Source organism: Mya arenaria, chromosome 5, assembly GCF_026914265.1.
Source record: "Mya arenaria isolate MELC-2E11 chromosome 5, ASM2691426v1".
Classification (NCBI taxonomy): domain Eukaryota; kingdom Metazoa; phylum Mollusca; class Bivalvia; order Myida; family Myidae; genus Mya; species Mya arenaria.
In genome coordinates, this window is record NC_069126.1 from 69,050,729 (window position 1) to 69,187,718 (window position 136,990).

General features: G+C 33.3%; 3 protein-coding genes and 1 long non-coding RNA gene across 17 annotated transcripts; 3 read left to right on the forward strand and 1 right to left on the reverse strand.

The window, feature by feature from the left end:
• Window positions 1–5,740: 5,740 nt before the first annotated feature.
• LOC128233986 (pregnancy-specific beta-1-glycoprotein 6-like) lies at window positions 5,741–21,176 on the forward strand. The gene is made up of 3 exons (XM_052947897.1): window positions 5,741–5,867; window positions 14,357–14,623; window positions 20,907–21,176. Exons 1-3 carry the CDS (start codon window positions 5,822–5,824, stop codon window positions 21,083–21,085), a joined length of 492 nt encoding a protein of 163 aa, XP_052803857.1. The 5' UTR covers window positions 5,741–5,821; the 3' UTR covers window positions 21,086–21,176.
• A 28,911-nt stretch (window positions 21,177–50,087) lies between these two features.
• On the forward strand, window positions 50,088–66,288 carry LOC128235918 (neuronal cell adhesion molecule-like). The gene is made up of 9 exons (XM_052950705.1): window positions 50,088–50,112; window positions 56,493–56,792; window positions 57,019–57,117; window positions 57,354–57,390; window positions 59,172–59,221; window positions 60,504–60,659; window positions 60,911–60,967; window positions 63,985–64,094; window positions 66,103–66,288. The coding sequence occupies exons 1-9, from the start codon at window positions 50,088–50,090 to the stop codon at window positions 66,286–66,288; spliced, it is 1,020 nt and encodes a 339-aa protein (XP_052806665.1).
• An 8,721-nt stretch (window positions 66,289–75,009) lies between these two features.
• On the reverse strand, window positions 75,010–89,201 carry LOC128233742 (uncharacterized). 2 transcript variants are annotated; one of them, XR_008260764.1, is made up of 6 exons: window positions 89,096–89,201; window positions 82,758–82,844; window positions 81,906–82,003; window positions 79,196–79,333; window positions 78,370–78,555; window positions 75,010–78,102 (listed from the first exon to the last, which is right to left on the reverse strand). It is a non-coding gene; the product is annotated as an uncharacterized LOC128233742 (long non-coding RNA). The 2 variants fall into 2 exon arrangements; XR_008260765.1 differs by lacking the exon at window positions 89,096–89,201 and adding an exon at window positions 88,233–88,358.
• Window positions 89,202–90,803: 1,602 nt separating this feature from the next.
• LOC128234364 (uncharacterized) lies at window positions 90,804–118,241 on the forward strand. Of its 13 annotated transcripts, none has more exons than XR_008260936.1 (12): window positions 90,804–90,941; window positions 92,407–92,488; window positions 96,995–97,339; window positions 100,837–100,857; window positions 101,180–101,200; window positions 102,178–102,192; window positions 105,008–105,115; window positions 107,451–107,558; window positions 107,951–107,984; window positions 109,280–109,372; window positions 112,189–112,237; window positions 113,748–118,241. XR_008260936.1 is itself a non-coding variant. In XM_052948562.1 (12 exons), the coding sequence occupies exons 3-12, from the start codon at window positions 92,428–92,430 to the stop codon at window positions 113,773–113,775; spliced, it is 849 nt and encodes a 282-aa protein (XP_052804522.1). In that variant the 5' UTR covers window positions 90,810–90,941; window positions 91,593–91,815; window positions 92,407–92,427; the 3' UTR covers window positions 113,776–118,241. The 13 variants fall into 13 exon arrangements, 12 of the variants coding, with proteins under 12 accessions (XP_052804521.1, XP_052804529.1, XP_052804531.1 ...); XM_052948562.1 differs by lacking the exon at window positions 107,951–107,984 and adding an exon at window positions 91,593–91,815 and having other exon boundaries at window positions 90,810–90,941; XM_052948566.1 differs by lacking the exon at window positions 107,951–107,984 and adding an exon at window positions 91,593–91,788 and having other exon boundaries at window positions 90,810–90,941.
• The last annotated feature ends 18,749 nt before the right edge of the window (window positions 118,242–136,990 follow it).

Genomic DNA, 136,990 nt, shown 5'->3' on the forward strand with positions numbered 1-136,990 from the left:
CAGCATTTACAGCCATCGCTCTATCCGTGTGGCGAAACATTGAGGTGCATCACGGTAACGTTGGACTGACGATTATAAAAAAAAAATGTTTTATTTCAGATATGTCATTTAATGATATTGTGCCATTTATCTTGACATAAGTTGACTTGATATTAACATCTTTTGACAAAATGGATACTTTGTCAAATATTTACATTCGCTCTAGACATTTTTAACGATGAACATTAATTCATATTGTATAACACGTACGACCACTGATGATATTTGTAAGGTGGGGTTATCGAAACCTCGTTGTTGACTTGAAAACACAAAAAATATTACGCTACGAATTGCATATTTGTCTGAAAATAGTAACACACATGCTGTCGGCTTGTTTACATTTGATGTTTGATGAATATATTTTAATAAATATGCATTTTGACATTGTTTTTAATGTTCAGTTATTTATATCATACCTGTACATAACATACTTTGAAAATATTAACGAGAGAAATAAAAACTTTCGTCCGCATTTGACAGCCAAAACATGCATTACGGACATTGCTCCAAATTATGTCGAGTTTTTAATAAATTTGGAATTGGATTCAGACAATGACGTTTGAGCGGACATAGATCAAGGAACATTTTTCGGCAATACTTTTGTAACAAATAAAACCAACTGCTTGGAACATGCACCTCCTTAAAAGCGATTCGAAGCAGTTGAAGAGGATAAAATACAGCAGATTGAAGGCCAGCATCAGTCTTTTTCCACCAAAAGGAATACAAAGTGGGGCACGAACATATTTCAAGGTGAATATCTTCCGATTACTTTTAACAATACTACGAACATTTGAATTCATTTCCAACCTTTATCTGTAGAATACCCATGCACCACTTTGACAGTTCAAATGTTATACTCAAATCACAACTATGAGTAGGAATATTTAACCACATATTGATGCATAGGACAAATATTGAATATTCAGAATCCATTCAGAGAAAAATACCTGAAAACATATCAAACATTTACAAGTTAACAAATTATTTTCATAAACTAATTAATTATGTAACAATACAATTCTTGTTACCATACAATTGGCCAAAAAATGTCCAAGGCTCTTAAAAATGAAGAAATTGAAATGAGACATAGTTAAATTTTTCAATCAATCCCCATGTTTTATAGATATTGCATAATAATCTCATAAAAAGTTTGTGTAACAGTAAATTATAAAAAATATGTTATTAAAAAGAGATAATGGGAAGCAGATACCGTTATGAAATGATGCGATGTCATACACAGCTGTCATACAAAATGCATATTTTTTTAGAATGGCACTCTGAAGTCTATGCTACTGATTTAGATTTCAAGAAAGTCCCGATTGAAGACCTCGATTAAAAGCTCCACAATTGTCATTGTGAACCGACACCGAATCAGACTACAAACGTAAACAGTCACTCCCAGTTCACCAATCGAAGAAATATTATCGCAACTCACTCTACATCCGACGCGACATGAATAGACCCATAAAGGATAACGGGCGAAACATTGAAATTGTTTGGGATGTTCAATTTATCAAGAGCAATCGAACATTAGATGGAAACTAAGGAAGGAAGATCAAGACCCACTAAACACAAGAACATTCTGACCTCATGAGATCTGAAAAGCATTTCAGGGTATCTCAAAGGGAACGAGTCGTCCCCGATTGTCCTGCGAGAATGTGTTTGGTATGTACTGGCCAGACACTTCGAAACTGGTTAGATGGAATTTCATTACCCGCTAAGGAAGGACAGCATCGAATTTTACATGACGTTGAACGAGAATACTGGGTCCTAGAAGATAATTTACGCCACATACTGGACACTTTGTTCAGTTAAGTTAATGAAAGCTAAAGGAACGTATGATGGCTTCATGAAAAGCATTTGCACAGCCGCTCAATTTGATCAGCAATACACAGCACATTTCTTGCGTGTTGCAGCCATTCAAACGATGAATGACGCTGGTTTTGAGGTACTACACATTATGTTTATGAGTGGACATTAAAATGAAGCCTCCTTTAAGTCTTTCAACTGTGGCCTTATCACTAACAAAAAAAATGTATGAGCAAAATAATTTCTGCTTTAACTTAGAGAAATTCAACAGTCCACCCGTCAGGCTCATCGACTGCTCTGAAGCCATATCACCCAACATATAGCATTCAAGACAGCAAAATTCTGGCTAATTCCGCATAAATGCTTAAATTGACCAATGGACAAAATATAAACCGACCAGACTTATTCAAAGCAGCGATATTTCACAACTTCACAATAAACATTTCAAAAATTGATGAGACTATGCGAAAATTTTCTTTAATGGACTAACAAGTTTTGGTTGAAAAAGGTGTACAATTGTTTGTTATTGACACAATTGTGTATAAGTAAGTGTTAAAAAAATCCGATTCCTCAAAATCAGATTTTGTGAGGTATTTTGACATAGCCTGTAAAGTTTATATATCTGTTCATGATGATCACACTTTATTTCATCTAAAAGTTTATGATGTAAGCCATTTCCTAAATGACACTATATCCGACCCCAACAAAAACACCAAAAAACAATCACCAAAGCATGATCAAACTTCCTTTTGTCGTGATCGTCATCGCCGTCAATTGGAACATAGATTACATTTTGATTGATAATATCATTAGTGACTTTAGAATAAAATTGTACAGGTGTTACAATGGTTTATCGGACATTATTTGACAATTCTGTATTAATCTATGTGCACCGATTTGAGTTCGGCCGGGCCTAACAAAGAGCAGACCTGGTCAGGTGACACGTGTGATAATTGTGTAGATACTACTTGTTAAAGTAAAACTTTGAACAGATCAGACGAAAAGCTTATTGTGGTTATGCAACAGTATGGCTGAACTAGAGATTGCAACTGACAAGATGGATGTGGTTGGGGCAGGCCATCATCGGAGATTGTGTCTAAAAAGTTGGATGGATAACAACACCTGTCAACCAACAGAATGCCTGATTTAAAGATTAAAAGTAAAATATTTTCAATGTTTTGTGCAGGACTTTCCCTCCTGCAAAGCATCAACCTGTCTGTTTGATATATTGTAGCTTAGATGCTCAACGGAGATGGTGCAAAAGGAGCCTCATCTTCTGCCAAACAACTTCTTGGATTGTGAGAAATTTTGACTTATCAGATGTAAGGTGAAATGTATAACGATTGTCAAACAAGAGCATGGCTGATTTAGACATTGTAACAAAATATGGACAGGCAGGTCGCGGCCAGAGTGTCCATTCCTGCCAGGCAACAAGATGACTGGATGGGATATTGTAATTAAAATATATGGGAGGAGTTTAACCTTTTGAAGCAACGCCATGGCTGGGTAAGATATAGTTACTTAAATGATGGATGTGGAGAATGCGGAATGGGTGTCCCCTTCTGACAAACAATACAATGACAGGTTGAAAGATTGTGACTAAAATGATTGATGTGGAGTATACGGAAACGGTGTCCTCTTCTGACAACCAACACCATGTTTGACAGGGATATTTTGACAAAGATGACAGCTCTTACATGTGTTCTATTTTTAAGTCAAATTTCACTTCTGAGTGAGAGATTGTATTCTGATTCTGAAGTAGAGGGTGGAACATTTCAGTGTATAAAATTAAACTAGCACGCACGCCCTGTATGGGCCTACTAAGAGTCAGTATCTTGCTTAATTTGTGCCATATCATTTGGGTCGAAAGCCCCTTTACCAGCTGCAATCCAATTAATTGAGGTTCCCCATTACAGTAACGTCAACCCCTAACCTAGGAACTAAAAATATACACTTGCGCTAAAGCACTGTTGAATAATAATGTTCGTTCAATTCATAATTCATAAATTAACATTGGCTTATTTTGATGTTTAACAGGCAGAAAGGTTCTATCAATAAAACAATTTGTGTAGTGTCGATTTAGTGTTTGTTACTTACAAAGAAAATGCAAATATTACACTTACGCTTTAAATGTGTTCTTTATTAAACGTAATATAGAGTAATGGATTGTATCAGGGGTCCAGTACGAAATAACTAAATTAACTAGATTTTGTACCTTGTTCATTGACTCAGACAGAAAATAATTGTAAACCTTAAAGTGACACTCTTATTCAAAATCAATACATACATATGTATAACAAACATAAATTTGTACTGATAAACCTTAAACTACTTACTAAATAAAGCATTTATGGAAAATATTAACTACTGTTAACAAGATTGTACCCGTGAATTTAATAGCAGAAAGCGCAAAAATATTAAATGATTGGTGAATGCTAAAAGATTTACTGTGTTTTTACTATAGTCATAGGATAGAAATACTGTGTTTTATGCTCATTTTTTAAATTAACGCGATATCCTTCATAAGAACCATTGTTTTTGACTTTTATACATCCTTTAAGGAATATTTAAACAATATTATTAATTGTGGTAAATCTTATTTAGGAATAAGAATCATCTTTAATGAAGAACTAATAATTAAACAAATAAGTTCGTAATAAATGGTATAACAATTGACTATAACTTTTTGATAAAGCTATAAGGTGTATTCGCATTCATAGGCCTGAGCTAGACCTTAGTTACAATAGGAGAAATATTTATTCAGAAACTTTATTTTATCGAGTAAAGTTTAGTTTATTTACTTCCTGACGTAAAATGAAATATTTAATGTTGATAGATTATAAACTTGCTTTCAGATATATTAGTAAGTGCATGCTTGAGATCGGTGGGGGGGGCTTTGCAGTAAATTTCCTGTGTATAAGAGCATCCTTATTTTTCAATATGCTATCGGTTGTAAAATCCAAATTCAAGGATGCAAATTAATTGAATAATCAAATACCATATCATTAGCTGATATGTTGCGTAATATAATTATATAGTAGATAAATGATTCAGAACGAGATTTAGTTTGCAAAATATCAAATATCAATTTTAAATATCTCAAAGGAATGCTAAAATTCTGTAGTATACATTTAGATCAGGTTCCCACCTCAATAAACTGGTAATTGTCTGTATGTTTCTGAACTTAGTCTAGTGTGTCACAATGATCACTGTTTCGTAGATTATAAGGGTGAGAAGCATTGACTGTCAACAGATAAAGCTGTAATAGGTGAAAGTTCTCCATAATAAAATTTATTCACTATGATGAATATGTGTTTGCATTCTTCTTATATTAGGACAACCAACACACTTATATAATCAAGTTTTCAATCGGCACAGAACAAGTTACACCCGTAGCTATTTTTGTTGCCTCATTTTGAAGTTTTTAGAATGTTTCATTTTTATATTCAGTATAACTAACCCATAGTACTGAATAATATTCAAGGTTTATCCTTGGTAAGAAAGTTTAATTTTGAGCATGAAGTTTGATATAAAAGCTTGCATTGACCAAACACTTTCTTCTCAGAGCAATAGCCAGGGAAACGTGCAGGGCAACGCTCTAGGGTAACAACCAAGGTAAGGCTTGCAGTTATGATCCTTTCAACGTTATGGGTAACGAGCAAAACAAACAGTTGTTCGGAGATGTAAGCTTTTCCACGGATAGTTAGATCAAAGACGTAAGCGGATTCAGAGAGTTCCTATACAGCACTTTCCCTTTTAAAGTTCTCTTTCGTGGTGTATCTGTATATGCAGGATGCAAATATTAACATTAAGTAATCTTGGCTTAAGACAGGCACTTAACGTATGTTATAAGTACAGGCAACGATCATATTTGCTTGCTTTCTATTTTTGGTAACGGTTCACCGAAGAAGTACTTTCGATTTATATAGCAATGTATTACTAAACTTCTTGAGTGTTATTGTTTCATACAATTATGTGGATGTTGGATGTATTTGGTTTCCTTCTGGTAGTATGTTATGGTAAGTAAACTGTTTTATGTATTTTGTCATCTGCACATAAATGTAATGATGAAGAATTTAAAGCCTTTAAATGTAAAATTAAATGGCTGATTTTGCTCTAAAGTGTTGGTAGTCAAGGTCAAAATGTATTGTCCGACTAAGACCATTTGTATTGGCTAATATTCTTTTTTTAAACTCATTTACTCATGGTCCGGTATGGCAATAATACTTTAATAGACATCAAAGTGTTATTTAAATCAGTTCCTTTCTTATATTTATTTTTTTGATATTGATTTTCGACAGGAGTTTAAATATATTAAATAATTGATTGTAAATAATACCATACCGGAATATCCCTGGCGTAAATAGAGTTGTTAATTTTATTTGAAATGGAACATACATGTGGGGAACACGTCATATACACGATTAGTCATAAATACTCATAAATTAAACATGCTTATAAACTATATACTTGCTATTACACTGTCAATACCCTATTTTACTCGCTGTTTAACCTTTACGCAGATTGTAAATTGTATGTGTTGGTTATGAGTGTGTTACATTTAAAGCTTAATAAAAGTTATGTTAATTTTGTTATGATATGTTAAACAAAAGCGACACTAGTATTTGAGAAAACATTTTTTTATTGGCAAAGCTTTTTCTAGTCTACTGATTCATATGAGTAAATCAATTACAGCCAAGTTCTGATTTACCAAAACGATAACGGCATATATGAAAAATACTGCCATCACATTCGATAAAAATATAGATTTGAACACTTATATTTCTTTAACTGGGTACGTCTTGTCTAAAAAAGTGAGTGATCGAAAAATGGTTTGTTTGAATAACAACGAAAGTATAAACTTACCACTAACTTATAGATAAGCATTCAATAGATTCAGTCTTGAAGCTATACACTGTGAAAATAATTTCCCTGTATATTCAATTCAAACAGACAACAATTCAGATCGGAAAAAACAAGGTTTCTAGCGTTTCACGTATATGACAGTCATAAATTCCTTAAAAATCAGTTCAAATCTAAATGATTTAAACAATGAGAAAGGTATTTCGCGTACCTCTTACGAAAATGCATTCACAGTTTTTTTACCGCTGTTTTCTTACTTCTCAATGAATCCATGTTGCATCAGGCCGACAGATAGCTTCCAGTAATTTCGTTTGTAATCTCTGAGATATTTATGAAACGTGTATGTGTTGGGCTGGATTTAAAGGGTATCAACTTTAAATTATGTGCATCACTTAGACATAAACAAAATATCAATCTGAAGTAGCATTCTCAATCTTAATTATAAAGAAGGCATCGTGCACCGCAACCTGACCGAAGTTAAGGCAGTTTCATCATCATCAGCGTCATATTGTGTGTTCGTTGTAAAACAACCTTTTTTTCAATGTCGTGTTTAGGTTTGTATCAAAACCAGGTGGTTTTGATATTTCTATGTGACTAAACCGACTAAAACGACAAACATAAATCACCTTTTACACAAATATTCGACGATTTAAGGTAGTTTCATCATCATCAGCGTTTTATTGTGTTGTCGTTGTTAAACACCTTTTTTTCAATTTCGTATTAAGGTTTTTATTAAAAATAGCAAATTGATCAAAATCTATTGAAAGCGATTACCAAGGTAATTTGTTACCCAATTTAGGCCTAAATAAATTGTTTGCAATATCAATGCAAAACATATTGGGTAGGTTGGTCGAGCATTTATTATTTTACTATAAGTTTAGTAATGTTTAGTCTAAATTCAAACTTAAACAAGCTTTAAATTTGAACTGTTTACTACTGTGCTTGTTCCTGTAGTTTTTATTGCATTATTCATATGAATTTTACGCTGTTGGTTGTGTACTGTACACATATTTGGGGGGGGGGGGGGTCACTTGCAGAAGGATTAAACTAGGCCTTTAAGGCAGATTTAGAATGATACGTTGTCTGAAAGCACATTTACGTATTTCCTGTGCAAGGGACTATCGAACATAATTCCGAAAAAGAGAAAAACAATAAGGTTCATAAAAAAGCATTTGCAATAAATAAAAAGGGTCGATTACACGACGTATGTTTGATCGGGAATGCAGAATATTGTTATTGTGTTCCACGTAAGCTAATAACCGTATATTACACATTGCTTAACTTAGATATTTTATCCCTTATGCAATTATCTGTCAACGACCCAAGTAATATCACAAACTACCAGTGGATTTCCCTTCATCAAATGTCTCACAAATCTGATTGTATATATCTATCATTAGGTCAACAATTGGCCGTACCAAATGGTTTGTGAGGTCACATTTTGGATATCGCGTAGAGTAAAAATGATCCGATTCAAAAAGGAAAAAGTCAAAATTGATCCGACACCCATTGGCTAGTACATAATGTGTCTGTTACTGAATATCAGTAACAATGTAACAGTAAGAGTGTTTCATTTATCATTTGTAATTGTTTTTGATTCATAAAATTGTAATTTTGCTGATCAAAAACTAGCTACCCGAATCAGCTCTACACAGCGCTGCCGATTTTCTGGCTAGGGAAGTGGCTTTCGAATGAGGAAATACAAATAAATTGCGATAAAGGAAATTATGAAATCATATGTAAATATTCCTTGGAATACAAAGGGTCATTTGATGCCCAGTACACGAACACTAACGACATATCATCGTTTGTACTGATTAGCTGTGTAAATGTTTTAGATGATCAAATCTACTCACTTTGCAAGTATTTTATGGGAAAATAAGTTTTACTGGTCATATGGCCATTAGTTAGGTTCGTCTATTAATGGCATTTCATTTTGATATGAGTCGCAAGGTCCCTAAAGTGTTCTCGACCACTTATAAGTTAGTTTCTGATGCTGCGATTATGAATATCTTGAAAAAACGGTGAATGAAATTCTAGTCTGATATTTTATAAAGTACATCTAGAATGAGATTCGTTAGTGATATTCAAGTAAATGAATAACTACTTTACATTATAGCCAAACACATTTTGCTTTTCGCGATTACAAAGTACATCAGATACATATTTCTATATTAAACGATATCCAGGACTTCCCGTTGGCGTGTAAACACTGTTCAGAGTAATTGTAAAACCGTTATGCTGTGCTCAACCCTTTAAACAATCTGAACATTTGCTTACATATTTGTAAACAAATACAACACAACATGCAATTAACAAAATTGATATACAAATTAAACTTATACAGCGATATTTCATCGACACGTGCCGCTTTTCACTCGACGAGATGTTCAAATATGACGTCACAAATGACAAATTACTCATAAGACCTGTTAAGTTACACATAAAGTGGAACACCGATTGCTTATTGATGAATATTTCATCAAAGTTTTAAATATACCATATGTGCCAGTTGTTTCGTTTAACTGCGGATTAAAAAAATACCACTGTTCAATATGTATCTGTATTTATGTCGCGAAGTTCGTCTGATTTGGGATTATACCACGGTTTATCATAACGGTTTAGGTCTTACTGTTACATATTTGGTACACGCAATTAGGAAGTCATTAGATTTAGTTCAAGGCAATTGTTCACTTAAAATCTAACATCTAAAGTAAAGTGTGGCGGACAATAAATTGTACAGCATATACGAATGGTTATTGTCCTTAATTATATCCGTAACGAATCCAATAAATTCGCCACTTTAGCAAGGACACGATTTGAATTCAAGTAAGACACGACGTCAAATTACAGTTCGCTGGTACGAGTACTCACATAATTCTTTAGATATTCTATATCTGTATCTGTTTGTACAGTGGTGATATTTATCTTAAAAATAACCAGCACAAATACAACTTACATTTCAACGTCGGCGCAAACCAAGCCTGTTATTACACCGTCCAGTGTGGTTCCAGTTGTACAAGGTAGTAACCTGACTCTTACCTGTTTCTATGAAAGCAATGTGACAACAACTTATTACCAGTGGTGTTCTAAGAATCGGGCAGCTGCATACTCTTGTTATAGTGCGACTGGCCATGACGGGTGTGTCAGCATTTATGCACACGAAACAATTTATGGAGTTCAATGTCTGGGCAACAAATTGTTAAACCTAACTATCCACAACGTTCAGAATGCTGATGACGGGGTATATTGGAAGTGTAATCACGTAGTGGGCATAGTTCAAACACGATATATAATAGATACAAATTAAGCACAGGTTATTGTATAAAGGATATATGAATAGGATGTGGAAAGATATTTAGGAAGAATAGAATTTGGGTGCATACCATATTGGGGAAACTTTGCCAGTAAGGTAATGATCAGAAACGTTTCGAGTCTTGTATGAATTTATGAACAGTATCAATTCTTTTGGAGTTGTTCTCGTTGTTTAGTGTTAGATTGCCATAGAGAATGAAACCAATGTTAATTTCTGTGATAATTGACATGTCACGAAAGAAAGTTTGTCAAGAGTCGGTATGTAAAGGACAATGCATAAAATAGTGAGTTCTGCTTTCATCTTCACCACACTCGCAAAGAGGAGAGTTGATAATATTTTTACAATAAAGGTGATAGCTAAGACCACTGCAACTAGTACGCAGTCGAGTGTGAAGTACTTGCAGTCGACGGTTACCGTAATAATAGTAAGGCAGACTGGCAATTGACTACAAAGTGCATATTTAATGGATGCAATTGAACGGCAATCTTGTACATGTGAAGGTTCATTCCAGGCACGTATAGTAGAAGGTAAGAAATAGGAAAAAAAATAGGAATATATGTGTGACATAAACTTTCTTATGTTTGATGCATTGTGGATATTTCATTGAACTGACATTTAAAGGTGCAAGGGAAGACATATATTCTGGTGCAAGGCCGATTTTCATTTTGTAAAAGAAACATAATTTGTCATTAATGCGTCTTTCTGACAGAGTAGACCAACAAAGCTCCGCATGGATAATATAAATCGAAATTTACTTAGTAGCCCCACAGGATATTCTACCAGCTTCGATTGGGATCTTCTGCAGTTCGATGTTCTCGTAGTCGTACAATTATTCCAGACAATATCAGCATATTCAAGAATCGGACGGATGTACGAAAAATAAATAGTTGCTAGACATTTTCTGTCGAGACTTAACTTGAGCTTTCACATGATGCATAATATTTTAAGGGCTCTACTGCTGATGTACTCAAAGTGTTCATGCCATGTACACTCACTAGAAAGAACCAACCCAAGATGTTTATGCGGATTGATTTCCGAGATTTGTTGACCATACATAGACATATCTGTATAAATACGCGGTAGTCGTTTTCTGGAGAACAAAATTGACTTAGTCTTTGCAGGATTAAAGGTGACTAGCCATTTATCAGCCTATGTACTGATGCCATCAATGTCTCTCTGGATTATTTCAGTGGCCATTAGGGGCTCGTCAATGAGAATATAAAGACTAGTATCGTCTGCAAATAGCCTAACATTACTTCCAATGTTGACAACAATGTCATTTATAAATATCAAAAATCAAAGGGGACGTAGAATAGATCCTTTGGATACACCAGCTTCAAGAAAGACCCAACCAGACATGGAGCCAGGGAGAACTAACACGTTGCCTACGTTTGCTAAGATAGTCACTAAACCACGAAAGTAACTTGCCATTGACACCAGTTTCGTGTAGCTTCACAATCAAGCCAAAAATCAAATGCCTGATATCAAAGAATACTGTTCTAACCTAAAGGCCATCGTCTAATGCCTTACAAAATGTGTTGTAATAGTATGCAAGCTGATTAACAGTATAATCGCCTGGCCGAAAGCCTGACTCTAACGGGGTAAAACAGTTTATGTCACGCAGGTGGTTAAAGAAGTGTTTATATATTGCCTTTTTCATTGTATTAGGTAGGGAGAAAGGAAGATACTTTAACGGGAAGCATGGGATCACCATTATTGAAACCTGCACACACAGTAGCATCTTTCCACGGTTTTGGAAATCTACCGATTGAGAGAGATATATTAAAAAGGGAACATAACGGGCGAGCTAATGAGTGAGAACATTATTTTAGGATTCGATTGGTTATGCCATCGGGTCCTGAAGCTTTATTAAAGGCAGTGATGATGTAATGTCAGTGATCTCACTTGGTAGCACTATGATATTGTAAATTTTGCGGTAACTCTAATGCCTGCTAGCTGGCGGAACAATGTGGCTGCTATCATCTAATAAAAATATTTTTTTAAAGTGGGTATTGAGAATTTTAGCTTTACTAGCGTCATCTAGGCAAAGTTCACCGTCAAGGGGATCTTGAATTGCATTAATGATTGGCCTCGGTTGAGGATTAACAAATGACCTCAGAACCGTCCATCATCCTTTAGACTGAGAAAACCTAGCGCATTTGTTTCTGAGATATTATAATAATACTTTTCTTTTGCGTCACGAATGGCCAAAGTAGTTTAGTTTATTTGTTTTTAATGTCGTCACGTGAGGATATGGGAAACGTTTGTCCTATGTTAATGTAACAAAGAAGTATTTCACTTATTTGATATAACAAGCAGATCTACTGAATGAGACAATGTATTGAATATATACACAAAAATGTCCAACAACATTATTATAAAAATATACGAAAACAATATAATAATATTTAAGATATCTATGAATACAAGGCATATTTAAGGTAGTTCAATTAAAATGAGTCTGATTACAGTTCAAATTGTATCAAACTATTTTCTCTCAAAAACAGTTGACATTGACTTATTTAAAATGTTAATGAATTTGGTTAAAGAAAATATTGAATGTTAGCGGGATTTGAAAATTCAGCCAATAAAAACCAGAAATATTATACACAAATGAATATAAATAGGGGAATAGATAAGTTGACAATGTCCTATTTTGTCCAGACCCCAAACATTCTGTCACATCTCATGGAGCATTTTTAGCTCAAAAATATACACTTACATTTGAAACTTTAAAGAAAGGATGGTTAACACGGGATAGCGTCTGCCATTCTAAAGGACGCATCACTTCGTCTGACAATAGTTACGGACTTTGAATAAGTAAAAAAATGTACTCAAAAGTCAAAATCGCACGAAGCTCTAACGGTGTTGCACGAAGACACATGGAGCTTTAGGAATGTTGGTCGGCATGTAACACTTTTCACCTTTAATTAAGAAGATAGGAAAGATAGTGAACTTACTTTAAATCAGAAACAACGCCTTGTGGAATTAATTCAACAGACTGGGTCAGTTGAAGACCGCCGTCACAACAAAAATGGAAGACCATGATCAAGCCGGAGTGCAGATAACATTGCTGAGGTCCAGCAAATGATAGATGAAACTCCGCGCAAATCAGACAGTGAAATTCTTGGAGAAATTAAATATTCCTCTAGTTGGAAGTGTTTAAAGAACATAACGGTACGACTAAAATTTGTTATCACATACATTGTCTCTTATGCTTAATTTGGAAACTAACTTCAGATTATAATTTTGCTAATTGGACGATTATTCATTATGTCGCAGTTGAAAAGATATGGGTTTCAGATGAAGATTATTTGTCGAGTATAGGGGAAAGAGAAACATGCCCTTTATCTTTCACGACAAAAATGAGACGGCATTGGCACTTCGTTTCATTTAGCATAGACATAATTTGGCCACCGACACCTGAAATTGTGGATATTTTTTATTGTTATATTTGAAAGATAGAATTTACAATCCAAAGCCAGATACATTTAAGATGTTAAAATAGCCGTTTGCATAAAAATAAGAAAGATTACACCACTTATGTGCATGAATGTGATCAATCTTGGTGATATCTAGTTAATGTTATTGTTTCTCAAATATTGCGGCATTTGCTCAAGCTACAAGTTACATCATCCTGTATGAAATGCAATATAGACATTTGGTTGAAACTTATCTTTTGGTGACTGGGTGTTATTGCCTATTGTTATATTTTTCTCAGTTTTACTTATTTTTTACTTGGCTTTTATTTCAGACAATAACTGTTTTTCATTGTGCCTTACTGGTTATAGATGTGCTGCTTCATAACGTGAATGACTAAAAATAATAAGATATTAACAGATGAAATAAGACAAATATTTTATTTTAAGTAATAAAACAGCAACCAGTGTTTATATTCCAATTGCCGAATGATCGTAGTTCTATTACCCATGTACCAATAAAAGAGTAGAGGGTCCCTTCAAATTAGAACAACACACTAGACAATAGCTTGTTCACAACACCTAACAGTCCAGCTTGGTCACTTAGTTGTTTATTTAAATTGAATCATCAAAATGTATCTCAATCGAAAGATCATTTTCTGAAATAACACCGAAGTAGATACAATACTTTACGATGTAGAACGCCTTAAACATACACAATATCAATGATCTGTACTAATAATTTCTACTAATTTGCAAGACGGTACAGACGATATGTCTCTCTCATCCTACACATAGATGTGTCACAGAAGGAGGCAAATTGGACCTGTAACCTAATATTCCTAATTTTACGAGGGCTGACGTAATCCCACGCATTGTTCTTTAATAATCACAATCATGAATATTCCAGACGGTCCTGACAACGTGTATTTGTACCCATCAACCTCGTCCTACACGATGACAGAAGGAGATACCCTGGGAACAATAACATGTTCTGCCACATGTAACCCGCCCTGTGCATACACGTGGTCCAGATCAGGATCGACGGTTAGTTATGCAGCAACACTGGACCTCGGTGAGGTGGAGAGAATGGAGGCCGGTTTGTACGTCTGTATGGCAAGGAACATAGGGTCAAATGTCTCTAAGAGTGGACAAATTGTGAACGTCACTGTCAGATGTAAGAATGTTATATTATTTATTTTATAAGTACTGATTAGGAAAGATTCTAGCTAATCGTAGTAAAAGCGTGTATAATTTTATGCAGTTGTATGATAAAAACGGTTGTTTTTTCAAACTCAAGCTTTTTCGTTGTGAAATGAAATGAAAACACTATTTGAATTACTTCTGCGTAGTTGAATAGGCTTAATTGCCCATTGGGACGTTTTTCTCTTTTACATTAATATAGAAATAAGCGGCTTTGAGATATATTTCATAGCTACTTTGTTGTTGTTTGAGATGATATAGTTACTTATTGTTTAAAACGGCTTACACATTTAAACCACAAACATGTAAATCATATTGTTCAAGAAGCGTCATAAAAATGGGGTATACCTTAAAGTCATTTTGACATTTTTTTTTAAATTCCTTTATCTATCATTTAAATTTACATATTCAAATATAATTAATTGTTAGTTTCAAGCAATATATGATACTGACATAATTGACCGCTTGTCTGACAAAACGATCCATATAGCATTAATGTTATTTCGCATAAATGCAAAATAAAATATTTGTAGAAATTTAAAAAGATCCAATGAAAAAGATGTTTGAAATCTAAATTTAACATTTGGAACATCACCATGCCAACATATGTAATCATTTTCGATAGATAAATAAACACTAAGTTTAGCAGTTTACTGTCATATCAATTAGGCATAGCTTACTTAAATATCACTGACGGGTGACAATATATGCTTTGACTCGAAATGTTTAAGCATAAACATAATATATATGTTACCATGGCAACAAGAATTTAAGTTTAAGTAAATATTGTCTAAAGTCTTATAATATATAAAGATCAGCTCTATCATTAAAATAATTTATAAGTTAAACTTTGAATTTGTGTAGAAGTCATTGAATAATCTATATATTGTTATAAAATATAAAAATAAAGTACACATTAAAACGAACATGCAATTAAAATAAACACGTTATCCGACTTGCAATAATGCATTCATGTTTCTGAACTCTGCTTTACATCCTCATTGAGTAACGCTTTTTAACAAAACTGATTGATATATTGTTAATAACTGTCTACTAATCTTAACCATATCTTAAAATTAACGGTACAGATGCAAAGTGCATAACAAGAGTGCCTTAATCCAGCGCCAGGCCCACAGTGGTCCTTCAGCAAACGTAGGCGAATACAAAAAGATTATGTTTTCGTCCTGATTAATAATTTACTTTATTAAAACAATAACAATAAAAACATAACGGAGTTTACCGAGCATTATAAATTTAAACGATTCTAACTGCATTCTTAAGAATTTCGCATAATGATCATTTTAACATACACACGCATTCAAAATAAAACAGTAATATAATGAAAAAAAAGCGGTAATTTAAGTATTTTTTCTATAAAAAGTCAATCACAAACGGGAGGAATACGATGTGTGTTTCACGTGCAAACGATTGAAAACAAAAGAAGTAAACACGAATTTCAATGTATATCTCGAGAATAAAATTTTATCTACATCTTAATCGTTCATTTCTCCATCACCTGATGCAACAGTAAATCGATTCTTATAAATTTTTTTGTCGAAATATTTAATTTTTCAAGCCGATACTATTCGTCTATATATTCCTTCACTTCAGCATTTGTGTGTGAGTTATGGCCCGTTTCTGTCGATATCACAGGAATGTGATAAACTTTGTTTGTCAGGCAGGCGGTTATGTATCATAATTTGTTCACATATAAATGGCATTGCTAAGCAATAGTAGGAACGATACCACCATTTAAATAGCACATACGTTGTTTTTAAGTATAAATTCTATGAATGATCCAGAAGGTTCGGACATATTGTTTTTGTCCATGTCAACCACGTCCTATGCATGGGTACATAGGGGATATTATTATAGGATGCTTTTCTAGTGACCTGTATCACGTCGAGTTCGGTGTGTAAACACGTATCCGTGGAGACAGCACATAATGCGCGTATGAATTCGAATGTGTTACGTAGTTTTGTGTTATGAAGTCAATGGAGGCTACTACAGCGAAACGAAGTCAGAAGGTACAGAAATAACTTCATTGAGCAAAATAGGAACAAAATATTTTATGTTTTAGCAAAATTAACAAACAACTAATACGAAAACTTTTATTCAATGGCACAGCAAAAAAAAAGCGGTACTTATTTCTAGAGTATACACTAATCTTCATTTCCTGTATACGTATCGCGGCCATTTTTAACAAAGTAAATATTGGTGGGATTTGTTTGAAAATCATAATATGCAGAATTGAGGGAAGTTCGTGAGTCAATCGCTATTTCTATCGATGACGCGAATTCGCCTTCTTCTCTGTATTGGCGAGCTTCTCAAAATTTATGATAATAAACATGGATAATGCAACAATTTATGAACTTCGAAATGGCAAACAACTAGTTCACCGAAGTAGCTGTCTAGATAGATTGGAAGTGTTCTCTGTTTCGTGCTTATCCTCATGGTTCTTTGAAGAACATGAGAACCATGTTCCTGAATATTAACATGCTTCTGGAGCGTGAGTAGATAATTTTATGTATTTAAAAGTTGACAGGTTTTACCGTTTTATTTTGTCACGCTATTTTTAGCAACGCGAAAGTAGTTCCGAGACTAAACATGGTACTCGTATGATACGGAATCAGAAAACGTTAGTATGGTGATTAGGATTTTTCAATACGGCGTGCTGTATCTTCACTGTTGGAATTGGGAAAGGAAATTGATAGGCATATAATAAAGAGGGATACATTAAGAGGGATATGGCGTGTTCGGCCCATTTAGTGCCTATAAAAATTATTTACTACTTAGCTCTATAATATAAACTTCTTTCAGGCGGTTATAAAGGAAATAAATATCTAGGGTGTGCATCATGTTCAGCCACAAGAAAATAGCCATGTCCAAATAATAATCACTTACATCAATATTCCAGACAAAGTTAATGCTTTTTTAGATAAATATTGTTTATGAATTTAAAAAGTCTGTGCACATAACATAGGCTATAAACAAGAATGGTGGATCCTGTTCTTTTCGCCTGTATGCTACATGGGCAAGAAATATGATGAATCCTGTGGTTAATACACTAGGCAACGTATGTATAGTTATGATGAATCATGTGGTATAGCCACTAGTTAACGTTTAAATTAATCCAGTGGTTTAGTCACTAGGTAACGTGTGAACAGTTATGATTGATCCTGTGGTTAAGACGCAGGATTCGTATGGAGGGTTATGATTGAACCAGTAGTTTAGCCATTAAGCTAACGATGAGCAATCATGATCGATTCTGTAGTTTAGCCACTAAGATGCGTATTAAGGTTACTAGTCATGTAATACACACTTTTAAAAAAAGGCTAAAACCACCAATACATTTACAATCATGGTACACTTTTTGACTGATATCCAAATTTTGAAGATTTGTTCATCATGAATTCAAAAGAAATTTGTGTTTTATTTTGTTTACCCCCTAAATTTAATAACAACACAGAACGACAAGTTTATGTTTTGGCTTTATTCTAATCGGTATGTCCAAATCAGAAGTTGAAACATAAAGACAATATCTCCTGGTAAAATAAGCATAAGTTTACAGGAAGAAAATGTTTCAATGACAAATTTATAGAAAAAAATGATAAACAATTTCTTCTACTGATGTTTGCACTTTTCGGAAAAGATTTTTTTTTCTGATGTTTGAAAAATTATAGCAATCATACTAAATTCATAATAAATATTAAGATATAAGAACCACTGGTGAAATGAATTTAGATATTTTCTATGATGTCTATAGAACAAAGAAATTTTATGATAGTTTACTATGTAGTTTATAAAAAATACACGGAAGGTCAATCAACCGTACAATTTTTACAGCAAATAACAATGCTAAAAAATCATCTTTTACCTTGTAACATAGTGTCAATCTTAGTTAACTATAATTTTTATTTGATGAAAAGTATTTTACTCAATAAATTAAGTCCGATTACAATATTTAATCCAAACTGGTGGGAGCAAAACTATAATAGGTTTGAAAAAAATACTTTTACCGGCTTGAAAACACAGCAGCCAAGCAACATCGAGGAAAATTCATATAAGACATGAAAGTTTCATGCAATTAGATCTTTAACTGTTGTATTCAAGCTTTATTTAGCATTAACTATGCTTATGTTCGAACATTCATTTCACTCATTTAACTTTGTTTCAAATTTTCCTTTGTGGTTGTCTTTCAGAATTATTCATTAGAAATGTGCTTAAAAGTCAATCTTCACCAAAGCGTTCATAAAAAATCAAATGTGGAACACTCAGCCCAGACCCAGCCATATTTTCCGCAGTTGCTGTTTTTATTATACCAAATACAACCAATATTGATACCCTTGGCATATTTTTAGCAAATAAGTGCGATTGTTAATATGTCATATAAAAGGGCATGTACTTGATATCTACAACGACTCCCTCCATTTGTACATCTTAGTAGCAAAAACAACATTTTGAATAGAATGAATACTAGGCTAAAAGCAAAACTAACACCTTGACTTAGCTGTCAACAACAATTAAATCATCCCACATCTGCCCGCTTTGACATCAAATTATTACCCATTAGATAAAATAAACTGCATCAGGTACATGGCTAGCTAAAGAACTTCAGCGAACACGTTATATATTACCTTTTTGGACGTGTTAGCTGAAGGGAACGCCGTATCCAAACCCTACCAGAATTCGTGACATTTTTATGTCACGCTGTTATTTCACTTGTATGCATTGTACAGACTAAATAACTATATCCTCAGGTAAATGAAGTAAAATGTAGTTCACAAACACATCTTCAAAACCAAAACACGCTTTATAGATAGTTAATTTATCATTTTAATAAATCCGATTATAAGCATTCCTTAACTAGGTCATAGTTGTGTTCAAATTTAATCACGTGACAACAAGATTTTCAGAAAATACCCATGTGACCTACATTTGACCTCACAAATGTAGTTTTTATTTTGCTGTTATTTTTTTCTGTTTTGAATAATTAGTAAATAACTAATAACAAATTTGAAATAAATCAATTGTTTTTACTTATCAAAAAGTATTTTCAGTCTTACTACAATTGGATTCAACTAAATGAACAATGTGAATCCGATACTATAAATAGAATCCATCGACGTCATCATGGTCATGTGATTGCATTGTATCATCACACTCTGTTGATTCTGGTTGACTTTACAATGGGGGGTTACGCCATAACTTTAATGTGTTGTAAACATAAAAAAATAATAATCCACATTAAAGTTATGGAAGCCAGAACTAGTACATGGCAATCAGAACTGTAGGGAGTTCAACAGTTAAACAAAGGGGAAATGGCGACAAATATCTAAAGAAACATAATAAATCGGAGGAATAAGAACCAACAGTGGACAAATAAAGTATACTTTCATAGAAACATCGGTAAACAGTCCCGCATCTATTTACCAGATAAATATTTTAATGCATATACCATTCAGTCAAAAAATAGAAAAACAATGCTGCATTGAGTGACAGATGTTCATGTAGTTATAAAGTCGTAGTTAATCGCCATAAGCTGACTTACTAATATCAGAAATGGGGAAAAGAGAAGAACATATACATTTGTTCAAACTTTAAATAAGCACGTTGGTTTAATTACGGTATACGGTGCTAAGCTTGTCAAACAATTAAATATACTATTCAATAAATAGCAAGGAGACCAGCTAGGTAACCATGTCAAAATTCGTGATGATGTGGTAAACTTTTGGTAACTATTAAGGTTTACAGGAAATGCAAAAAAAAAAAAAAACATTTATTATTTTATGAAAGTGATATCGATAAGTGAAATGTTAGTCGATTTGTAATAAGTTTAAATTGTATATTGATAAACATTTCGCTTACCAGATCAGGTCTTTGATGTTCCATTTTAGTAAAACAAGTGATTCGCCAACATGCATTGAATAAACACATACTGCTGTACATGACTTAACATAGCATGTAAAATGATGGTCAATTAACAGAAACAATAAACAAAAAGGTTGCTTATACATTTTGACGTTTACTTTTGGTAATGTAACGTTGTGCCGGTCTCAAGAAAAATATGTAAAATAAACCAAATGACTACTTTCGCTCTCAAACCAGTTTTGGTTAACAACACAGATAAAAGTTGACTTTAAAACAATCCATATTCCCTGTTCATTGAACGATTTTAATCGTTATCCGGTTTAACCCGGTATTCGAGTATAAACAAGTACAAGTATTTATTAAAAAAGATTTATTCGATGTTTCAGACGGTCCCGACAACGTATCTCTGTCACCTTCTACAACGGACTACATGGTGACAGAGGGAGACAACCTGGCGGCTATAACGTGTTCTGCCACTTGTAACCCGGCCTGTACGTACATGTGGTCGAGATCAGGCCCCAATTTCTCGAAACGTCTTAAGTCCCTTATAACAGGATTAAGCTAATCTCACTATTTTTGTTGTTCTATAAAATGTGTTATATTAACGTCTTCAAGAATTTTTAGAAATTTTGTAGGAATAATCTGTATGATTATCCGAATAAACCATTTTTCATTTATCAAAATCCATTTTCAATATGTATTTTGGCTAATTGAAATAAGCGACTTAAGCCTGTTAAGCTTAAAAAGTTTCGAGAAATTGGGGCCAGGGGTTACGGTCAGCTCTACAGATACACTGGTACTCAGTGAGATTGAGAGAAGGAATGGCGGATCTTATATCTGTATGGCACGGAACCCAGAATCAAGTGTTTTAAAGAATGGGCCAGTCGTGAGCATCAATGTCACATGTAAGTTGAATGTCAGTGGTATGAGTCCTGAACGGAACAAAGAATGATATCCGCCTAATTCTACCGTTCTAGAAGACACAGTATATGGATATACTTGGCTTGAACTAAACAAATTGTTGAGAAGAAATATAGTTGGAACATACTAGGTTGAACTGATTATACAGTGTCATCCTGGTTATGCCTGACGCCCTTGCATATGCATAAAAGAGACTTACTAGTCCTAAACTGAATGTATAGTGACTTCCGGCATGACCTTGGACCATAGCTTATACTCATTCGGAGCTCCTCGGCCATTTTTTTCAAAAACAACCTCGGATGTATTTGGACGGTTTACATACTAAAAAAGAGGTACGTTTACGTCCGCTGCAAGTAGATCGCGTAGTGATTTTATTTAGTAGTTAAACTTTATGACTTTACTCATGGAAATCTTAATTAAGTTTGCAATAATATACTTCAATGACAATCAGTTTAAACTTAGATCAGTAAACACAATTCTAAAACACTACATTTCTAAAATGATTTAATTAAAAAAATACGAACTACTTTAACTGATGTACCGACAAACATCCGAGGTTGTTTTCAATAAAAATGGCCGAGGAGTTCCGAATGAGCTTATACTAAGCTTAATCTGAACAAATGGCGACCGCCGCCTACTGGCTGTTATCCTAGTTTACACATATAAGGGAAATACTAGACATGAACTGACAAATACAACCTTTGGGTAACATCGTTGCGACCTTAGGGAGACATTGAAAATTTTTACCAGAAGGTCATTTCGTCTTCTCGCTAATAGTCAATGCGCGTTTAATAATAATATATTATTGTTAACGTATTTTTATGTAACATGTTTTATTATCCCAGTTGTTATTTGATAAATATATTTGAGTTTTGTTTTGTTTTTGAATCAACGTTCTGATGAAGTGGCTACATGCGTTTTGATTCGGACGGAGAATTGATTTTTGCTTTTTTTAATTTGCTAGATATCACACCTTATTTATTCTTTACTTAGGACTTTTATATAAGGCATCGTTTATTGTTACAAACAAATATGAATAGCATGGTACTTCAAATTAAATTTCTTTGACGCGTACCAAATAAGACGTTTTCAAATACATATACAATCGAAATCCGTTGTCTCGATATATCAGGGACTGGCCATAATACATCGAGCCTCGCGAATATTGAGCCAAGCGATATTGCGTATTGTATGTGTATATTTATACGTTAAAGAAAGACTTGTTAACCTCGTTTGTTGTTTGCTACGTTATCTCCTAAAGACTAATTATTACCGTGTGCATATCGTACAGTTCACAATATGACAAATTTGATCATATGAAAAAATTTGATTTTTTTTTAATTTATTTACGCAATAAAATTATATAAACCCATCCATAGAAAACATAAACAACTAATCTTGATACTAAGTTAGTAGGAATACGTGTGAATAGCTTAGGTTGTACCGAGTCCTCTCAAGATTGCTCAACATTTGACAGTTGTATTAATTCTTCCATTTGGAGAAACCTTCAGCGCAATAATTTTATCTGAAGACGCCTGATCAAAACACAATCAGATTTATACCTGTACTGGCATTTCCATTAAAACGCACAATAGATGAATTTGGACATACATAAATGTGACATAATGCAAATGTTACGAAAGTTGAATTGGTGATGTTAATCCAACGTGTTTATGATCAATGCATACTTGGTTGATTTCAAGATGTTAACAATAGTAAAAAGCTAGAAACGTATGTACTTATGAAAATAAGTGTTGTATGTGAGCCCAATCTTAACTATATTTATATAATCAAACATAAAATAGCATGTATCAATCTATTAAACTAACACAGTGGGCGATTTGTTAAACACGAAATCCTCGTGCACGTTCTTATCAATGAGATATTTATGTCAAATTTGTTCTTATACATGTATTCAACAATATTCAACCCCTATATTTTCATCAGGCATGTTATTTACAAACTTAAATTATTATTGTGTAAATGGAAAAGTTAATGATAACTTGTATTATATATAATAGCAATATTCAAATATTCAAAGTTTATTGGCAAAGGTCGGCATACAAATGCCTATTGCCATTAAACACATAGTCATGGTGATAATATACACAAATAGAAACACACAAAGATTCAGTAATACAGTACATATAATACAAAAAAAGACACAAAAACATAAAGCAAAAAAAAACAACATAATAATAAGCCAATTGGTTTATACTTAATTATTTCATTAAATTTTAGAAACAGTTAAGGTTCCAGGGTAGATTTTCTTAATTCCATTGAAAATTTGATAAATCTTACAATATTAAGTAACTTACAAGTTGATTTGTTTAGTAAAACAGATTTTAACATATTTATAGAAGGCCAGGAGGTGTTGCCTAAGTAAGTTTGTCTCAATCTATTGTATAATTTAGAACATAACATAAAATGATACTCGTCTTCTATCATATTTGAAGAACAACATTTACATTTTCTGTCAACTCTGGCAATACCAATATATCTACCAGTTTCAATTTCAAGATTATGTGCTGATAACCTAAAACAAGTCATATATTTTACTAGCCTATCATGTTGAATTTGTACAAGATAATTTCCAAAAGAATTTTTTTCGTTAAGTTTACAATTTAATGAAAGTTTTGGCATACTATTTATAGAAGCATTCCATTCTTGAATAAACTGATCACGAATTCTACATTTAAGTAAAGGAAGATAATTTATGTTTACATCGAAGTTTAGTCTTATATCCATAAAACCAAGATGATCAATAATGGAATTTATTCTCTTTGCCCAAGAATAATTATTTATATTAGCATTCAAATCATTATATACCATATGTATTGGTGAATTTGCATTTTTTTTAACCAAAATTTAACCGATCGTTCCTTGCATAAAATGGATAAAGGAAATCTGCCAAGCTCACCATATACAGCAGCGTTAGGGGTTTGTTGCTTTACACCTAAAATATACTTAAGAAATGTAATGGGTAGCTTGTCAACTTCCTTAAAGTTATATACCCCCCATACCTCTGAACCGTACAGTAAAATTGAAACAACCATAGCGTCAAACAAAGACAATTTGGTTTTAACATCGAGATGAACTTTGTCAAACAATGACAAGAGACTATGGCAGGCCTTTAGAGCTTGATCATTTAGCATTTTTATTGCATGTGACATATTGCCTGTATAATGAAAGTTAACACCTAAATAAGTAAAGTTATCTACCATATTTACCAATTCATTGTTAATATAGAATTGTACATTTCTAGCATGCTTCCGTTTTTCAAAAAACACAAGTTTTAGTTTTATTTACATTGAATTTTAAACCCCATTTAACAGAATAATGATAAATAGCATCCATCTGGGCTTGTAAACTTGCTGGATCTGTGGTAAATAATACAATATCATCAGCGAATAAAATCATATACATTGATAAAAGTTCTAAATCCTTAGTAATAAATGCTTGAAAATTTAAATTCTCAAAGATATCATTTATAAACAATATAAATAAAAGAGGAGAAAGAGGTTCTTCTTGTTTCAGACCGACTGTTACGTCGAAAAATTGGGAAAATTCCAACTCGCCAGCAGAGCATAGTCTAACACATGACTGTAAGTCAATGACATTTTTATGTTTATGCTAATAAAACTTAAACTTGACTCTGACAAACATTAAACGTCTGTATTCGTACCAGCTAAAGACAGAAATTAAAGTGAAAGCATGTTTGCTCAAACTGTTAAACCATTTAAATATGATAATGATTATAATACCAATCAAGCAAATTTAATCGATCAGCGCCTCGGCTTAGCCAAGCAAACAAATCAAGGTGTGAAAACTGACATCGAGTAATACAAACAAAACAAAATGTTAAATGTTAACTAGAGACCGCAAAATGACATCGAGCGTTGAAAAATATTTAACCTCAAAATATCAAGCTAACCGATCGAATTTCGTATGAACATATTGAAAAAAACAAACACTTTCAATCGTGTTCGAGCCAACGAGGATATCGAGCCTTGCGATACCGAGACACCGAGTTTCGACTGTAATCGAATATGAATTCATTGGCATCAGTGGCCGATCTGCCGAGATGAAAGCCTATCATATTTATCATTTTGTCACTTCCGATTGCACTTAAGTTTGGGTCGCAATTTGTACACCTTACTTAATATATTGCTTAACGCTATGCTAATTTTTATATGCACTCGCGTTACCACGCGTTCTGTTATGTTATATATTGGTGTTATTATTACCCTCTCCTAATGACTCCGGGTATTCTGCGTTATCTAACACTATGTTTTACAATTTGAGCAAATTTGGCTGAACTAATTTCAAATGAATTCTTAAAATAAAAGCACCAAAAGGTTTCTAAAATGCTTATACAACTCATCTATAGATAAGCCTTCTGAGCTGAGTATACTTTTCTTGTACTGAGTTTTCATTTTTCCCCAAATTGTTTTGTTTTTGTTATTGCCATGTTAGCAATTCTACACCCTCAATTTATGTTATTATTATTATTATTATTATTATTATTATTATTATTATTATTATTATTATTAAACGCGGTTAATCGTTACTTTGCGACTGAAGTAAATTTAAGAATGAATTACGTTTATCGTTGTCGCACGCAATGTGTATACTGGGGATATCCAATTGATTAAGTACTTGAATTCCTGTTTGTAAACAAATACCTTATAAACATATTGTTATTGCCGAGTGGTCATAGAATTGTGTGGAAGGAAGTATTTCAAAGTTGCTCAAAAGAGAGAAATATCGATAGTTAATGAAAAAATAATCTACCGGGTTATTTGCTTTAGTTTTATTGAAAATAAAGTCGCTTATTTTACTATCCTTACTAGTAACGTTTTTACGTGGTTGTCTGAACATTTATCTTTATGTAGGAACATTTGTTAACATTTGTTCGAATTGCTCGTTGTCTATATTATTATCAGTTTCAGTTTCAGTTTATTGGCAATATCAGCAAATACATGCTTTTGGCCAAAATTAACATCAAATATCACATAGATGGCCACAAAAAAAAGAAATGAGAAAATTATCAACATACAAACATATGAGTATTTGATAACTATAATTTTAGGCTACACATGGTTACTCACACATGCTCACATTCACACATATAAAATACATACATATATTAATACAATAAAAAATAAAAAATGCTACTGTATGTAATCAAAACTTATGAAGCCAATTTCATCCGCCATGCGGCCGTTTAAATTGCAATTTAATGCAAGTATATAATCAGTGCTATATATTTCGATTCCCTGTTAAGTTTTACAATTTGTATGCCTTTCAATAATCGTAATATTATCTTTAACACTATCCTTAAAATAAATGGAGAAACATCCACTATAACGATTTTTGTTTGTATTTTTATTGGATGTACACCATTTGTGATAAAATAGCAACAGATAAACATGTAAAAATGGAATATAAGACTGATTGTATGTTGTTTGTTTTAATCATATAACTTGCAGTGCGTTTTTCAATTAATTATTTGAATAAGACTTCTAAGCTTGTTCGGTCAGAAAACAATCAGAGTCAATTATTGATTAACAAAGACATCAAAACAATCTTGAAAAACTGCAAACTTTCCATTAGTTTTTTTTAACGAAGCCGGGCATTAATTTGTGTCATTATAACTTCTTTAATTGTAAACAATGCGAGAGATTTGAGTAATAAACGCTTAAACCAAGCTGACTTAAAATAGACCGCTTGTGAAAATACCCATCACAAGACGATAGGCGGATTCCAAATAACAAGACCGACCAATCAACGATCCGAATCCGCTACAGAGATAAGCACCCTCTATTGAAAAATGTACTGGACGCGTGGCTTCTTTAAACACCAACGGGGTTTAATGGTCTTATCCGATAAATCAATACTCAACCATATGCTACAAATGCATTTGCGTTTACGTTTGGAGAGGAATTATAAGCAAGATATTAGTATGATTTTTTTTCAATTGCTAAAGTGAATTTGATGTTATATTTAAGATATTTAGGACATTTGGTATATTTATAAATATAGACATAATTCAAAATAAAATCCTTAAACGTTGTTAATGTCATTTCTGCACACGTTTTTGTTTTGTGATTCTAAAAATTGATATGGTTTCCGTTAATGTAGGTCTAATACATTTGACTTAAACATAAAATATTACAATGAGGCATTCATTTAGATAACGCTTCAAAACAATTATGTTTTATTTAATATCATTGTAATGTCCCAAGGCCTATGTCAAGCCTTCTGTAAGTGACAATTGATCCCCGACCCAAAACTCGTGTGAATAATTTCTCGGTATTGATCTTTATTTCAATTGTCTTGTGTTCCCTATTTTTACATAACATTTATGCAGCATCAAATGGTGTAAAAATAAGCTCTAGTAACTCTGCAATATATGGTGAACTAGGACGGTACCCTCTGTATTTTACTAGACATGTAAGAATTGTAAAATATTTTCTTAAACGGATTAATTTAAAACAGACAGTTCCTTTTTATACAAAACATTGCAAAGCCTTCGATACGATGCGGAAAATAACGCAAATTCAAACAAGTGGTGTTCTAATGTACGCACACATATCCGGAGTCGATTTACATTGATTATTTTATTCCTTTTTTAGAAGAAGATTAATCGACTCATTTATTGGACATTGGAAAACTTATATAAACTCATTAAGTTCATTAGTGTTATACAGAGAACTACAATTCACTATTCATATGTCATCGATATAGATAAATTGTATAGCTATAGACTTAGGAATATTATTGCTAGATTTAGATTGTCTTCTCATATGTTAAATATTGAAAAAGGCAGATATGTTAATATTGAAAGAAATCAACGTAAATGTATTTTATGTGTTCATAATGATATCGAAGATGAATATCACTTTGTTTTGATTTGTCCGAAATATAATGGCATAAGGAAAAACAAATATAACTTAATTTTACTATGCAAGACCAAGCATGTTTAAATTCATTCAATTATTAAACTCGGAAAACGCTGCATGTCTACGAAAACTAGCTTTGTATTCCAAACATACTTTTAAGCTACGATATACTGCTTTGAATAATAATGCTTAATTTTTAACATGTTGAAATCATTGATAGTTTATATATGTATAATGCACTCTCGCATCTATCAACTATTGCCATGCAATGTGTTATATTATTGTAACAACGATGAACTGTAAATGTTAAAGTTAACAATAAATGTTCTGTTCTGGTCAATGATATATAACGTTCAAAGACAAAATGCAAAAACATATGAAACAAATCATCGTGATATCATTATAACCATCATGCACGCTGAATTGTGTGATTAACTTGGTTGATATTTTCCTTTTACTCTTTTATTCTTTCGATTTTTGAGTAATTTCTAAAAATTCTGTCAATGATAAAAAATCATTTAAAACGTGTTATACATTAAACTATATATAGTTTGATTGTTTATGTGTGTGTATTCTATATTTCTGTTTTGTATTCATATAATATAACGATGAGCTTTTTATGTTTAAGTAAAAAATAAACTTTCTGTTCTGATCTTTTCTATCAATAGAGAAGTATACTATACATCATAGTATCAAATTCTTAACATAATAATGTTCTCGATCGTAACAAAGATGCATACTATAAATATTTACTAACTTGGCATATTTTTTTCCGCTGTCTGAGGAAAAAGGGTAATACATTTTGTTTTGTTGGCCAAAAGCAAAAATATGGTTTACAGCAATGATTTCGTAGATTATGATGTTTTTGACATACAAAATGATATTCATCTCGATGACATTCATATTACAAAAGCTACATATTCTATATTTTCTTGGAAAGTGATGCTGTCTTCCTGTTTCGATTAAAAGGTCATGTGAGGAAATGTTGTAACGACCGTTCTATATTTATTCATGTGCATACTATTTAGATATTTTCATGCTTGAGTTCATTTTTATACCAGCGATATGTTTCTAGTCTGTTCGATTCATTAATATCTGCATTCCATATATGTCAATTATTCTTTGTCGTATTATTTCGATCAAAATCATAATTGAATGTAAAATATAGGGATGGCAACGAGTAGTAAAGTTAATACTCGAGTACTCGGACGATCGTTCGATCTAGTACCCGGGTACTCGATTACTCGGAAAAATTGAATATGTGTTCGCAAAGACAAGATTGTGTATACATGTATCGTTAATGACGTATATTGCGCGTTGGTCGTATTATTGGTCATTTTCACCTTTAAAGTAAACTTTCATTACGTATTTTAACAAAAAATGATATAAAAAGAAAACAAATGTTGTTTCAGGCTTTTAATTTGTCTTATTCGTTTCATTTTATACAAGTATGCACCGCAGAAATGAACAACAATCAGAATTACAATGAACGAAAATTAATAGCATACATAAAAATAGTGAACGAAATTTAATACGAAGTTCAGTTGTTTAGTTGTTCACTCTACAATTTTTTTTAAATGATAGTTTTTTGTACTGTGTAATTGTTGTTTACCTCATTAATATTCATAATTCTTGATTTAAAATATCAACCAATCAATTGTGATAATCATTGCAAAAATAGTTAAAATACGCCCATTAAGAAATCAATTCTCGTAACATTCGATACTCTTTCGCTCGTTAGCGTCCAATTGTTTGGTGAAAGGTCTCTAATTGGTATACAATAGAATTGTGTAGGTGAAAGTACCTCTATCAAAACGCTAATTGACATCAGTGCTAATTTGAAATAGAGGTCCTTTGTTGACAGTTTAAAACTATCACAACAATTGTCAAATAATTGACTGAGGTCAATTGTGTACACAGCGGGGATTAGAGGGACCGTAAATTGTCCTCTTGGCAAATAACCAGATCTGATATTTTGTCTGTAAATCATGAATTTGGTGATTTTTATAGATTTGTTCCCAAGTACTCGAGTAGTGATTTGGTACTCGAGTACTCGGACGTTCGATCGAGTACTCAAGTCCTCGGATACTCGTTGCCATCCCTAGTAAAATATCAACAAATCGTAGACTTGCCTTTTTGAAATTGATTTTAAATAGTTTTATTAAGACTGCTCCAAGTCAATCTTTTAAGAAATATTTGAGAATTAAAGTTCGAAAAATAACAATGAGGGTTATTTCTCTATAGTTCTTTGGGTCGTCTTCATTGCTCCCTTTAAATGCAGGTACTAATAATCTTCCCTAAATGGATCTGGGATATTCTCCTGTGGTAAAGATGCGATTTAATAGTTTCAATAGAAACGATGATATATCTGTAAATATGGTTTTATAGATTTCAGCATTACAGCTTCCTTAATCTGCCAAAATGACCTTTTTATCAAGATTGTCATCGCAAATGTTTGCACTTAATTTTGAGTTGTTAGTATAATCTTAAGTACTATATAGTGTTTTGAAATTATCCTATAAATCCGACGCATTATGATTCTCAGATTTTGGTTGACTTTTTTATATTCGTTTTTATTTTATTTCTAAAATTCGTTAAGGTTTATTTTGCTCAGGCTCTCACGGCTTCTTTTGAAAGCGATTTTCTAGAAGTTGTATCATTTTGTTTTTTGGCAAACCGACACAAAGACGAATTTGAATTATCTGTATGAACGAATTTGTTGAACCCTCAATGTTTAATTAGAATCTAATTGTTCTACAAATCAAGACAATTGGTTACATTTGAATGACAAACTACTTTTAAGTTCTTCAATTTTGAATGGATTCCATTAAATTGTATTATCTTTATTGATATTATTACTCTTACTATTATTTTTGGCATTATTTTTCCCCAGCTGCTTATTACAAGCGAAAACGATCCATGATTGATTCGAAAATTCGGTTGGATCTTGTATTTGAAAGTCTGAAACAGAAAATATATTTTGAAGCTGAAGTATTTAATAATCCAATACGCCCGATTGATTCTTTTTGAATAAAATGTATATTTGCCCATACCTGATCGGTGTGCAGTCGACATATAACAAAAATATCAAATTTGGAATGAAATTACTCGATGAAGCGTTTACCTTGTGTAACTAGCACATAATCTTTTGAATCACGTGGTGGAATATAAGCACAATCTGACAGCTGATTACCCGTCGAATGTTAGGTAATCTATGATTTAGAGCTACTGCCATCCCCTTTAACCAAACATTTATTAAGTTGGTAATCCTTTTCAAAACCGAAAACAATCAAATTGATCATATCGTAATAGTTTACAGTTACTTTATCGGTTTTTTTCTCAGCAATTTCAAAATATTTGCTAAATGATTTGTGATGATAATATTCATTTCACGCGTTTCGTTAGTATAGCGTGAAATATTTGTCTTGGCGAAATGATAGTATTTGAATACAGTAGTGGTCAGTCTTGCACGAGGATTTCGTGCTATATTGGTATATTAGCGTGAAGAGTCATTCTACCAGTCGACTTCATTCAGTTCACTTCGTAACCTAAATTTTCACTTCAATATTTTTAGTGATTTTGTTTTATATCCATATTTGTAACCAGACAAATGAATGAGGTTCGACATTCATACGTTGTGGATGGACACTTGGCAAACGAACACAGGTTTCCAGAGTTAACCGTCTCTGGTTTTGCCTGGCCGGTCGGTTGTACTGCATAGGACTTTGCCAGTGAATTTCATTGTGTTGTGCTCTACATAAATACATGTGCTCGTTTTATCATTACTTAACCTGGCTTCACGTCATCTAATCGTAAATCGTAAATGATTCTCAAATTGACAAAATGTGGTCTACAATACAATGTTTACGTTTTCTAAAATAAATACGGGAACCAAGATTAGCAGAGCGTATTCATAAGACGTCAAAATTACGCGGTGTACTTAAGTTATTATATAATATAACGTACTTTTCTTTATATTTCATCATAATAGTGGCCATCAATATTAAGTGTTAGAGGCTTTTATACATGTTAGCATATGCACAAACCCTAAAATCTCTGACTGGTAAATACCAGCTAACGTTTTACGGGCGTCAACATCACCTCTATCTAGTAGTTTAAGCTCCCAACAAAATTCCCCACACTGGTATAGAAACATCTGCGGTACAAGACCATTTATGTATTTTTATTCAAATAGTAAATCTACCCAAAGCGCCTTCATTGGTTGGGATCAGGTTTGAGCACTAGATTTCCGCTACGTGGCTTTGTCCGGTCTTCGGGTGCCACATCGCGTCTTTATAATAGCATGAAACCCATCCAGAGTTAACAAACTGGCTTATAATAGAAAAATACGTGGTTCTCTAAGCTGACCCTTGTTTGCTGATATAAGATGGTAGTTCAAGTTGTCCCCTTCGTACCAGTATCCGGTCTTAAAAAGTCAAATCACATCGTTCTAGTATTATGAACCATATTATTCATAACATATACTATTATATTATATTAATAACGAATGTTAAGTAATTCACCATTCACCAGCCTTCATGAAATATTTCCTAATTTGCTGTTACGGTAATATTATTTATTAATACCTTGGATATATGTTATATTTCGACGTAACCCGCATAGTTATTTGTTTTAAGCTGCGTTATTTATTGTTTTCATTTTTATCCGTTATCCTTCGTTGGTTAAAATAGGGCCTATATAAGGTTCATGTCGCTCACACATGGAGTGAACCTCAGTTACAGTGATTTATAAGTTGACTGCATTTTTAAAAGTTTCTGTAGATGCTCACTGTCATGCGATACACATTAGTCATAACTGATACCGAATAATGAATTTGAATATAGCAACTTAGCACTCAAGTTGATGGAAAGAAGATATTAATTATAACTGTTTTTTATGTATAGTCGACTCAGGTTATTGCAGATGTACGTGTATTACGTATTAAGTATGAGTAACTACGTTTATTGTCTTCGAATGAACATTTACATGTTGAAATATTATTTTGGGATACAATATTTGATCTTGAGGATTTGGGGAAAACTAGTTAGATATGCCGCTTGTAAACCATACACCATCAGATTAAAATGTTTGTTTTTGGTGAGGAGGTTTAACCCTGAACTGATTTTGGTTTATCAGTACATGATAACACATTTCGACGTATTTTATGATTTTTGCCGTCCATTTGAAAAATAGATTATATTTGCTTAACAGATTTCCGCTTTTATGTCGGAATAATTGATTACAAGACGTTTGTTCGGGTAATGTTTTATTTAAAGTGTTTCGTCTGTAACCCAGAGCATTTTTATCTAGACATGAAGAAAACGTCTTGTTGTTATCGAAAACATGTACCTTACTTTAATATATAAACTCATAGTGGATTCTTCATTTTCATGTTATTCTAAAATGTAATCAATACATCAATATAAATGTTAATCAATACAAATAAAACATTAAAACAATTCTATATCATTATCTGATATTCACTATCAACTAATGATAGATGACTTCTCTTAAATTCTTAATGTTGGTCAGTTATAAATAGGCAGGAAACTTGAAGCAGGAAACGACATGTTATATGTAAACCTATTTGTACCAGCATCTAAGGATTGAGGAGATATGGCGAAGTTACTGTTTACACTGCCTATATAGATAGCAGATATTTGTTTATCTACTTTGCAGAACATGTGTATCCCCTTGAGAACGAATTATTCTTAATAAGCTTAAAACAACCTTATCTATAAGAACAGAGTGATGGTTTTATGCGTTAGATTTTAATTGTTAAACCTTTGATGGATGAGAATAAATGCAACCCGAATTTCTAATTACATGACCAAAACAAATCCGATAATCCATTTAAATTATCGCAGAAAAAATATCATACGCCAAGAAATTGATTTTGTTGATCACTGAATACATGTATATATGTACTGTTATCACATAATTGCTTTATAAATCAATATACTTTTGTGTCTTAGCCATCATTAGATAGTTTGTAAATGGTCAAAGGCAAACATGCCGATTCGCCAATAAACTCTTGAAACTCTTAATCACGAAACTCTTAAACATCAATTAAAATTATAGAATTTTTGCTATAATCCCTTTAAACATTGATTTTGTTTTTGAACGACATTCATCAAATTGATATTTCATATTCAGGAAAATTTATAAACTCTTTAGTTGACCAAGGGTCCATTCTGGGACACCTCATGTTTTATATATATAAATATATATACATCATAGGCATTCCCTTTGAAATACAAAATCTGATTGTCTTGTATATGGATTGTGTCTTACCTTATCATAATAATTACGTAAATGCTAAAAAAATAAATGTACGTAGAAACTATTCTTGCACAGCATATCAGAGTGGTGCGTATCGGAAATAAAAGCTATCACGTGTGAAGAAAATAACTAGAATTTAACTAAGGTCTAAACAAGTATATTGCTTAGCAGCACAGATTTAACGTTTTTTTACAACCTTTTTTATTTTTTGTACAGAAATGAGCAGAATTTTTCGTAGTACTAAATATCTGCAAACCAGCGATGCAAGACTGCTGATAAAAGACCGCAGATTTTCATAGTTCCGTTCTTAAATTTATATTTAAAGCTAAAAGTGTTACTAACTGTTTACAACAAATGCATAAAACATCATATTTCGAACTTAAATAAAAATAATATCTGGGACCAATTTCTGTCTGAATTCTTATATGCCTTGTTTACATGCATTTTCACATAATTTGGCTCGTTCTAAAACAGTTGTCACAACGTTCAATCTGTGAAATAACAGCTTTAAAACGCGAATAAGAATTGTTTGAAAAAATAAAACGGATTCAATATATAAACCATTGGTAGTATCAAACAGCTGCATTTGAATATTAATCCTTACTAAATCGTCACACTAGCTAGTTTTGAGAAATCATTACTATATCTTATACTGCAGCATAGGACATCGTCTCTAAACGAAGAAGATATCGCTCATTTTAGGCATACAAAACGATAGAAGAAACACATGCTTGTAGAATAAACGTTTAGAACTTTTACGAATAGATAAACATAAATCTAAAAACATGTAAGAATTGCTTTACAACATCAGATGCAAATAAAAAAATGGATTTTTGTGTAAATACTGTTAGATACATATTAACAGATAACCTTTAATTGTATTTACGATATTATAGTTGTTTTAATTGATCGATATACTGTCTTAAATACATTGTATGTGTTCCTTAATTTACTGTAAATAGTTTATAAACATTTTATGTGATAACATGATGGTATCGATGGATCGATACAAAATGGTGTAATCTGTGAGTGTGCATGTGCGCGTGTGCGAGCGTGTGATACACGCGGGCATTCATATTTCTTATAAATGATTGATTTGTTTAATTGAAGTAGCCGGGAAAGCTGCGTTATTGACCGATAGTTTTGATAATTCTGATTTTGCGGTCACAATGGACTGCATATGCAACAAAATCAAGTATCAGTGTGACGTTATATCTATTTTTTAGAACTGCACAAGTTGAGCTCGCTATGGCAGAACCAATTTTATATATACTACTCGTATCAGATGATGCTTAAAATTAAATATAAGTTAATTAAAATGTTCCTCATACAAAACGTATTGTCATTCAGGAACGGATGTTGTATATTGAGCAGAAATAATAGCCTAAAATCATAGTAAAACTTCAAAAAATCAATCTTTAAAAATGTATATTGATTGAGATAATGAAAAACGAATAATAAAACACTGTGTGCAACTGTTTGCAGTCTTTTTGCAATGGAAAACTAAAGTATATTTTGTCAAACTATCTTTAATTGGTGCAATATTTAGGATATATTCAAGGAGCTTGAAATACCAAAACATATAGTCCTCGACGTTTTGCTGAACCAGTGTTGAATGGTCCATTGTGAAGAAATTAAAGTTTACTGATAAGTAAATTAACAGTTTTCGCAATCATTGTAAAATAAGTAAGACTCATGTATTAAACAGTGAAGGCGTGTCACGTTGGAACTGAAATATACGGATTTCAAAACAATGTTTTAAGAAACGCAACATTTTGTGTTGTTTACCATTATTTTGATTCCTTTGATGATAAAATTTCAGCCAACTTATATACAAATCAAGAACACTACCAGGCGGTCGGTCTTAAAGCTAGTTCTGCATTAGCTAGACTTAGCTAACTTAATTTGTAGCCTAATTGTTTGTTTTGATATTTTGTGTATATGTATTGTAAAACACATTTGAACATATATTGCCATATGACAAGAGTGCTATATAAATCAGGTATAATAATAATAATAATAATAATAATAATAATAATAATAATAATAATAATAATAATAATAGTTGACTATCAATCAACTAGTGATTGATGAAATCCGATCAGGCGTTAACGTTCAATGCTGCTCATCTCTTTAACACAAAAGTATGTTTGGTACCATTGTCGATAAAACATATATTAAGTAATTTAGTTTCATCCTAGATTTCTTACAGGTAACCAATGGTTTCTACAAAACTTTGAAATGATGTACTGACTACTGAATGTAATATATTTATGTGCTTACTATCATGATACGAAATTATGTTAAATAAAACCAGTATCTCTATACGATGTTGATCTTAATGTGCGATTGCCTGTAATTATACATTTGGCCTCATTTAGTAAGAAACCATAGGCATAAGTATTCGTATATATTTTTAAGATTAATGCCGTTTGACTTCACGAAACTGTATTCATTTTATTGCATGTAATATTTTGTTTATTCCATGTTATACACGATTGGTGTAAGAATAATATTTGTCAACATTTGTTCAAATTGCTCGTTGTTTATATAATTAACAAAATTTAAGAAGTCAATTTCATACGCCATGCGGGCGTTAAAATAGCCATTTAATGCAACTATGCCAGCAGTGCTATATATTTCGATTCCCTGTTCAATAAGATCGAATAAATATATTTAAAATTGTTTTAAAATAGTGGAATTACTTGGTGGTAAATATAGACTGCATATATATAAATCTTCGAATGCTGAAAGGACACCAAAACATATTTTAGTCTACAAAACAACATTTTTATGTATTTCAATAATTGTAATATGTTCCCTAAAACTATCTTTAAAATAATTGGAGATACCTCCAATTATAACGATATTTTCTTGTATTTTTATATTTAGTACCAAAGAAAGGCTCATAATGAAAATTTCCTATGTCTAAATTTATAGTATGTTTTTCTGATAGGCATGTCTCTGTTAAAATTACTATATCATATTCACATATAATGTTCACAAATTTAGTATCGCCAAGTTTTCTACGAAGTCCATTTATATTTCACAATCGACTGCAAATTACAAGTACTACTAGATTGGGAGCTATGTTTTGTTATATTAACAATTACGGATAATCATTAAGTCGTAATTATATAAAAAAAAATAACTTTTGAAATTATCACTTGACCTTTGAAACTGTGCAGATAATAAATGTTTTGCAAATCAATAATTAACTTACGACGTAAAGTAATCTTGAATAAGCATACACATAACGCACAATGACTATTGGTCGAAAGAAGATATGACCTTCTGGTGAAAATTTTCAATGTCTCCCAAAGGTCGCAAAGATGTTACCCAAAGGTCGGATTTGACCAAATACTTTGGACACTATTTACAAGCATTTTTAGTATTTTCTTACTGTGGCTCTACATCTGTTATTGAAAGTGTCATGTGGGTGATATTTCGTTTCTCATACATGCAAAATATTCACGTAATAAAAATATAAACCCATCCAGATGAAAACAATAAACAAGCAATCTTGATACTAATTTAGTACGAATATCTTAGGTTGTACCGAGTACTCTCGAGATTGCTCACCATTTGACATTTGTATTAATTCTTTTATTTGGAGAAACATTCAGCGCATTATTTTTATGTGATCATCAATACGCCTTATCAAAATACCTTCAGATTTATACCTGTCCATACAAGTAAAATGCTTATTAGATGAGTTTGACATACATATATGTAGCATAATGCAAATGTTACGAAAGCTGAATTGGAGATGTTAATCCAACGTGCTCATGATCAATGCGTATTATGTTGGTTTGAAGATGCTAATAATAGCAGAAAGTTAAAATCGTATGCAGTTATGAGGAAAAGTTATATATATGAACCCAATCTTAACTATATTAATATTATGAAGTATAGAATAGCATTACCACGATTCAGGTGTTCTAAACATAAACTTATCATTAAAGAAGGTATATACAGAGGCATCGATTGAGCAGAAAGACTGTGCACAAAGTGTAATATGCGTACTTTATGAAATATGTGCTGAAATATTTGTATTTAAATGTGCTATGTAAACTTTTTATACGCAATAAGGCCAGAGTTTTTTTTATTTTTTTCAAAATTTTCAAAGAAAGTTTTCAAAGTTAAGCGCCATGAGGAGGGAATACAATTAAGAAAAAGATGTCGAAAAATGAGCGTCGAGAAAAAATAAATAAAAAAAAGATTCATTTTTCGTATTTTTTTTCTTTTTTTCGGAAACATTTAAAGAATGTATGTTTTGAAGTTGTGCACTCTTGTTTCGCACTCCATACTGCCTGTTGTATAATAGATCTGTATAATAATGTCAAAACAAGAAGTCGTTTTCACAAGTAGCCTCAATCATGCACCATTGAATTGTAACCAGCCCCTCCCACAACCCAGGTCTTGAGAATTGCGGAGAGTTTGACCTTCAGTACAGCTAATCCTTGGTAAAACCCTGTCCTGCGTAGAGACAGGCGACAATCTACTGGTCAAATCCACGCCAAATCCCCTGCACCCTGAGGTAAGGCCCATTCCCCCACTATATTCGGCGCAAAATCAAAACCACCGCATTCTCTCAGCACTGCGGGGCCACCTGGAAGGTAAATAACCGCCCATTTCTCTCGTTATCCCCTTTATACCCCCGGACCTAGGGGCCGTGGTTACAATTGACTGGTGCATAACCTGGTTCATAATGCACGTTTAAGGAACTTATTTCAACATTAATTTTGGATATTCATTTTACTTCCTAAACGCCACAAGTCAACTGATTCACACCACATGTAAATATATTCTTCAACTGTAACTCCACAGTATTTAACACTGCACTTTTAAATATAAATTAGTAAAATTACACAAATTATTATATATGCATGATTTTAATATGAGCATATATACTTTTGTCGTGCTTTTTATAGTCACTGAAACTGCACCGGCAAAACATAAGGCATCTGGCATATTGTTTGTGTCTAAAATGTTGATAAATATCATTGTGGGTACATATATTGAGATAAACAACACATCTGAACAAATTTAATGTCTTTGATATACAAGAAAAGAAACAAGGTATGTAACTCAAACTTACCAGATTTCACAGTAGAGTCCATTTATTTCAGTTTCTTAATCAACATACAAACAATCCATTTTAAAATGAGTAACATGAAAAGAGGAGCCAATGCCCATTAAAATGGTATGCGATATGTTGGTATAACTTAATTGTCTTTAGACAAACAAGCCAAATCCAATGTCACATTCTCGTCTTTTTCTTTAGTCGGAACATGTACAGCAAATTACAATTCTCAATGTTTCCCCGTGTAAACAGGTCTACACGCAGAAATATTTTAGAGATCTTATGCTTTGGTATAAATATCACAAAATGATAAACGCACTGATTTTTATAAACAACAGTCTTCAAACTAAATCCACTTTAAAATTTCGTAAAGGCGGCCACTTTCCTTGCAATCGCTTTGATGATGATAATAAGCAAGTTTCAAGTTTTATTTTCATCATCACATATAATATGCATGTGATATCACAAAACAATGAAACACATTTCAGTTAACATCATAAGCAAGAAGCGCCGGCTTCCGCCATCTTGGAAATTGTGCGCGATAATTTGTTGTTGTTGTGAAATTAGCAATAAGTTAAAAAAACACTAAATTTTATTTTCTATCGGAGATCAAAAAACGGGCGGCGGAAAAAATAAAAATTAAGTTAGGAATTTGAATATTTTTCTTATTTGGGTTTTGCAATATTTAGGTACGGCGCTCCCGTAAAACGAAAAATCAAAAAACAATCTGGCCTAAGATATAAGTAAACCAAACAGGCGGGTCCGTGTAGATGCGTACGTGCGTGGGTGCGTCAGTGTTTGCGTAAGTGCGTCCGTTCGGCTTATTAACACTATAAGTTGAACATGCAAGGAGGATAACGAGTGTCAAGATTATAGTCTTAGCTTTATAATAATGAACATTTCTAGAAATAGCGAAGACTGATAATTATTTTGGTTTAACAAGAAATATATATCTCATCACATTAACATAATTATCAGACAAAAAGAAAATAGTAGCTCGATTAGATAAAAGGTCTTCATTATTTATCACGTACATAAGTGCTGAAATAAGTTTATTTATGCAAAGATCTTGAATAGCTTAAACACCATAGTCATATGATTCTTTTAAAAATGATAAATTACACTTTAATCAACAAGTTATTTATTACAGCAGTACAAGTAAGTCCAGTATAAATGCGTACAAAAAAAACGCTATGGCGTATAAAAAAGGATAATTTCGAACAAAATATTACAAAAATGCTATTCAAAGTACATGCAAAATACAGATATAATTTGTTTAGTCTGTATAAGATTAAAACAACATCAATCTTATTTTGGTTACGATGTATGTGTAGTCTTAGGTGTCAATATATTTCCACCTTTTTTGTGGCGTCTCTTCTTGTGTTCTGGCTTTTAGTGACGTTAAAGCTTTACGATCACTTCTGATTGATCTCTTGCTAAAATCATTTTTCATATAACATTTAAGAAACATAGCAATAAGTCTTATAAAGAAATATGCAAAACATGTTTTGTGGCATACTTCTCACTAACTACATTCCCTGCTTTGGGAGGGTTTCTGCATGTTGCCTAAAAATACATCAAGGCAAAATCTGCATGTTTAGTAACGTAATAATACTGCCCTGTATCACAAATAAGTCTTATTTATTTCATTATATTTCATTATATTACTGACAATTTCTTATTTCAATATGAGATATTCATGAAAACACACACCTTCCCCACCATTATTTTGTTTTTGCTGCCCGACATTTTTTAAGGAACATTTTATGTGACTGCGCAAAACAACTTGAGCCAGCCAATTCTTTGAAGGTTTGTGTAATTTTCCGTCATAGACTTATGCTTTATGGCTGGTTGTTGGTACATTCATGTTTTCTGTTCTTTTTGATAATAGTCAGTGTTCTCTGTGACATCTTATTAGGAAGAGGCAGTGCATTTTTTCTTTAAATCATATAAATTTGACTTCCCAAACCTTTTCGGTCAGAAACGATCACAATCAATAATGAATTAACCAATATAAAATACTGCCATCTAACTGTTATGCTTTCATCAAACTTCAAATTATAAACAATGTGGAATATTTGAGTTATAAACGATTAAACCCAGCTGATTGTGAAAATGCCGATCACCAGACGGTAGGTGGAGTCGAGATAACAGGACTGACTAATCAACAACCGTATCCGCTAATGCGGTATGCATCTTCTTATAAAGAAATCTATGTAAACACCGTGAGAGGTATAAAGTCTTAACCGATAAATCAATATACAACCCCATAAAAATGCACTGAAGATAAGTATGAAAGTTATATTATGCAAGTTCACTTTTTATGCTTTATGGCATTCGAAATCATTTTTTTCTTTTGCTAATAAAAGTGAATTTGCTGTTATATGTATCTTTATAAATGTATATGTATTTTGAAATATAACTTGAACTTATTTGTTTTGCTTTTTCTTGTGAATAAAAGATATGGTTTCCCTATTCTTTGTCTAATACATTTGACTTAATCATTAACCTAATAATAATAATTTCAATGTATGAACGCTTCAAATATATGCTTATTTATTTGTATTTAAATGTTTCAAGCTTATTTAGATTGAACCCACTATAGGTGCTATAAAATGCTGTTTAAATAAAATAAAATTATATCGTCCGCATAACAATGTTTACATTTTCTAAAACGAAGTGGGTAACCAAATATAGCAGAGCGTACTCATAAGGGGTCGCTGTTTAATAATTACTTCCTATACGGACGTCAAAATCACACCAGGTTATAATATACTACTATTATGGCGTTTCCTCCATATTTTATCATACTAATAACAACCATCTTCTAACTAGTTTAAGAGGCATTTCTAGTTCTTCACATTTGCACAAATGCGATTGTTTCAACTGGTAAATGTTTAACCAATGCTTTGAGCGAATAAGCCAGGACACGGTGCCTTTGGGTGCCATTATTCGCTTATACCAAGTATTAGCCCTAGATGTCCCATACGTACCGGTACCCAGTCTTTAGGCGTCACACCACCCCATCTAGTAGTATTTACCCCCAACAAAAATCCAAACCCTGGCTTATAAAGGAAAACTCTGTGGTCCTTGACACTTAAAGTCATTTTGAGTAGACCTACCCGATCCTCCCTTATTGGTTCGGGTCCGGATGGTAAACTAAATGTCACCTACCTGCCTGTATCCAGTTTCCGGAAGTCACATTGCGCACTTATTATCCTCCCAGCCCAGAGTCCACATACTCGCGTATAATAGCAAATTCCGCGGTTCCTGACATTAAGACTCATTACTAGTCAACTTGACTCAAAGCTGGCCCTTATTGGCTTGTATCAGATGGTAGCCCTATATGGTCTTTGTGCGTCACATCACCTCCATCTAGTAGTTTCAATCTTAAAATTTGCATATATACCTATTTCGCTTAATTATGTAAAGGATAAATTTACACCGTTACCCATATCGCTATTTCTGAAAAAGGGTATAGGCGTAGACAAGTTTAGTATATATATCTAATATTCACATGTTATTTAGCAATTCACCATTAATCAGTCTAAGTCATTTTTGTCTAACTGGCTCATACGATGATATTATATGCTAATAACTTGGTTATACTTTTTATTTCGGCTTATCCAATCTAGTGATTGGCTTCTGGTTGTAGTTATTCTCTTTTTCATTTGTATCAGTTATCATCACTTGATCAAAATGGGGCCTATTGTTTCATGTGGCGCTTGTACCCCCTAAATCTTCAGCTCAGTTTGAGGTTTAAAGGTTTTTTCCTGAAATAATTAAGTTAAATCAATACAAAATGATAAATTCAGACGGTTGGCTTCCTTTTAGACAATAAATTATGCTTGGGAAATAAAAGGTGCAGGGGCTGCTGCCCAATTAAACTGCATGTTTAATTTAATTTAAAACAAAAAACAGAAACTTATTAAGTTATAAAATGTAATCGAATCATTTGCATGATTATTTAATTTCTGATACAAAAGTCAGCTTTAAAATTAAGCTATGCATGTAATTTTGAAAATCTTGTTGTTCAACTGTACGACTTGTTAGGGGGCATTTCTACATCTTAAATCAAGAAAAATCATCATAAATGAACTATATATGTATGTAAAAAATAAAATATAATATGCATGCAAAACTTGATTTTGAACACATCGATTTTACGATTCGATTTGTGAACAAAGATCTGTGCACTTAATTAAAACAATACCCGATTAGTTTTAGCAATATTCTAATGCATTCAATTAGACCACTTTTTTCTAATATAATAGTTAATCAATATAAATACAACATAATATTCTCGATTGTTATATCTAATATGCAATAACACTCTAATGATGGCTGACTTCACTTTAATTTGTAATGCTTACGTGTAAAACAGCTAGGCTGGAAACTCGAAGCAGGAAACTAACTGCTAAATGTATCAACTTATCTGTATTAGCATCTTAAGGAATGGGGGAAAATGGCGAAGTGTATGTTTATACAGTAGATATCAATAACAGTGTTTGTTTATCTACCTTTGAGAACGTGTCAAACCATTTGAGAACGAACCATACTTAATCAGCTTAAACAACCTAATCTCTTTACCCAAGTGATGATGCTATGCGTTAGAAATACCGTTATCAAACCTCTGATGAATGAGAATGAATACTAATCCAATGTCTAAATACATGACCAAAACAACTCCAATAATCCTTTCGAATGCAGACAATTGATTTCCCCATCCGGATGAAAATATCATAGTATTTGAATAGGTTAATCACGAAATTCTTAAACATCAATTAAAATATAGAATTTTTAGCTATAAGTCCTTAAAACATTTAATTTTGTATTTGAACGATAGACATCAAATTATTAAGCTTGAAATGAATATTCACGAAGATTAATAAACTATGTAGTTCTCCATTCTAGGACTCATCATGTTTCTTATGCATGAATGTAAATAGCATTTCATTTGAAATACAAAATATGATTATCCTGTATGCGGATGGTATAACAAGCAAGAATTTGAATGTTTGCAGAAAATAAACTTAAACAGATTGTCGGAGTGGAGCGATTGGGAAAAACAGTAACATGTGAATAAAATAAGGCTGCAAAACAGGTACAGACAATTATATCTATGAAAACACGACTCATTTAAAAATAGAATGGATTAATATAAATAAATAAATAAATAAATAAATAAATAAATAGATAGATAGGTAGGTAGGTAGGTAGGTAGGTAGGTAGGTAGGTAGGTCGGTAGGTCGGTAGGTAGGTAGGTAGGTAGGTAGGTAGGTAGGTAGGTAGGTAGGTAGGTAGGTAGGTAGGTAGGTAGGTAGGTAGGTAGGTAGGTAGGTAGGTAGGTAGGTAGGTAGGTAGGTAGGTAGGTAGGTAGGTAGGTAGGTAGGTAGGTAGGTAGGTAGGTAGGTAGTAGTATAGTTAATTGAGAATTCAACTGATATTAAACGCATTGTCAATCAGGTACGACAGTTGTATATTGATCAGAAAGAATAGCCTTTAATCATAGGTCAAATTAATCAATCTTAATACATGAATATTTATTGAGAAATGAAATACAAACTATAAGATCTTAGTGTGCAAATGTTTGCTGTCTTTTTGCAATGGAAAACTAAAATATATTTTGTCAAACTATCTTATATGTATTGCTATGTTCATTATTCGGGAACTAAGGGACACATTCAGAACAGCCGCTCGCACTAACACTCCAACCACATTCCCGCAAGGGACACTGAAGTAACTTGAGTGGTACAAGGGGGATGACACTCAAGAGATATGTTCGTAATCACACGCCTCACTAACACTCCACTTCATCAAGTCACCAATACAATAACAAATACATGTACTTGTTCATGATCATTTCGGATTATGGTGGTGTTTTCAGTAAACATAAAAAATATGTTTATATAAGATTTGGGTACCTTATTGTTAGAAATGGTGTCAAATAAAAGACAATTACTATTATAATTTGAAATTAATATTTTAAAACAATCGCTTGAATAAACATTTTGGAAATAAACAAAATGATGCAAAACGCATTGAAATGCACGTGTGTGTGTGTTTTAATATGCAGCCGTTATGCAATGTATCACGTTAATTAATGTGTTTTCGTGTATAAATTTATTTTTTGTTTGTTTGCAAAAACTGTTTTTTAGCGTTTAAAAATACTAAATGTTAAGTCGAAAACACATGGAAAGAATAAGCAAATGAATCGGCTTCGGGTGTGAAAATAATACATCATAGTGAATAACAACTCAAGCGATGTAGGATATTTTTTATAATAATAAAAATGATAAGAAGAAGAAGCAGAAGAAGAAGAAGAAGAAGAAGAAGAAGAAGAAGAAGAAGAAGAAGAAGAAGAAGAAGAAGAAGAAGAAAAAGAAGAAGAAGAAGAAGAAAAAGAGCGATATTAATAATAATAATAATAACAATACTACTACTACTAATACTAATACTAATACTACTAATAATAATTCAACTGACTGGTTTTTGGGAAAGACATATTAATGCCCTGACCACGCTCTGTAATAAAAATCTTGCGTAAAACCTCAAAGCTGCAATGTACGTGATGTTAGCGGCCTATCGGCATGTCGGCCAAGCGGCGTGAAGTAAGCGGCCACCTAAAATTGCTTCCTAATTCAAAACATTATATATGCGCTTTCTTCTAACACAATAATTAATCTTATGTTCCTATTCACAAATCAATATCCTTAAGCGAATACCGGCATTTTCCCTAAATGGATTGGTGATCAAATTTGTTTTATACTCGCTTTAGAGTGTTGATTGTTTCGTAAACAAGTATTGTTTAAGAAGCAAACACATATAAATATGATTTGTGTTAATCTATGAATACATATGCTTTGATTAATCATTGTTTTCATAAAATGAAACGAATGTTCAATTGCATTGAAGTAGAGAAGTAGGACGCTAGGCCACCAACTTCACTCCGCAAGGCCGCTCGTTCCCAGATAATATTCAAGAGACCGGGATAATCCATTGAAGTACATTTTACTTCAATAACGTGGACTTCAAAACAATTCAATTTTTCAAAAGGATGCAAAAATCACATATTTGTTTTTTTTTGTGCTGATCTCAAACGCTCAGCAAACTTGATGGATGCAATTCATCGATGGCTGCAATAAAAGGCAGCTTCATGTACGTGAATTAAGCGGCATAGTGACGTGAGGTAAGCGGCCAAGCGACGTAAATTAGCGGCCTTGCGTCCTAGCGGCGTGAAGTTGGCATCCTAAAGTCCTAAATTTGTTCTCTATCTCAAAGAAATTGTGCATGTGTTTAATTGGAAACTAATGATAAATCAATGTTTTATTCACAATTATAGTATAATTGCGGCCTTATATCATTTCTTATTCAACACATTTTTATATTAGTTTTTTCTAAAACAATGCTGAAACCATTGGGTTTTTTATGCGAAATGCAATACTCTGGAGCGATTATTAACATTTGTTTCAAAAACTTGATCGAGCAATCCAGCGCCATAGCAGCGTAAATCTTGGGGCCTAACGGCCTGATGGCCTAGCGGTCTAAAATTCCGATACCACTCAATCCAGCAGCCTAAAAAATAAGGAAAAATGCTTATATGTTCGTAAGAACATTGACCTTTGAATAGAAACATCTAATTTATCATTGTTGAAAAGAACGCATATTAAAAGTTTTGAAATACGTCATGCTGTTAGGCCGCTAACTTCGCGTACATGGTTTTACGCAACATGTTCATTTCAGACCTTGGTCAGAGAAATAATATGTATTTTCCAGCCTACATTCAGTTGGATTTATTCTATTATTATTATTATCATCCTATAATGATATTATTATTATTATTATTATTATTATTATTATTATTATTATTGTTGTTGTTGTTACCGTCATCATCATCCGATCAAAGGCTCCCTACATTTCTTGATTTGCTTTCAGTCCGAGATGTAATTTTCTTTAAAAAGTAGATTCATTCGTTTACTATTTCCATATAATGTGCTTTTTTATAAATACTTTATTTTTTTAAACTCTAAGACCTATTTAAAAAAAACAACAACAACAACAGAAAACGAATTTTAACGAATTTTGGAACTGTTATTTTAAATACTCACAATCCAAAACATATGTTAACATTAAACACTGTAAACACCACCATAGTGAAACAGATAATCCGATATGATCATGAAAACATACATGTATTTGTACTGAATTGGTCATTTGATGAGATGGAGTGTAAGCGAGGCGTTTGAAAACAGAAAGATCTTTTGAGTGTCACTCCATTCATTCAACTCAAGTGATCACTTGAGTGTCCCTAACGGGATAGTGGTTGGAGTGTGAGTGAGAGTGCATGTTCATTCGGCCCTAATTTTAAAGAAGATTTTTAAAATAAGACTAACAAAGAACATGGAAACCACACAGGGCCAGTCTAGAGAGCAAAAAACCTTAATTTGAACAAACTGTGTAAAGCACCATTACACCATGCTCAAAAACTTTATTTCAAGGGTCTGCGACTTGCGGTTTCAGGAAATTTTCTTTATTTTCTTTTTTTACTTCAGACGCTATTTACTAAGGCCAAGGCATGCTTTGGCCAAAGGAATATTATTTGATTTTTGTTAGTTAACAGCAAAAATATGAGGCTACATACAACTTATCAAAATTCTTGTCCTTGTGATTGAGAGACATCTTGGGCAGGCCAATTTATGGCAACAAAGCAATCATTTTATGTTGTTGTTAAATTGGCATTGAAAAAAAAATTGACGCACGGAAGAGTGAACACCGCCTCCCGCACTCATCCACCAATACTTGCACGTGTCTTCTAGGGGAAGGCCTTGATCTTAGGTAAAACCAAACACACGTTCAAAAGCATGTCAATACGAATATCTTAGTGTTTGGTTTACAGCCATAGTCAGGCGCGTAGCTAGCCCTCTATTGATGAATGTGCTTGCACCCCCTTCGGAACATTTGTAAACCACGGTGCAATCTGGTTCATTCTGGTCGTTCTGAGGTGCTTTATTAAGTATTTTGAAATAAACATCAGGTAGTCAAGTATGCGTATTGCAACGTTGTCTGTTTTGTGTCAATATCATATGGATTCAGCCGAGTACTCGTATATCTATATTTACGCGCCTGATAGTCCATTTAACTCTGAATTTTACTAACCTGTGACGGATATCGACCGACACTTGTATCCGAGAACAAGGTGCTGGAAGACAAATATATGTGTATAACGGCCCAAATAGACCTGCAGTACTACTGTGAACATTGCAGTGTAATGGGGATTTGAACGTATGTACAAGGTAATATTATGATGCACACCAATTGCTTGGTCCGGGGTTGTAAGAATCCAATTCAAGCAGATAATAAGTGTCATCTTCAATGTTTCGATATACACTTTTGCAAAGAATGGTTGTTATTGGGTTGATTGTCAAAACAAGAAGTGCAAAATGCATTGTTTGCACAATATCACAGACGGCGAATTTTGTCACCACATTTTCACAGCCCATTCCTGAACGTAGTAGTCTGGGTCTGTTTCAGCATTGATTCAAACCCGCCACTACTAAATAAAGTTGAAACATGCGAGAAATTTGAATTAGCTCGTGAGACAAAGACATTCTGCAGGTCACAACTATAATGGGTTGTACCTGCTATAACCCCGTTATTGCACTTTCGACACTTATTCATCAGAATTTTATGAGGATGTGTGTACTGTTGCATTAAAAATCATAATTTTTTTATACTTTAAATGTTATATCTAATGTGCATCACCTACTAAAACGGGCCAGTGTTTTTTAAGTGCCTATTTGACATGAACAATGATGACCTTAACCCTAAACTAAAAAAAAACTTGAAAGTTATTTATACGGCCGCTTTTTAGAGTTATGATCGCGCCATGGATTTAATAAAAATAAATACCCTGTTAAATACATCTGATAAGTTCAATTCAAATTGACGAAAGTTGTGCATTGATATATTAACGCAATTGCATGTATTCAGAAAGTCTCTGACGTGTGGCTGAACCAGTGTTAAAATGACCATAGTGAAGAAAGTGAAATTTACTGATTAGTTAATTAAGATATTTCGCGCTAATTGTACAATATGTAAACAGTGAAGGCGTGTCACATTGGAACTGAAATATATGGATTTCAATACAACTTTTGAAGAAGCGCAACATTTGGATTTTTTTACTATTATTTTGGTCTTTGAAGATGTTATTTTAGCAAACTTTTATACAATTATCTAAACGAAAAATAGCTCATTGTGATAAGCATACAGATAATTCCCTTTCGAATTCCCAAAACGCTTAAAAGGGTAAAATGGCACAAATTAAACCAAACAAAAAAATCGGCTGAACTTAATACTGTTTTAAGGGACTTAAGATGTATCGAGCAATTGGGGCCGGAGGTCTGTAAATGGTACATGATAAAGCTGACGTCACAGTAATCTTGGACCCTTTTTTATTATCGAAGATTAAATCGGCTGACAACGCGATCTGATTATTTTTGAAACTTATATATCGCCCATGTGGATTTTAGTCTTAGCAACAATAACTGTTTATTCGTCGTATTGTTTAAAATTCGAAAATCATATCACGAATAACGTTTGAAAAGTGAATTCTTCGACAGTGTATACTTTTGAAATTCTTTTTCGGGCGGATTCATCTTTCATAAAAACGTGGTTTGAAATATTCATTTCAATTTGAACATCATAACTATTGCATTGAAATTGTAAAAAATAAAATAAAAAAGTTCATTCAATAAGTTTTCATAGAAAACATTACCGATAAAAATAGGAAGATCAACCATAATTTATGTCCACTGCCTCATGGGTTTTAGACCTATTTGCGTCGAAATGAGAAATCCTGAGATGAATTGTGCGGCTTCTGCAGTCTGCTCAAAACTACATGTAATCATAACGAATGAGATTTCGGCGCATCACCTTCTGCTCTTAAGAAATGTTTTGATCAGTCCCACAGAAGTACCACAAAGGTTTAAAACAAGCTTTACACTGAAGAGCTGGCCGGAAGGATAAGTATTGAAAATGTATCTGTTCACAAACTTTGACATTGACTCATAGATGTGAGTGCGAGGTTGGTGCCACACACTTGAAAGTGACGATAATACAAATGGGGCAATTACCATAAAAATATAAAAATGAGTCATTATCACCATGCGGTTGTGCGGCATAGTTGTTTCGCAAGAGACCCTGCTTCGAATCCTAATCCCGAGTGGAACTATTGCTTATCTAGGAAACATAGTATACTGGATATTTAATATTGGCACCGTTTAGGGGCCATTTTGAGTTAACAGTTTTCGGTTTCTGACTTATATTGTCTGAAGGTTGCAACTAAGTTAATCTTATCACTTTCAGCTGTTAAATAAAGCTTAAAAAGGTCATTGCTTGGGTTCGCTTCTAAGTCCTCACACTAAGTGACCGATATTCTATAATGTAATAATTAAGAAAACCCAAATTATTTTTCTTATAAAGATTACAGATAGTTGAGAACCTAAATGTTGAGAAAATGCATATATCAAGGTTATGAAAAAAATATCATTATATCGGTATAGAAGCTAGAAGCACATACTTGTGCAATGCACAAACCCCCCTTGACCTGCAATCACGCCCACTGCTTTATTTTAAGAGATTCTATCGACATTTCAAGATATTTATGGTGTTTTTCACATTTCAATTTAAAAGTTAACTACTGTGTATTCCAAAGTAATAAAACACGACTTGCATGAACATATATCCTTATATACTCGGTTTTAAAGTCATGCTACAACACATTTAATTGTCAACATTTAAAAACAAGTATCTCTAAGACACAAGTATTATGCTATTCTTGAAAATGTTAACTCTTACTTACGCTTATATAAAGGCAATTAAGTATCCATGAGTTATTTACAGCGACTAAAACATACATGATATGAGTAAAGGGTCTGGCATTTACAGACTATTCATTTGCATATGGTAGACATATTTCATGCATTACTTGTGAAGTGGTAATGCAAACAACACAATGGAACAACTCAATGAAGTCCGAATTCCTCGGTTTAAGTGTCAGCGGCCAGTCATTGTCAGACGGGATACTAGTGTTGTCTCTACGTCGTTCAGTTCAGGATTCAAGCCATTGACTGTTGAATGTTCGCAAAAATCATATTTTAGTATTCTTAGAATCGGACTTTCTTTGGACATTAAGCAAGAGAGGACTTCTGTGACATTTCATGTGTTTCAAATTTAGTTGAAGAGTTACTGGTCAAAAGATCTCGTTTAAAGATTCACTCTCACGCCCAAATTAGAGTAACCTCAATTGAAAGAAGTGCTTCAATTTATCAAAATTAAGAAATATAATTAAAAAATATAATGAAGGACACCGTCTTTAATATGAAACAAAGGAACATAAAACGGTATTTCTTTTATGAGACAATACTTGATGACTATTATTATCTTAGGACCCACCAGTCATTTATGTTTTGTACGGTTTTAGCTACTGAATACATGTTTATAATCTTGTTATAAGTAAGAAATATTTTCCATAAATGCATAATTTCGCAGTTCGTTTCGCCGATAATAGTTAACACATATAATTACACGGAAACAGCCAGTCATCTAATCATTCAATATTAACGCATCATTACGCGTTAAACATTAAAGTAACAGAATTAAACTTGTGTTTTACTTTTTTAAACCGTTTTTTTCTAAAGTAATATGCATATATGAACTGAACCTGTAACCAATAAACAAGAAGTATAAATTGAAAATAAATAACCTATTACACTTGTTTTATTTCTAATGATTTCGGCAACATTTGTTGACAACGGAAATAGAAAAGGCTATTAATGGCCTGTATGATTTGAACACAATTTATGGAATGAATATCAGCAGCATGCACTCCTTACGCATTCCATAAAGAAAATATTTTACCTTTGATTAATGTTTATGTAGATCCAGACCAGTTAAGTAGCATTAAAAGATGACAGCTTTTGTATATATAAAATCACAGATTTCGTTGGCTTCAAGACAAACATATCAGTTTGCATGATAAAATAATACGTGCAGGTACATAAGTGTATATTTTTACTCTCAAATACAGATATTGTTAAATTAACCACCAAAACCTGTTTTAATATACTTGAATTCCGATTCAATGCTTTGTACAAGTAGTTAAGTGATAATCCTTTTAGATGTATCATAGTTTCTTAGCTTAAAAGAGTCATGTAAATAAGAGTAATTATCTTTTTTAGAATAGACTTAATTGTTTTTTATCATTTATTAACAATGTCAAGATATGTTGTTGTATTTTTAGTCTCCTGTAATTCAATTTTATGAATGGATGTGCACTGAACTCTTAAATATTTGTAGTTTATGTTTTGTCATGTTGTGTACATATGATACATGAATAAACTATAAAACTGCAGTGAAAATCATTTATTATAGCACATTATAAAAAAATATCAGATAACTGTTGTGAGTCACAATTGTTCAATTACTAACTAAGATATAATATGTGCTTTATTTAGCTTGCAACTCCGAGCATATTCATTTTATCTGAAGTATTATATCCGAACGTATTTGTAAGTATATGTACCTTAAATGGTTTTGAAATGAACTGTTCCCATTTATATAAGTATATAAATATAGAACACGGTTTTCTGTAATATAGAGACGAAGCACATGCGACCATATTTGCCATTCGTTATTCGCAAATAGTTGCGTCAGGTCCGTCACCCTTGGTAGTGACTGTAGGCCAAATTGAAACTTCCTCGACGTTTGGTTCGAATGTCCAATTAAGCATTTTAAAATACAACTATTATAAATTATATATTAGCACTTTTGTCATTTGTGTTTATTAAATTGTCAATAAAATAACTAATACAACTAAAAAGAACATGCCGTTCTTATAGTCTGCAAAGCATTGAATATACATCAACCTTTGGGCGACACGAAAACACGGAACGTACGCTTATTGCGAAAATATTTTTTTGAGGGAATTTCGGAATCTTTAAAATTGAACACAATTTACTTTTCTGTTAAAAAATATTATGTTCTTTACATTTATGAATTCTTATCTCAAACATATACCTATGACAAGAAAATTATTGATAAAAATTTAAATGTATCCCAAAGGTTGTTTTCAAAATATACACACTTTTTAAAAATTCATGATTTTTCCTTAAATGGTATTCCTGCTGATTAGTGCTTAATGACTGAACCTTTTTTAAAGCGTTCAAAATCGTTTGCAAAATTGTTTTATTATTTTAAAAAATAAATTGATAGAAAAAAACACAATTACTTTTGGGCGACACAACATATATCCTATGGGCGACACGAGTCTCCCAAAGGTTGCATCAAAGTTATCCAAAGGTTGGATTGGTCTAAATATATATATATATATATATATATATATATATATATATATATATATATATATATATATATATATATATATATATATATATATATACATACACCTGCTACATATTGAACCACAAAACTTAATGAAAAACGATTTTCTAACTTTTAATGTTATGATTCTTCAAACTACATTTTTACTGTGGAAGGCCCTTAATGTTAAGCGTACCGTTGACAAAAGGAGGGAAAATATATCAGTTTCTTCTATCGTTCCAATCCCTGATATTGAAATCGCAATTATATTGACATGTTGAGAACTTCAGCTCGACAAATTGTGTTTAAACCAATCACTCTCATGCTGTTGGTTGACATGGATTAATACGTTGATAAATCTAATCGTACCGTCAATCATTTTAGTCAGAACAACTCAGTTTGATCGTACCCACTTCATCCGTCTTTTCAGTCACAATCTCTCGCTTAGCCATATGGGTTGCAAAATCCGAATTAGCACTTTATCTCATCTGTTAATAAGTTTTAATCGAGTTAATGTTTACGAATTATTTATACATTGTACCTGATACTTGACCACGGCTGTTGTTTGTTGGCAATGGTCTAAATCAATTCAGTAATCAAGGCTATTTCAATATTGGCAAAATATCAGTAGTGAAAACAATAAACTAAAAGGAAAATTTCGAATGGTATGGAAAGAGTATACAAAACTTATTTCTACCAAAACATATAGAACAATAATATAAAGAGTTTGTTTGTTTACCAAAATTATGATATTAATTGTTTATAAGAATACTGTGAAATACTTTGAGACCTTCTGAGGCACTATTTCTCATCGCGTTTTTTCAATATTCATACAAATAAATTTTAGTTAAACGGCCAATTTTCCGATGACGAAAACTACCAAACGCAGGTGTCAAACATTCACGACCTCAATAGCATTTGTGAAACAAAAACTACTTTTTCCATCACATAATACTCTTGAAAGATAGTAGTCCTATTTTTAAACACACTCATGAAGCTTGAAAAGTGCTCAGCTGAGATTAATTTGATTGTATTGTTATGGAATCCTATAAACTGCCATGACATCATCTATCATTGTTAAGCAACTTTTTAAGCTGTTCCTCCGAAAAGGCAATACACTTGTTCAGTGATGAAAAAGGACTTGGCCATCTTATGTTTCATGAAAAGCTCTCATCTAACTTATATTGAAAATAAGGTCACTCATGGTATATGCTTTTGACGTCAACATTGCTTAAGGTGAGGTAAACAAACATTTATTATATTGATAAGTGTGTACATTTAATAATTCGATGGATTATGTGATTGATGTTGTTTGTGTAGGATCATAAACAAGTCTGCATTAAAATAAAAAGACTCGCAAAAAGTTACTTTAATGAAGTGTTTGAAGCATAATGAAGATTCTTTTATTAAAAAGAGCGACACTTGACGCACGTGTTTGAGGAATTCAGCATGAACCATGATAATTATTAAATTTCTTTTTTGTTTGTTTGGATTTTTGATTTTTCAACCATTTGCACTCAAACTGAAGGGCGTTGTTATCCTTAATATCGTCGACGTTGTTATAACTCACATCATTATCGTTTACAATAACAACCACGTTTAACATCTCCAAAATCCGACGTCTAATTGCACTGTTTGTCGGTGTTGCTACCAAGCTTTCCGCAGTTTTGACCCCTCCCATTACCAATGTTACTGCCAACCACCGGTGTTTTACGCGATCGTTACTCCTCACTACATCGTCTTCCCATATTTCCCCTTTTCTATTCATTTCAATCGCCAGAATTCCTAGTGTTGTTTACACTTCTCCCTCAGTCGTTATCAAACACCTTGCCATGGTTTCCACGCCTGTCTCTTTTGTTACCTGTCGTGTTTTTGTAACAGTTCCTATGTTCATAACACTCCTTTTTGTTCAAATCACTGTCTACGTTGAATCCTCACTCCTCTATTGTCATGTTTTAGTGTCCCCTCGCCAATGCGAATTGTTGCCCATCATATGACCGTTGTCATCGTTTGCACTAGTGTCGTTGTTTTATAACGTCCCGTCATCTTTGTTTGCAATCATGTCTCCGATACTACCAATTTCTTTGTCATTGTAACTTGTCCCGTAGGGGGTAAAGGGACCTACTTATATGTTTTATATTCGCAATGTTTTTACACATTTGTTTCAAATTAGTTTATTGTGTTGTGTTTTTACAAAACGCCTGTGTAATGGCACAAATGGTTATGAAGGACAATGAGATACGGCAATATTTATATATGTGTGTACATGTCATGCCCTATTCGGTAAATTCGTGTCTGTTTCTAGGACAGTGGCATAATTCATGTTCAATATTGTCACAATGTGGGCTTAAAATGATAACCTTATGAATGAAATTCAGATATACAACCTTTCATTTCAGAGCGTCCACATTCTCCTTTCAATCTGCAACACTTACAAAAAGTCTCAGTTGACACGATTTACATTGAATGGACACCCGGGTTCGATGGAGGGCTTACTCAAACGTTTCACGTAGAGTACATGGACATTGGATCTTCCGTCTGGAGGAAAGATGATGTTATTGCTGGACACTTTTATCACACCATTGTTGGATTGAATCCTAAGACAATGTACAAAATAAGAGTGTTTTCAACAAATGACATTGGAAATTCAAGTGCATCAGAGGTTTTAACAATGGCAACATTAAAAAGGCCGGAAACTGGTTAGTAACGAGTTAAGAAAGAATGTATTTTTCCAATCGAGCGTATTTCAGTGTGTTAATGTCTGTTTGTCAATTCGATCTGTCGGTTTTATTTGTGTCTTTCGGTTATTCGTAAACCCAATAAATGCATGTGATTCGACTTTCAATGTCTGTTCAATATTAGTATTTGATTAACGGTATTTTAACATTGTATTACCGAGTGATTCCCTTTATATATTGATTTTAGGCGGATCACCTGTTGTGCTTATAGCAGTGTTAGGTGCCGTTGCGTGTGGAGTCGTGTTTTGTGTTGTTATAATAATAATCGTCAAAAGAAGAAAGGCAGGTATGTATGCACCTTACTCCCACGCTTAAAACCAACCTTCGGAATCTTAGCATAATGACTTAAGCGTTATTGTTTCCTCTGCTTCGAATACAATCTAATGCATACTGGAATTTGCAGCTCATTCTTTAGAAAGGGTTCATATTTCTTTAATTTAGATTTCTTGGATAAAACTTGTGTTTGAACTTGTTGTTTCCAACGCAACACATTTTGAGAGAATTAATCTTTAATCGTTTCAGGGAAAAGGACAGATGTTGACAGATTAACCAACGAACAGTAAGTATTTCGTTATTGGTTCATACTCAGTAAAGAGGAATCTCAACTTTAGGGCTCAGATTAAATTTATGTCATTTTGTGAGCTTGGATAGTCTGACAGTTTTATTTTAACCCTGAAAGGTGCGACTAGGTTGTTATTTGATATATATTATGGATATATTGCCATGCTTACCATTAAGAAGTCTTTACGTAGATTATATGTAATTTACAAGATGCAAACATTGCTGTCATTAAATAGGACATATAAAGTTCGAAAAGTATACAAAATTCATCGATTGACTATATTTATAAATATTTAAATGCAAATGAATCATTGGCCGCACTGAACGAATTGCTATCTTTTGCAGAACAAATCGTTTTACGCTTCGTTCATTTTCAGCTGATATGATGATATAAACATCCTAAATTCGTACAAAATGTACAATTTAAATTCGGATAATGACAAGAAGACAATAACCAAACACCGTGTAAGAAGGTGTGCTTAGTCTGTTGTTCAATATATTTTATAGCACTGCTTTCCATGCCATAGTTAGAAGGAACATTTGAGATGCATGGTCAGTCATCAATTTATTGAGTCATTTAACTTTTTAAGAGTATACTTTCTTTTGCAATATTACTCATTTCCCGAACACATGACCGTATCGACTTAATGTGATTTTGAGTACAGTCCTGAAGCGTACTGTCAACGGTTTAAAGTCTTCTAGAAAATAAAGTTTATGCTTATGACATCCATGTTGTGACAATTGAACCGATCAAAATGTGCAAACGCGATTAAGTGCTGGAGGTGGCGATTTCTTTCAGCATTTGTATTGATGTAATTCAGCTAAAGACTGAATATAACATAATGCGTTAACGGAAGATTTAATTGACATTGACAGTGAAATGAGTTTTGAAAAATGATTTTGTTCAAATATCATCAACTAATATACGTTTTTTATATACAATACTCTGGCTTTTAAATCAAATGGTTTAGTGTAATTAATGTTAAGCATTATATGCCAATTATCATACAATCCATATGCGTTGTACTACTAAATAATGGTGTGTTCGGTTTAAATAACCCTTTTGATCTATTTTGTGCATAAAGGACGTTTATATCTCACAACCTCTTATCATCGTTTGAGCATTCGAAATACAGTTCGACTGCCTTTAATTGTAAAAGGGAATCTATATTTGTTTGACTCTGCATCCTAAAGAAATATAACGCAAAATTTCTTTACCTTCTGTTTAATTTGCTCTTAAACACAAAATTTCCAGCGATTTGGGTAATACCAAATTTAAAGATTCTACAATGAACCTTTGCTTTATGTTTTGCATATTAGTATGACAGATAATAACCGAAATTATTCAAACAGGCTTTGTTGAGAAGAGGTGTGATTGAAGCGTGTGCTTAAATACAAATGTTGTTAATCTTCATTTGACTTATATTTTAAGACAATTCTATTGTGTCTTTTTTTGGTTAAAAAACCTTTGTTTGTATTTAATAATTATGTGATTGCATGTTGATTGTAAAATACCATAATATTACTAAAAAGCGGTATGCTTTTATTTTCACATTTTTATTTCGAATACAGGTGTAACTGTAAGTTGAACAGCTTCTTCAAATTCTACTTGTATTTAATACAAACGTCTTTCGTTTATTCTACTGACATATTCACTGTGCGTTTACTAATACGTACTTTTTGAACATTGAAGGTCAGGACATGTTAACTTCGGACATTGTACATTAATAATACAACAGAATAATGCGAGACTGTTATGCACGTGTTTGTCAATTGCAGTCAGCTGCAGTCCAAGGCGAACACGGACGAAAATGAAGAAGATGATGACGGTATGTGAATGAGTGTTTTTTACCAGGCCAATGTTATACAATTGTTAATACAAATTGATGCTGATGTATTTTGCTTCATAAGTACGACATAACGCAGCTGTTTTGTTTATTTAAAAACTGGAAAGCGAAACTATTTATTTCTATGATTGGTTATGATTTGTTCAAGTCCTCAATTGTGTTTTAATCCTTAGAATATGTTACCTTTTCATCAGCGAGAACATATGATTTCACTCATTCATGAGCATTGAAAACTTTCAAGAACTTTTACGTCTTTTTATAACCATTTGAATAAGTGTTTGTCATTTCTCATGTATACGTTTTAGAGTGTCTTTAGTAAAAGAAATATCTTATATTTAAAACTTAGCATCAATATAAAGTCTACCGGAATAACAACCTTTAAATAATAGGAGTTAGCAGATTAGACTCGCTTTTATGCGAAAATCTGAACTTGTTAATTTAGTTTAGTCCGAATAAAAGTTAAGTTAACTTATTCAATCCTTGAGTAAAAGGTTGACATTCACATTATTTACAGCACAATACAGTACGGTATCGCATTGAAGTCGAAACATGACGTCGCTTGTGAATAGTGTTCATAGATTTAAAAAATAAATGATTTTACTAAACGTTAAATTCAAATATTTCAGTCAAATTCACCGTGACACAATTTATTCCGACTTGTTTGCAACCAATAATGGCGTTCTGTTGACTTTATTTGACGTGGAATATGGGGAAATACAAATATAAACTAATTTTCATAATATTTTGTAAGCTCTGCATTAGTTATAACCTTATTATAAAAAATTAAAGATTGCTTCATTCTCTATTGTGGCGGAATGACGTATAATTTCAAATAAAAAACATAACTCAGCATATATTTTAGAATTTTCCAATCATTTTACGAAAAGTAACGATGTAAAAATGTACATATACATCAGGTATCTCCATATGAAATTTTATTTGATGTTGTATGCCAGACAATGTACACTTTTCTTACCGGTCTGCACACACCTTGTATTCGTCATGAATGAAACGCTATTTAGTTCCCATTAGTTAATAAACAATATATGTGGCCAACTATTACAATAACGAAAGCAAGTAGTCCTTTAAATCCATGAACTGTAGAATGACTTTACAATCAAGTCATTTAGGGCTGTACGAGCCTGTGTGTGAGTGTTTATAAATGATATCTTGAACCTTCCATACACTCAACGATTTTATTTGAAACAAATTATCGAGTCATTTTTCAAATTCTGACGTCATTCCTATTTTCTTTCTTTCAAAGATGAAGTGATTAATCCGTTATATGGAGGAGGTGATGATGTACAGGACCACACAAACAAGGTGGAGGCTATTTATTCCCAGCCTCAGAAGAAAAAAGCTGCAAGCGTGTCAAGTGGAGTCAGTGACCTATATGGTGTTGTAAACAAAAAGCCGAAAGGTAAGTGTTTGAACACGATCAGTCCGTTCTGTAGTTAAAATCATATACAACTTATTTATCAATTACCTTTTTCATAGCTCGGCACGAATCATTTATTTTCATTTGTAAAGATTTACATTCATGGTAAATAACATATTACTAGCTACGCATATGGGGGCTATCTTATTTGTTTATAATTGAATTACCTTTTATTAAAAATTGTTGTTGCACGCTAGCATGCTGGTAATAATGAACAATACGTATCTTAATAGGAAAGAAGGGAACGGGAAAGGCATTGAAACAAAAGAAGAAAGCCAAACACAGCGAAGGTAAGTTATTTTATTTACCAATTTGCTTTGTACATGTGTGATAATAATTATAATACTGATAATAATGATAGTGATCACTGCGATGCATTAATTAAAAGATTCTAAATATATATATTTAATTAAGTTTGGAGGTTGTTAACCTATTTATTTTGGTATGTCAACCTAACAAGAGACCATACCAATAAGCATTTTATAGACAAGATAGGCACTGTTTTGTTCGCATCTCTCTTGTTACAGATAACATGCAGTTATTTCATTCACCAACTGGATAGCTCTTGCGTTGGTTTCAACTCCACTTTGCACTTTTTCCTCTGTTTATGTCATTGAGTTATCGTATTGCTCTCAAATACGACAACAAAATACAATTATTGGACGTATAAACGCACCGTAAAACATACGTTTTATCTCATATGTAACTATATCATTATATTCATTACATCAGTATAATGTTGGAGATAAGTTATTGAGTTCAACATACTTGTGAATGCTATTTTAATAGTAAATACATTCAGGGCAATGCACAGTTTCTTAGGCAAAATGGTTACATTTAGATAAGCTTGATGTTTTGTTTCAAGCAGCGTTTAAATAATCAAACGTTTTGATTTAGTAGGATGTAAAATCATGCTATTGATTTTGCACCAGTCAGTTACTAACTTAAGATCACGTTTTTACCTGACATTCAATGCTAGGTATATTTCAACCGGATTCATGCAATACCACTAATATATGAGCCGCATCGCGCGATTTTGGGCCTTCGGATATAATTAATATAAATGAAATAATAATTAAATAAAAAGTGCCACACTAATGATTTTTTCTGTGTATATCAATTCCTTCCAAACTTCATTTTCTCGACGATTTATGACCATTCGCTTACTCATGTTTCCATAGCAACCATTGATTTCGTCCCGACATATCTTGACTGCATCAATAGATGTTTAAATCGGCCAAATATATTGAAATATAAAAATGATTCCGCATTTTTATCTTAATTTACGTTCCTTAAGGAGTCTTTGTTAAGAAAATAATTTCAATTATAAGCTAGTTGGTATATTGAAACGTTATTTTGGCACGTCATTTGAATAATATGCTTTCGTAACGACGTCATGTGAATGACGTCAAATATAGTATTCAAAATGCAATACATGATATCACTTGTAAACTAGGATCTTACGGAATTTAAATGATATCATTACGATTTTTTTCCGAATTTCTTCCTCAAATATCATTTAATTCAAATACCGTGAAACATAATAATAGCAAATATATGTCCGAAGGCCCAAAATCGCTCATATAATGAAATAACAGTTGAGGCAGTGTTTATCCCTGTGCCACTCCTGAGTCGATGGTATTAGAAGCAGGCTAGATTGAATATGTTCACCTTTTACTTACAGTTTTCAAAAAGTCAAGAAAGGCTCAAACATCTGTTCCTACCTTTCTGAAAAATAAAAATGTTTATGTAAAGGTCAAGGACTCCAACTGAACGTAGAACGATTCGTTCAGGAAAATGATAGCGATTCGTTAAGTGAACATCTGACGATTCGTAAAGAGTTTACGAACGATAAATTCATTCTTATTACGACTCGTTAAACATCATACATAGACTGATCCCAATTTCATATGTGCCGTTAAAATATTTTGAAAGTTTTGGCAAGAGTAAAATGCAACCTTTTTTTATAGTGAGTCTCTAATAATATAATTCATCAGAGAAATAATGCACAATGAGTTATTGTCACCGCTATGTTTCTCTCCTCTGGAACCAATCATCTGTAATCAAGTATTTTAATATAACATTATGTTTATCAACGACTTGTTATATCTCAAGTTGTGTACTACTCGTATATCTTAAAAAGAAACATTTTGTTATCTATTTTTTGCATGCAAGGTACGCTGTAGCTCATGAATATGTCCCGGACTAAAGGCTGATTTTACTATTATATCTTACATATTTGTAAAATGCGTGTTAAATGCATGCACACATAATACTGAGCTTTCAATTGATCACAATATAACCCTTGTAATATTTCAGGTTATGTTATTAACTTGATTCCATTGTGATGCGTATATCAATACTTTTCACGTTTGTATATTCCAATGTCTGATTAAAAAAAAACATTTCCAAACATTATTCATTGAAGTCAGTTGCTGTTTTTCTCAGAATCTCGTTTTGAGCCCGCTTATCATTTAATTGGCATTTGTCACTCTGGTTTGCTTAATTTCTTCAGAAAATTCTTTGTAAGATTAACTTTCGCTGTTTGAAAAGTCTGTCTTTCAAAATAAAGTTATTGTCATAGCTTTGATGTCGTTTTGGGCGTCGGCGGTGGCGTTGCGCTACAACTTGAATATTGGCAATTACTCATACAATATTTCAGATATTTGCATGGAACATAGATATGTTGAAGTTTGCGTATATATAACATGAATATTGCTATTAGTTATAAAGTTAAGTAAAGTTATTTAGTTGGACCCCTTGATAGCAAACCTTATACAAATGGCAATACAATAAAACCCTTTTAGGATATTAACAGGCTAGTAACAATATACAGATGTGTAGAAGAGCAGGAACTCTGGTTGTAATTTGTCAATTGATGAAATTGTTTTCCGGAGAGCCAGAAAATGAATTACTGCGAAAGTGAAAGAAGTCCACACAACCTAGTTATATTAATGTAATTGCGTTTTTTACAAGTTATTAAACAAACAATAGTAATTGGTCAAAGTAACACATTATGTTACTGTATCCCTTTTTGTGTGAATACGTTTGATATACGATATTGATTACAAAACGAATCTGACTAAAAATCGAAGTGTTTTATGACTTGTTTCAATATTGCCTTTTGACATATAGTTTTATTTTCTTCCTGTTCAATTGTACGCGGTTATTCACCATCAACACGACTTTCTTGTCATTATGCCATTACCTTACGAACAACTTTCTATCTGTATCTCACTACGGCTTACCTGTAGAGGACACTATATTGCACTAGAATAATGGCATGGTTTACTTATTAATGTTTTAGATGTATACAAGAACGCTACAAATCACAGAGAGATACATGATCGAGACACTACTCTTGCTGGTGATATCTACGAGAATCATGAAGTGCCCCTGACAGCGAAAGCAACAAAGGTTTGTTTTGCTGTATTGTAATGATTCATTTAAATAATTCTAAAAAACATTTGGTAGACTCCAGCGTGCATTGAGCTGCTTTGTGATTTACCTTGACACGAATTAACCTGAAACCATGTAAAGTTCAAATTTTGCGAGCGTCCTTACGTCCAACCATACGCAATTTCCGAAGCCTGGAGTTTCGAACATTTTTTACATCATTTTGATGTCTAACTTCTACATGATCAGCCATGAATAGAAGATGATCATCACAAAGGGGGACTGTTTAAGTGTCAATTTTGATTATTTTTCTCATCTAACGATTGAAATAATTACTCCAAACGTTTAAACAGATAACAACTCATGTTTTCTTTTGTATTACAGATACTTTAAAGCACATTTATAAGCCGTCTGTTGATCGTTTTAAAATGATAGTAAAAAATACTTCACCATTCATTTTAATTTACTTATCAATTGTATAGAAATAGGAAATACATTTTTATGCGTGTCTGAAATATTTGGAATGCATTTAAAATAATTGTAATAACATTACGATTTTATCCGGCTGTTCACCATAGCAAAAGCCTTGGCATTGGAACAGGTGCATAAAAATGAAAACCTCTGTCAGTTTTCTTTAATCCCTTCACAGCACCACCTAATGCAGTTGAATATTACAGATAACACGCTGGTGACATTTAAAATAATGAACGATAATCATTTGTAAAATCAAATATGTTTTAATTTTTAAATATTGTTTTAGTTATTTTGCATATATTTACAAGGACATATGAGTTCATTCTCTTAAAAAAACAACAGATAAAAGAACAATCGAATCATATTAACCACATAAACTAAATTTATTACCCACAAAAGCAGGTATAACTGTGATTTCGGTAATAAATTATAATGCTAGTTTGCAAATCCTCGCATAATAACTAATCAGGGATCATGTACATGTTTTTTACGTTTTAATGTCATGTTCTTATACAAGCCGATCAATTTTCGTTTCCATATCCAACAGTGAAAATAAAGCGTACCGTATTGAAACATCCGTATCCCTCTTTGTTCTAACCCGTATCAGTAGTAGCGTTTGTAAGTGCTACTTTTTACAGACTGATATTAGTTCAAGATTTTGAAAATATAAACTTACTTTTCAGTAACATATTTGTTCAGTAACGTACTATAATTCCTTAAGAAGTTATTCCAATTGTATTTAATTGCTTGTTTGTGGTTATATTCAATACAATGCACTACGTCATTAATGCGATTAATTATTGACGTCATATCCGGAATGGAAAATCCGAAAAATGTCGTCTAAAATCTATGTGCAGTTTAATTGGTTTAAACTAGAAGCGGTGCATTCCAACATGGAAACAATCGAATGATATATATATAATAAAGAGAATATACGATAGGACGCTTTTCTTACGACTAGTTCGTTGTTAAAACTTGTATTAACATGCATCCGTTTCGACTCCTGCGCGAGCTCAACGGATACGTGTTATACATCGAACTCGTCGTGATGAAAGGCATCGAAAAGCTTATCGTGATAATTTACGTTATTTATTAAGGGTAAGAAATTTATTGATGTTTGTTTACGGTTTTCCGAGTTACCATCATTTTGCAACCAGCCCTAGTCTTATTGACAATAGGCATTTCTTTTTTAGCATATTTTTTTATCTTATTTTGAAATAGATTTTAGGTATGTTATTACAAAGGAAAGACTTCTTTGGTGTTTGTTTTTGTGTATGTGGTGTAAGTATGTTTGCGCCTCTAGTTAATTGTCCCTTGTCTTGTGCCCCTAAGCAGGGATTATTTTACTGGGATTGTCCCTGCAATTTTCACTGTATTATCTAAATTTAATACAAAATGGTAAAATATTGTATATGATATGAGGACACAAACTTACTTAAAACAAATAAATGCATAAATCTTGTCCTTCATACCCTAAATGTTGGCAGAGTCCATAGTGTTGTAATGTTTATGTTGATTATTAAGGTCAAATTCGCAAATTTACTTTTTGTTTCAGAGAAATGTAAACGCAGATGGACTTTTATACGCAGATCTTGAATTGTCGAACCCCCCAAACGGACAACAGGGATTTATCATCCACGGTTTAGATAACATGACAGAATACGCAGAAGTGGACTTGACCAAAAGGGGGAAACCATTTCCTGAAAATGATGGAGTTGATAGTAAATCGACATCGAAATAATGGAAAGGAACATTTTCCAGCTCATGTTCCATCGTAATTGTTAAAACTAAAGTTGTATAAGTTTGATAGCAAAAAGTGGTACATTACACATCTATTTAGCTATAAAGCTTTAAATCTTGGTATAACACAAAAAGTTTTAAACTTGCATAAAGGTTCATTTTTTTCAAACAAGCCAATAAGAGCAAAGTTCTCCGTACCCTCGTTTTCGCTTTAATGCATATGTGTCTGCATTAATGCATATGCTGGGCCTTGGCTCATACAAATGATCTACAAACCGGAGCTTTAATTTAACTATATTTCGATTACAGTTCATTTATTGAAATTGAACGAACTTACTCCGGTGGTTATCTCTTACGTCGAATAATATTTTGAGCCACAACATGTTGTTATGCGTTGATAATGCCATTTCCATTGTACTGTCAATGAGTTAAAAATGTAAGTAAAATGTGAGTTACTATGTCACCTAATGGTAACGAGTAAGGTTAACATAATCGGGAAAAGTATTACTACATAGGTTTGACAGATTTAACACCGTCAATTTCACGAAAACTGTTTTAGCAATTTTCCGTTATATATTGTGTATTAATTGTGTGTGCATTAAAATAAACTACTCCCAATGATGAAATGTCATATACGTATACTCTTTACAGCGCAGGGTATAAACCAATATTATCTTTAATTAAAAAGAAATGAATAACTCATATTTCCGTGTACAGTTGTTCACGCACTTAAAGCGTTCCTTGAACCCCCACTTCGTGGTGGTTGGTCTCGGGCTTAATGATATTACATTTACAGACGCTCTGAATAAGAGGACCAAACTTGGAAATTTGGACTTCTCATTGCTGATGATAATCACAGGACAAATGAATGTGTGCCTTACACAGTTCATGTCAACGAACCAATGGATCATTTCAATGCAAAGCACCAAAATGCATTAAAATTCGCAAAACTGTGATGTACTTTGCCATACTTTAAAGAGATAGACCAAGCGTTTAAATAATTAAATTGCGTTTTTGACTGTTTCAATTATTATTTCAAAATTCAATTCCCAATAAATTAGAAAACATGAGCATCACAACACTTCATGACCACAACAACACTAAGAAATTTGAGCATAGTGCACAAAGTATTGAAAATTAGGTTCTTACATGAGCATCGAGACAATTGTTTAGTAATTAAATGCAAATAATATGCAAGGGATTACTTAATACTTACGTGAAAAACTACAGAAACAAGCTCTGTAGCAAAAGATTTAAACATAAACCCGGTTTGTTGGCACTCGGTAAACGCCAAAGACATAGAACACAAAAAACAAAAAATAACAAACAAGAAACATGGAAGAACAGCACAAAACTCCACAAACAGCACAGTGCATACATACTATATATATAAGAAAGTCTAGGTATGTTGGATTGTTTGATACCGCCTTGGAACGGTCAATAAACCTAATTCAAACCTAAAACGAAACGATAACAGTTTTAATAAAAATCCAGATATCAAGTACGATGTCAACATTAAGCTCTAGCAATTATGCAATTTCCAGACGAGTTATTTTTATGTGACTTCTAAACTAAACACAACAAATATACAATCCTACATGGAACTTAATTCTTCGATTGTTTTGTCTAATTGTATAATGCTATTGAAAGCAAACACAATATATCATAATCACCGTGCACGTCAATATTCCATTTATTGGCATTTGATCGGAATACGCGTTTGAGCATAACGAAATGTCGTGACTCCACGATTTCTAACTATGCTATACATATATGATACACATCAAAGCATCATAGTTAACCACTCATGTATTAGCTTGTAATCGACCTTTTCCAGTTACCAAACGAAATATTGAAAAGTACCAGAGTTTATTGCACCTTATTTTCTTTTACTCATTACTTTTGAGAACATATTTACAAATTAAATAAATGTATACATAAAAGTAAAGTTGAAAAAATCAAATAAGCTAGGAATTGTTATTTTATGACATACAGCTATGCCCGTATGTTACTATGTAGATGAATGTATCTAGTATATTCAGGTTTATACTTTCTTGCAATAATAGAGCACTCATTTAATACTATCAACTGTGCTTTTAAAACCCGATGCCTGTATGTAAATGTTTGAATGTTTTTAAGAATTGTTGTAGGAAGATTTTATAAAACGGTTTATTAGATATGGTTAAATATGTTTAGTCTGATATTATTTAATATGGCAATAAGTTTCAAGTAAAACGGAACACATAAAAAGAAAATTAGACGAAATAGTATACCCTATGACTGGAAATTAAGTCACTAGGTTAATATAAGAAAATGAATACACACTTCCTATATCATATTAAGATAAAAAATATATATTTCAGGGTAGCTGTGACGATAAGAAAAAACGTTAACGCATTCAATGTAAATTTACTCAAATTAGTTAAAGATAGGCTTTTTCTGATCGCATTTTGTCCGTTGTACTTCGTCGTCAAAATTTATTTTGTAACCATTCTAGCATCAACATTTCTGAACCAGTCTTAATCAAACTCACACACAATGTATATGGTCACAATCTCTCGGTGAAATTTGAATATTTGTTTTACCCCTGTTACGCAAGACGCAGTAGTTTTTATGTTTTTTGAAAACAATATCCAAAGTATTTTTTCCAATCATGATGCAACTTGGTGACTTTGTTTGTGTGCATAGGTTATTTGTCGAGTTCGATTTTGTTTTAAATCATTCCAGTCACTAAAAAAAGTATGCCTCTTTCATATTAAACTGTGTCTTGTATTTTGCAGACATATAATTATGTATGCATATATTTACCGTTGTTTGTATTTTGTTTTTAATTGAACATTTTAAAACAAATACTTATGATTGATTTACGAAAAAATACCATACTTAACATTGTTTTCATTCTGGTACCTTCATTTATTCACCAATTTATATTTAGAAGATTATGTATGACCACAACATCTCCATCAATTTTGAGTCAATGCCAATATTGATTAGAATGTCTAGATTATTGTTGATTTTTCGGATATCCCATATGAAATCTTGTACCACTCAGCAACTAAACCTCCTCACCAATCTTATTTATATTTAAATCGAACAGTATGGCCATCATATTTCAGCCATGTATGGTAAGGGCCAAAATGGACGCGCATGTCTTAAGTTGATTGCCTTTCATTTTTAAAACACCTTGAGTTATTTCCCTTTGTCATTGCCTTTTCCCCATGTTTTTACTTTAGCACCCTTATTTCTATGTCATTCCTCATTAAAATTATTGTTATAGGTAACTTTTTTAAACAATAACATCTCTGTTATTGTGATTTGAATAATCAGATCAATAAATCAACTCATTGAAAAATCAATACTAGGTTTAATATTCAACATATAATCGTAATGATTGTCCTCATCGAATATATGTAAAATTTGAAGACCGTTTGTCGGGACAATAGCTAAAAACATAGAAATATCGAATACACGCATTATAATGACCATGGCCATAGGTCAGCGATTTAGCGTATTCTTATTATAAAGAAATCTGTAAGAAACAATATGTGTTTGTTTAAAAAAATGCGAGATGCAATGAATTGTGCTTGAATAAGTGATTTGTTTAATATATTGCCAGTTTGACACAGTTTAGATTTGAATGTATTTATGTGTGATGTCTTTTTTCGCAATTTTGAAATATTAAGTTGACTTTCACCTGTCTTAAATTTCTAACTGTTCAGTAATCGTATCTGTATTTTGTATTCCAAAAAAATCTGTATTGAAAAAATATATGTATTTGTTTTTCTTTTGACGAGAATATGTGTTTGAATAAGCTTTACCGTAGTTGATCTCCAGCCGAATGTTTAGGGGGAGGTACATGTATTGGCGGTGTCCGTCCAATCGCACCAACATCTAGAGTTTAGGGGTTTATTGACATTATTTCTTCTGCTATTTAGACGAAAATCGCATTAAACACATGCTTATGAGTTTTTCTTTTCACCTATTGGGAGCACCGCGGTGATTTTTTAATTTTCTAGATCTGCGACTGTCTATTCCAAACATTTATAAGTTATAATTTTGGGATCATTTGTCAGTTCAGGAGTTCTAGGGTGAAATCAAAATTGGTCCTTGACCCTTAATGATGTGTAACATGGGACTTGAAGGTATCTGCCCGAAATATCTACTCTCAAAGCTGCACTCTAACAGATTTACCATTTTTACAACTTTTTTATTTTTGTCTTGGAAAGAGAAAATGTTTGATTAAACAACTTCAAACCAATGATATAAGGTTGCTGACAAAAATCAGATCGTAGATGTTCATATTTTCGTTCGAAAATTAATGTTTTATGGCCTAAACCCTTACTAACGGTTTAAGAAATATGCATAAAACATAATTTTTTTAACTTAAATACATATATCTGCGATCTAATTTTTTGTCAGCAGTCTTATTTAACTGGTTTCCATTAATTTTCGCAAAAATTGGCTCGTTCCAAGACAAAAAATAAAAAAAAGTTGTCAAAACGTTCAATCTGTGAGAGTGCAGCTTTAACGTCACCTCGATTATGTGAATATTTTGCCATGGTATTTTGAAACCAGCGGTTTTAAGTGGATTCCTTAGCGGACACAGAACGTTGATGGGCAGCCTTCCTTTCGGATACGGTGGTATTCTTTCGGGAAAGATAGATACGCTTAAAAGTACAACTTTTGCAATGGGAGATACATGAAAGCAGGTTTAAGAACCGACGTAGTTCTAGTTTATACCATCTAACACTCACAGTGGATATCAGACACTACCATTCAGAGATCAGGAAGAAGAATTCGTAATTGGGGACCATGGCAAAATAGCTGCGATCAACTTTCATATTCATAGACACGAAAAGAAATGATTCAGTGCATCGTATACGTTAATGGAACAATATAATTATGTGTTCCATAAATGTGTAATAATTACCACGGTAATGGACTTGTTCGACATAAATATATTTTTGTTTTTGGATTCACACGTTTGAATTAACCCCTTGTTTAAATGTTCAGTTTAATTATGTCCATGTGTGCATTTAAACACTTAATAATTAATTAACTCTCCCTTCTTAAGTGCTTCGTTAATGTTAACAGATCCTATACCGGATTTAATTTATTATAATAATTGTATTCTTGAGATAGGAGACTCAGCAGTAAACGTCCGGTTTTCTATCATAATTAAATTTTAAATACAAGATTGCAACTCAAAGATACAAGAACTTCAGTTTAATTTCAGTTACTTTTATTTGTACATATTGAAAACAAGAGCACCGCGAAACGGAGCATTATACGCCCGAAGAAGATTCGGCTTGAGGTCTTTAATTGCTTTAGTAGTAACCCAGTTATGGCCTGGACATGGAATTGCTAACGCCCCCCCCCCCCCATGGTGATTCTAGTGTTTGAGGTATGGACCTGGAAATTGCGAGCGACACATCCTTTTAATGTAATGATGCTTTGTATAAAGTTATTTGAAAATGACTTTATTAGTGACCAAGTTGTGGCCCGGACACGGATTTGCTAACGCACCCCCATGGTGATTCTAGTCTTTGAGGTATGGACCTGGAAATTGCGCGCGACACATCCTTTTAATGTAGTGATGATTTGTATAAAGTTATTTGAAAATCGCTTTATTAGTTACCAAGTTATGGCCCGGACACGGAATTGCTAACGCCCCCCCCCATGGTGATTCTAGTGTTTGAGGTATGGACCTGGAAATTGCGCGCGACACATCCTTTTAATGTAATGATGCTTTGTATAAAGTTATTTGAAAATGATTTTATTAGTGACCAAGTTGTGGCCCGGACACGGATTTGCTAACGCACCCCCATGGTGATTCTAGTCTTTGAGGTATGGACCTGGAAATTGCGCGCGACACATCCTTTTAATGTAGTGATGATTTGTATAAAGTTATTTGAAAATCGCTTTATTAGTTACCAAGTTATGGCCCGGACAAGGAATTGCTAATGGACGGACAGACGGACAGACAGACGATGGAGGCCATAACATAATACGACCCTTCGGGCGTATAAAAAGGCATTTTATTGACGATTTCGGTGCGCTCAGCTTTACCGATTAAAACAGTAGTAATATATGTACACTACGTTTATAGAGGGATGGCGATCTTCTAACCATGCTAAAAGTGACTTTATGCATTGATAAATACAATGGCATAGTAGAGCGATGCTTACCGCACATAGTACATTCAAGTTTCGTTTTTAAGGCAAGTAAAAAACAGCGAATTGCCTACACACTACTCCTATTTCTTTGGTGTAACTTCAATTTAAGAAAATAGGTCAAACGGTCAGTCAAGGTCGATTTTGAAATTTTGGTTTGAAAAGATAAGATTTTTCTTATATAAGTCTCTAGGAAACTAATTGTGACCCCCGGGGCAGGGCCAGTTTTGACCCCAGGGGCATACTTTGAACAATCTTGATAGAGGACCACTAAATGATACCATATTCAAAATATCAAGGGTCTGGACCTAGCGGTTTCAAACAAAAATATTTTCAAATATTTCCCAATAAAAGTATACAAAACCTGTGAACCCCGGGGCGTGGCCAGTAATTTACCCATGGGCATAATTAAAATAAACTTGCACAGGCAATTGTGTTCAGATGGATGCACGAACAACAGATACTTCTGGTCTTTGGCCAAAAGAGCTAAAATGGCCTTTGGCCAATAGATCTAAAAATCAACCAACCCCTTTAAACTGTAATTTTGATCTCTTTCAAAAAGGGCAAGGGAGAGTTCAACATAAAACCAACTACACAACAAAAAAACAAGTTGTCTCTCTTTAATCCTAGACTTGGCTATACATGTAGACTTAGCTAAAATAGCATTTTTGAATACTTTCAAGGGCCATAGTCTAGTCATGCATGGGCAGATCTGGCTGGTTTTCGAAAGGAACCAAGCTCTGATGAATATCTTAATACTGCATCGTGTTCACAAGTAATGCTTCAAGCCCGGAAATCCGAATGTGGGTTTTCCCAATATTTACGTCACGTGACACCGGTACACACAAAGTCAATTGATAGCGCCAAATTTAAACGCTGTTTTCATCTAAACAATCGTTATTTAAGAGTAAATAAAAACAAGATGGTTATTAAACGCTGCAGTTGGGGAACTTGCAAAAGTGACAGTCGGTATAAAGACAAGCCACACATTAAAGACGTTTTTTTTATGCCATTTCCTTCACTAACAAAGAGCCACGACCGTTGTAAACAGTGGATCAAAAATTGTTGCAGGCCACATCAGGACCTATCGGTTGAGAAAATTGGAAAACATCATATCGTATGCTCGAAGGTTTGTTTGTATGTTTATAGTGTATCAAATATGTAAGACTAAATATTGGTTAAACGAAGAATTCGTAACAATATTCGTAGCACTGATAACAGCACACATGAAAATATATTTCCATGCAACTTAAACATACCTGTGTTTCAGGATATAATTCAGTGCGAAAATAACCCAGATGTTAAGATAGAGAGTATTAGTAGCACAATAGACTTTGGAACACAGACATCTGATAACACATCGGTTGACTTAATTCACCATATTTTAAAAATAATGGTACATGTTTTCAATATACTGGTTTCCCAACAGTAGCACTTCTTCACTGGCTTTTTGACTGGATATTGCCTGCAAAATACTAAGCTTTGGGATGGTAAATACAATCCACCAAACCCGAGGGAGAAAAAGAACATCACAATCATTATTCATAGAAATGTTAATCTGTTTAGCTAAAATTCGAATGGGATTTGGAAACAAACACTTGTCTTACCTGTTTGGTGTATGTAGTAATGTCAGTCGATTTTTTAATCTCTTAGACCAATTTGCTACACCTGTCCAGTGTTTAAAGACTTTAATTGTATGGCCTTCAAAAGAAATAGTCAAAGTAAACTTACCCAAATCATTTGCTAGATATCCAAGAACACGTGCAGTTATTGATTTTACTGAGACTTTGTACAAACGCCATTAAGACCAGTTGCTCAAAAGGCAACATGGTCAAATCATAAGCATGCAAAAATACATTTCAAACAATTAATTGGAATATTTCTATCTGGGGTTATAACATTTTTATCTAACATTTACTCAGGTTCTATAAGTGATGCCAAAATTGTTTTAGGAGTTTTAGACAATATTGAAGAAGGCGATGATATAATGGCTGATCGTGGTTTTAATATAAGGCACTTGTTACTTCAAAAGAAAGCTACACTTAATATACCGGCATTTACACATGGAAAATGCCTCAGCAGTAAAGCAATTATACGTTCAAGATCAATTGCCTCTGTTAGAATTCATGTTGAAAGAGTTATCCGAAGAATGAAGACCTTTAAAATTTTGTCAGGATTAATTCCATTGAAGTTTCGATTTCTGTTGAGGCAAATTACAACAATTGTTGCAGTTGTTAGCAACTTACAGCCATGTCTCGCCGAAAGTATATGCCACTCTTGTTGCCAAATGTGTTTATGGGTATACATTCTTATTAGTTATTAAAATTAAGCATTTTATGTACATGTGTCCTTATGTCAGGGAATAATGTATACTTTTGTTTTAAATCAAAACTCAAAGTGGAAGTATGAAATCAATGTGTATGTACAATACTTATATTGGTAATAAATGTGTGATGATATTCTTGAACCTGAATTTTGAATTTCCACTCAACCATTCAAACCTACATCTTGTAGGTAAAGTCGGGTGCAAGTACACAAAAACAACTGGATCATTTACTCCCTCATTTAATAACTTGCTTTTTGTCATATCAGAAGATAGATGGAATATACAGCAGATGAAAACATTGAACAATGTTTAATGGTTATTATACATCAAATATGGTACGAAAGCTCATGCAGAAAGAGACTTTTATGTTTAAGAGACTTTTATGTTTCAATATGAATACGTTATTCAATAACACTTTAAACCAACAAACATTATAGTATTGTTGACAGAGCTGGATACAAATTTTGAAGCTAATATTCAGATACTATATTTTATCACAATTATACAAATGCAGTATTTGATAAAAACTTAGTAACAGTTACCTTCATCAATTCAACAAAGAACTTAAGACTGCTTACCAGTAGCAATTTTATAATTTAAAATGCAAATGACAAATTCTGACTACTAAAATAATTCACAATATCATCTTAAGGCACCAGATATACAATAATGAGATTCTTGGTGCTTAGTGATTCTATAAGATGTTGGTATCATTTTCAATGGCAATTTGAGTAGAGAAAGAATATGCAAGTTTTTTCACTAAAATATTAATACAAATATGATTTTTTGTTAAATTTAAAGATTGCTCCAATTGTATTTGAAATATTGAACAAAACAAACAATAACTTTGTCAGTGTGTAACATTGTCATTAAAAGCTGGCTAGCATATTGCAATTGTGGTTGTTTTCCTTTGACCATAACATTGAATTGTAGATATATTGCCTTTGATGGTTTTCATGTATAAATATCAGGAAAGCAATATACTTGCATGTACAAATTATACCAAAACAAGAGATGTTTGTGAAACATTATGCCCCCCCCCTGAACGCCATGTTGTCAGGATTATATGCACAATTTAATGAAATAAGCATGGACCAAAATGACAGCTGATTTGTCACTGACACTGGATGCTGTTGAGGCAGTTTTAAAATTATGACCATTTAAAGTGTGAGGATAGAGTGCGTTATGACCATGACCTTTGACCTCAAAATCTATAGGAGTCATCAGCTTGTCACCAAGAACCTTAATGTCAAGTTTGAAGGCCATGGGTGCAAGCATTGTCAAGTTACTGTGACCTTGACCTTTGGCCCAATGACCCCCAAAATCAATAGGGGTCATTTACTGGTCAGGCCCAACCATCATGTCAAGTTTGATGACCATAGGCCCAGGAATTGTCGAAATTACTTTCAAGGTCACTGTGACCTTGACCTTTGACCCCTAAAATCAATAGGGGTCATCTACTGGTCAGGCCCAACCTCCAAGTCAAATTTGAGGGCCATGGGTGCAAGCATTGTCGAGTTATCACTCGGACAACCTTTTACCATTCAAGGTCACTGTGACCTTGACCTTCAGCCCTATGACCCCCCAAAACAATAGGGGTCATCTACTAGTCATGCCCAACTTTCATATGAAGTTTTATGACCATAGGTCTAGGCATTGTTGAGTTATCACTCGGACAAGCTTTAAAATTATTTTACCATTGAAGGTCACTGTGACCTTGACCTTTGACCTGATGAGCCCTAAAATCAATAGGGGTCATCTACTGGTCAGGCCCAACCTTCCTGTCAAGTTTGATAACCATACATCCAGGAATTGTTGAGTTATCACTCGGACAAGCTTTGTTCTACTGACGGACCGACCGGCCGACCAACATGTGCAAAGCAATATATCCCTCTTCTTTGAAGGGGGGCATTATGATATGGTATCACAAGGCATCAAAATGAAATGGATGGAACAATACAGAAATGCCATTTGTGCACCGTATACCTTAAAGATATAAATTGATCTCACAAGAGCAACAATCTTTAACATATGTTCTAGATTCCAAAAAATACAATTATGTTAAAAAGTTTTATCAAAATAACAGTTGTAATAGCACTGTAATGTTGTCTACATGACTTGATCACAGGCAATGTATTTGTCTTTCAATTTGTATAGCATGTTTTTCAGAAGAGGAAAGTATGCATCAGTGTAAAAATTTAACAACTTATTTTTAGAATTATTCCAAAATGACTCATCCAAGTCAACAGTTAAGGAACAAATGCCTTTGTGTGTACCCAACCAACACATATTTCGTGAGGCCAGTTACTCCCATCTGTCCTTGTACTTGGTCAAAATATGCATGTGAACGCCTCAATATTAAATTATTGTTTTCATCTTCAACACAGACATTTGAAAGTTTCAAGGCATTTTTAGGGTAAAAACACTTATATTTATACATACACTTTATTTCAATCAAAAATTTCCCACATATTTTGCAGTCAACTATTCCATCTGGTGAACAAGCTAAAACTGGGTCTTCATTAGAAACAACTAGCCCAGGAACTTTTACAGAACAATGTTTATGTTTAAACCTAGAGGTGTCTTTATAAAAATGTCACGGGCTTTATTTTCAAATCACTGTTGAAATAATATGGGGTCTGGTATAGAGTTTTCGGCAAACACTGAATTATTTTGTAAAGCAATTTCTGTTTGATGTAAATCAGTTGAATGCAGTCTTCCTCGTAACTGGGTTGCCCGAAGTCGGGGACAAGTTAATACTGTTTTGGACGAGTCAAAATTCCTAGGTGGTTGCCCGAACGGGCAAGTGCATTTTTCCGAAATTTAAAGCCCTGTTTTCATAATTTCTTCAGCAACAATTCAAAAAACCTAAATGAACGTTCTAAACATTAGCTTTCGTATATTTATGCATGAATTGGTGACGTCACAGCATTCCATATGCTCAGCATTTGTAGTATTCAATTTATAAGTGCCTAAGCGTCTGCCAGACACGTGGACGCTTATTAATTAAATATTTCTCTTATTAGTGTTTTTTTGTTTTATTTTTTTTTAAATTATTTTGGGCAAGTAAAACTGTTTTTGGGCAAGTGGTTTTCTTCTATTACTTGCCCAAAAGGACAAGTGCTGAATTTTTTTTAAGGCAAAGCCTGTGAATGTGTTATTTTATGAAAATTGGATGCAGTTAATAGTCCTTTTCAGGGCACGTAATCCGCAGGCTGTTGGCTGAAGACTTTTCACTTTTTCAAGGAAATTTTTTGGATCAGGCACTGGATACTCGTCAGACAATGGCGAATACAGTGGCATTGCTGTCTGTGTGCTGCAAACAGGAAACAAAAACTTTAACTGTAGACATGTAAGAAAAGGCTAGAGAATAAACATACAATGCAGGAGAAATTATTTTTTTCAATACTTACATTAACTCAAAATAGGTACTTAGCCTGAGCCAATCACTAATACAGACACAGCCTGGTTAATTTTAGAAAACATTTAGTTCACCTATTACCTCTGACTTAAATTCATATGGTGGGTGCTTAATATAGAAATTATCTTAAAGTATATTAAACTAAAGACAAATGAAATATACCTGGGCTCCGCCATAATTGAAGTCTCAAGTTGTGAAGCAGGGATAGGTTTGCCAAGTTGATTTGCCTGAGAAGCATGCCGAACCCACATTCATGAACCTGAAGTGCAGCTGGTCTTCTTGAAGTCTTGTACAAAGTCAAGGACTTCGAAGAGGGTTGCCACAACATGTCTACAGCATCCATCAATGCTATTAAAAAGCCATGTTATTAAGTTGAGCAGCCACAAAACAACCATGCCTAAACAAACTTACAGATAAATATATGGCATAAAGTTATATCTTATAATTTGGAGTGGGTTTAAATAACAGTATCAATAATTAAGCTATGATAAAAATATGATCTAAAATAACAAATTCAATATTAGATTATATCTTTGGATGTCTTTTGTATAACTCAAACAATGTTCACAGTACTGAACCGTTATACAGATCAGAGAATACAAGTTATCCAGGGCTGGTTAGCTCAGTTGGTAGAGCATTTTTTGTGCACAAAGGAGGTCCTAGGTTCAATCTCCAGACTGGCTGCAAACTCTTCTGAGTATGTGAGAAATTGTGTCCAGTACCCCGCATGTTAGTGAGACTAAGACACTGCAGTTAAACAAATATAGCCAGTGGTTATATGGTCCAGTAAGATAGAGGGGATCTTTATCACGATACTATTAATAAATTATATCAGTTATTCAGGGCTGATTAGCTCAGTTGGTAGAGCATACGACTTCCAAGAACTGCTCCCTGGTCTGATTCCCAGGACTGGCCACATACTTTTCGGAATCTGTGACAAGTATTTATAAATGAAGTGAAGTTAAGGAATAGAAAATTAGACCATTACCCTCCTTTGCAACTGCAATAAGCAGATTGAACGGATCCCTCGTCACTATTCTTCACCAACAGCTGTAGTTGCCTCTCTTGGTTATTGGGTCTTCATCATTCGTCCGGGGTTTCACATTGGCCTTCACAGCAACAAAGGCTGCAACAAAGAATAAAACATTCATTTTATGCATTATTGATTCAATATGCAGCTGAATTGTTTTTACTCACAATGATGGCATAACAATTAATCAAGCTTCTGATAAAACAATTGAAAAATACCCTTTGCTGTTAAACTTCATGATATTTGCACACATGGAATTTGTATGTTATTTAAAAAAATATTTTTTTTAAAAATGGTGGTAAATGTACATGCATAATTACAAGATTTTTATAAAAAGAATTACATAACTACCACTATCATCATGACCATCATCATCATCATCATCATCATCATCATCATCAATCATCAATCATCATCATCATCATCATCATCATAATCAAAGTAAATATATAACCACTATATACTGACAGAGTCTTAACAGTATTTGGATATGGCACCGTCTCAATATCTCGTGTATAGCCTTCTTGGAACATGAATATTTCTCAAACTGGTGATATGACCTTAGGGAGGCCTTGTCATAGTTATAAAACCTAATTAAGATATTATAAATGTCAAAAATTGACAGCACTGGCACGATAGACAAATCGGTAGCCCCGGACAGCCGTTGTGGAGACCCAAGGCACATGTCATTCAGCATCAGGGCTCATCCTACCAGGCGACTTAGGCGATTAAGTCACCCTGCCCTCGGCAACTTCGCTATTTTCTAAGATCAAAGCGAAGTCAACTTCGCCGACTTTTTCAAAGATCAAAAAGTCGATATCGCTAAGAACTAACGCTTGTCAAAACAGAGCGACTCCGCCTTCCGCCTGTCAGCTCAGTTGACAAACAGCCAAACGTGTTAAACATAGTAAATATGCTCCATTGACTTCGGCCAATGAGAACGCTTGTTTTATTCAATCGAGGCACGTGTTTGCACCATTGACTTTGTGTACATGCGCTACGTCATCGATGTAATAAAATTGTAAGGAATTAATATTTACACTTGCCGATGTTTGTAAATGTCAATTTGTGCCAATTAGGATTTATACTTTATGACAATAGCGGTTTATATGATGTGCACTGATGACAAATGAACTTAATTGGATGTGATTACTGCGAAGTTAGCGAGAAGAGCAAGTGCGAATCACAGTTCCAGGTTTGTTGTTTTTTATTTCAGAAATGCTTCCATTATTTTTTCTTCGAACGGTTCACATCAATATGAGATATTTTGCATTCTGTTTAATAGTAATCATGCTTTCTACGTGGCTTCTGCGGGATTCCCCAGGCCTGAAACGTAAAGCTGACGATGTTGATAGTGATGACATGATCGACAGTTCAAATAAGAATCATTCAAAAAGTTAAATTATCAAAATAATTTCAGTTGGTATAAACAAGATGCAGATAAAAAATGGCACTGCGAAGTTTGTAGATGTGCTAAGTTGGACAACGCCTACACCCTTGGACATGACCAACCAGCAAAAACAACCAATCATCAGAGACATGGCTTGTGTAAGTATTTATTAAAACAATAGAAGCATTGTTAAGTCCGCAGATAAATAAATTCAAAGTGGTATTAATTTTAAGGTGTCTGGTTTTATATATTTTAAAACATGTTGTAATATATGCCCAAATTATTTTAAATGACAGCTGAAAATGATGAGATACTGTGAAATATTTTTAAAGAAGTATGTGTATTTTCAGCAAATCAGCACAAGGCCGCCTTGGAGAGACAGTTCTGCGTTCCCAGGAACCCATGAGGAAAATCGTACTGGCCAAACTGTGTAAGGATGACGAGCTTGACCCCAAGCTCCTTAAGACTGCCTACCACCTGCCTAAGCGGGAGCTCCCCAAGGAGGAATTTCAGTACCACCTCCAGCTTGCCGGGGACATAGGTGCTGATCTTGGCCATCTCATGAATGGGCCCTCACCCTCTTACACATCAAACAAGAGTGTAACTGAGTTACAAGATGCCATCATGTATTTAAATTCTGATATATATGTATGTGTGCATGATAGGTTAACCGTTTGCATGTAATAAAATGTTTGAAACTTGACTTTTTTTAAAGGTATATACAACAAATTAATTCCAACTAAAAACAACCTGTATGACTATTTTAAAAACAATTTAAACACCTATTTAAATGCATAGAAAAGTTGTCCAGGACACACCAGAACCCACCATTTGACATTTAAAATCTCAAAATTTTCCGACCTATAGGAGGGGGAACCCCCCTCCCCCATTCTCAATTCTCCCTAAAATTTCTGTCTAGGATGAGCCCTGAGCATCAGCCTCTGACTGACAACTTCAGGACGATCTTCCAAAAATCCATTGGGATCAACCTCAATCCTCAGCTCTTCTGCCAAACTACACAGCTCTACTAACGCAGGCTTCCTAAAATCACTAAATGTGACACCCCTTTCACTCAAATAACGCTGTACAAGTCGGCAACAGAACGGCTACGAAACAGAACAGTACTCATTTTGATAGATATGCAAATGGCGGTCGTATTTGTACCGGCTTCACATGACCAAATTATTGGAAAAAACCCAAGTGAGTCATTTCCGGGTCACGACTATTGTTAACAAACGCACTGACGCACATACGATGTACACCACGCCAGGGACTCACCTTCATCTTCAGTTTAAGGGGTTTCAGGTGCTGCAGGGCCTAAACCTTTGCCAGCTGCTAATGCCTTTCTCTTCATTTTGTATCTTTTTGGCTGCAGACTGAAAAAATTTAATCCACTTATCGTGTCATGGCTGCTTGTCAGAAAGGTTGAAATCAATTATAGTTAATTTCAGTTAATATTAAAATATCATTATACAATGCAGTTACAATCCACATCAAACTACATGTATCCAGTGTGTTTCGATTACTTTTTGTGAATCATGCTTTTTAAAGGACAATAATGGCAGGAAATTGTGAAAAGTCAGAATTTAAAAGCAATTGTAATTGAAACATTCCATTAGTCATTGCATATCAGGGCTTTTTCTGCCCAATTTGGGAAAAAGACCCTAGACATTTTGGGAAATTTTGCGTCGTGAAAATGCCAAAATTGGGAAATTTTACAGTTAAAAGAAAAAGCTGTCTAGTCTCCAGCAAATTAGGAAATGGATTTATTTTAGTTTATTTCCCTTTAAAAGACCCAAAATGGCTGAAATATCAATCCTTGGGTGTAAATATCTATTGCAATAAATTAAACATGACAGATAATATTTCATACAGATATCTGAATGTGATGAAAATCAATGATTTCCGAATTCAATTATCAAAGAAACTTTACATCACATAATTGATATGATGTTGAAAATGATCCAGTACATGTAAAAAGACTTTCTAAAAAAAAAAAAAAAAAAAAAAAAAAAATTGATTGGGATTTTTTTCTGAAGATTGGGAAAAATATCTTATATTTTGATTTGGGAATGGGTCCGATAGTCGGACCCGTGGGTACTATAGAAAAAGCCCTGCATATATGTGTACCTTCTATTCCCTGGTACTGCACAGTACAATCATTTACATGTTGCTCATGTTGTTACTTGGGCTGCCTCCAAGGATGGCTCAAGACACCTGAAGTGAAACAAAGCTCTTCAGAAGGAATATGAATTGCAAGAAATTATACAACTTTTTAACAATTTTAATACCATATATTGTTTTTGAGGAGGTTTATGATTCATGAACATCATGTTTATGTTTAAGAAAAGTTATTCCAACATATATTTATCCATATTGAATACAAGGTTACCTGCAACTTAAGGATAAGATAAGGAATACTCAAGTAAATGAGCAGACAAAGTTAATTTGGCAACATTTTGACTTAATAATTGGTTCCTGTCTTTTTGTCAAATAAGGAAATAGACAAATGCACCTGATCCAATTCAAGTGTGAAATAAGGGCGAGGGCAATTGATTACCCAGTTTCAAACTCTACCTAAAGATCATCAAGAATATCATTCTTATCAAGTTCCATGAACATATACATGTAGTCATAAATGTAGCCTCTAGAGTGTTAACAAGCTTTTCCTATTATTTGACCTGGGCACCTAGTTTTTGACCGCATATGACCCAGATTCGAACTTGGCCTAGAGTTAATCAATATAAACATTCTGATAAAGTTTCCTGAAGATAGTCATAAATGTGACCTCTATAGTGTTCACAAGCTTTTCCTTTAATTTGACCTGGTGGCCTAGTTTTTAAACCCAGATGACCCAATATCGAACTCGTCCAAGATTTTATCGATGGTAACATTCTGACCAAGTTTCATTAAGATTGTGCCAAAATTGTGACCTCTAGAGTGTTAACAGTCAAATTGTTGACGATGGACGACGACGACGGAAGACTACGACGGACACAGGGCAATCACAATAGGTGAGCTAAAAATGCTATCTAAATCAGTTGATAGGTAGGATTCATTGCGTAACTCCTCATTGCTAGTGATATAACATTCAATGCTGTTTAATGAAATATATGGACAACAAATTAAGCATCTCCAGTGAAAAACTCCCCAAAGGATCAACCTATTTTTTTGCTTGAGAAATAGCCATGCAGTGAATTTTTTGGAATTATTTTTACTGCCTGTACCTTGCAAGTTGGGAAAAAAGTCGATTTTGGAAAACTACAAAATCAGGCCAAAATAGCTAATATACATGTTTTAACTTTTTTATGCATACATATTATGCTGTGAAAGAGTAAGTCTTGTAGATTTTGTTTATATTTCAAGAAATTCATTGTTTTTATAATCATGAATGTAATCTGCATTTATCAAATTGGATTTTTTTTTTAAATTTTAGGAAAAATGGACAGCCTTTAGAAGGCACTAAATTGCATAAAAAATCACTGCCAAAAAAAATTGCCAGGCCTTTTTCTGGTCATCTCACAGGTCAGAATATCTGACCCAATATATATTCTCAATGCAAAATATGCATATTTTTTCCCAATTTTAAAGAAAAAAACCTAAATGAGATGAAATCTCTGTCTGGAACTTTGCAAGCCCGGCTTCTCGACTTACACCTTGCTAGGATTTTAGTACAGGAACAATTCATTCGGAAAAATCATTCATTAACAAATATAAATGTAATTATCAGCACTTTTGGTTGACATTCATGGCTACATACACTAATTTCACAGAGAATTGTTGCCCATAATGATGATTTTGTTGATTAATTGTATTCCCAATTTTTACAGAACTAATTTTCGCAAGTACTTTATCCCAAATTGACAAAAAAGACCTGACATTCCCAAATCTGTAAATCTCATTTTGCAAAATTTCCCAATTTGTCTAGGGTCTTTTTTTAGTAGTTTATCAGTAGTTTAAAATAGATTTAAGTGCACATTATACAGGCATTATTACACAATGTTTGAATCAGCTTGGCACCAGATAAAAAAATCATAAAGCCATAATCAGATCTACCACACTGTGGTTGTTTTAAAGATACCTGTGATTTATTGCAACCCTTTTGCTACCTGTAATAATCCCTTGTATACATTATCAGCTTCCAAGGTATATATAATTTTCACCTACTGTAAAACTGTTTCAATGAAAGTGTTTCATGAACCTCATTCATAAAGCCTAAATTGGTAAAAATGTTTTCCATATATATAATTGAAAAATAGTTTGATTTTCGTAACTAAGGTTTATCATTACTCATAAAACTCTTGAGTTACTGATGTGATTCATCTGATGAACATGATGTGCACATTGTGACCAAACATTGTCATTTAATTTCATCTTTATAATTTATTCAACAAGTACTGATTAGTGGCTTTCATATAATGATCATACTTGCCTATTTCATATTTGAAGATATGTTTAAATGTGTCAAGGTGTCCAGATTGTTTTTAAGAAAATTTATAAGAGTTAAAAATTTATGACAGATTTTTTTACTCTAAGGTTTGACCTAGTGTTGTTCAACAAAAAATGCAACAGTGTTCTCACAAGTTTCATAACAACTGGATAAAATAATATGAAGTTATGACATGGAAAAATAACTTCAATGCCAAATTGTTACCAAAATACGCCCACCCACCCAACTTTGAAACTTTTAACATTCTATAACCCGTAATTTTGGTGAAAAATCACACTAAAAACAGAAATTGAGCTAAGGAATAATGTGACAAAGTTTCATTATGTTTAAATGATAAACAAACTAACTTTAAGTCCAGAAATGCAATTTTTAGCTAATTCAAGGGCCATAACTCTGTTTTTATTATGTGCAGTGGGACACTAATCCCCATTGGTGCACAACTTCATCACCCCAACAACACTCTCCCATCATTTCATCACTCTTGGTCATTTAACAAAAGAATTGCGTGATTCATGGTGTAATTATTGGGTAAAAGCAAAGTTGGGCTGGTTAAAGTGTGTGGAGTCCATTTTTTTTAACGACACATTTTTGTAAATTCATGGGCCATAACTGTGCTTCTAATAAGTGAAGCAGGAGACAAAACTCCAGGTGCACAATTTCATCATTCAATTAACATTCCCCTAAGGTTTAACAACTCTCCAGGTTAGAGCTACAGTAAACTGTTTTACTTATATAAAGTGTATTGAGCCTGTATGCAATTTTGTTAATTGTAGTGAAGACCTTGGTTTCATTCAATAAAGTGTAATTGCGATTGTTAAAGTTTACAAGCAAACTTAAGTGCAAACACAGACATCGCGAAAACCGTCGGTCCGACGGTCCTGAACGGTAAATTTTGACTCGGTCAGACTAAATTTGTGATTTGGGTCGGTCCGTCTGACCAACAGTTTTCACGGCCAGATGTAAAAAATAATGAAGATTTAATTTTTACCAATTATCAAACACCAATTGATCAAAGTAAGAATAATTTAGTTTGTTTAACAGAAAATCACGTTTTTATCAATGATATTAACAAATAACTATTTGTTTACGAATCTGATGTCGTTTTCCGGTAGTGTAAATGTCGGAATGCGTACCGCACTAAGTCAAACACTATGCAGCATTTGCCTTCCTATTGCAATACATTACTGTATTACAATAATGTTTACTACTGTGTATATATCCCGCGATCTTTTGAAACGCTAAAATGAAAAACTTTTGTCATGAACATAGGAATTTTTTAAATGATAGTTCCAAATGTTCCAAACAATAATCTTATCCTTTGGAACATGTTATTCGATTACGAAATGGTCTGAAAAATACACATTGCCAACAAATGGACTAATCAGAATTTGCATTACGATGAAGTGTGAGTGTCAAAAAATGGCTACCTTAAATATTTATATTCCGGGGCAAAACCTGGCAAATGAAGCTCTGTGAACTGTTATTGAGCTTACTTTAATCATACATGTGATAACGTCCGGGATCATCTCGGAAATCGTATCTCTGTCACGGAGGGTGCATGTTTATCCTGGAGTCATAAAAAAAAAAAATGAAAAAATCGGAATCGATTATCTTAATTTTACCAATGTAAGTCAGCTATTTTGCCTGTCCGGGACACTGGTTGTAAAACACTGGACATGTTGACACTAATCCGTTAATTGGTACGTGTGTCATCGAGGTCATCGTCAATCACCCAATAATTGATCTATTGGCCTATTCTTGTGCTTAACGAGTCGGGGAGGGTTCTTGTATACAAATTCATTGTTTTCATATGGATTTGTTTAGTCTTATGAATGATAGCTTTTAATTGATGAATTGATATTTTTCACACATTTTACCGACGAACGAGCATGAAGGTTAGTTCAAAGAAAGTGACAAAATGAGTAAAAAAACAAAATTAAAACACGGAAAACATCCCATATTCCATTCAAATTTCAAAGTTGATACGTCGTTATACTTTAAACAACTTGAAACAACTTACACGTCCATAAGGAATTTTAGTGTTTTGAACTTTTTTTCGAACTATCGTTGTGTATATTATTCATATCTTGGATTATCATTGGCTTTGTGTGTGTATTCAAAAGTGGTGTTAAGTGTAGTGTGGACAATGTCCAAACATCCAGCAGATTCTACGACTTGCGTCGGTAGCACCAAGAAGGCGAAACGTTTAAGCCGTTACCAAGACAGCTGGGCAACTGAGTTCAAGTACGTCACCGTCAGCAAAAAGGGAACCGACTACGCCCGATGCACAGCATGTTACACAGACGTTTCCATCGGCAGCGGTGGTAGAAACGACCTGACACGCCACCTCACCAGCAAGTCATAAATTGCAAATGGTTTAAATGTGATGAAAAATAAATATTTTGTAAGGCATGTTCTCAAAAGCACAGGAAAACAGGTGCCCGTATAGTTGTTTATTTCCAGTTTTGATGAAACCGAAAGTAGACTGCTAATCCTCCTGGTTAGCACGTCATTTAAAGCCTGGGAAAATATCTGGTGGTTTTATTTATTCAAGAAAATGCAGAAAATAACAAACCATGTCAAGTAAAAAATACGTCTTGGCAGTCAAAATAGGTACATTTTACTGACGTTAAAAACTACTAAAATAGCCCCAGATATGCTCTAGAATGCACCACAGACGTTCCCCATTTAAAAAAAATTCCGTGGGGGGGGGGATGCCACCAGACCCCCCTAGTGTGCGTTGACATTACGACGAGTGTCCCGGAATCGACCCAAGAAATTATCACATGTATGCTTTAATATACCAAATAGCATAGGTTATTTGTGACAATAACCTCTCCTTAAGGTATAGATCTGCATAACTCGTATATTCATCTAAGAAAGTGGGTTTTAAATTACCTTCAACTACAGCAAGCATGCTCCTGGCCTCTAGTCTAAAATAATAGACGTGTTATATGGGATTCTTCTAACCTCTAACATCTAAACGGGAGCGTGCAAAAACGGGGTTTTGAAAAATATTGAAATTGAATTTAGAAATTAGAGAAGTATTTTATGTTTGAAATAGATAATAAAGGTTTATATTCATATTTTACCATGTAAATGCAAAGATAGTTTGCACAAAACAAGCTTTAAATGCATTAAAACACAGAATTTACCTTTCCAATAAAACGAAACTTGACTAACACAGACAACAATTATGCCAATCGTAACGACTCAGCAATCTCGGCAAGCTTCGAGTTTAAATCCTCGTAAATACAATTGTAACATCTAGGCCATCTCCGAGGTGTTCTGATTGTTGTAAAACTGTGAACCGCAGCCATGCAAGTGTCCTTCATGTTATGTTTTGACAATATGAAATGAAACCAGGACCTGGCATAATTATTCGTTGTATATTTATTTTTTGTGTACGGAACTAATATAAAATAACATTATCTGGTAATATTTTTGTTTTTATGATATTTTAGTGATGCAATATGCTTTAACCCGGATTCCTGATCGGAATAACTACCCACTTTTGGTACAAAACAATTTGTACGTGAGGGATTTGCCATATCAAAAATCGTAAAAAATCAGTCAACATACAACTATTTGGACTACCTGGCATCATGCCTCGGATTCGTCTCCCCTTTTCCAGGTCCTGGTTCCCCGTTATCCCCCTTGGAATAATCTACTAGCGGATACTAGTACCGAAAGATTACACAATACTTACATGGGATCTGTCATTCTTGGCTAGGAAATTTAACAAGTGGGATTAGTCATTCTAAAATGCCGTTTAGGCTTTTTTTTAATGATGGTTTATTTAAAATATCATTAAAAAAAAGCCTGGACGGCATTTTAGAATGACTACAAATGGGATATGATTATGAACTCGTCGAGTCGCCAAAACAAAAACAGACTCTGTAGCGACTGTTTTTGTCGACTATTTTAATTAGTGAAAGCTCACCATCGGCTTCCACATTAAACTCTTCATTTCAACAATCATTAAAAACACACCACGTGTCTCATCATACTTACTTACCGACAACGCATTTCGTCCAATATTCAGCCATTTTTGTTGCATTCAGCATCATCACGGAACATTCAGATCACCTCGGTTATTTCACATTGATTTTGAGGTGTTCCAAATGCACAGCGCTGAATGGTGCTAAAACCCGGTACCCGGTTCCCAAAATCGCCCGGTACCCGTTATCACTTTACGATACCGGATTATGTTGATACCGTGCTGGGTGATATAGGTTGATTATCATATGATAAATCCCGATATTACATGACCTGGTATTTATTGGCTTCTGAAGTTATGGTTTTCAGATAATGATCGGTGGTTTTGAAGGCATATTTTATTATATAGTTTTTTGCTGTACCTGTCTAGTGATAAAGTTATACATATTTCGCGGAATGCAAAGTAATACAAACATCCAATTTAAAAAAAATCATATTTTATATGTTAAATATCTTTGAAATTATACGAAAGGTAAATGCCAAAAAGTATATGCATATAATTGTTTATAATTATATAGCACTGCAGTATGCATTTTCAAGCAATGTTATAATTTAAACATATACATAATGTTTAAGTTCACAAACATATAATGGAAAATATAACCATGTAGTGGACTTAATAAAATATTTTTTTTTATGCTGATTATAGAATAAATGAAAGTATAATTATATTTAAACTTGCTGTGAAATGTACTATACAGGACAATTTATCCATCAAGTCAGTATTAAATGTGTTTTTTTTGTATAGGTATATATACATCAAGGTGTATTCTCACTTTCATATCAACCATCATGCACGCTAAATTGTGTGAAACTTGATTGATGTTTTTCCTTTTTTTCTTCTGTTCTTTGCATTTTTGAGTAATTTCTAAAAAATCTGTCAATGATACAAAATTCATTTAAAAAGCGCTATAAATGAAACTTTATATATTTTGATTGTTTATGTGTGTGTGTGTGTGTGTGTGCGTGCGTGCGTGCGTGCGTGCGTGCGTGCGTGTGTGTGTCAAAAATAAATTTTCTGTTCTGTTCTGTTCATCAACGCGTTGGCGAACACAACTGGCTTTCACTTTTGTGTATTTGCATGCGACACATTGCCACTTCCACAGCACCATATGTCTTAACTTTTTAAAGATTTTGGTACGCCCGGAAAATATATGTCGCCCTTGACTAGATTTCGATTTTTCGAACTATTTTATTTTCCAAACAGTAAACTAAATGTTCTTACATTTATTTGACGTCGAACGTTGTGTTAAAATTAAACTTGTTGGTGTAAAAAATAATTCGACTGCATTTACAATTGCATATAGATCGCAGTCGTGTCTGATAGGTTGCTGCCGGGATCGATGTATCTTATAATGAGAGGCGGACAAAATCCCCCCCCCCCCGGACAAAATCCCTCCCGCACATTTTTGTATAGGTGGACATAATCCCCCTATCAATTTTTCAAGGCGGACATAATTTTACATTTTAACATCAAAAGGCAATTATCAATCAATTAATATCTACTGTAAGTCACTATTATAATTCAAGCTCACTTTTTTGTGTTTTAACATATTTAAAATCATAGTAGAATATTGTGGACATTGAAACCGGGCCTATCGATACCGGGATATCCTAAGAGAATATCATATAACCGGTATTAACTGCGACGAAAAACCCGGTATCAACATAATACGATATCATAATTTGTGATACCGGTTTTTCCCAATATCGATACCGGGTAGCGGGTTTTAACACCATCGAAGAATAAAAAAAAATGGGCAATACTGAAAAACTTACCACAGCCTAACGGGAGTGTGTTCTGCATGATAGTGCGTTACTTGCATCCAATTTTTGGTGTCAGTTGACCCGACTACGGCTGCGTGGTATGCACGTATGGTTTTAATTTGATCTAGTATTTAATGTTGCTAATCGGATTGCGTGGCCAACATGTACAATTAATAAATTCAATGACGTACGTATGACCACTTGATTGAATAATTTTGCTATTGAATAGCAACGTTTTACCTGACGTGGTGTCAGTAATTTACGGACAGTGTCAGTTTGCAACGGAGTAAATGTACCTGTCGTCCGTTGGAAAATGATCCAGTGGCTTGAAAAAATAGTCAATAGTGTCATGCAGTGGTGTCAGATACCACTAAATGTAGCATATCATGACATGAATTAATCGGATTCCAGGATCAATCTTTTAATGTAAATGGGAGTAAAGATCAATTTTGTTAGGTACAAAAGGAATGTATTTAAATATAATTGCAACATTTAAGAATTATGAATATTGTACGGTATGACAATGAGTCACGAGTTCAAGAAGGTAAGCACTGAAATTAACTGTGATGCCAAAAATGTAAGCAGTACCAGGCTGTCAAGCGGTCCTTATTTTTCCTACTTTTTACTTATTTTTTTATTCCTACCTACTTTTTCCTACTTTTTGGTCCAAAACTCCTGCAATTTCCTACTTTTTGTGTTCAAGTTGTGTATTTCAAAATCACCTTATATTAATAGTTGAAAAATGGTAGTATATTTGTAGGACTGTTTCTATTGGGACTGCATAGAAGACTGGAATCATCTTAATGAGACTGTACAGACTGGGGATACAAACTGGGGTCCTGTGGCAGCTTACTTCATGATCACACCTGGTGAAAGATGTACGAGAGTCAAAAGACCAGTCCATGCAGTCTCGTCAAGATATATTCGAGTTTGCAATTTATGTCTGTGAGTAATACAAAATTCTGCCCAGAGGTATGTAAAACTCCTACTATTTTAGTACAAATTCCTTATTTTTCCTACTTTTCTCCTACTTTTTTTTGTAAATTGTATTCCTGCATTCCTCTTTCTTTTAAAAAGAAGTTCACATGACAGCCTGAAGTACTGTACTATCAGAATACCCAAAGGATGCCAAAAAGTTAATTGTTACAATCTGGGAGTATGTTAATTGGTCCCAGCCACAATATACATGTACAACGACGACAGTTGTTATCAATTTATTCCAAATATGAGCTGGTGCGTGAGGAGTTTGGTTCAGTTAATAATTTACACTAACGATTACTTAACTCGTATCTGCTCGGGCGTTTCCGTTTTTTTTACCAAGAGAAATCACTCAAACTATTATTATCTAGTCCCACGGACCTGATGTTTAGGTCCGTACTAGTACAAACAAATCAAATATATTATTTACTAAGTGTATCAAGATGTGTTTATATTTGTATTCGCATTCAAAACCAGTGATAACTAGTACAACGAATGTTATGTATGTAAAACACACATATATATATATCCTGTTTGTGACAAAACTCGGATTCATTAAGGAAGTACATACTTTATGTATTGTAGGTTCGTGGTTATTGACAAAGAATGGGCTTATACATGATATTCATTTGGATATTTCTTAATGGTGTTTGCAGACATGTCATTGGTAAGTTTGTTATTATTCTTTCTATGAATCGGGTCGTTACTCTTCGATAATTTAACTAATTTACATACTTGTATGAAGTCGGGTTAAGTTGACCCAGTTAACATTTTTGGCCAACTTTGCGAATTGCTTTAGATAATTGCTTATTTGATATATCCATCGCAAACTAACAGTAGTGTGGACGTAAGTCGGTATGAGCGCCTAATCGTATGATACAAGAATAGCTAACAGCTAGATTAGAAGATTATCACGTTTCTCTCGAATATTGCCACCATAAATCATTACTTTAGTTAAAAGTTATTTATACAATTAACGTTAAAGGGACTGTACACCAGATTGGCACCAAAAAAAGTTTTTTTCTGTACAGAATCTCAGGACAATTCTTTAATAGAATGCGTTACGCTTTGATATCATAATTGTAAAAAAGTACCAAAATGTAAAACAAAAATGTGTCGGAGACCGGGTTCGAACCCGTGTCGCCAAAATTGCTGTTGAGCGCTGTATCTACTGAGCTTCGAAGAATTACTCTAAACGAGTGGTATATTTAAGCTATATACCTAAATTGGTAATAACACGCGATAACATCGACTCGTCAATCACGCATAAGGAATGAATTTTACAAGGTAGATATACCCAGTAAACCTTTTTAATGGAAAAATACGAAATAACTGCTAAACTTAAATAAATTGTAAACTATGTGGTACTTCAGTTAATAAGTTTCAATGCATTGTACACACAAATACCAAGTGTATGTCAGTTTTCGACAATATTCCTTTTTTCTTGCAATTGGTCATCTGGTGCACAGTTGCTTTAATAACAACCATTCATTATACAAAAATTGGTCGCATTCGACAAGGCTTAGTATGTACAAGTTGCAGAGAATATATTGAACAAGTATATTTATGTTGCGTTTATATGCTAAACATATGCACAGGGGCCGAATTTGTCCCTATGGGTAAATATATCCACGTGGACATGACTGCCTTTGGGTAGTTATAAACGTGTATATGACAATTGAGAAAATGAATATATTTTTCAAATGCCTATAATAATAAGATGTTGCAAAAGCACATTAGAAAAATAACGATTAACCATAATTTAACTAGCGTATGATATACATATCTGCATAAAATACTTATTGTATTCACATTGTGATATTATGTTGCAGTAATTTTAGAAATATACAATAATAAAATATGTGTGTCTCTTAAAACAAAATTGTTATACTGTCAGAAAGCTTTAATACTGTACATGTGTTCATGTTTGTTTTATTCTGAAACCACACTTAAAATCAATAATGTGTGTAAAATTGTTATTTTGACAATTATCAGCTAAACAAGAAGTGCGATAGCTTTTAATTAATTGCTTTTTATGGTTAAGCACTCCATTTTAGTAGCATATGAGTCTCAAAGAATGAACTTATAGCAAAACTTGAAAACAAATAGTTCAGTCACACATAAACATTGTATTTAAAACAATTTAGTCCTTTGTAGAAAGTGTATGCCGAAAAGTTTTAAAACAAAAGTTTGATAACTAAATTAATAATTAAAGTTGCCTTTAAAACAATTTCCTTCATTTATAATATATATATATATATATATATATATATATATATATATATATATATATATATATATATATATATATATATATATATATATATATGATGTCTCTTTGTCAAAAAATTACTTTAGACTTTACTGTTAAACCCTGTCAGAATAGAAATATCCCGGGGGGGGGCAAATTAATTGCCGTGTTTATGCATTGACATGAAAATTCACGAGGAAAAACTTTCCCCATTTCCAGAATAAGGCAATATTTGCCCCCGAGGGTTAATCTCGTCATATAAATGGCGTAATAGACGTTGTTTCTATGACTCGATTATCCGTTGCCTGTTATGTTCATGATTGTTGGCAAATAATTGCTTAAATTTTACAGATACTTGAAAACCAACACTATAGATATTATCGGTCCTGCAAAAACCTACTAAGAGCTCATAAGAAAAACTAAAATATACTTGATGCACTATGAAATGTTATAATGTAATAAATGATCAAACCAAAATTAAGAATTCAGAGGGGAAGTTTATTCTTAAGTGGCACATGAGTGGCCTTCGCTAAACTTACTCACAGTGTTGCGTTACAGGACGTTGTTTATCTTACAATGCACTTAAGCGTACTTCGCTTTCATATTCGTGCTGTAATGAATTTCATTTCCCTTTCCGTCAAGTAGTTTTGTGTTTATCACTTAAATCCCCACAAATTGGTGCAATGTTAGTTTTCACTTTCCTCTTAATAGTGCATTGGTATCAAGATATACTATTATTATATGTGTTATCAATTTATGATTATTGAAGATAAACAATTGCATTGTTGTTCAAAATATAAGGTGTATGACTGTGAGTGAGAGATGAGTCAATGCATGATCCTAGTGGATGCAGCACCTGAAGTCATATGAGCGATGGAGACCATTACAATTGCTATAATTATTGTTTGAAGTACTTAAAGTCAAATTTGAAAACAGAATTTATAAGTGAGAAATAAATGACATCATTTTACAAAAACCTCAATACTGCTAAACTAGATGTTAATCAAAAATATTTTATTTCAGTGAAGCTTATTTTATATTTTTCTAACTTAAACAGATATGTAGCCAAATGAATAAAAGTGACTTTTATCATCTGGTTCCGCTAAAGCTAGCCGAAAAAATGTATTGATTGGTCAAAATTAATCCAATAACGACTATTAACCAACCAAATTATTTTAGTGTGCAAACAATACTTATGTGAAAAACTACAGAAACAAGCTCAGTAGCAAACAGTTTAAACATAAACCCGGTTTAATGGCACTGGGTAAACGCCAAAGACATAAAACAAAAAACAAAACAAAAAAAAACACAAACAAGAAACATGGAAGAACAGCACAAAACTCCACAAACAGCACAGTGCATACTTATACTATATATAAAAACTAGGTATGTTTATTAAGGATTGTTAGCCCAAATGATAAACTGTGGACAACTACCGGTTATGAACCAATTGGGTGCTTAAGTTAACTTTTCAGAAAAAAATATCAGATATGTCTTACTACAATTCAGGGAAAATATCACTAAGAACTGTAGAGTGTCATATATATCAATATTCCTCCTGGTACAGCATGTGATAGGATTAGAAAATAATTTTACAATTGTTTCATAAAATAAAACTAACTGTATAATTATGTTGAACTCCCGCATTGGCATGGTCCAACACACAGGTGTGATTCCAAAAACAGGCAGGTTTAAAAAATACATGATCATTTGGAATGAACAGACACACTTTTATGTAAAACAGATATCTTTTAACAATAAAATTCACAATAAAAGGAAACAAAGACATGTTTAATACTTATGTGAAAAACAACAGCAACAAGCTCAGTAGCCAAAAGTTTAAACATAAGCCATAATGGCACAGGGTAGAGGTTAAAGACATAGAACACAAAAACAAAAAAATACAAACCATATACATGGAACAACAGCACAGTGCATATATACTTTATAAAAAAAAGGTATGTTTATAAAGGATTGTTAGGTACCGCCTGTTTACCTGTTTAACAAGCTCAATCCCGACAGATTATGGCAGTTTTTCTTCTATAGTCAAACTATATTGTGCAAGCAGTCAGGACTGTGTTATTTACATGATCATGATACATCTCATCTTGAACGATGTACATTTTGACATTACAGGTTTTTTTTTGGGATGCAAAGAAATCTGTCCATTGGTAGAACATGTCTGTTTGTTGGAAAGCGTCTGAAGTTAGACAAATCATGTTTTGAATCATTGAATTGTTATATGGACAACCAAATATTCACATCAAGTTATCGATCTTGTACTGTTTTACATGTACGTTTGCAATGTATTTATCTTAATTGTAGGTATTATAAATGTGCAAGCAATACATACATGGCAACATAAACACAGCAGAAATTTCCACTCTGTTAAAGTAAAATGCAAATATTATGTCAATAAAAAGTGTTTGTACAATTTCAATATGTTTTCCAGGTGATTTAAACATTCAAGTAATATTATAGAATTTTGAAAGGGTCATTTACCAGTAGAGTAGAATTTATTCGGCAAGAGTCGATCCTAGACAGTCACAATTTTTAGTTTTATTTCACATCATAGTTATATAAAGTGTCTGTTGAAGATAAATGAGTCATTAATGGTGTATAATAGGGGAAAATGACTTTTCTGTATAATGGAACGTCATGTTATGGCATGCTTATAAATTAGCCATACGCTCTGGTGAACATTTTTGTTCAAAATTAAATGACATTCTTTGCTATTTTCTTATTCATTAAACTACAGTAAAATGGGGGAAAACTATGACATAGTTTTTAGATAAATTTCAAAAACTACTACTGTCACATTTGAAAAAAGTGTGCGAGATCTGTACACCTATTGGAATATGTAATTAGTACTGCCTGGTCATCTAGCTATGAATTAAATTGAAGACATTGGATTATTTTCAGAAGCTCAAGCTCCAGTTTTATCAGCAAATGCATCTTCAGTTACTAAAGGACACCCATTGAAATTGGTATGTACATTATCAGCCGAAACCCCTTCTGTGTCATGGTTGCGGACAGACACAGGCATGACTACAGAACAAACAATTGTTACTGTCGGTTTGCAAGGTGGTTCATGTAAATCAGTTCCAAGCACTCCTCCAGATGGTTTAGTGGTAACATGTGGACCATTGGTGTATGGATGTACAATCCAATCTTTGAATATTTCTGATGATGGAGATGTTTGGCGTTGTTCAGTCCCGATTAAAGGGGTCACCACCTACAGCAACTCCCTGAGAATAAATGTCACAGGTAAATTTATTTCTAATGTATAAACTTAAAGATTTAATCCAGATTTGGAAGTTTGAAAATAGTTTTATTTGTTGTATAGTAAGTCAACCAGTAAAATTCAGCACTCTGATACAATGATTTTGTTGTGTAGCCTGAAAAGTGACGCAAAAAAGTACACTTATTACTTTTGGCAACAGTATGGATTAAATTGGTGGGGTTAGTAAAACCTTGTACAGATAATTAATATTAAGTATTTATTATCAATCATGATGTAATAATTTGACAGAACTTTACAAATTTATATGTATGATTACCATACCTTAACATTCAAAATATACCTTTTTTGAAACATTGTACTCACAATTCACAACCCATTAAATATAAAAACAATTCATGTTTTCTATTTCATTTCATTCTAGGCAAAAACATGAACTATTAATTATCTCAACTTTAAGAAAAATAAACAAAGGAACACAATATAGGTGTGCCAACAAGCGGGGTATTTTATTTTAAATATACTGACAATTCAATAACATTCATGCAGGCACTGATTCCTTGATTAGCCATAACATGTTGAATGGCTCAATATTCCTATGTATACACATTGATAAATGCTTCTGCATTGTAGTAATGACCGGAATCAATGCCCTTCACAACATCTAAACGAATAAACTCCCATTCGTACGTTGGTAACACAAACAATACCAAACTGAAACATAAATATGCATAAATAACACAGAAACAATAATCTATTTGTATATTCTTTTTTGTAATAATAATTACAAAAAAATAAATAAAACACTATAAGTTTAGTATGAGATGATCTTTACTGTAATCCACTTGCTTATCGACTGATTTCCCAAATCAGTACATACATTTAATCCATTACTTGTAATTTCATCGAGGAAAATGTAAAACTTGTATAAACTACAGTCAAATCAACACCACAAATTTGTTCAAATAATGTCCCTGGTTTTGAAGCTGGCCTCGCTCCGTGGATCAAAGTTTTTCTATAATAATTATTTAGTAAACAATTTTTCTTCTCCTCTAAAACCGCAAGGTCAAGACTTATAGTAATTGGTATGAAAGCTGATGTAGTTTCTGTTTACCAAGATTCTTAAAATTGTGTCTGGCCCATTCTCGGGGGTCACAGGAACGCATTGTCCGGACTTTTGATATTTAGTATGTAATCTTGTGTAGTAGTTATTCACCAAAAGTTTTCAAATGATATTCCTTGGTTCAAAAGTGGCACCGCTTCGGAGGTCTCAGCTTTTCTATATACTAATACATCAAAATCTTTGAAGATCTTCTTCGCTGAAACCGCAAAGCGCTGACCCTTACTATTTTAAGTGGTCATTAACCAAGGTTATTTAACAAATATTAACGATAAAGCTTGCCCTTATCCTGGGGTCCTAGGTATTCTGTATACCTATAAAATAAAACTTTAAACATATATTTTCTCTGAATTCGAATGGCCAATACTATTGAGATGTTTTCTCATACATGTAGTGGTTAGTAACTAGCTACATCAATCACTGTCGTTTGAAGGAAATGAACTCCTACTTTGGTGTCATATGACCTGTACACATTTAATCTTAAAGCATTTGTTTTTTCTTCAGATTTGTCTTCGGAGTCACTCCTGTCAACGATCTAGCATGACATAACTCTGAAAAACTGCAGTCTAACAATGTCAGAAAATCTCGAAATGTCTAAATAGCCTAAAGTTAAACAACTCCGCCATTAGTGAAAAGTCATAAGTATGAAAAACATTCCAAGAAAATTACTCAAATGAAAAGATGGAGCCAAATCCTGCGTCCTACATGCAGATAACTCGCTGATCTTAACAATAACAACCAAATTGCGTCTTAGTGAAGGAATTTGTTTAATTTTCAAAACATATACAGATACAGCGATCCAGTCCACAAGTAAACACTTCAGTTATTTGAAGGGAGTGACACCCCACCCTCATGTGTTCATTTTTTCCAATTGTTCATAGTTCCTTAGTTTCTACCTCTGTCCATAGCAAGCAATGACTACCTTTTTCTTTAGTAAACAATGCCTTCCTTAACAATCAATGACTACCTTAGCAACTAGCTATGTTTATAGCAACCAATTCCTACCTTAGCAACCATTTTTTTCCTTAGTAATCAATGAATGCCTTAGCGAACAATTACTTCCTAGGCAACCACTAATTTCCTTAGCATCAATTGACTTCCTTCGTAACATTTACCTCCAAAGCAACAGTCGGTATTCCTTTGCCATCACAGAAATCTTTAGCACTGTATCATTGGGAATAATTGGCTGATAATTAATGTCTTGACTGCGCTAGCAATACTATCGGTTTTCATATGCACCGCAAATATCAAGTTGCTTTGCATTCACCGAGTCTTTGTTCAAATTAGTCAGGTGAGCGATTTAGGGTCATTTGCGCCCACCTTGTTTTTTTAATCTAATTCAAGAATCCTGCTAATGAATATAGATAAAATTGAAAATTGAAATGTTTGACTTATGTCTGGGACTAAAATGACCTATATTTGTGTAAGAATACAAATATGTTTAATCTAAGGCTCTTTGAATGCTTAAAAAGGAGCTTCTCCCGACCTCGAGTGGCAAAATATTTGAAACACCAAGAAGGAACCAAAGGAATATTTGTTACTGTGTTTTGATGATATATCACTCTGTCAGTATAAGTGATTTATACAGAAGTATAAACAAAATACTTTTGGATTTAGAACAAGTTAAAATGATGCTTGCGCGGAATTGACAAATGTTGAACGAAGAAATTCTCTGTTCTGATGTCAAATACCCTGAATTTTCTAACTGTCAAATTCCCTAGAATGGTCTCCAGAGATCTCGAACTCTGATTTTATTACTTCTGCAGATAATAACTAACTGTTAATTATCCAATCAGGATTAAACTTATTGACGGTGAGTGAAGGCATAATGTATTAACAAAGTTTAAATAGAAAGATAAATCGCTTAAGGTACACCAAAGTAACGTCTTTTTAAAGTGCAATTGCTTACTGATTTATTGGGTTAACTTATCAGACACCACTCTCACATTTGTACAAAGTTTTGCTCCTTTTACATCATAATTGATGTTATTATTATATTGGTTTGACTATGATGGATGCTCCAAACCGATGCCATATCCAATTCTGCAGAATTATAATTGGTTTAAGAAATGCAAAACTATTTCGAAATTAAGGTATCAATTTACTTAAATAATTATGAGTATTTTTTCGAAGTTATGGCAAAATAATCCGGAACTGTTTTCACTGGTTTGCGTCCATGTTAAAATCATTAAAATGTTTAGATTTAAGTTATAGGGTGTATGTTCAGTCTTTGCCATACAAAATGGTCCGAATATTTGAATAACAAAAAGGCAAGAACTGCACATTACATATTCCTTGAAATAGTTTGGACACATTTGGTAGCGTTACCCTATTAGAAGATCTGTTTATTAAGAAACAACACCTATATTTATTTGAAACCTTATAATTATTGTCTCTTTTCAGAACCAGCACCAACACCAACAGGCAAGTTAATGTTTTTGTATATAGGTGGTTTTTACAATGCCTGTTCTGTATGGCAGATCATGTTATCAGGCCGCGCCCTTCTTTACGCCATCGCTGTCCCTGACAGTGGTGTCACTCTTTAATGTCATCTATCTCAGTAACGTATTTGGTATCATACTCTGTGTGAGAAGAGCATTTACATTTAAATTTAAAGCTGCTCTCTCACAGATTAACGGTTTTTACAACATTTTATTTTTTGTCTTGGAAAGAGGAAATTTTTGCGTAAATAAATGCACACCAATGATAAACCCATTGAAACCTTAAAATTATTGTCTCTTCTCAGAACCAGCACCAACACCAACAGGCAAGTTAATATTTTTGTATATGGGTGGTTTTTACAATGCCTGTTCTGTGTGGCAGATCATGTTATCAGGCCGCGCCCTTCTTTACGCCATCGCTGTCCCTGACAGTGGTGTCCGACTCTTTAATGTCATCTATCTCAGTAACGTATTTGGTATCATACTCTTTGTGAGAAGAGCACTTACATTTAACTTTAAAGCTGCACTCGCACAGATTTACCGTTTTTACAACTTTTTTATTTTTTGTCTTGGAAAGAGGAAGTTTTTGCGTAAATAAATGCAAACCAATGATAAAAGATTGCTGACAAAAGATCAGAGCGCAGATTTGCATATTTTCGTTCGAAAATTAATGTTTTATGGCTTAAACCGTAACTAACGGTTTATGAACAATGCATAAAACATCAACTTGAATATGAGATTCTAGATTCTGCGATCTAATTTTTTGTCAGCAGTCTTATATCAATGGTTTCGATGAATTTTTGCAAAAATTGGCTCGTTCCAAGACAAAAAATAAAAAAAAAGTTGTCAAAACATTCAATCTTTGAGAGTGCAGCTTTAGGGTTTAATCAACTTTTGACTAATGGCTCTTGATTTGTCCGAAAATAACCAAACTGAGTGTCACTTTTAAACTGACTGCTCTGCTTCTGTTACGGATGTGTGGTATAATTCAAGGTAGTGCCAGTTTACTTATAATGTACAACAAACAACTTTGGTGTATATTCAGTTCCGTCTTCTACAAGCACTACTATCACAACATCTCGGTTCGTGCATGCCAATGGTTAGGCACGCCTTACAAAAGTGGTAAGTCTGATCATGAATATGGTTTGCTTATTTGGGCAATAGGTACCACTGATATTTGTGATTTTTTGGCCGTGCTGTCATTGCTAAAAAAAGCTACATGCATGTTGTTTCAACCAGACGAATGAAAATAAAATACACGGAGGAACGATTGAATAATAATTATTATTTTTTTTTTAAATAGTAACAGTACCATCAGGTAAATATCCTCACCTCGGTATAATCCGTTACAATTCTAACCTGTACTATTACTACTGTTTGCAAAAAAACTGAGCGCAATAAACTTGTACGTCAATTTGTTTAAAACAAAGCTCTATTGCATGTTGTCATTTGCACTAAAAAAGGTCAATTCGTACTGCCCCAACAGGACCTTCAAATAGACAGTTTGGGCACTTCAAAGAGATTGGTTTGTAACTTCGTTGTTTTTGCAAGTGTTAGGTAAAGCTCCATTTTAATTTATCAGTTGAAGTGAATACCTGGCAATGCAAACTGTAAATGTATGGATGCTGGTACATGAGCCATCATCTTTAATAGGTAAAGTTTATTATGATGTTCACTTCATAGATAAGGGCGATGTTAAAGTAGGGCAGTTACAGTAACACTCATTCGATGGTTTAAAAAACAAAATTCTAACCTTTGTTCATTTGCAAACAGTCTAGGATGCATGTAAATATTAAGATCTTAGCTTTCTTTCTTTCTTTTATCAGTAATTCTTTATTGATGTTTCTTTTGCTTAGCCTTTTATGTTCTTTTTACAGATGAAATAAAATTAGTTCTTAAGTGATACAATGTAATGAAGTCATTTGTTTAAATTAATGTATGTTCATTGCATTTAATAGAGTTGTGATCCGCAATATATTAAATTCTTTATGTAACAAATGTCGATTACCATAATATATAAGTGTTCGAACTGATATTTCTCCATTTAGGATTGTAGTATGTTTTACTTTCACTTCATACAGATATTTTCTTAAATTATTAGTTGTCAGCCGTCCTTTGGTATATCTTAAGGTACTTGAGTTAATTTTAAGGATGGGTCTCTATACAAAATATAAGTTTCGACACTATAAGCCGGTCACTCATTGTTTAAGTATGTGATTATCTAATTGTAAAAGTAAACTGAGATTGGTCTTTCTTCAATATCAAATGGAAATAGTATATACATTGTTACGTTGTTTTTTGTCTTAAAAGCACTTAAGGTGCTGCCTAAAGAAGATAGGCACAAATGCCGATTGTCTATTGTAAATTAATTGTTGATTAAACAACTCACACAGGGCCTAAACCATGCAAAATCATTGAATAATGTATAAAACATATGTTGTTATGGGGTTTAAAAGACCACTTTATTAAAATACGTTCTTCAGATTGCAACGTGAATGTGAATTTGAAAGCAAGCCTAAAAATCTAAAAAATATTGGGGAGCAACAGAGGGGAATAGATGATTATAAATAATTACGAAGAAAATAGAAATGTGTTGACATAAATACGCTGCCTTTCTTTACGTACTACAAAAAGTAAGAAAACGTGCTCATCCGATATCGGAATTCACTAAATTAACTTAACACAAAAATTAATCAAGTTGCGAGATAACGCAATATTCATACATTGTATATTTCAGTGCAGAGATTTATCACTTAGTTTATCGTATTAGAAATAATCAACTGACATCAACAGGTATTGACAAAAACGTATCGGTTAAACCCATACAGTTTTGGGCCACTCAAAATATTTTTTTGGATTCGAATTTCATTGTCTGTGAACAGAATTTCAAAAAAAGTAAAATCTCTCTTGTCGCGTGTACAACTTTTTAATGCTTGCAGCACTTTCATTTTGGTTTTGTTTCTTTTAAAGGCGCTGTAAGGTCATACAGGATCTACATGGGCTCCAAAGCCAGTGCATGTCTCGGTTTAACTGCAGTCGACTGATAGCTTCCTTACTTATATCAGAAATGTATTACAATAAATTGCCTGTCCAATCGCCTGTTTGACCGCTCTTTCGTTCAGACTGTGTTACATGTATAACACTAACTATTTTTCTAGGATGTTAATCTAGTGGATAGGCTAGAAAATAGCATATCTTACTTAGGTCATCAGATTAATGACCAAAACCCACTTTTTTAGTATATGTCACTTGTTCACTATTGTTTGTTTTTTTAATGTGCGATATATGCAACTGACACTTCATGAATACTTTAATTTGTTTACGTATATAAGTTTGCTTTGAATTAAAGAATTTCATTTTAAATTAGTTATTGTTGTTTCTAACAGCAACGACATCTAACATATCTGGGAATAATCAAACTTGATTACGACGTGTGCTAGTTAATATTACAGGTATTATCGCATCTATAGATGACGTAAATTCTCTATACAACTTATTTGGAAAACAACAACAACAAAACAAATGTTTTCACAATGGCAATGCACAATGAACCTATAATTCGTGCCTAGTTAGTGGGGAAATTATATGCATTTGGCGTTGTTTAATATCCTCTATTTCTAAATAATGTTTTCATTGAGTGTATATTTATCATGAATCATCCAATCAGGGCAAATGGTGGCAAGAACTTTAGACGTGGCCAGTAAAGTGAAGCCTTTCTCGTGTTTCAGACGTAAACCATATGCAGGACTATCAATTCCACATTGTCAGCGTGATAATTGGGTCACTTTTCTTTTCTGCTTATTACTTAATTACGGAACAAAGTTATCGTTAAGCACTGTGGTAATATACTTTCTGTAGCTTGTAATCTAAACTTAAAAATGCCAAATATCAACACTATAATTAGAAAAGTTATAGAGCGCATGTCAATGCCACAACTATCCCCAGTATATCATCGATTGATGGACGCAATTGCCGTAAGGCAGTTCATTTAAGGAATGGAGGTTGGGGTGTAAATATTTGAAGATTAAAAAAAACATAATTAAGGAACTGTCCATTTGTTTTTGAGTTTTTGATAAATCAAGATATTACATTTAAACTGTAATTGCTTCCATGTTTTCTCTCCAATATTTCAGTCACTGGTGAGAAGCATCTAGCTGTTGCAGTAACTGTGCTAGTTGTACAAATATGTGTGGTCCTCGGTGTATTTGTTGTACTTCATTGGATACGAACACGACCTAGAGGTAAGTTAAGATGAACAAAATTAGCTGGTCTTGCCCCATATAAGTGTAGTGTAATTATATTTCATAACATGCATAGTAATACAATGAAATAATCAATACAATGTTTTTAGGCAAATGCTTTTCTATAGCATTGAGGATTCTAAATATGGGTCCTAAGATATAATTAAGCAGAGCTCCATCTCTAATCAGACAATAACAGAACTTAAGTGCCTCTGCTCTCTGTTGTCTATCGTCAACATTTTTTCTTCAAACAACTCCGTCTATTGCAACCAAATTTCACAGAATAGTCCTATGGCAGATTCCTTAAATTAAAATTATCCATGTAGAACTTTGGTTTCTAGGGAAACCAAAAGGAAAAAAAATGGAAATCCTCTTTTCAGACACCGTTGACCTGATTTTAAGACCCTCTTTCTAACAAATGTCCTGATCTTGTTAAATGAAGTTGTGTATCATATGACGAATCGCGACAGATCCTTTATATATGGACATTTTTAAATTTCTTTTCCTTAGAAACCGCTTGCCAGGTCTCAAAATTATTTCACAACCATGTTTCTATGGTTGCCAGTTATTAAATTCTTTCAAGCCATGTTGATTCGTTTTGCCGACATGAGGCGGGGTAGTTTTCACTATATAACTATATTGTATAGTAATATATTTGAACATATCTGAAACAGCAAGGCCCAGATCCTTGATATTTGTTATGCAGCCTAATGAAATGGTCATTTACCTAGACTTCTCAAATTAAATCATTTGGGTCAAAAGTCAAATGTGCCTCAGGTTAACTACTTATTTATATTGTAATATCTTTAAGAATCTTCTTCTTTGAAATTGCAAATCCAAGACCTTTGATATATGGTATATAGTCTCATCTGGTGGCCCTTTACCAATATTACTCAAATTATGTCCAAGGGGTCATAAGTGGCCTCGCACCACGGGTTGCAGGTTTTCTATATATTCATTTAGTATTATCTTTGAAGGCCTCTTCTCTAAAACCTAAATCCAAAACGTGATATATAATCCCCTGAAAGGGCCATTGACAAAAATTGTTCAAATTATGTTCTGTTGTCAAAGCTGGCCCCGCCCGCGATTCCCAGGATGTCTATATAATAAAAAAGTTAAATTTTGAAAATCATCTTTGAAGAAGAAATGCTTAAATATTGCCCCTGGTGTCAAAATTGGCCAAACCATATCGGTCTCAGTTTTTTTTTATAATACTTATATAGTAAACTGTTTGGATATCTTCTTTTAAACCGCAAGGCCCAAACACTTAACAGTTTGGTTATGACCTTATTTAGTTGTTGGTAAATTCATACATCCATAGCAACCAATGATTCACTAAGGAACCAATTAAGCAACAAATGACCTCCTTAGCGACCAATGCCTTCCTCCTAAGCTACCAATAACTTCCTAAGAAACAAATGCACGCCTTGGCAACTTGACTAACTTTGAGTCCACTTACTCTTTTATCAATCAATGACCTTCTTTCATCCAACGACGCCATAAGCAAACAAAACATAATTCCTTAGCAACTACCTACATCCATAGCAATCAATGATTCCTTTGCAACCATCGAATTCCGTAGCAAAAGTTGGCTTACTTGTCCATTGTTCCAGAGAACAACAGCTGACAACGTCTTGACTACCCTAGAGATACTATTTCAAGAACCCCTCTTTCTTATCAACCATTAAATTTCTCGTCAACCACTTTTTTTCTTAGCAAACAGCAACCTCCTTAATCAACACTGACTTATTGCTGTTGGTCATTTCAATCAGATGAGCGTTATAGGATTATTTTGGCCTTTTTGTCCATCTAATTATTTCGATTCATAAGGTGTTTTTTAAATTAAAATGATTGCAAAGATAATTCATTGCATTGCTGCAAATAAGAAAAATCGTATTGAGGAAAATTTTTAAGTGGAGTTGAAAACAAGAGTATTGTCATAATATGGCTAAGAAACGGAGACGAATAAGCAAAAGAACCTGCTGTAATACTTCTTTGAATTTGGCATGATAAGCAATCTGCAAACGAATAATAGCTGAATATATCGGTGATCTGTTGCTGACCAAATCATATCGGCTGCTAATAGCAACCAGTTTGTTATCCGTCGCCGACTGGTGGGCAAAAGGTCTTGACTGCAACATCGAACACCTGTAGGTGACTAGATTGGTCTTAAACCAATCGCCGATCTATGGCAACCCGATTAAAGGTAATGATTTGGTTGTAGGCTAAACTCTTGATTGGAGCTTATATTACTCAACCAATCAAGAGCCTATCATGAAAAAAAGAGTCTGTGATCTATTACTCTGCTAGCATTGATTCATTTTGCTTTTTTCAGGAATGAATTTCGTTCTGTGGAGACCTTGGGTAGTTATACATGTTGGTGGAGCTATTGATCTGGTCGTTGTCTGTGTATGTGGTGGGTACCATGTAAATATCAACACTGGTAAGTTTTCTAAGTTTCTGTTGAGTAAAGTAATTGTACAAAGGTGGTAAGTAATGAAATTGTAAAACTGAATTCTGATAACCAGGACAACTAGCAGTGTTTGCGGTTGAAATGTCCAGTTCAATGTTGATACCGAAAGAATAGACCTAGTAACACAAGGGTTATGCCCAATTTACATTAAAATACAATTTGCTTTAATTTCCTGTTTAAGTATCATAATTAGATAAAGTTCTAAATTGAAACACAGTGTTGCCTTTTACATTTCAACTAGTATATAATGTGTGATTTGACTATGATGTGCACTCCAAACGGTACTGAAAATATGTAGGTTAAATGTATAATTAAGAACTTAAATTTTACTTTAATAAATGACTACTTTTTGTTAATTTCAGGTGATGGTGATGGTAGGTTTAACCAGAAAAATGGGTCTGTACATTGCATGAAGTGATTGATGTATAATGATAAAATTACTAGTCTTACGAAATATTTACGATAGGATTATCATTTTTTTCAAATTATAAAGTACATTTGAGCTTGTCTGTTTTAATACAAAATAAGTTGAGGTATTGTAATAGGTTGTGTGTCTTTAAGCTTGACCAAAACTTAAAAACCTTTGATGATGTTTAAATGCAACTTGGTACACATGTTGCCAGAGGCAATACACAATATATGTCTAATACTATAGCTATAATTATCGAGTTATACCCCTGTTTGACTTAAAATTAAATACAAATGTTTGCTCTGTGATGCTTTTGTTTAATATTTTAGTACTGTAAATGTCCCATTTAACGCGCATGCTCTAATAGAAACACCGATGGTCTTTTCCTGGGTCTGTTTTCCGAATCTTGAAGTGATTTATAATTACCTTAGCTCCTATCTCTAAAACAAGCTAATTGCTCCTATGAAATGCTTTAAATCAGCCACCATTTTAGAGCACCAGCTCATGATGCTGGCGTCATGCATATACGGTAAACATTTACCCTGTAAACAATAAGAGGTGCAGACGATAACAATCACGTGATAATGAATAGGCCATGTGATTCGTAGTCAAGCAGAATAAAAGGCGACAGTACTTCAAAGCTTTATCGTTGTAAGAGCTACCGATCTTAGTAGACAAGAAATACTTGTGAACCAGTTTATGGTTTTCGTCTTCAACATTTTCTACCCGTTACAAAAAAACAAACACTCCTCAGTATTGCCAAAAGAAGTGTACTGATATATTGAATCCATGTGTTCAGTTGACCATTTTATTGATTAACACACCTGAGTGAGTATACAGCTACGATTCATTCTCAGGCTTTCTTCTCTACTTACCATCTCAGACGAGGGTTAATTATAACAAGCATAGTCGGTATTTCATGTTTTTTACTCCATACATAATTGATCAGCGAATTTAGCTTTAACATGTTTTCTGAATTGAAAATAGTGGTTGTTAATTAGCGCACAGGGTTCTTAAAACGAAAGGCGCCCGGAACGTTTAATAGGGCATTTACGATACGTATAAAAGTGCATGATCTAAATAAATGATCATATTTTATCACTAGAAACAGCTTCAACTTAAAACACACACAAGGTGGTAATGGTTAGTTGATGTGATTGTTCGTTAGCAGCATTTGTCTTATTCCAGCAACAATTGTTCTCATTGGTTATAGTTTGTATTCAGAATTCAGAAAAAAGGATATTTTTACAGGCAGCCTTACTCTTACATTTGAATATTTCAGGGGTACTCATGACTACAGGTGTTATTGTCGCAATAATCCTGACACTCATTCTAGTTGTCGCATTCGTATTTTTGGTTACAAGAGCAACTAAATGTAAGTATCATTGTAAGGGACCGGCATTTTTTTATCAGGGTAACTATTTGTAACTATTTGTAATTTGTTCTCCACCAATGTATTTTAAAACCGTTAAAAATGTCAGTGTTTTCTCAAAATGAAAGATATCGTGTAAGAGAGTTCTAGTAATTCAATTTGTTCTTTGGAGTGTTAAGCTCCATGCACGAGGATTGGGCAGTCGCCTGCGAAAAAGTCTAGAGCATTTCTAATAAATTCTAATAGTTCTAGTAGAAGTGTTTTTGAACAATCCCATGCATGTTCTAGAACACACCAACGTTAAATGGCACAACTTATAGAACGATTTGTTATAAAAACGTTTCAGAAGAAATGTGAGTAATCAGTTTATGAACAAAGGTTTCGGTACTATAACAGTACAGTTCTAAAGACAGATTTACATGTATTTTTAGAACTCTTAAAACAGTTGTTAATTAACACTAATTAATTAAAAGTAATCTTAAATGTCAGAATTGTAAAGAAGTCTAATGACACTAACTAGAGCCATGGGGACTTTCATCCCCACCCGGGCATCGACCTTTCATTAACGGGTCTATGGAGCAAAATGTTTTCGCTCTCATGCCCGGTCTCAGCTCTCAATCCATCGGCTGATGTCAGTGATGGGTTATACTGAAATCGAATGAACTGCAACATCGTGCAAAATATGAGGGAAATATAGGGACTAAGAAAATCTTTTTATTTTGAACTTGCATTTACAAGCACCACGAAAATACGTGACAACCTACAAAATGCAGCAAAAGGGGACTATACACTTTCAATACAACTCGTTCGACCAAATATAAATTATACCAATGAAGAACAAATACATACCCATTACAAAAATGTGTACAACTGAGTATTAAAACAATAGAAACAAAGTTATGACCGGCTACAAACCACTGATTTACATAGCCAAAAACACACAGGGTTACATGATAACATTTTAATCATTATGATAAGATATTTTTTTCCTCCTAGAAGTGTTCTTCTTTCTCTAAGGAAACGTAAGAATGTAAGTTAACTTCATTTGACTCTCAGTTAAAAAGTATTATTTTAAAATCTTTCTACACATATTCCTGAGCTCAACTCTTAAACATGTTCAGAACATTTGTAGAGCTGAATTTGGTTCTAAAAAGGTCTATGACTGTTCTTGAATATAAACTCATTATTTAATATGTTCTACAAATGTTCCAGAACTCGACTGCAGAACATTTGTAGAACTGAATCTGGTTCTCTAATGTCCTATATCTTTTCCAGAATGTTCTAAGAGCAAGTTTTTAACCAATTTCCATTTTTGTTCTAGCTTGATGTAAACAGTTCTAGAACAAATGTTCTAGACCACAAAGGGATAGTTTCAAGTACTGTTCAATTATGATCTAGTGCAGATCTAGAACTGTTCTGATTTGCAAAATTTAGTTTCGCAGTGGGTCATGTGGCAGGGTTCTAGTTTTATCTGAAGCTATAAACTGCCTCAGCATGGGTGGTTTTGGAATGTTCACTATAGAGTGTAAGAGATACATGCCGGATATCCCGATCGAGGAACGTCCGTTAAGGAAATGATATCAAAATCAAAGTGTAGCTACAAGGTTAACTAGATATACTGCTATACACCACAACGTATTTAAGGTCTTTATGATGATCCCAAACTTTACAACATTCACGTTTTATTAACAGCATTATGTATAATTGAATGTCGAAATTCGTGAAGGCATGCTTGCGAGAGGGCAGACGGGAGTGTATTTTCCTGCGTATAAGTATATAGTACATGTCATAAATTCAACAGTTTTTATCCTAATATTATGAAACTTGTTCAAAATACGTGTATGCATGCTGTCTCAAAGAACTAGTAATATCAATTACGTCAGGGCAAAACCAAGGTCACTAGGTCAAATCAAAGAGAGAAATTTCCCCTTCATAAATTTAATATACATTATCACATCGTTATGCGACTTTGTCAGATTACTTGTCTGCATGTTGTCTTGAACAATTATGAATATGAATAACCTCAGGTCAAAATCTAGGTCACTGGGTTGAAAAACCCCATCATAAGTGACTTTGGTTCAGAAATTTGAATAAAAGTCATTATTTTTACCTATGATTCTGCTCAAAACAAGCGAAAGAGAGAGAGAGAGAGAGAGAGAGAGAGAGAGAGAGAGAGAGAAAGAGAGAGAGAGAGAGAGAGAGAGAGAGTGAGAGTGAGAGAGAGGGACACAGAGAGAGTCTGAAAACGTTTTATGGATGTTTATGTTCATATTGTCAGCTTTTACAATACAGTTGCACAAATTTAAAAAAGCTGGAAATGCTAGCATTGGTAAGAATTATTTTTTATACAGTGGATGTTTTTATAGATATATATATAAAGTTTATCAAACTATATTATAAACAATTCACACCTTTGAAAAACAATCAGAGTTTGTATATATTTGATTTTCTTTGTTATTTGTAAATCCTTTAATTTTTGTTAAAAAATATTTACCTTCAGGTTGCTGACATGGTGAATTTGTGCTGCATTTTTATTGCTCTATCATAATAAACATCATGTACACGTTCTACTTTGTGATAAATGCTGATGGTTATTCTATTTAAGTTATACTTATAATTAGAGTGTCAATCATAATTCAAAGTGGAATGTGGGTCAAATAATAAAAAGGGTCATGCTTTCCCATGAAAATGATAACTATACTCGAATTAATTAGGATAAACATGTACCATCCTTTGGACATTTTTTTTTATTTCAGAACAAGTCTCTTATTAACAATAGCATTTAAACTATCTTGTTTGGCATTTTAATTCTCTTTCAGGTTGTGGATTTTACAATACTAAGAAGGACACATCTCCTCTATTAGAAAGGTATGCCTTGCACAAAGCGGGGATTCATGGGAGCCACATCATTTTGTTATGCGCTAAAAATGTTTCAACACATCTCCCTTTGTGGTGCCATTAGGGAAATTTAAACAAATAGCATAATGTTGTGGCTTCAATGATTTGCCATGCTTACATGACTGGCTAGTAGCTAGATTTTATTTTGTAGATATGAACATCTATTGTTTAAATCTATTAACAAGCATTTCTTTCTGTTTCCTTTCGGTATATGTACATTTTACTTTGTGCAAGATTTTAGATTTAACGTTTTAAAATAATATAGTTTAAAGAAAACGAAGAATCAAAAGGCCTATGGCGTGACTGCTTTTAATTGCGTTGTTAGAGAAAGGTTTGACATTCAAAATAGAAAACATAAATAATAAGTAATAATCAAGTTACATTTTAAAATGCATGCAAGTAAGTAAGTGCTTCAGAAAGACTGGTTTAACCAGCATTCTTCTAACCGTTAAAATTTGGCATACTAACACAGCTTTGCTATGGTTCTATTTAAATCAATGAACATATAGACTTCAGTAAAATTTCCAAATTTTAAATAGAGAATAAACTTGTGTTCATTTCCTATAATGTGTATTTTATCTGAGAGCGGCCATTAAAATTTTCAAAATTTAAATACAGAATAAACTTTTCTTCATTTCCTTTAATATGGATTTTAGCTGAGGGCGGCCATTTGTTTTTCGGTATGTAGTATTCATATAGCTTTTTACCGAGTAATCCAGTCTTGAAGTGGTACACGATACACGGAAACTATCGAATAGGCATTATCCGTTTCATAGCTTGACTCTCAAAATCAATATTAACTATTGAATTTGGTACCAAAAGTGGGCAGTGGATTACACCCTCATATTTACATGACAACGGTAATTCTGGACAAAATATGTTCCAAGACCAATAATTGTTAAGTGTCCTTTATAGGGACTTGTTCAAGATATTTAGGGCCAGACAGAGGGGACTTAAGTAAACAATTTATATGTTTCCTTAGCCTGTATATATACTGTATATGTGAGATAAGGCATCGACAAATTTATTTATTTTTGAAATGTGAACGATATGCTTATGAGAATAAAGAAATCATTAGAAATTCAAGTTTATGAGCTTTTTGTAGAAACCCACTCATCCTCTGAAGTAATATTCAGGTAATTCATATCATACACAACAATCTCATCACGGAGTATCTTCAGCATAAGTATGTTCTTGTCTATCTATCTAGATGTATAAAAATAAGAGTATAATGCCTCATTAATTCCTCCTCCATCTGAAAGCTTTCTGAAATTAATTTGGCTTTTGGTTCTACCTTTCCTGCCTGTACAATTCATTATATGACAGATGTTTTCGATCTGCGATTTCATTCCTTCCTAATATAGCTTTGTGGAGCATGCATCGTTTCCAGCAAAAGTCCTGTATTTACAATAGCTCTTGATGTTTCCAACACAATTCACCATTCAGTATTAAAATGGATTTCATAAATATTTGATTTCAGAAAAGAGGTTCATCAACAACTACTTTAGTGTGGTGGGCAACAAGGGTCAGATAAAAGACGGTTCAGATAGAAAGGTGAAAATAAATAAGAAGAATGATGAAGAGTTGAAATATATAGTATAAAATCACCACAATAGTAATGTTAGGGAAACTAGTGGATCCAAGTCTGAATTCTGTGCTATTATTTGATATAAATTGAAACTGTTTTTAATACGAAAAAGATGTATCTTATATAACAAAAGATATTTATCAAAATGTGAAATTCAATTGTTTTATTCCATTACATGACAGAAGTAAACGGTCATTATTCTGGTATGTGGTCAAAAATGAGGTAAATACCTTTTTTATAACTAAATAGTTTACTTGACGTCTGCAGTACTACACATACACAGACTTAAAGAACCTAAAAAAAATTAAAAGAATGTGAATAATTTTCCATTTGCAATATGAAAACTAGTCATGTAGATATAAATTTAAGCTCATGTATTGTACAATTTATGTCCATGTTTTAAATGGACGAAATATCAAATGCCATTATCATGAAATGTTATTGGTTTTTTCAGAGATAAAATCATGTGTATAAGCATAATAAGTAATTAAATTTCTCTGTCACAGCAATGATTGCAAATTATATTAGGTTTAAGGAACTACCAAAGGTACTACTAAGATAAAAGGATTTACAAAGTGAAAGGTTATCTGTGGACTGACATGTACTTGTAAAAACAAAATAAGGTCAAGTATTGCCAAGTTATGTGTTTCAAACTTGACAATTTTAGTGCCATACTGAAACATATTTATAAGGTAATGTTTATGACAAGCAGAAATGGGAAAAGGCTATTACTTCTTAATTGATTATATAACGCGGGCAATTTATTAGTTTATATACACAAACTATTTCCTTCCTACATCTCAAGTACATACATAAAATGTTGAGCCACTTTGTATAACGGCTTGTGGAATTATTTTGTGTGATTTGTTCCATTACAGAATGGTATCGATTCTAAGATACAAATGTAATTTTATATTGCAATATTTCCCTACAAAATGTCTGATAAGATAATTTTTAAATTGAACGAAAGAGATGAATAGAAAAATTATTGTAAATATTAGTGTTTTGCCATCTGGTTGTCAAATTGGTATCCAAGTGTGTATTATGTATGATTAAGTAGTTATTAAGCATATACAGGCATCAGTAATTTTAAATAATGTTAGTTTAAACATTATATATGTTACAAAGATTGTGAAGAAAGTTATGAACACTTATACTAAGTCAAAGTCGTTGGCACGATATTACGCGAGAGTGTGTCATTGTATTGTGGGGGAAACTGGAGTAGCCGGAGAAAACCCACTTGTCCGGCTTGATGACCACTGACTAACTCACTAAATTATGTTGATGTACATCAAAAGAACTTTTCATCAAGATCATAATAATCATTTTAGTCATCTTGTTGTATGTGAGCACCTGACTGTGTTACGTTTGTTTAGTAGTAATCTTATTTTTCATTGAGATCGATGTTAATTTGAAGCTAGTCAAGTCATTGTCTAGCCTTTAGCAGTGGTCGTCGGCAGCAACATTGCACAAGATTACAAAACGTTCAAGATTCCCAAAAGAAACGGTACAGATGCTGTCCGAAACAGAATGCACATGTCCACCAAGGTCCGTTTTATAAACTTTGTTTTATAATGTTTTGAGTGTTGTCCCTTTTTCGCTTTACAAACTATATACGAGCGTGCCCTTTAGTGCCCTTTTAAACATGGATCTGTCTGAAATTTTCTTGTTTTCATCCACATGATCTTTGTGTGTTATATACTTATATCTTGAAGTACTTGAAAGTATTGCAAAATTTTAGCTTTAAGTATCATTTTAACGTGTATATGATATTAATGGATCAAAATATTATGTATAGATTGTGTTGCATATTTGCGCCAGACTTTCTACATACCTTAAGCCCTCTAGTTATATATCAAGTCTTGTACAAATCAGACTTAGTCTGTAGTCTCAGATTATTTTGAAACCCCATAGTATGTGGTTCAAGAAGAGTGTTTAATACGTAATGTAAGGGTGCCGAATTTACAGTGACTGTTATTAAAAATCGAGGTTTAATGCTCATCATTTTTTCTTGTGGGACTCATATTTATAATTGAATCGTGCGTTGTGCGATTCATTGTTTTTTCCTCTAAATATATAAGTTGAAATAGTGACCATTGGTTCCGATGATCTATACGAATAATAATTGCTTCACTTGCATATATCCAAGAATTCTGGCAATGCATAAATGTTTGTTTTTTCTCATTTATTTTTCACATAGATACATATATCAGTACAGTTTTAAATTCTCAACATATACAACATATCTATGTATTTTAATCGGAAATACATATATTCAGAAACAATATTGCCCTCACACATGCACACGCACAAACACTTGCTCCCACACGCGCGCACACGCATGCACACATACACATTTCATACACACCCGATCGTATGATGTTTATACGATCGGTGTCCCCTGTATTCGATTCCATTAATGTTTTTGTTTTTTATATTTTTTAAGTCTAAGATTTCTTTGTATGGCTAATTGTGTCTTTTATTATTAAATATATTGTATGTTTAAGTACTTCCCATTTATTGTTGTGGGTTTCAAGTTTGTCATTGTTCAACGCAATTTGTTCTTCTATTTTAATCCGTAATCTCAAATATAATGCATATGTTATGTATATGAACAGGATGTAACTGTATTCATGTAAATGGCTATGTTGCTAAAATTGCTTTACAACAATAGAATAGCTAAAAGACGGTATAGTTAATCGTTCATTGTACAACAATGGTAAGAGTACTTGTCTATTAATTTGAATGCTGCTTATGTCAAGAAATCATTTGCTTATAGGGAGTCATTGTTATGTGAAACAAATTATGTTATATATAGACTGTAAATATTTATGGCTGCTATATCATGTATGATTATAAGTTGAAAGTTGACGGTTTAAGTTTGTTAAGATGTTAAAGTGTATTAGTGTTATACATGTTCTTCATGCTTTAATTGTGTGACAATGGCAGTATAATCAGTTGCTTACAGCCTAATGTATATATCGGCAATAAATAATTACAGCCTAATGTAACTAGCAGGGAGTAGCAGCCATAAATATTTACAGTCTAGGGCTTGACGATATATAAAAACAACATTTAAATGTTTACCACTGCGAATAGAAAATGTATTTTAAGTGTGAAATGATGTATTTAATCTTTTTAAATAGCATCAGTTGAATTGTAGTAAACATTGATCACAATGGTATTTTAAATGTTGTGTTGTAACCAAAGATAGTGATCATGAATATAATGACTCAGAAGTTTGAAACCAACATTTAATTACAACAATAATCAATACAACATACTTTGAGGGCTTGATGCTAAGGGGTTGTAACTCAATTATACCATTGATGGAGTTACGCCATTCTTCCGGGAAGCCCTCTGAGAGCACTTGACAAAATTGAAACGCCCGATCTTAATAGTTCAGTCATAGCTGGTATAAACATGCATGTTTAATAAGTAACAAAATAGATTCATGATGTTATGCATGGTTAAAACAGAATGCCCAAATATGTTGTTTATTACAAAGTTATATTAACTAATACACTGTATGCATTGACAGAGCATGTGCAAGATGTTGTATTCTCTGTTAAATTGCAATATTTATCATATTCAGGAAGTAATTTGTAATTTAGTAAACTATGTATTCATTGTGTTGCATTTGTTGTGCACTATTAAAAGGCAATAACTTTTTTTAGAATGTTAAGGGATTTTCCCACGGTTAACAACATCATTCAATCCGAATAATGTATGTCAAATTATTTGCAAGGTTTTCTGTTGGGTTGTTACATAAACGTTTAATGTTTGATTTCAATATCATTGATTTACAGAGTTATCGTTTTGGTACAATTTTGGCATGTAATAAGCTCTTTATCAAAATACACGATAAAGTATGTTTCTATCTATCTATTAATGTTATGCTCACCGGAGGGGCATATAGTGGCCGCTTTGTCAGACAGTCCGTTATTCCGTCCATCCGTCACACCCTTGTCCGGAGATAACCATAATCAGGCCCAGCATTTTAGTAACCTCCACTGAAACTCCATTTATCTGATAGTGTTTAAAAATTGTAGCTTGTCCGGGCCATATCTTGGTAAATACTAAAGGGATTGAAATGAAACTTGAAATATAGATAAATGGCAATAAGAAAAATGCAGTATATGAGAACTCTAGCCATGCCCTGCATATTTTCTTGATCTTCTCTTAAAATCCTCCCCTTAACCATGACATTTCTCGATGACGGATGCTTGTCCGAACCTATTAAAGGGATCGAATTGGAATTTAATATTAGTTAGTATCTTAATCATTGCTATAATAATCATACTGCTGTATTGTTTATTTTGAATACTTTCATATTCTGTTTTATTAGTTTGAATGTTTCTTAAATAAAAGTTTTCTTTGCCTTGAGTCGTGTTGTTTTATACATGCTACCCGTTTATTTTTGCAAACATTAAGTAACTGCCATGTGTCCAATGCATTCTCAGTGAACGTCCTAGCAATGCAATTGTTATAGCATACTACCTAGATTTACAACAAAATCTTCAGGGTCAAGCACAGCAGCCCAAATTATACGCTTGACCTTGTATACACGCACAATTATCGAAGCCAGACAGACACGGAATGGGAGACACTTAACAACAAAAGATATCCAACACGGATTAGAGGAAAGCGGGAGACAAACAACGGGACACGCACAACTACATTAGACAGTCTACTCAGATAAGAAGGCAGAAGGAGACATACATGTTACATAATATAGACCACAAAGCACACAGCCACACATGATAACAAACACAACTTAAGAAAACGGGAGACCCACGGCCACTAACGATAACCAACACAGATAACAAGTCAACAGAAGCCAATAGCCACACACGATAACAGACACTGAGTATAATATAACGGGAAACACACAATCACATAAAATAACTAACACAGATTACCAGGTAACGGAACTAGGGAGACACGCAACCACACCAGATAACCAAAACAGAATATAAAACAACATCAGACAGACACTCACAGACGACAAACAGCACAGAAGTCTGCGTGGGTCATACGACTACACGATAAATTCAAACATATTACATAGATATGTCAACATTTTATTTCGTTCTCATTAACTTTTAAGGTTAAAACGTATTAACACTATATGTGCACAGATGAGTCCAATTGAGTTATCGAGTTCACAACTGTATTTAAGGATCAAAGATGTTGCAATGTTGACGAATGTGCATTCTGGTAAAGTTGTTTGTGTTGACTTCATGATAGTCACTTGGGCGTTAAGGCTACGCATCTTTAAAGCTGTGGCTTTAATATAATCATGGTCTTGTCATATACACCTTATTTATAACACACTGTGTTATTTATGTGTTACCTAGTAGGTTGTCTTGTATCGAAATTCATTGTTTTGTCTTTGTTTTATTGTCCTAACGAACAACATTCCGTTTGCACTACATGTGATGTTGTTGAGGCATACATGAACAATTTGGAGTAACTCAACCTTACCTCGAAAGGGACGCAGATGCTAACGAGTTTCCTATAAATATAATGCTTGGAATAAACTATATATGCTGTCCAATTTGTAACATCACCTATAGAACAGGGTTTATTAGCAAATATTGAATTTTATCACATTTAAAGTAAACATATTACATATAAGTGCTCGTACACGGGTATGCGTACATTAATCATTGTGGGTACGAAACGTTATTTTTGCAACAGTAATATGTGCATGGATAATTGTTACAACGGGGGCGTTCTCTTGCAACTCAAAGAATGTGTGCATGTATACTTGTGACAACGGGGCGTTTCTTGCAACTCACAGTACATTTGTACATTGATAACTGTGGGTACTAACACGTTTCCTTACGATTCGCAAACTGATATTTGTATGCACTTAGTATATGCGGTATTGAATAAAAACACACTAGTCCTATTATAAATATTAATATCGAGTTTATAATTATGATATAAAGGTGCAAACGTTTGGCCAAAACTATTCTTAATATAAAACTGATGGTTTGAATTTGTTTTAACAAACTGCTTGTAATTATCATTTACTGTTGAAATATAAAGCATCAACACACTGCTATGATTGAAGAGTCCTTTATATTGATTCTGGTAAAACATCTGACGTGTGGAGGTCTTAAATCTTAAACATAAGTATAAATGTAGGACTTTCATTTTTAAATTAATTTAGGTGGATTTTCCTACACTACAACTTAGCAATGCTTTACCGTGTAAAATTGTGTTATATGGACCGGGGAGTGATTTGGAGGCTAAATTCATGTTCGTGGACAGACGACACCTTTAGTCTGAAGGGGTAGGCTAAAGTGTTTCTGTATTATCTCGTGATTTCTACAACAACTATGCACAATTAAAGTATCATTTTATATGTAGAAAGACATTGACAGTAACACAAAATTTGTTGTATTTCGGTGTTTGGATGTCATTGGACAATAAAGTCAATCGAAAATGTAGCATTTAAAAATCGCTGCAAAAAATTATTCAAAGGGTTATAGTACACGTACTTTAATGATGGTATTATAAGGTACCGAGAAACTCATTTGATATTTCCAGAAGACACAGAACATGCTCAACAACACTGTTGATATATAATAAAACGCTGACATTAATGTAACACCTACTCATAGTTCAGGCGTGGTGTTCTATACCTACATTATACAATTTGTTATACAAAGAGAGAGAAATAAACAGAGAGCGCATGGCATTTAAAAATAGTTAAAACTGTTAGAAAATGTGTTTGTTCACAAAATCTAATTAACAAACATGGTGTCGACATGTAAAACAAAAAATCTTTTGAGTGTATTTTCATGTAATGCGTTCATTCTTAATCTAACAGACACCCGGAAAATGTTCTTTCGGAATGGTTTTTCTAGATACATATATATCCAATGTTAAAAAATGCATAAATAATGAGCCTCTGTTCATAGAAAGAAAACATATATATGTTGTAACCAAAATCAAACGAAAATTGTTTTTATTATAAAGGTGAATTAGAGAAAGGCCGTTTGTTCATTGTTTTGTCTCAGTAATAACTTTTTTAGGGGAGACCAAAGCTGAGTTTAAAATTGTGCATATAACAGTGTGTAAATATTTGAATACTTAATAACGATGTAGCGTGAAAAGCTGTTTGATCTTTAGTATTAACGACCTCAACATTTGTGTTTGCAAATCCCGGATTTCACAAACTCAAGTATCCTTTAATTACTATGAAGCCGAATACTGGTCTATAAAATCGATAGTAGGCCTCACTAAGATATGATTTTATGTGTTTTATTTGCAAAATAAGTTTAAAAGTTAGTCATATTAACCAGTCAATTTCGGTCCAGGCGTTTTATTTTTTTTTTAAGAAAACGTTGCGGTTTTTACTCTCCCGTATTCGTTTCATTGCATTTGAAAATCTATTACTTTTTTGCCGAATACTTAAGTAAAACCTTAAGGATAAGTACGCCCGATGCGGAGTTTAGACCCATGACAGCCAAAGAACTATCATTGGATCATACTGGCTAATATAACCAGGCGGCTGATTCTTAACCACACGCACAACAATTTATGTAAACTATTATTTTCTAACGTTATTAAGAGATGTTGTATGAATACTGTACGTGTTATAGTTTAATGAATAATATCTTCTTACTGAATAAGACTTTAACACACATTTAGAAAAACACAATAATTACCTATTTACCCCCCCCCCCCCCCCCTCCGAAACATTATCGGTTATGTACCAGAAAGTGATAATGCTACGTACGCGTGACAAGTGACCATAGGCATAGTTTAACGAATACATGCTGACTTTGTAAAAATTATAACAATAATTCTGCATTTTTTTAAACATATTATACTGTCGGAGTTGGTGTGGGGGAGGGATTCGATGAATATGATGGTCACAAGTGTGGCCAGTGAAAATTTGAGAATTCATGCGCCGTTGCCGCGCAAACTACAGAATTTGAAATATTTTCTCATTTTATGTCGGTAAAAGGTTGGTTTTAATTTGCTGACGCTGTTTTAGAGTAGAAGAGTATTCGTGTAAAAACAATATTATTATGGTTTAACGATCTTAATGCTTACCTGGTGCTAGTTTATGCAGATATTGAAACCTGGCTTTAATGAGAAAAAATATTAGCACTTATATAGAACAGCTTATTGTACGAAAAATCTAGAAACAAAAAGCTGATAGATATACATTTTTGACGTAAGACATTTCGATTTCACTGCTAAATAATATAGAGTAGGTCGGGATATATTTTTTCCCTGAGTTTGGGTACATACATTCTTCTTTGTTGTGCAATAAGCTACCGTTACTTAATTCCAAAAGGAGACAAAACAATAATTGTCAGAAAAGCAAGACCGTTGCACTATCGACTATAAAAGCATTTTTTAAAGCATATTTCACCATGAAACAGTCAAACAAACAAAACATTTATAAACGTTAACGTTCATACATTTGAAAGTATCGCTTCCAACAATTCAAGCACTATTGATATGTTCAAATTAACTGTGCGATGAAAATGGTTTGAGATATAAGCACCAAACCAATATATTGCATACCATACAATACAAATACGTATTAATCGTAGCCTAGGCATTTATAAACCTTACCCACTGAACAAAAGGTTTACTTCACAGGCTGTGTAAAGAGGATAAGGGGCGGGGAGGAACGTTGAGCTCATATACACTCGCCTTAGGGCGACCTATTAATCAATCCACTTTGTAGAAAAAGTGTAAAGCTGATGTTGTGTACACATTAAACATTATATGTAACATAATCAATGTAACTTTTTACTAAAACAGTACATGTTTCGCATACGTTTAATACTTTAACAAGTAGTAGATATCCAAATGTGCATATCTAGCTTCAGATGACATTTAGTTGGTTGAACCAATTTGCCGTTACAAGGAAGCTCTACTACAGCAACATCTAGCATTTTACCAATATTGTATCAGCAAATATTGATCAGATTTGTCGTAAGGTTTCCTACAATAGCGTATTCGCACCGCTATGTACGAATTGGAAATGAAAAAAACATGATGAAACCTTAAAAAAGGAGGTCATGGAGTATGGGAAAATATATTTGATACTTCTAACCAGATAAACATTTGTCACGGAACATGGTGATTTGTACATAATCGCCGCCAGATTCGAAATCGGAATAAAACCGAACCAGACTCACTTTAGAAGCAAGGTTTTTCATCACCATGATGGATATCTCTCCTCATACGTAACTACATATATTAGTACTGCTTCAATTTGAAAAGCGGACAGCATTGAACACGTTAACTAAACGTTCTTCTTCTTATTATTTATTTATAATATTAACTAATTTAAAATCTCTTTCTGACGCATTGACCCTACTATACAGTTGTGTAGTATACCAATTACGCAATTGGTGTCAATACTTCTTATGTATTAAAGTTGCATCCTGTATTTGGATTTTAAAAATGATAGCAAACAGGATCTTTACTGCGAAGCTGTATCATATTTCACGAATACAACAACAATACTATCTTTAAACTGGTATATGACATGCCAAAGCTTTATCCTAAACCTCTTCAATTAACACTTGAACATAATTAGCCTCAAATATTGAGCACTCAAACATGTGAAACAAATAAAAATTGTTTTTCATTTCGAATAAGTTCATAGCCGTTTTATTTTAACACCCTTATTTAACACAGAAAAGTGTGTTTCCATTGGCGATTACAATGTACAAAGTCATTTCGTTTGGAGTCAAAAGATAAGAGAATTGATCTCAGCTATTTTGTCATGGGCCCCTGGTATGAACTTTACTACATTGCGATTGTTAAACGGGACACAACTAGAACAAAGTCAGTCCTTAAATATGATTCCATTTATCCCCCATTGCTATAGTTGTAATTGTATGTGTATATATGCTTACCGAATAGGTACCGCTTTATCAGGACGTCCATTATTCACCGTTGCATGAAATCGCTCGAAGGATATCGAAATACTAGTACCATGATAAACTATTCACCAAACGAAGGTGAGGTTTAGAGTTCATGTTTCTATCTGGTACAGTTCTGGAAGATTTCAAACTTCATTAAGGTATCGTAGACAATTTTTGAGTCCGCTCCAGAACTCGATTACCGATAAAATGATCCCAATTTTATATGTAACACGTTTTCATCAAATCAATCAAACATGCAGATCACGTGTTTCAAACATATCCATACATTTAAAGTCAATGCCATATTTAGCATAGTTCTTTTCTTCTCTTGAACACCTTATATGAATAAGGAAATTTAAGTTATTCACTCATAGTAGTGCACAACACCAGGGCGATGCATGTTCCATCATTTTATTTGAAGCATCAAGCTCTACTTTAGATGGAACATTTCAATAACTTAACCCGCTGAAAAATTTCAAACATTTATTTGGAAAACCGAATATTGAACACTTTCGAATTTAGCTATGCTGGAGAATCCCATTTGGCATCCCAATGCAAGATTTGACCCGCGCATTTCTTAATTTGAACGGGTTACAAAAAGTTCATTTTGTCATTTCAATAAAGCGCAATTAAATATCTAAGTGTGCAAGTTACTTCAGTTAAAAATGCCCTTTGGCCGGTTACTCGGCAAGCCTATATTTGGGCTTAGCCTTACGCTCGGTCCTTCGGGTCGGATCTATCTATCCGGATCTTCCGCCCACAAGAAAGGTGAGTCATGCAAAACAACGCACAAGCTTGAAAAGTGTTTATGCAATTACAATGAAAACATTTTAAAAAGGAAGTAAATAGCTGTTTCAAACGAACAAATCTACAAAATTAATCAAAATCGGTGGACATGCTCCCACTTCAAAATAAACTCGAATAGCATACCTGAGCTAGACAACGAGCTACTCAAAGCGCTTCGTTGTATAGCAGGTCTTCCATTTAGACGCTTTCCGCATCCGTGGTCTTTATCTGTGTTACGCAACGTCATGTGTCTGCAAAGAAATACAGAAAATCGCACTATAATACTAAATAGCCGCAATTTTGTTCACAATTTCAATTAAAGATGTTTGATTTGCAGAACAAGATTGATTTAGAACAAACTTCCGCTTTATATGATTTTCTGCTTATTACTGTGTTTGTAAAATGAAGTAACATATATTATCGAATAGCCATATGGCGAGGTCACGACCGAAAACAGTTTTTTTTCTATTATCACGAGTGAAATTACATACTATCATACACTGAAATCAACAAATTCTCTGCTTCTTTTATGTTTGTTTTTGAGTTTTATTAGTATTTAAAATATTTTTCTCAATACTCCATTTTTTGAAGAGTATTTTTAAACAGCTAGTCTTGGTATGCCCATCACGAGAAGTTATATTTGATTACAATTTTCTATTTACTGTTCGTTATGAAACGTTTTGATAATTTATAAAATCTTTATTCCTTATGCTGCATAGGTATAATGTTTAATTCAATTCGTAGAAACGTCTGTTCTATAGTCAAAACTATGTTCAAGATACTTAATACCCTTTTCATACCCTTTTCATACCATTGTTTAAAAACAGTGATTCCTACTCCAGGCTTTGAGAACATGATTTATGAATGAACCTTCTTTTGGAATTTTGTTTATTAGGACACTATCTAATTCACATTCAAAAACCAGTTTACTTCCATAATAATAAGCTTATTTATAAGAAATATTATCCTTTTACTTTTGTTTTTGTCGTCTTAATATCTTTTGACCTAGACAGCCTTTATGGAGTAAAGAAATTGTTAGACATTTGTAAGTTTTAGTCCACCATTTTCGTAGTTTTTGTACAATATATATATTTTAATTTTGTCTGGCATCTTGTCCCAAATGAATTTGAAGATAGCATGTTTAATGTTGTCAATAATAAACTTGCTTGTATTTGCAAAGACAGTGAATGGGTAGATAATTTTTGGTAGTGCATATGTTTTCACTACGGTAATTTTACCCTGAAAGTTAATTTTCTGTGTTCCCGTTGTTTTAGTACCTTGAAATTCTTCGACCTTTTTATGTATATTTTCGCCATACTTAAAGCTGTTCACATTCTGAATAAAAGAAATGGTTTATCATTGCAGAGATTTGTGATTGTGTTTTTAAAGTACCCACTCTAAAAGAATGATGGATTTATTTTTGTTGAGGTTTAGACTAGAACATTTTTAATATGCTTCCAATGAATTAACTAAATAAAATGCTTTATCATCAGCGAAAAGTGATCGTTTTGTTATTGTATTACCGATTTTAATTCCCTTGATATCAGCGTTTTGGTTTTTATAGCCTGGAAGTGTTTGTAGACAAATGATACATGAAATTGTAGAAAGTGGACATACTTGGCATACTCCTTGGCGCCTCCGAGATATGGCCATTGTTTATTAAGATTCTTTGATTACCTGTATGAAAGAGATTAGTCCAATTAATGCCTCTGTACCAAAATTGAACGATCATAAAATGTCAAGTATAAAGGAATGATCAATACAATCAAATGATTTTTGAAAGTCGGCAAAAACTTGGATCTTTCTTTCTTTGATAAAACGAGTTTGCTCAAGTCATAATTGCAGTATTTTTTTAATTCTATTAGCTATTGCTTTGGTTTCTATTTTATAATCAATATTCAAAAGAATGATAGGTATCCAATTGGAAAGCTTGTCTAAATTTTCATCGGGTTTTGGATTTTGTGATATTATACCTTGCCTTTGAAGTGGTGTTAGACTTGAACATATTGGGTATATTTTCAAAATAGTTTATAATGTTTTAAAGTAAGACCATTTGAACCAGGGCTTTTATTATTTTTCATTTCTTTTAAAGTTTTCCGTATTCATATATTGGCAGTTAACCTTCGCATTAATTGCTCTCGAGATCTAAAAGTATATTATTGTTTGTGTTGAGAAAGGCGTTGTCTTCCATGTTTAGGTCTTTACTTTAGAGTTTCTTTTGCTTCTTTAATACGCGTGTTTTTGTTACAAGCTTATCATTAACTTCAAGTTTATATATTCTTTTTTCTTTTTTCTTTTCTAAATTTGCAAAATATTGTGTGTTCATTTTATTTGACTTGACAATCTCTCGTCAGCCATGCAGGATCATGGATTAGGCCATTCTTTACTCTGTGTAAGAGAATGAGCGTTCATCGGTTGCTGACGTCGTGAAATAGATCAGTTCACGGTAAGCGCAAATAACGCAAAAGTTCGCGAGAGGTCATTATGTGGGGGCTAGTCTCACTGAGTAAATATACACATTGTAAGCTTTAGAACTTACAGCAAATCAAAAGGTCGATTAACGCAATATAGTGTTTATTTACGAAGGGCTTGTTTAACAAATGTGAACTTGAGTTGGCCAAAAGTTTGACGGATGTGCCCGACCTAGACATTGAGAAATTAAAACATTATTTAATCGAAAGCAGGGACAAATCTTTTGACAAGGACAGTGTTCGTTCCATAAAGTCGTTGAAGGCTTTCAAATATTTTGAGGAGGGATTCGTCCAAAAGTTGCTTATGCTAAGTTTTTAGATGGTGAAAAAAAACATATTTGATCAGTTCACGTGTGCTGGCATCGTACGAGGGCGTACCAGACGTATGTTGTGCTGGACAGACTGACCACAATACCAATTTGGGGAGCCTGTGAATCTGTTGCTGGGTAATAACAAATTTTGTTTGTGTTTAAGTGTCAATTAGATATATATTGTTTACAATTATTTTTTATGAATGAAAACAATGAAAAACTTAGCTATGGTTCAATAGTTATTATAAATCAGGTTGAACCATTGACCTTGTCTAAAATAATCGACTTTCAATACGTGATTATTCTTATCCCTTATCACATTATAAAGTAAAAACAAATCAAACCACGTTTCAATTATTTGCACTAGATAAACCACACATTTCACCGTGCACATCCGAGTTTGTTTGCTTTCCTGTTTATGTCATAGCTTGGTAATTCTAGATTATGTTATTTATTTGAAATCAGAAGAAATATTATTGATTGAAAATCATTCTGTTTCAGATTGGGTGAAGCATGCAGCCATATTGCTTCGTTGCTATTTTCAGTTGAGGATTTTGTTGCGAAGGGCCTTAACAAGGTGTCATGCACAGATCAGATCTGCAAATGGAACGTTCCATCCAGAAAAATGTTGAGCCGACCAGTATACACAACATCAGAATTGTAAAGTAGGTGTATATACATGCTTATTAGGGAGACATGTCCTGAGGCTGTTACCGTAGCTTGAATAATAACATATATGGCCTTAAACAGGACATCCCTCGCTCATCTGACCAACACTTAACTGCATTACTATAGCAGCCAGCTCTTATGCAAGACAGCATTAGTGTTTGTTTTAAATATATTGCAAACTTATTTATTAAATCATTATATTACTGAAATAATTCCATTGGCTCAAATGTAAGCATAAATTTATCTACAGTCTTTAGTATGATTGAAAATAAAAACAAACAACTATGCTTAAACAACATATATTTTCATACAGGAACATGGCAACGACCCAAGAAACCCCGACGACAGAGTTGTTGACATGGACAGGATGAAGACACTGCCTGAAATCTTGAAGAGACAGTACATGCAACTTCCTTCGTTATGCAGATGAAACAAATACAGTCACTCAGAAGTCAGAAGTTTCCCTTGACAACAGTGAAGACATTCAATTGATAAAATGCTTTGTGATAGTGATGAAGAGAGACATAAGCTTGAGCGACAAACAATGGGTCAGTCTGACAGTAAGAAGTGGAAGGATGCCAGGCGTTATTGATTGACTGCTTCAAACTTCCATAGAATATTCAGACGTAAAGCAAAAACCAGCCCAAAAGTATCTGAAGATGCCTTGTTGTATAAGCAGAACAAACAGACAAGTGTCATGGCATTTGGTTTGCAGCAAGAGAACTTGGCTGCAAAGCAGTATTCTAAGGAAACTGGTGCAAAGGTTGTTAAGAAGGACCTCGTGGTGGACAGGGAGTACCCTTATATGGGGGCCTCTGTGGACAGGTTTAATATTGCAGAAAACATTATAGTATAAATAAAGAACCCTTCATTAACTTGTGGAATGACAATGGCCGAGGCTGCAAAGAAAATACAGTGTCTCAAGCACAATGAGAATGATGACATTGAGCTGAACCCTAGTCATGAATATTACACTCAGATCCAGGGTCAGATGGTTATTCTTGAAATCCCCAAAAGTGAATTTGTCATCTGCACAAAGGAGGATATTCTTATTCATGAAGTAACATATGACTCTATTTTCTGGGAAGATTGCAAAAGAAAGCTTGTTGTTTGGCTAATAGAGATATTAAAGTTCGTCAATGAATACTTAAAAAAGGGATTACATTGATAGCCTCATGCAAACAAACTCTGGCCACTTTGTAGACGGAGTGAGATTGGTGTCAATATATTATCATGTTGCAATAAAGTTGAAAGAAGTAATAGAGTAGCCTTTTCACAAACATGTATTTGCATAGTTCAGCATACAGTTAACAATGAGAAAGAAATATCAAGTCAATAATTTTTCAAAATGTCAATACATTTTGTTAAACTCAACATGTCAATACATTTGGTTAAACTCAACATGTTAATACATCTGTTTAATGTCAACATGTCAATACATTTGTTTACAGTCAACTTGGTAATACATTGGTTAAGTTAACATGACAATATACACAAGACTTGTAACAATCACCATATCAATACTTTCTTAAAAATCAACATGCAAAACATTACGGACAGTTTTGTTTGTTTAAAGCATTTCCTTAACAAACAAAATAAAAAGTTTACTTCTTAATCGTAATGGCTTTCATTTTCCAACATTCAGATCTTGGTAATGGGGGATTGAAAATAAGTCAGATAACTGCTTTTGTTTTGAATACATTTTCAGCTACCATATGGAGACTTGCTGGGATTGTTCCATTCAATATATTGAAAATCTTTATACGTTGAATGACACGCTCCACATGTATTATAACCTCGGCTATCCGTCTGGTTTTCTCAACTTGTTGAGGTGTCAGTTGATGATTTCCATTTTTAAATGGTGGAATATTCAGATCTGCCCCATGTTTACTAAGCTCAGAACTGATTTCAAATCCTCTGTCCGCCATAATGCAGTCACCTGACTGAATATGGTGTAGTAAGCCACAGTGCTTGACAATGAATTTGTCAGTTGCACTTCCACTATAAAGAGGGGATAAATATGCCTCTGTTCCATCTAGTGTAATAATAACAAGAATTTTGTGGGTATTTCGAATAGTTCAACCAGGTCTGTCTTTGAGCTTTTAGTGCAGTCGGCTTTTGCACATATATCTCGGTGCAGTCTATAATAAGTCTTGTATTCGGGAATTTACTGAAGGACGCAGGCAAATTTTGTTTGACTTGCTCTGCATTCGGGTAGTGAAAAAGTGCCTCAAGTTCCAGACGAAGAAACCTCACCCAGGTATTGAACACTGAAGACATGTAACCAGCTGAAACATTAAACCTCTCTGCTATTTCCTTGATTGCAAGTCCAAGTCTTTACCTAACTAATGTCGCAAAGAACTGATCTACTAAATACATTTTTTGTTCACCCTTTCTTTTCCCTGTCTTTGTTTGTTTCCCTTTCCAGTACAATAATCTTTGTGCTTTAGGTTTGACATATTCGAACAAGGCATGGAAAGTTTTATTATTTAGTAAACCAGTGTAGAACTGAACTTTCTCGGATGACACAAGGATATTTTTTGCACTGAACATTTTTTTAACCTCATTAAACTCATTTTGTTAAGTTGATCTGCTTTCTGGCAGTTGTGTGGAGTTGTTGTCTTGAACTGGAATGGCAGTTAACAACAACAACTGAGTTCGTATTTGTTTTTTTGTATGGATACTGACTGCATCGGAGGATCTTTAGACATATTTGGAAAACCGACTTTAGCATACAACTGGTCTTCCTAATGAATTGGAAACTGCAAATACAGAAATGATGGGAATAAAAAGAATATTCAAAGTCAGCACATTCACATAAACATTCACAGATGTGTGGATAATAGGTAAAATATTTACTTATGACTGCCGCAAACAGAACACCGATGGTTATCATATGTGCCTTGCAATATGGGTAATATGAATAATTTGAAAATATTGAAGTTTTTTCAGGAAAAAACATAACTTAAATGAGTAATGGCTGTCAACCGCATTTATAGACACAAACTGTTTCTGACTGCAGTCAGACAGACTCCAAATTCAATATTTAGTTCTGCCTCAAACTCTCAGATACTTTTTAGTTGTAACGCTTGATATACCTGAGTGATATTTGCGGAGGAAATGTCAGGAATGTTTGGTTCAGACTGCGACATGTTTTCTTTCTTGATCTGCACTTTATGCTGAACATCGTTTATGTCAACCTCGTTGATCACAAGCTTCCTTCGTGCGCTGTATCGAATAGGCTTTGCTTTTAGACCAGTCTCCATAGCTTCAAGGTATACTCCAGCCTTCGTGCTTGTTGCAATTAACCTTAAATTATAAAAGAAAGTTGTTACATGTAGTTAAACTATTTGTTAAGTATGTCATTATCTTATAAATCAATGTTTTATGTTCTGCCCGAATGGCTTTGGATTCAAGCCCCGTACCAAATAAAGGCATGTACTGTCTATTATAAGTAATAAGCAGATGGAGGCAGGAAGAGAGGTTTAGCTCACTAACACTAAAACTTGGTATATGAAAATATACTTTATCATGAACAATACTGTATGGAATTTGCTACCTTGGTTGGGTTGGCTTACCAGGTGTTGTAATAGTGGCAGGCTGTTTCTGAGTAGGTATATAGTCGACACTGTGTATATTATCGCATTTACAAAGTGTGCTCCGCATACTCTTGTATAAAGAGTCACAATGATTTTTCCCCCATGACACTGGCGACCAGTAGCTTTAATCCACGATTTTCGCCGACCTTCAGGTATTTTTGGAATTCTGTGGCAGGGCATCTTTGCGACAGACTTTCTATGGCTGCATCCTACTACACAACAAAACCAACAAAGTCAACACATTCAGAGCAAATCAAGCTGTGTCATTTTTTTTGGCGTTGTTTACTACTCCCCAAAGAAGGAAATCAAATAGGGGAATCTTATTAGCGGTAGGCGAGTTAAAAATAAACACTGTTACGATTGGTTTGATGTGGTAAATCAGAGAGCGTGGCGTAAACCATGCGAGCGTTTATTAACCACGATCTGTTTACATTTAGTTAACACATATTTTTATAAACAGGTATACGCCAATTTAATAAGTTTCCGATAGTCCATATCATCAAGAATGGAGTAGCCCCCACTTATCAGATTTCAACCCAGAATGAATTTCAAAGGAAAAGGGACCAACGTAAGAGCATTTAATTAATGAACTGATCTATTGCCACCATGATATTTCTTTCCACAGAAAAGCTTTCCTTTGGAATAGTTTGGGCCAAACCAGAAGCAAACTGAACAATACAGGGCATCTTCCGATTGTGAATTTTGAAGCCAATCGCACGTTTGAAGCCAGAATGAATTCAGTTTCCACTTTTTGCCTTCAATTTCTCTAAAAAACAATACTTTTTAAAATGATTTTTTGAGTTTTTGATGGTCTGTCAATACCTATCGGCTGTGTTAGGGATTTACCCTGCCATGACACCTCCACGACAACAATGACCAATCGCTGGCCGTCAATTAATTAACTATTTGACAAAATATAGGATTCTTCTAAAAAAAGAATTTTTGGCCCCATTTACATTGGTTGCTACGCAGGTGGGTGACTTTTATAAAACTTATAATGGAATATTTATACCTCACTAATATTAAATATGCATGTATTGTTATTAGTTGCGTCAATATTAGTACAATTTAAATCAAATAGACAAACAAAAATAAGATGATAAGAACAATCTTGTCAAGGGAGATTATAGATCACAGGCACAGTAGAACTATGACCGTTATTGATGACATTTGATTTTTTAAATACATATACTTATTAACCGTTTACAAACTTGTCAATGTTAAACAAATTTAAATCAAATGTACTAAACTTGCCGGAAAGATGTTTAAATTAGCACTGCGCCATTTTCATTAGAAAATATCCAATCGCACATCATCATTGATGTCATTACTTTTCAACTTACCAAGATCAGGGTATTCATGTTTACGTTTTGGGACACTTACAGAGGTTTTTACATTAGTCGCTGTATTATCTGATTCATCTATTACGTTATACTCCGTGTTATCTATATAGGTTAGTTGTATTTGTCATTTATTTATTTATTTGTAAATCAAAACGTACTATCTTTAAGTGAATCAAACAATGTTATGAAGCCAAAGATAAATATAAACTAGAAGTGCACCTCTTCTTGTCTGCATCATGTAACTTGTTTTCATATTACATCATTATGTATGTTTTGGAAATAAAAATGTCTTATTGTGTTATTGCTGCTTTTTGTCGCTATTTTATATGCATATGTTTTGCCAGATGGGTCGATCACCTTCCTGGAAATAAGTGTTCAAAATAAGTGTTCTGCTCTATTCCGTTCTGTAATCTTCAATTAACACTCGTATAAACATGCATTTAATAAATTAAAAATAAAGTTATTTATATAAACCTTTGGGACCCGGTTACAAATCCATTTTAAAAAGAAATGGACGTTTATAATAACATATCTTCGGATCTTCGTTATTCGAGTTTTGTCCCGTTGAACGATCTGACTGTATATGTGTATATTATCAGCATTGATCAGGAAGAATAATTCGAAACAGGGGACCATGACAAAATAGTTGAGACCAACTTTCTTGTCGATGGACTCCAATTGAAATAACTTGCTGCATTATAAACGCCAATAAATCCCTACTGTTCTCTGTTAAATATTTTTGTTTTAAGTCGTTTAAATATGGACTTATCTTAAAACAAAATACTTTTTATTCGCATTCACTCGTTTGAGCTAACCCCTTCTTTAAAATATGACATAAGTCGCCTTGTAAATTAATTTGTTTTCCTGTTTGTAAAGAGTATCCTTAATTTTAAATGTGTTATCGTTTTTAAAATCAAATTTTAAGGATGTAAATTCTATATCTGGAATGTTTCAAGGCCGATTTACTTCATGATATGATTGTAAAGATGCTGAAAACTTCCGGAAGAGAAATAATCAAAATAACATTTTGATGACTGTAAGGTGTCCTCTGTTCAGATTATGATATATACTGAACAACGTTTGCATATTTACTGCATTAAATATCAATTATGTTTATAAGTCTTGAATACAAATCTGGATCCTACAGGATTATGAATAGGGTAAAACAGGGTAAAACAGGATGGTATAATTGTAAATAAATAGTGTTTTTATGGTAATTTGCTTACGAAACACTGTCACCACTCAGGCGAGCATATTATGATTTAATGACACATAATCGGTGAAGGCATTAACATTTTAAACACCCCATGATAATGATCTGATCGAACAGCTTGTCACTAAATATTCCTTAGGTCGCTTGACAGTATATTTATATATTCATACAGGCTTATATGAAATATTTAATGATCTATGTCAGCGTAATAAAAACCACTTGAAGTTTCTTAGAAAAGGTAGCGTTCAAAAGCTCTCTCTCTCTCTAATTCAAAAAATAATACGTTTCCATATGATAGTAATATGAAAGATTTAAAATACGTGTACATTTATCTTCTAAAATTATGACCGGCTTAAATCTTACGCAGCGATTTTTAGATGTTAGTCTTTAGTTTGACACAATGGACTATCTCAAAACATTTCTTGTCAAGGAACCCGAAACTAAACATCTCAACCTACAATTATCTTTTGGATAATGTCAATGTCTCACCTCATCTATTATTATTTTTGTATGTGTATAATTGTTCTGAGAACCCTGACTTTAATCCAAACGGTCGTCTAAATGCTTTGACTAACTTTTGAGCCGACCCCTTCAGACTGAAAAGTGTCATCTTTAATATTTTGCTCATCCGTCTATGGGCAATTCAACAAATTTAGGTAAACAAAATGTCGTTGAGGAAAATATCAGTTTTTCAAAAAGATATTGAGGAAAATTCACATGTATGAACAAGGAAGACATCGAGTGCTCTTAATTGAAATTCAGGTAATGTATCTGGTTTAAGACTGCCAACGTCTTTGGTATAAACCGATGAATTTCTTTTATTCTGTAACGGCCTAAATGAAGTGTCCTTTAAGCCCTATTGTTGACAATCGATATCCGGTGACCCCATATCAATGGATACCATCGGTATCACAAGAAAAGAATCTGCACTCAGTGTAGATATTTGTAAAACCAGACGGAACTATTCTTTTGTAGATGTATTATTTTGCCTTTGACCTAGATTTTTGACCAATCAAATGTTTAATGGATCATTTGAACAGTTCCAAGAGTTTTTTCTTTGTTAAATAAAGCACTCATGTATGGAATAATTATTAAGAAAAACATTTTATGTTCGCTTTTATTAATGTTGCAGGTATTTGAGATCAGCATGATTTTATTCAGTAAGATATTCTCTTTCAAATACTGACAGACATGTATTATGCAAACTAATACCGGTCTTACATTGGTTCAAATAAGTATAAAAAGGTCATTAAGGCATTGAGTAATTCTTTTGGATGAAGTTTGTAAGGTCAAGGGGATTTTCAAATATATCGCAAATAGACAAAACTATGTATGATACAATGCAATTAATAATCATATTTAAATAATACGTCGTTATGCCTAATGAAGGACTTCAATTGGTTTTCCTCAATTACTGATATCTAAATTCTTGCTTCAGCAATTAAGCAGTGACCAATTTACTATCGGAAACAAAGTTCTCCCACGTACGAGCATATATCGTAGGCGAACGAAATGTCATTTCAAACATTTTGATGTTAAAATCATCCCATTTGTAATTAGTTTGATTGTCAATTTCCCAGTTTTTGCTACAAGATAAAGATCTTGATCAGACGTGTTTGATTTATAAAGTTTCAATTCAGAAAGAAATATCAATTTGATGTACTTCCTGCTGCTTATGAAATTTATAGTATTTTAAGATAATCATTCAGTTTTATTTCGTAAACACATATTCATACTATCAAGCCCTTGTATCTAACAATGACGTTTCAATAAAACTGTTGTTCGCATTGCAGAATCACTTTCACAGAACTAAGTGGGAAAATGGTAAATAAGTCCAATAAAATCAACTTGAACTAAACAACAATCAGAGTATTGGCATCTGAAAGAAATTAAGACGATTAAACAGAGAAATCAAAGGGAGATGTGTATTTTAAAAGTATTAAATGCCTCAGAACACACTGGAACAATGGCGTTCAAATGTCTGAACTAGATGCAATATATAAGATTACATATGGGCACGTTGACGAGGTCCAAAATGTTATTTTGTTAAAAAAACATTTGATAAAGTGTCAGTTTTAAATGATCCGTTGTTATTACATATTATTCGTTTAAAACATTATCGAAGCGAGTACATACCAGATATATACACATGAACTCACTGTTATTTCAATGCTAATGTTATGGCATATCTCTACTTTTAAAAAATCACGTTTATTTGCATTATCAGTATTTGCATTCAAGTTCTTGAAAGTTTAATACAGTATATAAGGGTCGACAACAAGACTTTTCGCGTGTATTTACTATATATACAGTAGCACTATTGAGACTTTAATAGCATATCCCTTCATATTTATGTATTTTATGCGAACCTACATATATCTTTTTTAAGCGTTGTTTTTTAGTAAGAGTCCTAAGATTTTAGATTACTGACATTCACAAACAAAAATGATGTGGTGTCCCTCGTTTAGTCTCTATTTGGCCTATACATTCAGCCTTTAAACTATGTATTCGTTTTAAATGTTTAAGTACTGGGCTTGTCCCTATAGGTCACATTGTGCGATTGTAGTTTCCATTGCTAACTTAGACTACTTGTACGTTTGGTATGAGAAGACAGCTTGTGTTTGACATTTACTGATTATGTCTTTGTCTCAGTTTACAACATGCAGACGGAATGTGAACAGTGCATGTTTATTCTTCCAGGTCATCGCTACCAACGATACCAAGGACCAAGACGGCAGCAGTTCTTGCAATCATTTGTCATTGCGTCCATCTAAATGTGCAGAAAGGCGTGCAGTCTGCCAGACATGCGACTAAGATAAACCTTTCCCT

Excerpts from the sequence above, each read along its gene's own strand:
- LOC128233986 (XM_052947897.1), top strand. The coding sequence starts at position 5,822 with ATGTGGATGTTGGATGTATTTGGTTTCCTTCTGGTAGTATGTTATG. Across the intron at positions 5,868-14,356 it reads CCTTCTGGTAGTATGTTATG|ACGGTCCTGACAACGTGTAT; the intron begins GTAAGTAAACTG and ends TGAATATTCCAG. Across the intron at positions 14,624-20,906 it reads TGTGAACGTCACTGTCAGAT|ACGGTCCCGACAACGTATCT; the intron begins GTAAGAATGTTA and ends TCGATGTTTCAG.
- LOC128235918 (XM_052950705.1), top strand. The coding sequence starts at position 50,088 with ATGTATCGAGCAATTGGGGCCGGAG. Across the intron at positions 50,113-56,492 it reads TCGAGCAATTGGGGCCGGAG|AGCGTCCACATTCTCCTTTC; the intron begins GTCTGTAAATGG and ends CTTTCATTTCAG. Across the intron at positions 60,660-60,910 it reads TGTAAACAAAAAGCCGAAAG|GAAAGAAGGGAACGGGAAAG; the intron begins GTAAGTGTTTGA and ends GTATCTTAATAG.
- LOC128234364 (XM_052948561.1), top strand. The coding sequence starts at position 92,428 with ATGGGCTTATACATGATATTCATTTGGATATTTCTTAATGGTGTTTGC. Across the intron at positions 100,858-101,179 it reads ACCAGCACCAACACCAACAG|AACCAGCACCAACACCAACA; the intron begins GCAAGTTAATGT and ends GTCTCTTCTCAG. Across the intron at positions 105,116-107,450 it reads GATACGAACACGACCTAGAG|GAATGAATTTCGTTCTGTGG; the intron begins GTAAGTTAAGAT and ends TGCTTTTTTCAG.